Below are 144179 nucleotides of genomic sequence, written 5' to 3' on the forward strand. Positions count from 1 at the left end.
TGGAAAGCGCAGAAGAGACTTAAAGCAAAGGGACTCCGGGGTGCGATAGGCAGCAGCACACAGCGATCGCCTTTCGCGTGCTGGAGAACGATCACGGCAGCAGCAGAGCGTTCAGTGCCAGCAGTTCCTACCCGCTTACATACGTAGAGGTATAATCTGTTATGCTGTGGGCCTAAATCCAGTCTCCTACTCTACTCTTCTCCTTAATATTGTAGGAGCATATTTTTCTAGGAGCAACGAGCTACATTTAAGTAACTCCGACACTCTCAGGGGAGCGGGAGCAGCCCACGGCCCGACGGGACAGCCGCGGGACCGGCAGCTCCCAGCGCTGGGCTCGCTGGGGGTTTCGAAGCTAAGGCTACAATGGGTTGTTAAAGCAATACGGAAAACGAGGCAGATGTTGTTAAAAAAATCGGCTGCGTTAGAAGGGATCTCATCCCTGGGATCGCCTCTCCCGGCAAAGCCGATGGCATCCTCTCGGTTTCAAACACGGAAAACTTTGCGGCTGCCTCCGCCGCACGCCTGGGGCCGCTCCGCTCCGCTGCCGTCGGGGCCGAGGGCAGCTCCCATGCGGGGACTTTCCCGCACAGTCCCGGCTCCGCTCCGCTCCGTGACAGCGTTCGTCCCCAACGGGACGCGGCGGCTTCGCGCTGGAAAAAAAAACCAAAACACACACACACACACACACACAAAAACACACACACACACACAAAAAAAACCAAACAAAACACAACACCCAAACCCCAAACACACACAAACCGCCCACAAACAGCACGGGGGCACCGGCACCCTCCCGCAGCAGCGGCCCCGCGGCGGGAGGCGGGCGGGCGGCGCGACTCTGCCATTGGCGCTGCTCGGGCCGGCCCTCCCCGCCGGGAGGAGGAGGAGGAGGAGGAAGGCTGGAGGCGGGGCAGGCTTTGCAGTCGGTGCGCGCCGGGCGGCCGGGTCGCTGCTGCCGCCGCAGCCGAGGGCGAGGAGCGGGGCAGGGCGGCGGGGCCGAAGCCGCGAGGGGAGTCGGCTGCCGCGCCGTCCGGGCCGCGCAGATCCGCGCTCGGAGCTTGCATGGGGCGGCGGTGCTGAGCCGCTCCGCTGCCCCCCGTCGTCCCGCTGCCCCCCGCCGCCGCCGCCATGGCCGAGGCCCCGCAGCTGGTGGACATCGACCCTGACTTCGAGCCGCTGCCGCGACCTCGCTCATGTACCTGGCCCCTGCCGCGGCCGGAGTTCAACCCGCCCAGCTCGGCCACCTCCAGCCCCGCGCCGTCCTGCGGAGGGCAGCCCGACGGGGCGGCCGCGGCCGGAGCTGCCGTCGCCGTCGCCGCCTCCGGGGCTCTGAGCGCCGACTTCATCAGCAACCTCTGCCTGGTGGAGGAGAGCGAGGACTTCGCGCTGCCGCCCGCCGCCGCCCCCCCGGAGCCGGCCGCCTGCCGCTGCGGGGACTTCCCGGCGCCCGAGGCCGGCTGCCGCCTGCACCCGCCGGGACCGCCGCCGGTGCCGCCGGTACCTCCGGCCGTGGCCGCGCTGTCGCCGGGCCCCGTGGCCGGGCAGCCCCGCAAGAGCAGCTCGTCGCGCCGCAACGCCTGGGGTAACCTGTCCTACGCGGACCTCATCACCAAGGCCATCGAGAGCTCCCCCGAGAAGAGGCTCACCCTCTCCCAGATCTACGAGTGGATGGTCAAGAGCGTGCCCTACTTCAAGGATAAGGGAGACAGCAACAGTTCAGCCGGTTGGAAGGTGAGGGCCGGACGGGACACCTTTTGTATTTCTAAAACGTGCTTTTTTTTTTTTTTTTTTTTTTTTTTTTTTTTTTTCCTTCTCCCTAAAAGCAAAGAGAAAAGGAAAAAAAAAAAAAAAAGAAAAAAAAAAAGACGCGTTTCTGCCCTCCCACCGCAAGGCTCAGCTCGCTGGGAGGAGGGCCCCCCCCGCGCCCTGCCCCGCCGAAAGCAAAAGTTCACGCCGTGTCACGGCGCCGGCCCCGGGCGAGGAGGAGGGAGCGCGGCTCCTCCCGGCCCCCCCCGGCCGCGCGGTGCGGAGGTTCCGCCGCCGCTGCGGGCACTGCGCGGCTCCGGGGGATCCGGGGGGAGCCGTCGGGGGACGGGGATGGGACAGAGGCAAACAGCGATGGGGAAAGAGCAGGGGCAGGACAAGGGTTGCAGAAGTGCCGTGTGTTTAATGAGTAAGCGCTGTGTTTGTCCCGGTGGCTGCGCTCAGCTCGCTTTGCCGGAGCGTGTGTCCTTTCAAACATTGGGACGGAGCTTCCTGCGATCTCGGTGCGGCCAGCAGCGGGCTGCCGGCGGGAAACCTGTTGATTTTGGTGCTTTCTGCTCAGCCCCTCCGCTTCCCGACCTCACCCACGCGTGCGGTGCGCACCGCGGTGCCGACGCGCGGAGTTTGCGGCAGCGCTGCGTGTGAGCGGCCGGAGCCCCAAACCTCCTCTTCCTCCTCCTCCTCTTCTTCCTCCTCCTTGTAGAGATGGCACAGCGCTGCCCTACTCCTGACTCCGCACCGGTTCAGGCGAGCCCTGCTCGCCCGTTCTTGAGTTTTGCTCCCTTCACCTTCTAGTATCTCTAATATTCACTTTTTTTTTTTTTTTTTAAGCTCAAATCCTGTGTTTATATATTGTAATATATTAATTGCGTGCCGAGGAATGATTATTCCATCTGATTTTTGTAGATGTTGTTATTTTGTGCAGGTAAGCAGCACCCTACTAAAGAAAAATAGGTGAGGATCTCAAACTCCTTTGGTGGAAGGCTCTTAAAGCTCTTAAAAGTAATTTGTTAGTTCCTATCTATGTGTTTGAATATCAAATGTAAAGAATAATTGTCTCAAGACGTCTTTCACGAGAAAGCCTCCCTAGGAGAGGGATTGATGGGTGACAACTTTGAGACAAGGGAGCTCAGCACTTAAAAATGCTGTGTTCTTTTTCACTGGTATTTTGGTCTGCTGGAAATAAGGCAAACTGCATTTGCATGACAAGCAGAAGAGACTTAAAACAGACAAAATTAAAGCAAAGAGTTCCCCAATTCAAGCAAGCAAAAGCGAGCTTCTCCTAGCTGCCCGACTTATGAGGTGCTTCTTTTTTATTACTCTTCTTCCTGTTTTGGTTCAGCAACTAATAGGGCTCACACACCTCTTCCTATTGCCCTCACATCTACGCTGTGCAGTAGCGGTACAGAGCTGGGGTGCTGGGGGATGTGGTACCCTGGAAGTAGACGTGTCCTGCCCATGCCTTGCTGTGCATGCCCTCCTTTTGGCAGGCTGCTTGGCATGATGCAGGATAGCACTATAGCACTGGTGCTGTGTTTTGCAGAGCGCCTTTATGGGGAGGGTTTAGGGGCAGCCCCCAGTGCCAGCCCCTGAGGAGTGCAGCCCCTGCAGCACCGGGAGCTTGGCTCAGCCCAGAGCAGGGCTTGGAAGATCAGGAGCTGCAGGTGCCAGCAGAGCAGAGCATCACCCGCAGCACAGAGCCAGCAGGAGGGGTGCGGGTCTGACCTAAGAAGTGGTGTGCTGCTGTTTGGCAGCCTGAGAAAGAAAGCGTTATCTTCTTTCCTTCTTATAAATAAGGCTTCGTCTTGTTGCAGCCTGCTGATTTGGGAGGGTAAACAAGGCACCTTTGAAATCATACACGAACTCTATGAAATACACAGCAGAACGAGCACCTCGTGCCCAGTGGCACGCTTGTGTTTGTCACCCGGAAGAGGAGAGCTGTACTGCTTGTGAACATGTGTGGCCCCTGCTTAATGTCTACGATTCAACTGCTTTTATTTTTCCATTGTATGAAGAAGTTCAGAGGTGTTGACATAATCTACTGGGAGCTTGAAATAGCATTGAATTTCTGCTGAGTGAAAATGTCATTTTTAATAAGGGTAGAAGCCAAACGCGGTAACATGAATTTATCACTGTTAGCTCAGAAAGTAGGTAAAGTTATTCTCAGCTGTGGAGAAAGCGGTTCATTACAGACTGTCTTAGCACAAACTACTCTAAAAACCAAAATCTCCATTAAGCACGGAGGGAACAAAATGGGAAACTCATGGCTGGAGTGGATGGAGTGCTCACAGTGTGCCCTGCCCAACCTGCTGCAGTACAGGACACGGGCACAGGCTGAGTGCATGCAGCCCTGCTCAGAGAAGGCTGAGGCAAGAACAAGATTTGCTTCTGAAATAGCTGAGAGATCATTGTGAAAGTTGCGTGGAAGAGTGAAACTTTGATCACAGCAGTCAAGTGAAAGCGTTGTTTTCTTCTACCTGTGCTAGTGGGAGACTGCATGTGGGGCTTAGGGCAGTTTTTAGGCCTCGAGGAGCTTCATGACAGCCATGGATTGGTTTCTTTTTACTCAAATCTGATAACTTCCTGGCTAATTACCACGTGCACAGAGTGAAACTCCTTTGTGATGGGCATATGTCATAATGTTTTTGCTCTATGTCAGAATCGTGATCTATTGTAAGGGAGCCATCAGACTTAGGCTTTGTTGAATGGTGTCAGTCTTTTAGCCAGCTACTGAGAATAGGTCCAGATCACAGTATCACAACCTGTGGTATTACGTTGGCTTTACTCGGTAATTATTTGGATAGAGATTATTAGATTATTAAGCAGAAAATGCAGATTTTTGGCGCACCCATCTCAAGGTAGCCATGGTGGTTGTTTTTCCCTGTGGGAGGTGTTAAGGTGGCACATGTATTTACACCTTCTCGACTTCTAGACCCAAGGAAACTTGATCACCCAAATTTATTTGTAGCCATTGCTGAAGGAATGAGGCTAGATGGTATCCAGCTGCAGAAGGATGAATGGACGTCAGCCTGAAGGCCCAAGGACTGATCTGATGGGGGGAGGGCTTTGGGTGGCCTCCTCGTAGGCATGCTTAATGATCACGATTCTTCTGCAGTGAATTGGTCCCCATACAAAATCAGTGCTGGGGTGTGGTATGTTTGAGTTGAAAGCTACTCGTGTGTTATCGAGTGCTGGAAAGCTCTAGGAAATGAAGAGCCGTCTTCATGGTTGTCAAAAGCTTTTGATTCTACATCAGGGAATAACTGTACGGTGCTCAAGTGTTTAAAGTGGAACAAGGAGGTCTTGGTGAGGTTTTTATTGTGCATTTCTGTTTCAGTGTGGAAATGTCACTTTAGCTGAAGACTGCCTTGAGAAATTGCTCTGTGTTCTCTCAATGCTGGTTATGTACCTGCAAGTGTTTAACTCTGCCTCTTTCTGCTGAGACTACATAGGTAAAAGCTTTCCTGGGAGACTTGCAGACCCCCTGGCATCGTGCACTGTGTTATGTATACGTACAACACACACATGGATGTACATCTGCATATGTCTATTTATTTATCTCTTGTGATAAATCTTACCACAGCCGTGCTTTTGTACACACGACGCTAGCAATAGCCTAAGAATTGGGATGTTGCCCTCTCTGCATGCCCGAGTCACCAGCTCCAACTCTGCTTACTAAAGGAGAAGCTCCATTTTTGCAGGTGTAGGGTGCCTGTTCCTTCCTGTCTAATGGTGAAGCTCCTCAAATGCTTGTTCTTTTCAAGCTTCGTTCTCTTTACCATCTACATTTGCCTTTCAGACTTAGGGCCTGACAGAAATAAGCCCTGCTCTGGGCTTTGGCCCTCCTGCTCCTGCCCTGTGTTCCAGACTGGTACAGCCTGCTGCTCCTGGACTCCCAGCCTCAATTCTATGCTGAAAAAATATTTCAGCTTTATATTTTAGGTGCTTTTTTTTCTTTTTTCTTTTTTAAATAAGACTCCAGAAATGACGTACTCCTGAGATAGATGTTTGTTCAGATTCTCTCCAATCTCTAAAACGTACCGCTACCTAAATATATGCAGCTCTGTTGACACAACTGGTGAATATTTTGCAAAGCGACTGCTTTCCTTTTGGAACAAAAACGCTGATACAGTTTGCAGCCACAGATTTGTGAAATATGTAGTGCCGTTGCCACGGCCTACAGAGGTTCAATCTTCAGCTTCTTCTGCTTTGGGAGAAAGTTAGTGTTTGAAGCAGGGATTTCTCTTGGAAATGATTTTGTAACCTTGGGTGGTGAACAGTGAAATAAGAGATACCGATGGTACCTCATAAGTAGCTGCTTTTCCTCTTTCAGAATTATGCAAAATGTAGATCGATCTACTTTATCGTTAGGTCCTATGAAGAAGGAACTTAAAATTCACTGATCCTGACAGCAGCTAACTATAGTTAAGCATATGGCGGTGCATACTAATATTGCAGTGAATTTTGTAGCATTCTGTGTGTAAGTTTGGTGTGCCAATGTGAGTTTTAAATGGGGGGAAACACTGCTTTTTGTGATGACAGTCTGCACGTCAGAAATGGATGAAGTTTGCTGGGAAGAGTTGTGTTTAGAACAAAGTCTGCTGCTGCACAAAGAGCTTCGGCATGAACTGCATTTATCTCGGAGGGCAAGTGCTGTTCACATTCAAGCATTACTTCTAAATATATTTGGTGAATGTTATTCGCATGTGTTCATCAAACAAAGCTGCTTCATTCCTGCGCTTTAGTTTGTAATATGCAAACATCTTCAGTTGCTGTAGCAGCCACAGGTCTCCATTCCTAGTGTAGGAGGGGGAGGAGTAACGAGAATGAAGTCAACTGCTGTACTGTATTGATGATTATCTCAAACGAAGCACTTCATTAGACCTTGTGCTAGATTTTCGTAGTGGCTAATGATCTCTGCAAAATAATATCTGAGGAGGCAAATGTATTTACTTCAGAAACATTTCTGTAGTAACTGGTGAAGGCTTAGGAGTGCTTTCCCATGTGATATGTGGGGTGGGAGGTGGCTGGGTTTGAAAACACAGTCACTGGTATTCTGCTGTGATTCTAGCAGCTGCTGCATCAAGCAGAAAGTTTCCGGAGAAATGAAGGGCAGCACTGAGTTTGCTCAACTTGCTTTTGCTCACGGCATCGTGCATCACTGCGTGATATCAATGATTTTACAGTTCTGCTTGCAAGCACTTCTTGTTCTAGAGTTAATTCAACCTCAAGCTACAAGTCTTCTCTTGTTCTAGTCTTAGAAACTTAATTTTTGGGAATGCTAGGAATCTGCACAGCTGGAAATGTGCTTGGTCCTGTTGCTGCTCCAAGCCAGTGGGCTGGAGATAGCTATGGCAGCATTAGAGCAGCCTGCCTGTCCCTGTCGTGTTAACTGTGTGCTGGTGTGAGGCTGTCAAGGCTGTTCCTGTGGTTCCTACCTGTGCTTTGCAAGATGTAAGAGTTCTTATTAATTAGCATCTTCAGTTTTTTTCTTTTTTTTTTTTTTTTTTCTGAGAATCTGTTGTTCAGAGCTCATTTCATGCTGGGCTTCGTGTGTCTCCCACATCAGGGTGTGAAAAGATGAAGGGGTCTGCGCTTCTTGCATGCTGGTGTCTTCCTCTAAAAGTGTGAGAGGCTCAACCCTAGCCCTTGCCCTACAGTTAATTTAATTAGTGCCAGAAATATGTATTTCTTTTTAGTCATGCTCAGAAGTCAGGAGGTGAAGGACTTTTTGGAATGAAATGAGTGGTCTGACCCTGCTCTACTGGGCACAGCTGGTGTTGCAGAGGAGCAGAGCAGTGGATAAGCACAGCTGCTTTTCACCCAGATCTGTTCTAAAATCTCCAAAACCTACCTTTTTTATTTTATTTTTTATTTTATTTTTTATTTTCCTTGTTGGCAGTTATGGTGAATGGGCAGTGGAGGGGCTTTGCTTTTTCTTTTTCTTCAAGGAGGGGAACTCTGGAACTTTGGAGCCTGGACATACGTTTTATGGGGAAAAAAGTCAAAATGCAGATTGCAGGCTTCTATTTTTTTTATCTCCTTCCGAAATAAGGACTATCTGCATAGTTCAGAGTATGGATTTCAATTATCCAAATACTGTTTGCAGTCTTGCTTGCAGTGAAAAAGTAGTGACTTCTTCAGTTTTCTTGAGCTTAGCTCCAGAAACTGTGACGTGGGTGGAGTTTCAATTACCCATCACTGACTTTCAAACTACACAGTTAGATAAGGCTGAAGCAACTCGCTATAAATGTGGTGACTTGTTAGACCACATTTATTGTGCAAAGGAGCTTACATCTTGCAAGGTCAGCAGAAATGCTAAATGTTTGCCTGGCTGGAAATTAATTAAATTTGGCGACTGAAATTAAAGGAATGGATTTGTTGCCTGTTGTATTATATTGAGCTGCCTTTCAGTTCCCAGACTCTGAATTAGCACGGTTGCAAATGGTTTTTGGCATGCGTGAATTTTGGGTCCAAGTTGGTGCTGTCTTTTGGCATCTGCGGTGTTTTTACATGCAGACAACTCATTTCACTTTGGCTGCTGTCCTTTAATGTGCATTTGACTGTATTTGAAGCAGCTAATGGGGTTAAGGATATCAACAATCCAAAACTATGCTCTTGGTGGGGGGTGCTGATTTGCCTGTAGCTTGCATTTGCTTAAAACTGATTCAACTTAATCTGCTAATTGGAATGTAATTGTTTGAATAAAAAATAAACTACCTGAGCTGTACATATATCCAGATTTAAATTTTGATTGCCAAAAGCCTACTTACAGAGTGAGAGATCTTTAGTGTTTGCCAACTAAATTATATCTTATAGCGGGGCTTTGCAATATGTAGAAACTCTTAATTAGGTATTCAAAAAATGAAGACGTTGTTATTCAGAGATGCTTCATAGCAGGCCTCCGCACTTCTCTGCTGTCAGGATGTGAAAGGATCTGCTGTGTGCTCCCATTTGTCGTTAATGTGTTGATTTCTCTTTCCAAAAATACTCTGATTAAATGCGAACTTTCAAATTCAACAAAATTGTTTGCAGCCCCCACAACCCTTTATCCCCCAAAAACCTGGCTCTGCAGGCATCCCGGTGATGGGCAGAGGGAAGAGGGATAACTCTTGTCGGATGGTGTGAGAAGGTGGGGAGGGGGGGTTAAGATGGGGGCTGCTGGGGGAAGCCTGGGGCCTGCCTGCTGCCCCGGTGCTGGCTGGGTGCCTGATTAAAAGTTTAAAACCATTCAAATCAAATTAAATGGGGAGGCTGGTAGCCGTGCATGTGGCAGGGTGGTTGGAGATTCGTGATCCTCGAGGTCCCTTCCACCCCTAGCCATTCTGTGAAATCAGGTAGGGTTTTCGTCCCTTGGCCTCTTGGGAGGATGCTTTGCTGCTGCGTCTGCTTTTCAATGAGATGCTTCAGGATGAGGAATGGTGGCCGTGCTGAAGGGAAGAATCCATGCTGCAAGTGTCATAACTACTTTAAACTACAAGAGGATAGGTTTAGAGTAGACATTAGAAGGAAGAAATTCTTCACCATGAAGGGTGGTGATGTCCTGGCACAGACTGCCTAGAGAAGCTGTGGGTGCTCCATCTGGAAGCATTCAAGGACAGGTTGGATGGGACCCTGGGAAGCCAGGTCTAGGGGGTGGTTGTCCCAGAGGGATTGGAACTGAATGATCTTTAAGGACCCTTCCATCCCAAACCATTCTGTGCTACTTTTATTCTTTCATTATTATTTATAAATGAGCTTTGTAGTGATGTTAATGAAGGTCAAGATGCTGGAGACAGATCCGGCTCAGCCATTTGCAGGTAGTGTTTGCCTGCTGGACACTGCTGCAGCACTCGTCCTGCTTCTGCCCTGCCTCTTGCAACTGAGCTCTGGTCAACTGAAGGATCTGCATGTCTAGCCAGAAGGTGCTTGGCAGTCAGGTGAGGATACTTCCTCATGTCTTATCTGAACAAAAGATGTTATATAATTCAAACATAAATAAAAATGTACTCCATATTTTTAGCGAGATAAATTTAGGTCTTCATTAATACCTAGGAGTTTATAGAGAAGGCAACACCGAAACCCACACATAACACACACATCAGTATATACATATATATACACATATGTGCATTCAGATGTGAAAACCTGGAGTGTGATGCTATGCTCAAATCAGAGCAACTTCCTTTTTTCCCATAGTTATATTATGCCCTGCTATCCTTGGGGCAGCACTGAGGCAGAATGCACTTCTGCATTCAAATGCAGGTGGCATAATGCTTGAAAAACTTGGAGAGTGCCAGAGAAGGCTGAACTCTCTTTCAGTTCAAGCTGGATGAGTAAGTTTTTTCCCATCTTATTTTCTCTTCTTCCTTTGTGAATATGCTGTCAGTTTAACTGGATGTTTCTTAAGGTGAAACAAGTGTGTATTCTAGCAAGCAGAATAGTAATGCAGGTCTAAGCTCTGGTGTTGCTGATGTGTTGTACCTCGATTCACAAATGTAGTAAATCCAGTACGTATGCTCTTGAAATAAAAGTTAGGACAGGAGGTTAAAGCAGTATTTTAAAATGCAGCCTGTTGCAATTAATTTTTTGGGAAATAAGTAGATGCTATCTTAATGCAGACTGTTCCATGCTTGTTAGGAAACTTGAGTCGCTCTTGAATAATCCAGTTCGTTTAGTCTATGAAAACCTGATACTGCACTCTTGCCTACTTCTTCTTTACAGTTCTATGGCAATTACATAGCAATAAGTATTAAAAGGAGAAAGCATAATCTCCTCTGCTTGCAGTCTGAGCCGGCACCAGTCATCTCCTGATGCTATGAAGTCATCTTTTGCTTTGAGGTTGTTAACTAAAGCCTTGCTCCAGACATCTGCTCCAGGTGAGCAGTCGTGTTTCACTCTCACTCTGTCCAGGCTCTCTGCAGAGCATCCTCAAGGGGCTGACCCACAGTGTAGGAGAGGAATAACGCAGAGTTCATCCTGTCATTCGATGGTCTTCGTTGCTTCCCTATTCTGGAGCACTGGAACAAAAATGAAGATGTAAATGAATTTGCAATTATTGCACAACCTGGTTATGCAACCAGGCTGACGTAGTAGGGTATACGCATGTAGAAAACACCTCTTTGAAGAGGTGGCGTTAGGAACAGTTTCACCACTTTATCCCCAAAGATGAGGGCAACTGTGTTATTGATTTCACCCCCTCCTTGATTAACCCAGGCATCAAAGCACACACAATATTCTGCTTCTGCTGACCGAGGCTTGTTGCTGATGGAGCAAAAAATAAATTAGTTCTTGTGGACTGTTTATTTTGGAAGGAGATTTTTAGCTTGGGGCCCAGATTCTGGGCAATTAATGTTGCAGTTGATCTGGGGACGTGTCTTGCACTGCAGTGAATTTTTGTACTGTCAGCATAGTCTAGAGCATCTTTTAAGCATGTTTAGAATTTTTTTTTAGGTGAGGGATGGAGTTTCAGTTGAAGTCATTGAGTCTAACAGGTCTGTGGGTGAGCACTTCAGCTTTCCTTGCAGCTGGGATCTAAATTTGTTGTTTTGTGTGTTTTAGTATTTTCCTGGAAGAAGTCACCCTGCACAGCTGGCTCCTGCCCTTTGTGTGAAGGAGGGGGACTGATGATAGGGTGCTGTAGCTGCTTTTTTTTTTGTGGCAGGTTAGTTGGTAAGGCTTCCTTGACACCAGATGTGATGTGTGTGTCCTATCCCTGGTAAAGTAGCACAAAAGCTTTATTGCATGTCTTCAACTGAGTAGATCTGTATTCAGCCCTGGACTGGCAGGAAATTCTTCTCCCAGCTAAGCTGTACAGTGTCTAAAAATGAATGTATCCTGTCCTGCCACACACACTGTCGTTAGTGTGATGTGTGGCCCGAGTTTTGGTGGACTTCTTTACTGATCTTCTTTACTGTCAGAAAACACTTCCATGTCCAGCCCAGTTGCTTCCCTTCTTGCCCCCATCTGTATTAACTCCTGGTCGGCGTAACAAATAAGTGGCAGCTCTGTGCATAATGTGAACTGCCGATTGAAAGATAAATTCTGCAAAATAAGCAAGTAGGCTGACCTGAGAGCTCCTCATGATAACTGCCTAGTTGAAGTTAACATGCAGAGTGTTTTTGTCCTAGTTTACTCCTTAGAGGCTAATAGAGGGAATACTGCTAGAGTAATTTTAGGATGAATCATGCCATCTGCCATGCACAGTTTGCTGTTTCAGCAGTAGAGAAGCAGAGAGAATACATGCATGCAGTGGTCTGAAACAGTGTATTTGTATTCACTGTAACACCAATTTAAGTTTCAGAGCTTTCTTTTTTCCTTGCAGGCATTTCATATCCCTTGCTTTATCAGTTCAATGTGGGGTTCCAGCACTGATGCTGCTCTGTTGGATAGTCAGTGCCAAGTTCTGCAGCCTCTTTGTTCTGCTGAGATTTGGAAGGTGCAGGGCATACCTGATCTGGTTTGCTAGAGTATTGAAGTGGACCACTGCGAAGTCCTTTTTTTGAAAATACAGTTTAAATGTTGACCTATAGCACTAAGAAACTGAGTCAGATGTAATTTACATGGCATGGAAAAATATTGATAGTGGTAGCAATAAAATTGTAGGCTTATGGTAGCCTGGCAGCGTAGTGTTGAAGATCACTCATGGGCTGAGTTATGTACATCTGATGCTAAAGTCTTGTTTTTCCAGAAGCTCTCCTGATCCAGAGGAGGAGCATCCCCATCACGCGGCTGTCTTCTCTGTGGGAAAGAGCAAGCTGGCATTTGAAACTGAAAAGTCGTAACCACAGCGTAGCATCAAACGTGTCGTGTCTCATCTCGTGTTTTGTCCAGGAGCAATTATTTTGGAGATTGGCCAGTCCATTAGTAAGGTTTATGGGTTTGGACTTAGGAATTGAAAGGGGTGGAATCGTAGTCTCATAGGGTTTGTACTTCAGCTCTGTCCCATCTTTGAGGCTACGATATTAGATAATGCTTTAATTATTACCAGCCTGAGCGAATTCTTCTGTTCCAATATATTAAAAACCTTCCCTTTCTGTCTGTCTTAAAGATCTAATTTTCTCATAAACTGATTTGGCTGGTGAACTGTTGGACTGAACAATACTAATAGATTTTGTGCTTTGTTCACGTCTTAAGCTTTTTATGAGAACTTTATCTCATACCCTTGTTCTGAGTGCCTTGACAAGCTGCATTTAAAGAAACTGAGAGTGGAATATTGAAGCGTGTAGCAATTAAACTATTTTTCTCTCTTTCGTGCATTTCACCCCTGCCCCTCAAGGGAATTATATATCTGGTAAACTCCAGAATTAATTATGTGAGGTCAGTTGAAGGCCTGAACAATAGCATGCTCTCTTTTTCAGACAAGACAGACAGTTTTTAAATACCAGGAATTAAGAGCAAAGATTGCTCGCCTATGGAGAGGAGTTGTTGCACCAGATACAGAGCTGACATGCAGGCAGATCTCTGCTACCCTTAGATGAGGATTAATTTATGCCCTGAGGCAAATGGGTTATTAACTCTTGTAATTTTATTTTAGCATGTTTAACAACAGATACTGTTGTTTATAAAATCCATTTAATCCCTTTTTAATCACTGCAAGTTATTTTCCAGTAGCTATCCTGCAGCCATGGGTTCCAATAGTTAGTTATTTACTGAGTAAAACACAGCATTTTTCTGTGTGTTCTTTAATGCCTTGAATTACAGTTCATTTATGCATTTGTCTTTCTAAATAAGTTGGATCTCTGATTCTGTTGCCTTCTCCTCTCTCTTCATTACCCACTGAACATCTGTAATGGCACTTTCCTTTTGCTTTGTGGTCTCTCTCTGCAGCATCCTTGTTTCACTTTTCCCTGTCTGTTGCTGCTGGTATTGTGAAACACCAGCAGATAATCCTAATCTTGGGCTTTGCTCTGCACCTTCAGGCATTTACTGATAAATAGCGGCCTTGTATTATGGGATGTATGAATAGGAACACGTGACTGTGCTCTTGTGTTGAGTATGAGAATGTGTGAAATGGCTGCGGTGGAGGTGTGGTCATTGTGTTCTTCAGTGTTTCAGAGAGCCCATGGCACGGTGTGCAGGAGGTCACGTGTGTATGAAGTTAAAGCAGTCATCTTCAAAACTGCGTGTAGCTGAGAAGAAATATTTTCATTTTGGTTGGACCAGATGGTCTTAGAGGTCTTTTCCAGTGTCAATGATTCTATAGCTTTCAAATGAAAGTAGGCAAGAGAGTGGCGGAAAGAAGGGACGTGAGGTGAGGAAGAAAGCTGTGCAGCAATTGCAGGGGAGCTGCTGAAGCTTGGAGAGAAGTAAGAGAACAACCATTGTAGTTATTGGCACAACTGCTTGATGTTTTTTCTCATTTTTTCCCCATGCGCTCCTGAGGTGAGAGCTGATTTTTGCTCAGATACACGGCAGCCCAGCTGCAGCCTGTCCTTGGAATCCGGGCTGAAGTACATGCACACCAAATGTCTTGATGGTCAACATAGAGCGTGTGCCGTGTGCTATGACTGAAGATAAAGAGCTGCAGTTTTTGGAGTAAGTGATGTGATTCCTGTCTCCCTTCTTCATTGGAGGTCAAGGAAAGGGAGAATTTTGCTATTCTGTGCTTGGATCCATTTGCGTGGCCACCTACTCCAAAAGAAGGATATCAGGCATGACTGGGGAGTCTCAAAGCATCTTGAGTTTTTCACAGAGTCCTGGTTACCATGGGATAGTGTAGGACTATTAGCACATAGCAAAAATTTGCCCTTTCTGTGCCAGTCACTGGGATGCAACACAGCAACGCTGCCTTGCACCTAGGGGAAGTTTTCTGGTCTCTGTCAAATGTATGAGCTGAAATGCGTGCTTTCACCCTCTGAGCTACTTTCCAATGCAGTGTGAAAGATTATGAACGAGGAGACAGGGATAACATTTATGTCTTTCTGGCTGTGGGAGCTTTGCCTCTTGGCTGCGATTAAACTTGCGTTTAGTCCATGAATATTTTTTTCTGAATGTTAGGAGATCTGCTATTATGAGAGATTTTGCCACTGGGGCCGGCTGGCATAAAGCAAATGCCTGACTGACTTGAAATGATTTGATTAGTCTGTCTTGCGCTGGGAGAATCCCTCGCTCGGGTCTATCCCAAGGATAAATGAATCATGCCAGAGGAAAAGTCAAAATTGCCAACGAAGACTTTACGTTTGTTGCTATTAAGTGGCAGCAAAAAGAGCTTTGCTGTGGGTAATGTGCCTTTTTCCAGAAGTGTATTTATCTTGGTCTGAGCCATGCTGAAATCTGAAAATTCCTTCCAAATTTAAGGAAAAAAATCAGGAGACAGAATGTGCTTGTATTATCAGAATCTTCTAGCCAGGTTTATTGCTTGTGCTGCTGATCTGCTGAAGTACCTCTTACACTGGATTTTATTACATGAGGAATAGAGACAGAACAGTAAAATGTGTCCATACTGAGCTGAATATTCCCTTTCCCAATTTTTTCTGCTTGGATGTAAACCTTCCTTTAATGTTCACACAGGTCGCATCATTAAGAAAAGTGATTCTCATTTACCACCTAAGATTTAGCTTTTCATCTTCTACTGGCAACCCAAAGAGGATGTGTTGCCGCTGATAGAAACAGTCTGGGCAAGATCCTGATGATGCTCTCAGCAATTCCTTAGCAGCATCAAAGTTTCCTGGTAGAAAATAGAGATTTCTTGTGTGCTCTGACCAGTTAGCTGGTGTGGAGATCAGAGTCCCCTCCTGACCTCTTTGTGAGGTTGCCTGCAGTTAGAAGGCCCTGGTATTTGCCTTTGATTAAGCCCAATGGATTCTTTCCATGTGTTAACCTAATGCTGTCACAAGGAAAGCCTTTGGGTAGCTGAAAAAAAGGAGAGAAGACAACTGGATATGAAGAGGGTTGTGTAGTCTCCTTTTAGCTTGGGAATCTGGTCTGTTTGGAGCTCTTCCATAGTCGGTGAAGGACAATAGGTTGCTGTTCTGTTAACAAGGAGACAATTCATCAGGGGCAGTGAATGACACCTCTAGAAAGGAGGCACCCTTGTGAACTTCCCCAGGAATCCTTTCAGGCTCAAACTGGTACACCATCACTTTAGGGAAAAGGCCAAGGGACAGCTTCAAGTGTTGAGAAAACAACTTTGTTAAATTCACTCTTGTAGTCTTGAGCGTGTTGGAATAAGATGATACCTTGTACCATGTTTTCAGCTTTGTGCAAAGGCTTCTGTACTGCGGCTCCTTGAGGAACTGGCTCAGTTTGCCATGTTGTGCAAAGTTTAGAAACCTCTGGATTTCTCTCTGTGCTTTGGCAAACCGATTTGGAAACCAATCTGTGTGCATCAGCTTGTCCATACCACAGTGGACTTAGGCAGGACATTGAAAGACTGGGAAGAAGGTTCTCTAGGAAGGTTTAGAACAGCAAGTGTCCCCTAATCTGTAGAGAAGTCATGATGTCGTGTGCTGCAGCAACAGCCTGCTCCTCCAAGGACGTAGAAAAGTGACAGGTTTTACATGGGTTCAACCAGTGCCTGGCTCCAGCCTGCCAGCCTGAGAAAGCCTTAGCTCAAGTCTCTTAAGAGACAAAGCTCAGCCACACCATCTACACGTATTCTAGGCATGCTTTTGAGATAAACAGCATAACTTGTGTCTATACACTCTTCAAGGGTTCTCCCCCATCTCCATGTGGTGAGAATATACGGGATACTTAGCAGCATGCTGTGCATCCCGATTGCTTGTGATGAAACATGTTCTGTGAGCCAGAGATGGTTGTGATGTCTCTGTCAGAGGGCTGCCTGCCTCCAGAACAGACATGAGAAATATCTGAGCTGCATGTTGTTCTGTGCTTTCTAGAAAGACTGCAGATTGGATGTTTTCAGTATGGGACAAATGCTGTAGTGTACCCGTAACATCAGCGGGTTGCATGGAAATTTCCTCATGTTTGGAAGCAGTAGGGTTTTGAAAATTGAAGCAAACAAATGTTTTGGTTGTGGTATTTATAAGAAAAGGCGAGAGAGGAAATGAGAAAACTTTGAAAAGTGAGTGAAGTAGTAATTGGCATGAGATGTGTTTTTTTCCCTCGTTTTTTGCTTTGTAAATTCCTGCTTTCTCTTGCAGAGGCTTAGCAAGGAAAGTTTTACTTTCTAAAGAGAAGACAACATGTGTCATAAGGAAAAAGAACATCTTAAAGATATGCAGTCTGTTATGTAATGGAAGGTTTTGTTATGGAGAATATTTGCAACAGTAAGACTTCATAGGATTTCCTATTCAGAAAAAAATACAAACTACGTGTAAGCTTGAACTCTCTGGGAGCTTTGTGGGTGCTATTAACAGTGCAGAAAGAAATAAAGGAAAAAGATCTGGAACTAAATGGAGATTGCAAACAAGCTGAAAGGAAAGGGGAATGTGTGTTACTATGATGTATAATTAAAAAAATGTCTTTTCCAATGCAGATAAGTTATATATTAGAGTCAAAGAGGAGCTTGTGAATGTGGCAAGATGGGAGTCAGCCTCTTCTTCCACTTAACTAGTGATGGGATGAGAGAGAATGGCCCTGAATTGTGCCAGGAGGGGTTCAGGTTTGATATTAGGAAAAATTTCTTCTTCAAGACAGTGGTCAGGTGCTGGAATAGGCTGCCCAAGGAGGAGGTGGAATCACTGACCCTGGAGGTGTTCAAGAAACATTTAGATGTTGTCCTGAAGGACATGGTTTGGTGGGGAAATACTGGTCATAGGTGAATGGTTGGACTGGATGATCTTGGTGGTTCTGTGATTTTGTGATTTTATGTATTTCAAAGCCGTTATGCTTTTTCACCATTGCTAGTTATCCAGTACAAGGTACAACAAGGTCTGTCTGCAGATCTTGTCTTTAGACATACGTGTTCTTTTCCACTATGTTTGGGTGAGAAGGAAGAGACTTTTTGCTCTTGTTGGTGTATAGTAAAAAAGAACAGAAGTGTGCCCTCAAAAGTAGTGCTGTGTAATGTCATTGAATGATCTGTTCATATTCATAGCTGAAATTGAAAAAAGGTAAATAAATTCTGGAGCTTAAAATGAATCAGTCTTATGTATTTCTAGGGACTTAAATCCAAAGTGCGAAAGGGATTAGAAAATTGTGAGTGGACATTAATTGTTATGTATCTGTGAACTACCTGTAAATCCTCATTTCTTACCCTTCCAAATGCCAAGTGCTTGTGTATCCTTGTATTATTACTGAAATTGTTTTGATTTGTAGTACTTTGTGACGTGCAGCTCTGGTGTGAAGGGTGGCCCTCATATTGTGGAAAATTCACCCAGGTTAGAAATAGTCTTAAATGAGTCACACGGCAGTAACAAATTCAACTTCTTCAAAATCATTATGATGGCTGTCATAAGCCACAGACACACACAAGCAAAAAAGGTTCAGTTCAAGAGTGAAGTGGTCTTGCCTGGACCGTCCTTTGGCCGGTGTGAGCTCTGCTGGGGCACTTTGCCCCTACTGACAGCTGATGGGGAGGAGAGTTGAAGGATGCTGGGTGCTTGCAGTGTTTGTGAGCTGCAGAAGGTGAGAGAGAGGAAGTAGGTGTTGTGGTGAAAGAGTGCAGAGCCTGGGCTTGAGGTCATGTACCTGGGAAGCCATGTGGGGCACAGGGGTGAATCTGCAGGAAACCATGGCTTGTGTGGGTCAACCTTCCACATGGTAATGTTTTCACTCCTTATGACCTGTGTTTTGATGGAGGACAGCTGAGAGGAGCCATTTGCAAGTAAAGGCAACCCTGAACACATGGGAAGCCACCAAACACTGTACAGAAAGCCAGCCTGAAGCCTAGGGAGGCTCAAGAGGAGTGAGTTATGAGTGCTCTCCATGCAGTGATGGAGCAGCTGAGAGGGACAGAGAGGAGAGCTGAGCCCATGCTAGGCCTTGCAGTAGAACGCAGTGAGTCAAAGCCCCATGACTCAATTGCAAGACCATTAGTCCTTTTAAGTAGCTGCCTTAAGGGCTGCCAAGAATTAGGGCTGATGGGTAGCACCAGAAATCGACGTGAATTATTAGGTGTTCCTTTCCAGCTGGAAAGCAGCAGGGGGTAGAAAGGACCGCTGCAGTGTGTCTCACAGGCAGACTGGCACAGCGATCGGTGCGTGGGGAGAACTTGCCTGCTGCAGCTGCAGCTCTGAGTCCTGACAGTGGCTACCCCAAGGATCCTGTGGTTTTAAAGGTCATGATAGATTTGAGTTACTGAAGCATGAGTAAGAAGCTGCAGAAAAGATGGGCAAGGCACTGAAATTGTTCAGTTGTACATTTGAACTGGATGTTTAAAAATCTTGCAGCCCAGAGACAACGCTTTAAAAGCAACTTTGCACTTTAATCTGCCCTTTTCTAGCCAGCATTAGATGCTTGGTCTCAGTAGCTGCTGATCAGCAGTTTATTAGCAGTACTGTTCTGGGGATTAGCATTTGCTTTTCCTACTGTGCTTTAAAGCATCAGTTTACAGTTATTCTGTATGTTACACAGAACAGTGAGTCCTTTTTTCCACTTTAATGAAATATTGGAGATATTTTATATTCTAAATACGTGTTATTTTCATAAAAATAATTTTGCATTTTTTAATGTCTAATGTCACTTACTGTATATTTCAAATATGCAGTCATGGAGCTTGCAATTCTTTGAAACTGTTTCCAGGGGAAATATGCATTAGGGCTGTTTCTGTGATATTCATATTTTTTTCCTTTAGTAGTTTGAACAACTTCTACTTTTTCTTCCCCCCCTTCCCATCCTCTCTCTTATTCATGCTACTTCAGGTATTTATAAAGACACTTCTAATTTATTTTTCAATATTGTTTTCATTTTTTCCTGTATTGTTCTCTTGTTTTCAAGTTTCTGTATGTATGTGTGTATGTAAAGTACATGTTCTCTGAATTTGAACTTGAAATAGCCATTATAATTTGTGCCTTTGGCCTATGTAAAAGGATGATGCTTTATTGTCTCCTGCTGGTTACAATTCTTTTAGTTTGTCAGTAGTGTGAGGAATGATGGCACCTTGCTTGCAGTACTTCTGCTATTACATATGTTAGGTAGGAAGTGAGTATTTTGAGGGATGCTGGTGTTTCATCTCTTCATATTCTTTGGTGGGGTTTGTATGCAGTGTTAGAGCAGACCTGCTAAATGTAAGGCACTGTTTGCTTGCCAGCAGTGCACAAAGCAAGAGGTGACATCTTCCCTTAGAGTTTACAACCAGAGGACCTGGCTCTGTGGAAGTGCAGCGGAGTAGCTTTGAGCGTGTTGCATGGGAGTGTGATGAAAGACAACTTCTTGGGAGCAAAAGTGCAGGCAGGGTTAGAGCCTTGCTCCTTGCCTCCACTGTTTTCAGGAGCAAAGTGCTGGAATCTCTTTGGCAGAATGGCTGTTTGTCCCAAATTTCATATTATTTGGCTGTTTGTGCTGTATTTTTTTTTCTTCTGTATTTTTTCCTAAGGTATTGTTTTTGCAGACCATACTGAAAACATGCTTCTTTTTCTTTCCTAATTTGATTGTAATGAGGGCTTTGTTAATCAAAAATAAGTGCAATAAGGGAGAATGACTTGGTTATTTTTACATTTTCCTGTTTAAAAGAGAAAAAAAAAAAAAAAAGCTCAGTAAGTGAGCCACAATGAGCCGTGATGTATTTCCTCCATCAGGATGGAAAATAAGCCATTTATTATTTCAGCTCTGACTCACAGTGAACCTGCTGACACTGAGACATTTTATAATCACAAGGAACAGGTTAGGGCAGTAACTTGGACGCCAGGATGGGGATTACCTACTTATTACAGTGTTTTACAACCTGGATGCTTTAGGTTTTCTGGCAGAAAGTCCTAAACCTCACACTAAACACCACGCTGTTGTTGTACAATTACTGCTTGCAGGTCTTGCTGTAGGTGGTGCCAGCTAGACAGATGCTTTCATTATAATTATCCTTTTTACTATATATAAAGATTTCATCCCTTTAATCCATGTAAATTTTACTGCTCTTGAAAGTGACACTAATAGTTGTACTTTGAGCCCTTCCTCCTTGTCCTGTGTTCCCAAACTGACTTGGGGATGGACTTGGTCAGTGCAGAAATGGGAGATGTCCAAGGAGAGCTCCTGCAGGAAGCGGTGCTGATGACTCAGTAGACAACTCCGGTGGTCATTACATGGTCCCCTGACACTGGCTGCAAGAATAGCAGTGCTAACTGCAGCTTCATGGCCGAACTCCAGCTGAATAATTGCTTTCTGCCTGCCTGAAATTCCTCCACAGCTTCAGCTGGAGATGTTGAGCTTCGTTTCCCTTCTTATAAACAATCTCAGTGCTTGTGCAGAGAAGCTGCTCCTTTGCACCTTGGAGGTAACAGTATTTCAGTGCTGGCTGAGTGACTTTATTCTTGCACTTGTGTATAGCTTGGGAAATACTGGCTCTTAACATGCTCCTTTTACTGAGATATGTGTGACAGATCATGTTGTACTCTGCTTTTTTTTTTTTTTCTTCAGTAATAGCCTCTGAACGCCATTGCATTTGTTGATAAATGAGGGCAACTGTGAAATTCATGATCACTTGACAGCTAGATGTTGAAAAATGACTGGGAATGGGATAGTGAATTCCTCATTACAGTGCAGTGAACCAGGAAAACTCTTCCCACATAACTATTTAAGACCATCTACTGGGTGGTCTCTTGCTCTTTGACTGGAAACCTGTAGCTGAATGTCTCTGATATACTGCAGCCTACAGCTCCACATGGGCAGATATATAGTAAACCAGAGAAATGGAGAGGTATGTCAGGAAATGATGCTTCCTTTGAGAGCATCTTCACAAATATGGGCACAGCCAGTGCTCTGCTCTGATTACTGGTGTTCAGAGAGGCCCATCCCACCACCCTAGGAGGAAAGCTGTTACTCATTGGGAAGGACCAGTCCTGCCTGCAGGTGGGTGTTGTGGCCTTATTGTGCCAATATTTCATTGTTCTTCCTGTAACAGCAGTGACCTGAGGCAATCCAGTAGATTGGTTTTGCTGTTCGGTTGTGTAGTCTGGTGCCCATCTAATGTGCTCCCCCAAGTTGCAAGGCTGACAGACCCTTGTGTATCTTGGTTTTGTCAGCAAGTGGCAATTGGAGGGTGCCTCAGATATGTCTTTTAATGCACATTTAATACAAGCAAAAGTTATTTGTGAGAAAACAAACTGCAGGTAGAACAACTGGTTGACTGAAGGCCTTGAGCCCCCAACTTTGTAGTAGAATGCATGCACAAGAGCCTGAATTGTTTTCCTGTGAGGGAGATGGAGCAGCTGACCTCAGAGTTACCCTCATACTGAGACTTCGCGCGGAGCTCATTTGCTGAAGATTGGATGACTCCATTTGTCAGGTATTGAGTATGTTTGAGTACAAGTACTAGGTCAAGACTTCATGAAACTTTCTCTTCATATAAGAGCTACCTTTCTGCCATTTATTCTTCCGAAGAAGTTAGGCTTTGCATGATCTACACTTGCTTCATCCTGTCTCCTCTTGACCAAGAGACTACTCATGACTTCTTGAAGCCTGCTGCTTAGTAGCATTTTGCAGTTAACCACCAAATCCTGTACTCATCATGTAACTTAGTATTTTTTGTCTCTGTCCCTGAGAGCTCAGAAAGTACATCAGAGTTGCAGCATTGGTATCTTGCAGTACTGGATGTTTGATCAGAGTGAGTACAACTGGTTGCTTAACCAATGAAAGTTACCTACTTAGCTGTGTAAGGTAATTTGAGCAAGCTATCAAGAAGTCTACTTAGTAGGTTCTCCTAAAAAATTCTGTTTGCTGATTTAGTTTGAAATCCTCTTCTGGGAGTGTGTGGTACTTGACATGTTGTCAAATTGAGGACAAAATAAAGCATGCACATTGAAGCTTAGCAGAGGGAATCGGATAGCTTCAAGCTCCTGGGAAATGGCAAAACAGGACGTGCAAGCCTTTCATTAGGGTAGCCTAGGATTTTTTATTTGCTGTGTTTAAGCTCCAGTGTGTGACAAGGTCGGTACCCAGGAAAATGGGTACTTTCTGATCATGACAGTTTATGACAGCTGATGGCATAGGTTGCTTGAGAAAAGAATCTGGTAGTGAACATGTGGTTTTCTTAAGTTAATACTCATACCAGACATTATAATCTATTGCATTGTAGAAGAGGCACATAAGTTATTAGTCTCCTTGCTTTCCTCCTGTTCTTTTACTTTGGAAGCAAGAAAACTCTGTGTATGAAGTCTGTCTTTTAAAATGCTTCTTCATAAATGCATGATCTCTGCCCAGAGAGAAAACTGAAGTATGCAGTCGATGTAGCTATCCTTAAACTGTGTGAGGGTCCAAAATCTTACCATAGAATCATATAATTGTTAAGGATGGAAAAGGCCAATAAGATCATAGAGTTCTACCATCAATCTGTCATTGCCATGTCCATTCCAGGGGCATTGGCGAAGCCCTTGCTTATCTGGTTTTCTGTATGATTACCAGCTCCCAGTCTTCATAGACCTTCTGATATGAAGGGGCATCACTGGAGTCGAGGCTAAGATACACACTGGCGAATCTATTCTGACAAATCTATTCTTATATAGGAAGAGCCTGTATAAAGTAAAGAAGGTGGAAAAAAGTGTGGGACTGAAGGGAGAATTTTTATTAGAATGCTTTATTTATCGTAGGAAGCATGCAGGTAATCTGTTAGTTACTTTTAATGAGCAATTATTATTTTTTTATTTGACCTGGAACTTGTATTGAAAGGAGAATTGGAAGACATGGGTTTTGGGAATGGAAGCATAAGCAGAGTACTTCCCCCAGTGAGAGATTAACATCTGAGTGCCGCTGGTGTTCCCATGAGCTGGAAAGGTGGCAGACTGGGAACCAGGCTGCAGTCAGTAGGTGCTTCCTTTGGAATCATGTGCATGTGTGAGCAGGAGATTTAAAGCGAGATATTTAGAGTAAGAAATTAAGTTTGTATGTGTATCAACAGAGAATGTATTAGTAAGTATTCTTTGGGAGTTACAGGGTGGGTTGTATTTTCTTTTTTCCCTGAAACTGAGATTGTTGTGTTTGTTGTCAAAATACTTTGTATTTTCTCTCCTGTTGTTACTTAGTCTGGCTGTAGCACCAACTTGCATATTTGTTACTGCACCTCCTTTTCTTTGCTAGGTCCAGCAGGGGAGGAGAGGAAAGGTAGTGACTTAAGTGTTCTCCAAGCAGTGTGGGTTGTAGACTGTAATATGTACAGGTCTTTATCTCTGACACTGTTAGAAATTTCTATTAGTGTAGTTAAAAGTCTCTTCTGCTTGATAATTTACTTTAAACTTCAAAAGAGATGCAAATAATTTTGTGCTATGAAATGATAAAGGTAGCACTGCATGTGTTTTCGGTCAGAAAGTATTGAGATTGAAACAGACAACTCTGAGTTGCAAAGACTAAACTCTAGGTACTTTAATGCAGTTTAGTAAAAGAAAAGCTAAGGGTAACATCTTCCTTTAGCAGCATAGTGCTGGGGAACGAGTAGCTTTTAGCATCGTAAAACAAGAATGTACTGATGATTAATGCCACTTCATATGTGCCAAATATCTTTCTAATACAGTTATTTGACATGATTAGCTTCATGCTTACTATGAAAGACTGATTTAAGGCTAAGAATGAATGAAATTCCACAACCTCATCTTCTCGTCAACTTCAAATCTGGATTTGTATTAAGCTCAAGCATGTGGACCTCTCTGAGGACATTTGCTTTACAGTAAGGATTTTGGTTGAGAAACTAGCTGAATATATATATGCACATCTTGAGCTATATTTCTGGAAAAACTTGAGACCGTGAAAATTTGATTTTTACTTGTAAGAACAAATGTTTATAACTTGACCTATTCTGAGTTTGCCCTATGCAAAGAGACTGGAAAAAAGCCCTCTCTGAGCTGTATTTTGCCAGATCCTATTTGTGGCAGTAATCCCAAATATTTAATAGGAAGTATATTTCTAGGAAAAATATTATTTCTTGAGAAAGACTACAATGAGAGTACTGAGCTCCCAGTGCAGAGAAAACCCAAACTCTGACTTTGTCTGAAGCCAAGGTGTGATCCTTGTCTCCAGTCACCTCCCTTCTTTGAACCATTGCTTGCCCATGGTTCATGGTTTGGGCATGAAGCCCTGCCCCCATGAGGTGATATCCAAGGAAAATCAGAGAAGACAGCACAAAGTATCGAGCAATTGCAGTGTAGAGAATACTTTGTTTTGGATTTAAGTCTTGTTTCTTGGTATGAAATGGAAACAATCTTGTTCTGACTGCAGTGCCTGCTCATTGGGATGGAAAACTCCATTGCTTTGTGCAGTTCTGCTCTCCTCCTTTTTTTTTTTTCTTTTAAATGTAACAGTAGCTTCTTCCTTGCTCCTGCATTCCTGGTACCTTCCCTCTGTTACAGAAGACATGCCCTGAAAATGTCTCCCTCAAAAAGAGATTCCATGTTGAGTTCAGTACATTTGATTTATTGCTATGGAGAAATGGGCCTTCTAATGATGGTGTCTAGGAAACTGGGGAAAACACATCCTGGTATCCCCCTGGTGCCAACCCTTGTCTATGAGTCACACAAGGGTGTCAGGGCCAGCTGTGGCAGAGGTGAGGTCAGCTGGGTGATGACCTCCAGTGGTGTGCGGACTAGAGGCCATGCAGAGTGACCTGGTGCCCAGATGGCGTATTTTACTTCTTGTCTGCGCAGCCCTTGCTTGCACTGGAAGGAGCTCACATTTCAAGGGGAGGAAAGCCCACTTCAGCAGCATCAGTCACCACTCCAGCTTCTTCAGACTACAGCAAGAGGCAAAGCATTTTCCTGCATTGCACTGTCTCATTTCTCCAAGGCAAAGCATCTTTCAACTCCATGCTTCCATCCCCACTGCTGTGGCCCCAAAAGCTCCTGGCTGTGATTAGGGATTGCATCAAGGCAAGGGGGAGGATGAGCTGCTGAAGGCATGAGGCTCTGGCAGATGTGATTAGTTGAGTCTGGGTTTGAGAAGATGGGATGGGCACACCATGGTGGGAGAATGATTAAGATGGATGGAAGATGTCATGCTGCAGGGAATGGAAAGCACCTTTGGGGGCTGCCCTCAGCCTCTTGTTTGCCAGCTTGCTGTTGTCACCAGATTCAGTTTTGCCTACACTGTTGAGAAACATTGAGCTGGTCCTAGGCAAGTATCAGTCATCTGTATTTTGTCTGGGTCAGGATCTGGTGCCAGAATTGCTAATCGGATCAGGAAGTCTGGGTATGCTTTTTTTCTGTAGAATGTGTGGGCAGAATGCCGTGCCTTCTGTTCCCTCGGGTGATTGAACTTGCCGGGTTTTACAGCTCTGAGACTTTGGCCTCTATCACATGTATCAGCATGAAAGTGGTGCCAGGCTAGAGCTTCTGAAAGAGGCGTTTATGTGGGGAGGCAGAGATCAAAACCACCCTTGCAGTCACTGGCTGGGATTGCACGCTAGAGGGGATGTAAAGTGCTAGGGAAGCTGTTTCTGAAGTATTAGAATATGCCCAGCTAAATCGCAGTGTTTCTGCTGTCTGGTCTGGGCAAAGGGGAGTTTTGACTGAAATGAGATGGAGAAACACAGGTTCTAGCTGTATTTGTATTCTAGTGTATATGGGCATACAGATCAGAGACTCTTGTAGTGTCAGGCAGCTCATAGTGGATTTTAAACTCATGTTTATTTTGGAATTTCAAAAAACTATAAATAAATGCATGAAGTTAGAACTGTGGAAAACAGGATAGACACATGACCAAGTGTTTGTGACCATCTCTCCCATCCCAGACCTGCAGTGCAGCATGTGATGTTGTTATTTCTCCTTCAGCAGAAGGTAAAGGGACAACACAGTCACTGGAGCAGTGCTTTGGTGTGGCCTCAAATCCTTTCATGAGGATTGTGTTAACTCAAAACCACGCAGCATCACAAATTGTCTAAAATAAATTTATATTTCTCAGATATCCTTTGTAGTCCATCTCTTGTTGCATGTTCTTGTTGCATGTACAACTGCCCAATGTTTAACAGTGTTGGGGATTGGAGCCACACACAGCTGCATCCTTAGAAGCCACAAGCCTGTGTTTTGGCTTGGCAGATGCTTTTCTGCAAAGGACTGACTTGTGGCCACTGCTGGAAGTCTTTGGAGGAATCAGAGAAGTCCTTCCTCTGTGGGAAGCTGAGTTGAAATATTTCCCAGCTGTAGTCGGAGAGATGCTCAAATTCTTTGTGTGGTGCTAAAACACTGAAAAGCAGAGCCTGGGCTGAGCTCTGCAGCAGCACAGAACCAGGCAAAGTTGACTTCACGACCACAAAGTGCAAAATACATTTCCTCCTCCTCTCTCCCCTCTGCCCCCCTGAAACCTGTAGCTGTGGAGAGGCCCCATGCTGGCTAGGGCAGCGTCCTGGTCCTGCTATCGTTTCCTGTATGAACCTCTGCCCTCCTGTCCCCGGGCATAGTAAATCCAGGGCCAGGCTGTCACAAGTCTTCTTCCTGTGATTGTTATCCTGACATCGTCCCTGGCGTTTGTTTAAGAGCACAATGATAGCTAGCAAAGGAGGAAGGAGTGGGGAGGAGCTCTGGCCCCAAGTGCTCCCTCCCCTGCTCCTGCTGTCTGTCCATGCAGTGCTGTGCCTGGTTACCCCCAGGCTGGTGGAAGGACTGATGGACAGAAGGGAGTGGGTAGTACCCCGAGACAGTGGAGCTCATGGGATCAGGAGATGCTTGACCCACTGTGCTTAGTGTCCAGATCAAAACCAGTCCATCTGAGTGCACTGAGCACTGTCTTGCTTTTGCAGGTTCACACAAAATGGCTTGGGTTGGAAAGGATCTCAAAGCCTACCCAGTTCCAAGCCCCTGCTATGGGCAGTGCCACCCAGCAGCTCAGGCTGCCCAGGGCCCCATCCAACCTGGCCTTGAGTGCATTAAAGTGCATTTCAGAACGGACATGGCTTTTATGGAGTTAGGCCTGAAGTCCCTCTACCCCAGCATTTCCTCTGGGACTGTTACACTGTCAGTGTCAAGGCACGTCTCTCTGAGCAGCTTTCACATGCAGGCAACAATTCAAATTTATTTTGTGGAAAGCACATCATTATAATTAACCATAGATGGTTAGCTGGAACACTTTGCATTTTCAGGTTACCTGTGCATACTCCTGAACAGTGTAGTTGGGTTTTCATTTGTCACATTAGATTCTGCGAGTACCAAATGATGTTTGTCGTGCCACACTGGCTTTCATAATTGTGATACAGTCTTACTATCACTTGTGTGAACAACACGCTTGTTACGTTTTACAAACCAAGAATCTTCATCAAGAGGGTTCTGCTGTTGATGAAACTTTCAGTCATATTTCTTGTTAAGAGGAAGAATCATGACAGTATTAAATTAGTATTTGGAAAAAAAAACAAATTCTCATGTCTGTTTTGAAAAAAAAAATAAAATGCTGTAGGAATCTGTAGTGCTCTAGAACAATTTTCAATAAAACTATTGCAGCTTTCTTTGGGAAGATTTGTGCTATTAGCTCCAGTCCTAGAAGCAAAAAAGCAGTACAAGGAGGACCTGCGTGTGCAGACATGCTGCAAATAGCAGCGAGGACAGAGCATGCTTGTCAGCTGCGAATGCAACTTGTGAAGGCAAACTAAAATACTACGGGTTACTTAATTTAAAACCTTGGTTAAATACGAAGTCAGAGCAAATGTGGAACACAAAAAGCAATTGAAAACACATGGCAGGCAAAAATGTTCTAGAATTTGTGTTGGTATGAGCCCTAAATGAAAGTCAGTGATCTGAGCTTATCCCTGCTGATCCCTTTTGGGGTCCAAGGGGGAAAAGGAGGTGTTCCCAGCTGTTGTGCACTGCGAGGCTGCAGGCTGCCTCATCTGAACATCTAAAGAGAGATAGAGATTTAAAAATATGCCATACATATATGCATTGTATATCTTAAAAAAGAAATAAAATATTTGTGTTCTGTTGCTAATTTCTATACGATGTGTGCATGTGTGTGCATATTTTTAAAAAAGCCTAGCATGTAAAATGATTGATACCCAAATAATGGTTCTGCTGCAAAGGAAGATCCTTTACTTGTATGCAGTCTTTAAGAGACGTCTAGCATCTGCGTGCTAAAATCTTGTTTCTGCAGCAGTTATTCTCACGTCGTGGATGTAGAAGTGGAGCGAGTGCATTGTGTTGTTATCTGAAGATTAAGGTGAATCAGACTTGAGACATTGTTTCTGGTGATGAAGTCTTTTGTTTTTGTAGCCTCGCTGCTAAGTTTCCATGCAGATACTTTCTTTTTGAATCGAAATTTTGCTTGCTCTCAACTTTTATCTGTAGTGTAGGCTCTAGTTATTTTCAATCATCTTGCATGTTGTTTAATAAAGTGCGTTTTCATAGGAAGTGAGTGAGTAGAAAGTACTGTTTGAAGGATGGTGCTTAAGCAGCCATGTATAGAGGGTTGTTTTCTGTTCTTACGGGTTTGCCACTAGGCTTAACGCACAGCCAAGGAGAGCTATTTTCAGTAATGTCTACATAAATAACTTGGCTTTAGCGGTATGAATGGAATGAAGGTATCCCAAGACCTAATTTCGTGCTTAATCCACTTCCTCTATTCACTTTTCACTTGGTCATTATGGATAGGAGATATTCTGGAAACAGAAAGTCATAATCATGGAACTACGGGGAGGAAGAGGGATTTTCACTGGATCATGTGCCATAAATAAGAGTAACCTATAAGTTTTGCTGGCAGAATGAAATGCTGTGCCAGAGCAGTGTTCTAATGCAATGTTTTAAAGAAATCTTTGCAGGCAACAAAGCTTCACTTCATGGTGCTGTTACTGAAGCTGATACATCCAGAAGAGTAACATGCACTTGGATTTTGCTCATGAAGTATAGTTTTCTGATGCATACAGAAACAAATATCTTGAAGATAAACAGTTTTCTCAGTCGTACTGTCTTGGTCTTGCAGGTTGGTGCAGAAGGGATGCTTTCAATTTCTGTCTGTGGATCAATTTTGACTTGTGGGTTGGTGTGGATGTATCTGGGGGAAGGCTTGTTTCCAGCATAGTACTTATCATGCATACCATCCTCAGGCTCTTTTTGTAGCCTGACTGTCTTGGGCTGTCAGCTTTTTGGGTGACTGACTCCATAAGCCTCTGTGCCTGGCACAGCGAGGCCCCTTTCTGAGTGAGGTCTCTGGGTGCTGCTGCAGTACAAATATTTAATGATAAAACATGCTTATCTCCCGCCAAAAATCTGGCAACATCCTTATCGAGATATTATTAAATTGTCAGTTCAACCATATGCCGAGCTTTTTAGGCGAACAAATGTTCATGCTGGCTTTTGCATGATACGTGAAGCTCTGAGGGAGACAGGTGGCTGTGTTTGCACCATCAAGTACTGCCCAGTTCCCTACAAACAAAAAGTTGCATTAAGCGACTCTTGGTTTATAGAAGCTTAAAGATTTATGGACTTGGTATGCTTGAGACGATGGTAATTTGATTACACTTAAAACATTAAGCATGGGTTGGTGGAACCTTCACGGTTTGCATGTTAAAAGTGTCTCGGCATTGCCTGTGAAAAATAAATGGGAAAAGGAAATTCATCAGACACTCCTCATAATGAAATGTTGGCAAGGAAAGCATGTTTTAAAGTTTATTAGTGTCATAGTAATTAATAGAAATATGCTGTCATCCATAAACTTAATTCCTTCTAGTGTTTGCCATTGATAAATGTTAAGGAAGATGCTGGTGCTTTTTTAGGCCTTGCGTTCCACCTTTCCGTCTGCTTTCTCTTGATAACATCACTATTTCACACAGGTTCTTGGAATACATAGGCTTGAAGAGACACAAAATAATTGTCAGCTCTTTTTGTTTTATCTTCTATTTGTCTCTTTTTTGGAGTGAGAAGTGGAAATGTTGTTCTGCCACTGCACCAGCATTTTTTCCCACACTTTTATTCTTGGAAGGTAGCTTGTCTGGCAAAAAATCAAAATAGTCTGATTTTCTGAACATGCCTGGAATTTTCTTTCAGACATCTGTAGTAATACCGCACAATCTTAGCTGTGGTTAATCAAAATGATATTTTGATTCATTTCAGTGCTGAATAATTTTTTCTCTCCTATGGCCTTGTTTTAGAAATAAATTAATAAATCAGCCCATTGTGAGAATTATGTACTGAGAGCTGTTTGCATTTATTTCATTCAGAAGTGTATTCTGTTTGGGGGGCTCACTACAGACTGTGGGATTTGATTCCTCTTCATCTTCTTTTCGTCCTTCACAGTCTTTTTATTATTATTTTTTTTAAGGGTAGACTTTGTCCCTAACTTCACTAATGACAAATTGAAAGAGAGGTGTATTAATTCTTTCTTGTCTTCATCTGATGATGGCATTTTAATGCAACATGAGGTAATGAAGTGAAAAATGAATTGAATTTTATTCCGAACGTTTGCTTCAGGAAAATGAATGCTTTTAGAATGTGCAATTCAAAGGAATTTGAACAAAGTTGCTGGTCTGTCTTAATTGATGGACATCATTTTTTAATAATTCTGCTTCTTCTGCCTGTGTAGTTTGTCTGGGAGAAAGGAGGTCCTATAATAAAAAGAGATTATAGTGCTGAACATCAAGAATGTGAATACTTGGTCTACCCTGGTCTAGTATTTGGCGACCCTACACATAGCTGGGGGGTTGAAACTAGATGATGATTGTGGTCCTTTTCAACCCAGGCCGTTCTATGATTCTGTGATACTTGCAATCTTCAACACAGTTTTGGGGAGCCTCCCTTACTCAAAGCACCAGTTACTCCATTATTTTTCTGACCTGTGTATTATTTTCTCTGCAGACCGTTTTTCTGGGATGACAGCAAAAACTGTCATGACCATAAATCTGTCTCACAGCTTGAGTGTAACAGGAATAATGTCATGAATAATGTCACCTAGCAAGCAGTGGCCTACTTTCCAGCTGGAAGCAGGACCCTCCCACTGGAGTTGTACCGTGAATACTCTCAGAAGTGCCTTGCTGCTGCTGTACATCTGTAGGGCACAGAGGGAGCAAGGAGAGGCTCTCTGCTGTTTGGAGCATACCTGCTCTAATGCATGCTCATAACTCTCTGGGCTTGTGGGGCGATTGCGTCTTTATCCACAAGGTCCCTGAAACACATCTTGCAGCATCCTGGACCCTGGTTTCCTAAGTGGAGCAATAGTAACACAGTCCATCTGTTCTTCAGTCCATCCTGTGCTCTATAGAGTAGTTGCTCTGTGACTACTTATATTATGCAGAGAAAATTCCTTGTCTCAATGAAACGTGCTCAGAACAGTGTAAACCAAAGCTGTGCTAGGCTATCTCTGTTTCAAGGGGTAGATAAAATATAGCGGAGCTGTAGTGACACTGTTTGGAGATCTTGGACAGTGCTGAGTTGGTGTCCAAAATGGTTTGGGAACGTGAGGCGCTGTGTAGTTTTCCATTCAAGTATTTGAAAGCCTTTTGTGCTTTTTCATAAAAAGCAGAGCACAATTTCTTTTGAATTGCTGTGGGCCAAAATATCAAAAGAGCATTGGAGGCAGCGTGGATCAAAGTGTTGTGTAAGGCACGGCTACATGACTGTGCCTCCTGTAGCAGTGCTAGAGATTCCAGGATGTTAACAAAGACCATCAGTGGAGGTGGACTAAGGGAGAGATCACAGATTGCAGGGTAGTTGGTGCAGGAAGGTGTCTTTCTGCCTAGAACCACATCCAAACAGCTTTGAAGATCTCCAAGGGTGGAGACTCCACAGCCCCTTGAGGCAACCTGTGCCACTGTTTGACAACTCACTATAAAGGCTTGTCTTAAATCAGGGAAAAGGTAATTTCATTGGAAAAAACGAAATTACGAGAGGCCTGGTGACATGGTGCCGTGAAAGCAAATGGCCACTTTCAGTATTGCTGACAGAGCTGAAGTACATTTTAAACACACTGGAGACCAGTGTTGAGAAGCTAGAATGTGCTCTTCATTTGCAGTTCATCTCCAGCCTTGGGAAAAATCACCTGGTGTCCATTGGCACTCCTTCCCCTTACTGGGCCATCCTGCCTAATCACTGCCTTCCCTCTCTTCTGTCTGTTGCATCAGATCTGAGTGTCTCATCTCCACATTCAGGGTCTTGTTTAACCTGCTGTTATTTTCCCTTCCACTTCTACTCACTTTTGTGACATTTACACCCACCTCTGGTTCACCTGTAGTATCTATCTCCTTTGCCTACTTCTGTACAAAACCTCTTTTCATGATCTCTCTCCAATGGCTGATGTTCAGCAAAACTTTTTCAGTATCCTCATTCAGAAAACCATTACACACCTTTGTAATGTTTCAGAGATCCTGATTGCAGGTTGCTGGGAGCTCCTACTATTCCCTTGCATTCTCTTGTTGATTCTTCTTGCTGCTGATCCCATGTCCCTGAGAGACTGCCAATTTTCTCCTTCTGCAAAAAGTCTATAGGAGTGGGATGCAGTGCCTATCTACGTTCACAGGATAATCAATACAAGAGGAACTAAAGGTAGATACATGACCTTAGAGGCCTCATTTTTTGCCTAGGTGAACTTGGATAAATGGCTCCCTTATGTAGAAGGCCTTGTGGTCCAAAGGGTACATTCAGGCTTAAGGACTTAATGAAAACTTGTAAAATGGAACAAAAGAAGCATCCTGATTGATTTTGTATGGTGACCTCTCAGATGAAAAAGCCAGAACTCTTAAAAACGCTGCCACAACCCTGGGTTTGGTTTGGCGTGGATTGGAGGGGGAACAGTTGCGATGTGATTTGATCTCCACAAGGCTGCTGTGAGTCAGTTTGGGCAGAGTTGCTGGGGAAGATAAGTCAGATGAAACCCACAGAAAATAAAATAGAACAAGGTTGTTTGCTGGGGATTTTGGCATAACTCCACGTGTGTCCCCCCCCATCCATGGCTTTTGGGCAACACTCTGCCCGCATCACCCTTGTGCTTGTGGCAGCATGAAGCTGCTTGTGGTTGGGTTGGAGGCAGAGGAAAGCAATGGTGTTGCTGATCGGTTGATCTGTTGCCCTTGGTGTCATGACCAGCTGGATTTGGGGATTGTTGGTGTAACCCTGTCTTGTCTGTGGTCGTGTTTGTAAAGCAAAGTGCTTGCCAGTTGGCTGGCTTAGTTGGCTGTGAGCCCAGTGATGACTTTGCAGAAGATTCTAGGAGGTGTTTTTTCCCCCCGCTTTTAAGAGAAATAATGTAGGTAACATCACTGTATGTAGAACTTCAGTGGTCTTGTGGCAGCAATATAGAAAATGAATGTTTCTTTTTTCCTTCTTAATATGTATCATCTCTGTATCTGTGGCCTAAAGCAGAAGTATGCTCTTGCCACAATTGAGATACAGTAGAAGTAAATGACACCAAAGTGAGTGAATGAGTCCATTGAAGACTGAAGTCACCTCTCTGTTTGGAAGCAGACAGCTGTGCTCTGGGGTTTTTCTAGCAGTAAACCAAACTTTGGGATACATTTGCAGTCACACAAGCACATCAACAGTTAAATGTTGTCTTTGCATATTTGAGTTACTTTGAAGAGTTCTCCATTATGAAATGACTTCTGACTGAACTGACTGCAGTGGTTTATCATTATGATTGCTGTTACACTAATGGCTAAAAATGCTATTTTTAATATGGTCGGTATTTTTAAAGGCTGAAATTTCCAAGAAACATGTTTGTGATTTTTTGATCTTACTGTAGTGCGTGGAGCCAAAATTAAAGGTTTCAAAAGGTGATTCTTCTGCTGTTAAGCACAGAGCAGGTCACTTGCTTGCCTTCAGCTGCTCTCTGGGCGGTTTTCAGGATGAGTGTAGAGCTGCCGTGTGTTCTGACAGCTGTCTGCATGCACATGTGTGCTTCAGGAGCCTGTCTTCTGCTTTTCCTGGAACCAAAGGAAGTCGTCTTCAGTTCAGCAGTTTTTAAGCCCATCCAGTTTTGCTGAACTTTGTCCCCAGGTCAGATAGGAAGGGAGAAGTATGTCATGAGGTCTTACTTCATCACATTCCCATCTCTCCTTTTTATCAGAGAACCTTCTTCTCACTTCCCTTGAAATCCAGAGCTTCTGAAGCAGAATTTGCCCTTCTGTGGGGTCTAGAAGGACTGCAAACGTGGCATTTTGTTCTGCTTTGTCACCAAATCACTCTTTCCTTACTTCTTTTTATAAAGGCATGTACTGACTGGATGAGGGGAAATGGTTTTAAACTGGAAGAGGGTGGATTTGGACTAGATATTAGGAAGAAATTCTTTACTGTGAGAATGCTGAGACACGGGAACAGGTTGCCTAGAGAGGCTGTGGATGCCCCCTCCCTGGAGACATTCAAGGCCAGGCTGGATGGGCTTTGAGCAACCTGGTCTAGAGGGAGATGTCCCTGCCTATAGCAGGGGGTTGGAACTAGATGGTCTTAAAGGTCCCTTCCAACCCAAACCATTCTATGAGTCTATTACAAAGCAAAAAAAAAAATCAAGTGGAGTTTGGGCTGCTTGCTTAACTGCAGGCTTTGAGTCCCTGCAGTTTTTGTTGTGCTCTTGCAGTCCTCTTCTTTATTTGAACTCAGGGCTAAGTTGCAGATTTTGTAGCACAATTTTTGGATTTCTGTTGCATGGCTGTATAGCAATCTGAGATGGAAGTGCTTATATACTTTGTCTGAACTACTGCTCTGCAGCTGGCTGTATCCCTCTTCCCTTTCTGTGGATTACCAAAGGGGTGAGCATGAAGGGAAATAAATAAATATTCTTTGTGCTTTGGGAACTCAGACTTGTATTTAGTAGATTATAAGAATGGCTTAAAGTATCTATTTTCAGTTTTCAGTTGACTTGTACATTTATTGAGGTTTTCTTTTTTCTTTTTCATTTAGCTTATTTTTTCGCAAAAATAAAAGGAAAATCTTTAAAGAAAATACATTTTTAATTGTGTTTGAAAGTTATGACTATTTTTGTTTGACAATATATATATGTGTGTGTATATATATATATAATACTTCTTGTCCTGAGTAAGCAAGTTGCTTAACAGAACTACTGAATGCATGTTTAGAACACTGCCATGGTGGATATTAGTGGCAGAGGGGCTTTCCTGTGAATGTAGGCATGTATCTTGACAGCAGAAGGCAGTACAGATATCTGCAGATTCTGTCCAGTGATATGATCTGCTCACAGTTATATTGGATGGATCTCTTTGTGTGTGTGTCTTTTCTCAAGAGGAGTTTGCAGAGCAGTTTGAATAAGCCGTAAGTGTGTAGGAACAACACATATCCAAGGTGAACAAATGTATTTGGTCAACGTACACAGAATACGATAGAGGAGCAGTAAAATGGTGGAAAGGGATTGTTTCTTTTGTTGTAGTCATCAGCTTGATGCTGCTATTGTTGACTTTCCGGGGTCAGAAGTTTTGGTCCAGTTGTCATTTGAACTAATTGAATGTTGAGAATAGCATATTCCAGGGGACTGCTGTGGTGATACTGATAGTGGTTATTTTTCCTGAGAACTCAAGATTGTAAGTTGAAAGCTTACAATGAGTAAAATAATGAATTAAACCTCTATGCATTACTTTTAATCATAACCAGAACTATAGTTGTACTTCTGCTGCAGCTATTACGTACTGAGTTGGTTTTCTGTTCTCTTATCACATCTCTTTGGTCTCCATTGAGCATGACCAAGCTTTTAGTTTAAGACTGGATTTTTATGTCATCTCCTAAGCTTAAAGAAGACATTTTATTAACTTTCTAAGTAGAAGAAAATGTGAAAGGGAAGAAGGGAAAGGGCACTGTCTGCTTTTGTGCACCAGGCTGTAATCCCCTCTTTTAACATGAAATCTCATTAGCCCAGTCTTGTTTCACTTCTCCTTCACCCAGATCCCTACCACATTTTTAAGCCTTTTATGCAAAATGTGACAAGCCAGTTATTTAATCATCTAACGGAAAAGTTTGGTCTTGGTTGAGTGCCAGATTTCAAAAATGTTATGGTAGTGTTTTCTTCTTAGTCTAGAACTGTGTTAATATACAATTATCTCCTACTGAGCATCACTAGCTTTGCATAGCCTTTGTGAACAGTATATGATGTTGGCCATGGCTGAGGAAGATGAGCCAATGGTGGAAAGCCTGATGAAGGCTACAGACACTGATGATGTGAGTTATACTGACTATGTCCTTTTAAAACAATCACCCATTTTTTAATATGTTTCAAAATATCTTGGAATTCCCTCTCAGGTCAGTAGCTGTTGACAGTGAAACTTAGTTGCCTGGTTGGGTAAGATTTTCAAAACCAAGGAGAGGCATGAAAACAATGCATCTCAAAGCCCAGGAGCAGTGTAAAGAAAAGTCGGTACCACCCAATGGACTTTGCTTCCGATGCTTTCATTTAAAAAAAAAAAATGGAGAGAAAGAATACAAATTTTTGAAATCTCCCCATCTTTGTTTATAATAGCAGTCTCTGACATCTATTTCTGCTCCAGTGTAGTCATGCTCTGGTGCCCTCACCCCAAAGCGTAACATCTCTCAGTGCCTGGGTTCACGAGGTGCCTGTCCCAGTGTTTTGGGGAGGGCGAGCGTTTTGGGGTTGTGGCCCCAGCTGCACCCTGACAAGCTGCACGGCAACCTGGGTCCCCACGTTCCCTGAGGGCACGCTCAGTGGGCTGCTCGCTCTTCAGCTGCAGCTCAGAGCTGCTGTAGACCTTCCCCAAGCAGTTTTGGAGCTGCCCCAGTGCTCAGGCTCAAATCTGTTGACAGCAAAATAGCTGGCCCACGTAGCGTGCCGTTTTCTGGGTTATGCAGCCAGGATGTTGGACTTGGTTGTGTTCCTCCAGTCCCATGTATTTAGCTGTAACTCAGACTTCAGAGGCTTGTGGTTAGCAAGTACCTCCTGTGTGTGTCGAGGGTGGGACCCTGGGGAGGGACTGCAGTGCTCTGCTAAATGAACATCCAGTTTTTGTTTGAATTGAACTCGTATTTTTGGAACCATGGGTGACTTATTCTTGGAACCCCATTTTTCAGAAACCCATCTGCACGCAACGTTGCCAGGATTTCTGGTACAAATATTTTGTCATTTGCTCTTGAGACAATCTGTTGTTTCAGTCCTGGATGAAGTTTTGTAATATGCTGCTTGAGATATCATGGAAAAATATCTAAGTGGTGGTGTAATCTTCTAGGTGAAAACACAGTTATACAGTTTTAGTAGAAAATTGATTATTTGCTTTCATCAATAAATAAAATCTGTTAAATTTCAGTACCCATATTCTTTCCGTATCTGATCACAGCAGTGAGATCAGAGAGATGTGAGCCACCTTTTATTTTCCAAGTAATGTTTGAAGTTCTCACGTTTGGTGCTCATTTTGTTCCATCTTTTCTCACTAATTTCACTTGCTCAGAACATTGTGTCTGGAACCTCAGTTTTTTTCACTGGATTTTTTTTTTCCTCTATTGACAGATATTGCTCCTGTTGCTATTAGCTCAATTAGTATTTATACAAATGCAATTAGCATACACATAGATACAACTACTTTAGCTCAGCAATGACATAGTAGAAGATTTGATGAGAAATTTTAGAAGGTGGAGATTAAATACAATGCCAAATCTCTACTTTCGAATGGCAATTTTTATTCTTTATCATGCTTGTGTGACTGATTTCTCTATTTCCCTTTAAATATATGTCCAGATATGATAGATTGTGCTGTTTTAATGAAGTGACACTGTACTACAAATAACTGTCATAGGGAGCATGGCCTGAGTCCTCTGAGTCAACCAGGTTATCATTAACCCTTCTGGTGTTGGCAATGATGTGATCTCCCCATGAGTGATTGTGTAGGGAACACAGCAGGGTATTGTAGGCTGGTTGCTCATGGTAACCCCATCACTGCTACATTATGTGTTAACAGTGAAATTCTGCTTTGGGGAATTATGAGTTTTTTACTTTTCAATCTTTGTATTGTCCTTTTTTTTTTTTTTCCTTCCAACCCAGAAGAATGAAATGAAAAGGTCTTCTAGTAAGCGGGATGTCAGAAGAACTGTGTCTTTTCATGGAATAGTGAAGAAATGGAAATCAGTGCACTTGCCATAGTTGATTCTGGAGTCCTCGTGTTTCTTCTGCTTAACTGCCAGGTGCTCAGAAATTAAATCCCCACTCTTGCAGGTGGTTTAAGATTTCAAATGAATGGAAAAGACTCTTAGTCATCCAATGTAAGCTTCTGGAGATGAATCTCACTGAACCTGCAGTCAGGCTGCTTCAGCACCTCTGGAAGCAGATCCAAGAAGTTAAGGATAAAAACTCTTAATAAAGAGTTTGATCAACTTCATATATCTGGGGAAGCTGCGGCAGATTGTGTTGTTAACCATAAAGAGAAAATGCTCTCTTTCCGCTCCAAAGCTGGAGCGTGAGCAGAATACTTGCTTGCTTGCCAGGTTTACTTTGGCATAACAAGTGCTGGTGCTGGTGGCTGCTGCTAAAGGTGTGCTAAGGAAAGCTCATTTCTGCAGTGGTAGCTTTGACAAAACTTCACATACTCTCAAAATCTGTGTACAGCACTTGCAAATACCATCCCTTTAGGTGCTCAACCCCTCTTCCCATTGCCACAGCTGGGCCTAGGAGCTTGCAAACAGTGCTTCTTGTTTGGCCGTCACCAGGCAATTCTTTCTGCTGGTGCTTCCCTGGCTGTTGTTTTGCTCTCTGGAGATACCACGTGCCTGGCAAACTTTCAAGCTTGAGTGAGTCCGTGCCGGAGAGGTAGGCAGGGCTGACAGCACGTAGCTGTGCTGCTGTCCTTAACTTTCACTTGTCTCCTGTGTGGAAAATAAATAAATAAATGATGTGTGAAGGGGAAAAGCGTGGGAGGAAAAATGTCAGGAAATTCAAAGGTGAAGCTATTTCCTCCCTAAGTAATATTTTTTTTCTCCCCGCGTGTTATTTCTTCCCTTCAAACAATGGGGTGAGTTTGAATCCATTCTTAACTATCAGCCTCACCATTGTTTATTCATAAATTCTTTCATGTGTGTGACGGACATTAAGAAAAAACCCAGACCTGACTTGGGAGTTTTCTGGGCAGGCTCTGAGTGATAGCAAGCCCATTCCTGTTTGGGATCCCAGGGTACCATTGCATTCATGCAACCATATGTGTGGTTGAAAGGTGTACACTGTGAAATTGCACAACATTGTCAGATCTTCTAAAAAAGCAAATAAATAGCCAAGATACTTGGAATGAGGCTTCCTCATGTTCATTGCTTAAGTGTATTGGTGTTTGCTAACTTGGTGTGTGTGTGTACTTGCATTTGAGGGAAGGGGTGTTTTGCTGAAACAGGTGAAAGTTAGCTCTGTAGAATAAAACAGGAAGCAGATGGGTACTAATTAAAGCCCTGTTGATGATAAAAGGGTGACTGAGCTTTTGAAGCAGCTGCTTTCCTAATTTTATACATAGTTGGTGCGTACTTTATATAAGAGCCGGCCTCCCCACACTTCATTGTTTTCTTGAAGCCGGAGGAAATGCGTGTGCATGTACGTGTGTCGGGCTGTGGCCGAGGGATGGGGACTTACAGAGCTTGTTTGCTTCCTCCTCTGTGTTGGAGAAAATAGTGTTTTCTGAATGTCTGACAAAGGGGCCAAGCACCGTTTCATCTCCCTCCTCTTCTGCCTTTCCACAGGCAGGTAGGCAAGTAGGAGCGCCTGCTAGCAGTGGTGTTATGGGTAGGGCAGGGCACCTCGTACTGCAGTGTCTCAACTCATCTAGGAGAGATGTAGGTTGGAGTGAAAGTTATTTTTCCTTGCTGTTTGTTATTGCTTGTTCAAAGTTAGTTGGATAGTTTGTATATGGCTTGTTCAAAGTTAGTTGGGAAGTCAACAGCCAAAATACAAGCGAGAGTTTCAGCCTCCTGTATGCACAACCCACAGTCCTCATTACTGTTTTCAGTCTTCTTAAGGACTTTTTATGCCACTTTTGCTGCTTTTTATTGTGCAGTTTCTAGGACAAATAACAAACTTACCTTCCAATAAATAAATAAATAAAGATTCAAGGATGTAGTACTGAAATTTAGATGAAGGAAGAATCACACCAAAGCAGTGCAGGTCTTCATAGAGTGGAAGCAGATGTTAATTGCTGCATTTGAATGCCCTTAATAGAAAAATGCGTATTGGGATGAGAGAAATAAATGATGAAGTTTGCCTGGAGTAGTTGAAGTTTTGTCCATAATGGACATGGTAAATCACTGAAAGCTGCTTGCTGGCAGCTCTTGCTACTGGGAATCAGTGTAGGAGAGTAGGTTTCTTTGTTGGACAAAACGCCTGTGTTCAGTTGGGTGTTGGAGACGTCGTCATTACAGAGGAAATAAAGTAAACTTGGGTTGGGACAGGAGGAGGAAGGGGAAGAGGAAAATTTTGATCAGACACAGGTTTGAGTCTGGAATTTGGCCAATTCAGTGGACGGCAGCTGAAGTGTGGAGGAGTGCCTTGTGCACCGGACATCTGTTGTCGCACTGGCCACATTTCTTCATGGACAATATTTGGGAATGGAGATTCTGTCCAGGTGGAGCTCTCACTGAGATGCACTCTGGTTGCCCATTTAATAGAGCAGTTTTTCTATTTTGAAGTGGTGAAGCTCAGACTGCAGGTTCCTGATTTAATTTTAGTTTGAATTAGCAAAAGCTTAACTTGTGAGTGGCAGGCTTCCTGCCAGCGCTCCTGCCAGTCCATAGGCTGGAGTCATAAGCTGGAGTAGTCCTGCCTGGCGTGTTACTGACCCGGAGGAGCCCAAGTGTTCAGGGAAGTGTCGCCTGGTTCAGCAGCTGACTCTCGTCCCTCAGCATCACCTTGTGAATGTCAAGCAGAGGAGGTCTTCTGGTGTCATGAGACAGGCCTTCAAGGCTGCAAAACTTGTTCAAGATCAGAAATGTTGACTCCAGTGCTGCAGTCACGTTTCCAGTTTAAGCTTTTGTAACTCAGTTTACCTGGGATTTTCCTCACAGGCTCCTTGGATAATCTTTGCCTCCTGCCCTGGCCTGCTTGGTGCGGCTTTGTGCAATCAAACCCTGCAGTGATGTCATGCCGAATGCTGCTAAGTGCTGCTGTCTGCTGTGGCTCATAGAGCAGCTGTGATGAAACTGTTGTACAACATGAGTCACGTTCTTTAAATCCTTCTCTGCTAGAGCTGCTAGTGTGGTTTATTCCTCCAATGCCTTTTCACTCCTGTTTAATTACTTCCTTGCTGCCGTCTTGTTTTAAATTGAGGAGAGCAAGAGCAGTTATGTTCCCTCCCCTCCTGTTCTTCTCTTTCCTGCTGCCAATCTCCTCTACCATGGGGGCATTCAAGACAATGAGCTTGGTGTTCAGGCCAACATATGGACATAAAACATACCAACTCCAATCGCACCCCAGGCAACTACTGACATAATTTCCATTAGTTACCTGCCAGAGTGCATTTGTAGTAGTGGAGTATGGAAAGTTTCTTTAGGATGTGTTGTTGGTGGTATATTTGTGAAATGGTGGTGAACGCATCACTGGTGCATGAGGAATGGTAGGCCAAGGTAGCAAAAGGTGATGTTTGTCAGTGACTGTCGTATGCAATGTTTATATAAACACCAGAGCATGTGGACTGGGGAGGACGACCACAAGCTAGAAGAGCTTTCTAACCAGTCACTTGCTCTTTTTTGTCCCTTGCATATGAGGACCTGGGAATCCCTCCATAGGAGGAATTCCAAAAGCTTCTTGCTCTCTGTGTCAGAAATGAAAGGAGGCAGCTGATACATCTGCTTCTCCTTGTTCCTGTTCCTTGAAGAATAATGGAAGAATGATAATGCTGCCTTCATCCGTGGACAGCGTGGCTCTCTTCTCAGAGGGTTAGCTTACTGTGATGTTAGCTGGGTTGGCTTCTCAGTGAGGTGAGCTTACCTGGTGCCAGAATGTGGTCTGGGAGTGCTTTCCTTCAAGCACATGCTGCACGATTAGGAGTTATTCTCTGCAGACCTGGTTTCTTGTATGTTTTGGTTTTTATTGCCCTTCACTGTTTGTCAAGAAGCTGTTGCTGTTTGAGTGTACTTTGACATTTTACTCGTGTTAATCTGCTTTGGACTTATCCTTTCAATCAGTCTTTTGACAAAGTCTGGGGGCTGGGTTTAATTTGGGGTGGTTCTTGCTCTGTTTCTATGATCAGCAGCTTAAAATTGTCTTATTTTCTCTTGTGATACTGGATTACAGGAACGCCAGTGTATTTGCAGAAAGGACATACAACCAAGCCTACCTTCTGAAGGCTTTTAAAAGCATTTGAGGGGTATCACAAGTCTACTGGGCTCCAAGCTGGAAACAATTTACAGTAAAAAAGATGTGTTTGACTTGATTTATAAAAAAAAAAAAGAAAAAAGAATCCTGTAAGGTTAAGGCTATTTGAGATGTAAAAAAGGCGGGCAGCCTCGTTGACAATGAAGAAAAGTCACAGAAGTCACACAGGCTGCTAACATTAAAGGCTGCAATGTACCCCTAACTGTGCCAGGAAACAAACACGTTGTCACTACTGCTTTCTTAAGGTAAAAGCTCCTTAAGCACATATTAAACATGTTTCTGTGGTTTCTATTAGCCAGCTGTACTATGTAAAAATTGCTGCCACTGGAGAATTTGTATGCCTTGGAGACTCTTCAGTTCTCCTCAGGTGTGAATGTACCTCTTAATTCTTTGGTCATTCTGATTCTTAATTTTTTTTTTTTCACATTTCAGTATTTAACAGAAAAAAAAAAAGACTGGAATAGGTGATATTTGCTAAAGGTTTTATTCACTCTGTTTAAAATAGCACTTCATTATTGTTTTAAAGATACAGAGCAAGGAGATTTATATTTTTGTTGCCAAAATTATTCAGCTGCTCCTCTCTTTGGAAAATCAGTCAAATGTATGTATGAATGTATATGCAGGGAGGGAAGTGGGGGCTGGCTGTTGTTTTTTTTGAGCAGGCTTTGGGCAAGATAGCTCTAAGCTTCCTTATCAGATGTCCCAAAGATGCCTCTCTGTGAAGGAAGTAGGCAGCAGTGGAGCAGTGTAGCAGGGGTCCTTGTGTAATTGATGGAGAAGGAAAAAGGAGGATTGAGCTCACATCCCTTTTGCCAGTTTCCATTATTTCAGCCTGACACTTACTATGAGTTTTTAGGAAATAGCTCCTGAAATCTGCTGATCCCTTGACAATTTCATTAAAAGAGTATATAAGAGGGTACTAATCTCTCTTAACATAGTAATTGGTGCATAGATATCTTCAAGGTACTAAGTTGAGATCCTTCACTCACTGCTCTAAAGCTGAGTTTTGGAAGTACCTTTATCACAGAACCCGTCTTGGAAGCAGTGTTCTTTCCTTCAGCTCTCTCCCTTTACTGGATAAACGAGGAAGGTTGAGTTAAATCAAGACAGTTGTTAACTGTAGTCATTTTAAGGCATACAAACTTGAGCTTGCAGCAAACAATGACTAGCTTGTAAATGCTGAGGTCAGGACTCTTCTTCTGTTGTTATCTTCACTGATTTTATTTCAGTGGGGGAGTAGTGAATGGGGGAAGAGGAAAGGAAGGAGAAGGAGTAGGATAGATAAGCATTCCTACTGTTGTTTAAGGCCTAGTGCTTATACATTCAATATTGCTCAAGTGTAAAAGAAGATAAACTGCCATTATTGATGCTTACTCTCAACTTCTGCCGCTACCATTTTAATGCTTCAGACACCAACTTTGTTAGGCAGAGACTCCCTTACAGTATTGTTTTATTGGTGTGGCTCCTTTGATGTAGCTTTGTCAAGCTGGCCCTATTAAATTTAATTTAACACAAAAGAGGAGGGTGATGATGGCTGATGTCAAGCTTGGTATACGCACAGCTGATGGCAGGGGATGAGAAAAAGTAGTGGGTTGTGCACATGGTCCTATGATGAAGAAAACCATATTTGCCTCAATTATTTTTGTCCAGTTGGTAATGGTTTGGCTCAGCTGAATCTCCAGTTGCTGTGCTGCAAGGGCTGACATAGCAACTTTTTTGGTTTACAGCTAGAGAACCTCTGCAAACTCTTTGGATTTACAGACATGTAGGTGTACTCTTTCTTGTAATTGTTCTTGTGCTTTTATTTACTTAAACACATAAAATATAGGGATGGGGGAAGGATTCTGTTGTTGCTGGTTTGCTGGAAAGATTTCTGCTTCAAAAAAGAATGTTGGTTTTTTTTTTTGAAGGCTATGGTGCTCTGAGGTTTGCCTCAGTAGGTTGCAGATGTCTGTGGGACTGGGGAATTATCTTGCCAATTTACATTAATTTGTAAGTGTTGGTAATCTAGAAAATGGGATTTTTCAAAGTTTTTTCAATGTTAAAATGATCCAAAATAAGGTGTTTTTTAAAGGGGTTATTCTCTTGGCCCACTGAGAACAGAAAACACTGGGTATCTGAGCCTGTATTTTTGGAGGACTGAAAAAATTAAAACATTATATCAAGACTCAAGCTCTTCCATTTTGAAGATATATTTTTCCAAGATGGCCAAAAGGAATACGTAGTGAAATAGTCACGTTTCTTTCAAGGTGGAAGGAGACAGAAATCCTGCTCCATGGGAACACAGAGCTTGAAAAATAGCATCCAACTTAATCCTATTAAAAATCCCTGAGAAATCCCTTGAAAAGCAGTTCTGAAAATTCTGCTTAGCAGCTGACATAGTTTTTTATGGATTGATGTGACTTCTAGAACATTTCTCATTTTGGGAATCCCGAGGGCACGCACCTAGGAGTTGCAATGGGACAGCAGCAAGGATGAGCAGGGGGATGGCATGGAGTTCAGAGTCTCTTTTCTAACTTTCTGCCTCAGTGTTACGATGAACATGGGCAAACAGTGCTGTGCCTGGTCTCTTCCTCTTCCAGCTGCCTGTGCTACTGGCACTGCCTGTGTTTACGAGCTGCCTGTAGAAGAGTTTTGCTCATTTTTTCCCTTTAATTTTATAAATCAACCTCCAGCAAATACAGTTACTTTAGATTCTTCTCCATTTACACATCCTGTTCATTACTCATTTTTCTTTGTGTTGTCTTCTGGCCAATCATAGCTCTATTTACAGGTTGAAAAGCTGCATAAAATCATGGATTATCTCCTTGCTGTTGTAGATTAGCAGTGGACAGGAAGAAAACTGAAAATACTGAGCAGGCAGTGTATTGCTGCATAGGCATTTAATGTTGATAGAGTGTGATATAAGTAAGAATACTCCTTGTTTCCTCTTTGCTGTTCAAAACAACCTGAAACATGTTATGACCAACGTCTAAACAATAACTGCAAAAGTAAAAACAAAATTTTTAATAGAGAAGAGCGTGGCCTGCCAAATACTGTGCTTAATTTATGCCTATATGAATAATCAACAAACCAAATACTTGAAAACACCTGATCCTCCGCGGGGATGGAGTTAATTTCTTTTTAAAACAAAATGAAAATGTGGAAGCATTCCTTGTAAAATTTTCAAAACTGAAAGTAATCAAAAAAATAAAAGAGCAATAAGGGTTGCAATGCCTGCTGGAATTTGTCAGCAGTTTGATGAATCTGGACATAAATCCATAGATGTATCAATGACAAATAATTATAAAACTTCATGAACAAACTTGGCTAGATGCACAATATTGGAAAACATGCTTCAGATGCATGCTTTTTTTTTTTTTTTTTTTTTTTTCTTTTTTTTTTCTTTTTTTTTTCTTTTTTTTTTTTTCTTTTTTTTTTTTCTTTTTTTTTTTCTGTTTCATCCTTGTTTTTAAAGAGACCCTTCTGTGATCCACAGAATAACTAACTTCCTGTGTAGGAATTGCAAATGACAGCTCCTACTGCTGACATTCTTGCTATTTTTAATCTGTTTTAGGTTTTTGTCCTGTGAGGTTGTTTCTATCTTTTTTTAGAGGTGAGTGCCCCATTCTGACCTATCAAGCAAATGCTCTCAGAGAAGTGCTTGTGTATCTCCAGAGTCTGTGTTGCTTCTATCTTGGAGCATCCCCAAGAGGGAAAACTAAACCTAAACAACTAGTGACACTTTTGGTCACTTGTCTCCCCTGCACTCTCACTACAGTGCTGGGGAAATCTAGAGGAGAGCTCCTCCACTTTGTCTTGAGGCAAGGGCATGGAAGGGATAGGTAGCCCAAGGTAGCCTTTGTGGATGTCACAGTCCTTAAATTTGAATAAGGAGCCAGGACAATGCTCTATCTGCCCAGTTACCCATGGGCTTCTCATTGAGGAAGGGTGGGAGCGGTGGTGGTGAATTTTGCACCAGCCAAGACAGTGACCTCTAGGAGGAGGAAGCCTAATAGAGCTTTTAGAGATTGGGAGAATTAGTGAGGGAGAACGGGAGTGGTTTTTTTTTCTGAATTGAGTGTGGTTGTGGATGTCCCACCTTCTGATCTCAAGCCGCCAATTGATTTCTTAGCATCTTCTAGGGACAAGAAAGATTGAACAGTCTTCTTTTTCTTTTTCTCTCTCTTTTTTTTTTTTAATGAAATGAGTGAGGGCTGTGTTCTGCAGAAAACACCAACAGGCTTTTGCAGAAACTCTCGTACACTCAGTCTTTGTTTTGCCTCCTGTCCTGAAGAATCAGTGGTTTCTCCCTGACTTGGCCTGGCATGAGCACAATGACAGAGTCCTTCCCAGGACTCACTGTTTTGCCCCTGGGTGTCCCCACTGTGCCCAGAGCCTCCTTGTGCTAGGTTCTGTTCTGCTGAGAGCAATGGAAGAATGAGTGAAATCTTCTCTGAGCAGTCTCAGTGAGGCCGGTCTCCTTCCATACATCAAATGCAATAGGAGGGGAGATTGGCTAAACCTTGTCAGCAGGGAAAAAAAAAGAGGAACAACAGCACCCAAAATGCTTAAGAAAGCTCATTTTTGCATAGCAGTATCCCACCCTGCTGTCTTAGTTTATGCTCAGTATGATTCTGCATCTCTCTCATAGGTGTGTAGTGAAAAGAAGGCCTTAAGTTTTCTTGTGTTGTATCTTCCTTTTTATGGCCCTCATTGTAATATTTTCCTTTAAAAAAAAAAAGTGTATTTGGGTAGTATGATGAATGCTAATGTACTCTTGGACTTTATTAGTTCTGTTCTTGTCTTTAAAGACTTGCTTTTCTCTTGTCCTTTTTACTCTTCTGAGAGTTGGGGAGAGAGGGAAGCAAGTAAATACAGAGCTGATGATTTAAGTCACTGCTGCCAGATGACATTCTATGGGAATGTGGACTTGCCAGTATGTAGATTGTAAATAGTCCTTTGATTTAATAAGGGTCTGCTAAGTACAGAGCACAGCCTACAGTAGTGAGGGAATAGGAACGCTTCCAAAACTGGTGTGAGGGAAGAAATTCTCCTTTAGATTTCCTTCCCCTGCTCTGAGAAACAGAGCTCTGCTTCCCACAGCCTGCTGAAATGTGGGTTGTGAGTACGTCCACGGGTAACTTTGTTCATTGTTGGTGCAGCTCATTTTGCAAAATTGGGTGATCATGGCTTTATAACGCTGAACAGATGTCATGAAAGCCAATGATGAGCACCAGTGCTTCTTGAAGCTGCAGTCTGGAGAACATCACAGACAGCAGCATTCAAGAAGAGGATGCTGGCATGAACACTGCAACCACCCGCCATGAGTTCGCGGTGTCCTGAGACCCCCGTGAGAGAATACAATCTGAAAAGCCTTTAAGTTTAGACCACACCTTATTTGAAAAAGGGGTGGCCACCACTGGCTAGACAGTGGAGAGGGGCAACGTACACATGGAATATAGCTCAAGGCTACAATGAAATTGGGTTAATGCTTTCTGTGGGCACTGCAGTAGTAAATCATGTTATATAAAATCTGCTATGCTGGGACCAGGCTTGAACTGGAAACAGCTCTCCAGAAGAGAGACTGTGCTGGTGGTCTGGCATGCTTCTCTAGTGAGGAAAAAACTGTACCAAGGCAAACTGTGTTCAAAGAAGCTGTGTAGAAACATAGTATGTAGTGTATACCTAGTGTTGGTGCTGCCTTTTGGGGATGCATGAAAAGAAGTAATTGTAAATCAGGACTGGCTTCTTGTAACTTTGGAAAAAAGAACAAGTATTAAAAATAGAACACAAAGTGAAATGAATGAATATTGATGGCACAAGGCAATATCTACATATTTGGAGATGATGCAGTAGGTTAAAGAGAACTTAAATCTAGTGCTGTTTCAGCTATTTTAATAAAAACTTACAAATCCATTTTTTTCTGTTAGGATTTTGTTAACAAGAAAATAATGCTTTGTTTTCTTTTTATGAGCAAGATGGATACAGGGAGAATTGACGAGAGGAAAAATAAATAGACAAAATGATGACTTCATGCACTGGACTATGCTCATGTACAAAAGAAACCAAAGGGAAGAGAAATGTCCCTGTCTTCTTCCCTCCATTTCTCATGGTTGCTACAGCAACATCAGCAACATGAGGTGAAATCCAAAGGCTTGTTTTCTTAAGTTGACACTGTCCCCTTCAAATGTAAAATGTTCAGCACTTTTTCCACTAGGTGAGGTAAAGAATCTCTAAAGATGCAATGAAAACAAATAAAACCAATCAACTCCATTTTATTTTCCTTTTAGCAGTTTTGGGGTCTACACTTGAATTTTGATGGCCAATCATTGCACTTTATGTAGCCAAAATAAAGATCAAATGCACAGTGAGATGCAGTGTAAGATATTCAGCCCGTAAATGGAAGGCTTTGCCCTTCTTTTTACAAGACTTGCAGTTTCCTTCAGCCTGGGATTTCCTGTGGGGCACAGCTAACCCTGCTGCAAAGGAAGCTTGCTGCTTTCATTGATTCTTTGTTTCTCAAAAACTAGTATTCAGTGACACCCGTGTCCGGAGAATTTTGCTCCTTTGCTTGCTTGATGAAGAAAATACTCTCTCTGCTAAACTGGTGCAAGTATGTAAAGTATGTATTTCTCTCTCTCCCTCTCTTTTATCCATCTTTACAAAGTCAACCCAAATTTTACATTATTGCAACTGTGCATCCCGTTTGGTGTTTTCTTTTCAAGGTAAGAAATATGTACAGGCTTGGTGGCTCTATTGGAAAAAAAAAACAACAAATGCTTTTCTGTTGCCCTTGCCAGATGAGTTTGTGCTTTGTGGGTGTCATGGGTGCAGAGCTGCAGGTGCACAGAGCTCCATCCCTGCATCCATGGCCAGAAACTAGTGGCTGCTCCTTCTCTGTCTCCTTAAGGAGAGGTCTGTGATGGGGCAGCAGAGATGTTGCAGGTTAAGTGAATCCTCAAGCCTTTCCATCAATTAATGACAGTCATTCCAGCAGTCTAGGTAACAGATGATTTTGTGAAAGCAAAAGGTCTTAATCCACAAAGATGAAGAGAAGAGCATGTGTGGTTCTATGGTAAAGCATCCAATTGAAACCCAACCTTTGGGTTAAATCTACTTGTACCTTTACAGAGACAAGCGACAAATGACCCTATTTGGTCTTTATCCAGGACTTTAAGCATTTAAAGTTGATGTTAACCTTCAGGCAGAGGCTTGGATATTTCCAATTTTTTAACTTAGCCTCTTACAGCTTTTGAAGCAATCATATCCCTTTTTGTTGTTTCCTGGAACTTCTCTGAATATCTACAAAGGGCAGTACAAAATTTGAGCCCTATTTTCAAACTGTGTTGTTTCTTACCTCAGTGGTTTCACCAGGACTTCCACCTATTTCTCTCCTTAGTGCTACTTCTTTATGATAATGTTTTTGTGGTGCTCCTCTTAAGATTATCTGCTGGCCTAATATACTGATAATACTGATATCCTTAGCACGTATACACATTTGTACCTCATCATTTGAGCTAGCAAATGTCAATAAAAGGCAACTTAGATTTAAAAAGAGGAAAGGGGCAAGCTTTCTATAAACAGTGCAGTAGTCTTTGTGATGAATTGGGTGTAACCGTGGAGAGTGGCAGAGGTGAAGCAGGCTGTCTGTTAAACAGGAAATGAGTGATTAACATTTTTTGTCCTACTGATCATAATTATTCCCACTGGCTGAAAAAAATAAACACCTCTCAGTGTCTCTTTACTGCAGTTGCAGAATAAAATTTTAAGCTGTTAGTCATTCTGGCATTGTACAGATGAACTACTACTTCATTACTCCAAATGGTTTTATTTATTTTAATAAACTTTGCTTATAATTGGGATTCTTGTTTACCTTGTAATAATCTCTTTGTGCTCTGCACTCAGCAACAGCTTTGCCTCAGACCGTTATCCCTACTGTAGTGCTTGCATCCTGTGGTTGCTGCATTAGAGCCTGCAGTGACTAACAGGGATACTGTCTGCCACGGATCACAATGGCTTTCCTCATGGCTCATTGCACTGAAGATAATTCTAATCTCTGTAATCCCTTTGGGTGTGCATTAGAGGTGCTGAGTAGCAATAATCTTGGCTGTGATGTCACTCAGCAGGTTATCTGCAGGTCTTCTCTGTCTTACCTTTCTTGATCAAATTAGTGAACTCTTCAGAATGTACTTTGTTTTTTTTTCTTTGAAGGAATTGACCATATCCCTGATGTCAGCATGTTGATTGATTCAATCCTTTATCAGTTTTTCTCTTTTATCACCTGGACTTGATGTCAGAGCACGCAGGTTGTGCATACAATCCTGCTTTGCTACTTTGCATTACAGATGTGATTGCAGCAGAGGCTGGTTCTGAGGGGAGAGTTATGAGAAGGCTTTGTGAGAGGTGAGGAGCCCATCTACTGGGGCACACAGACTTCAAAATGTTCCTCTTCAGTGAGGCTTCAGTCCTGGCCTCACACATCACTAATGAAGTAAGGAATCAGAGTCACAGAATGACTTGGGTTGGAAGGGACCTTAAAGCCATCCAGTCCCAACCCCCTGCCATGGGCAGGGTTGTCACCCACTTGATCAGGCTGCCCAGGGCCCCATCCAACCTGGCTTTGAAATGCTGCTTCTTCATCAGAAGCGTATATGCATATACATATATTTACATTCCATATTTGTAGAAAACTTGTATTATCTATCTACAAACAGGAATCTTTTTCTTTGTCAAGCACTTGTCTTTTTCTGCCGGTCGCAACAGCAGTCTTTGTTTGGATTATTCTTGGGCTTTATGCTCACCTTTTCTAAATGCCCCTGTAGAGAAAGTAGGAAGGTGTTAACATTTTATTAGAAATGTCCAAATTGCAAGCATGGAAAAGTACTTTAAAGGAGGCTGCCTAGAATGAAGATTAATTATATATCTTTTTTATAGCGGTTGGGAATTCTTCAAATACATGTCAGCAGAGTTGTATCCTGACATGTGATTCTGCCAAGTCCTTAAACACCAAATTCTAGAGCTGTGTGTGTATTTTCTGTTACTGCATGTTATGTTTCAGAGGAGAGAGCTCCAGAGGTGGTGAAATCCCCTCCAGCCCAGGGTGCATTGCGGGGCGAGGGGATGCAACCTGGAGGATGGCCAACCCTTTGACAGCTGTGGAGAGGAAGTGCAGTAGGGTATAAATCCATGGACTTAACTGCAGAAGGAGCAGGACTTAGATTATTGTCAGTGAACTATGGGCACAATAGACTCCTTGTGTCCAGGAGAGGCGTGTGTAGTGGTCGTATAGTGATAACATACAGTCTGCCACATTCTTGTATGTTCACTCAGGGAACAAAAGATTGCTGAAATCTCTTCAAATGGAACAATCTGAGAAAGCATCTCCGTGTTTGGAGATGATGTTTTGTGGGTGGTGTTCTGGGAAGGACTCTCACTATGCCACCATCTGTAATGAAAAACACAGAAATGCAGTACAAGGTCCCTTGCAGTGTTTCTGCGCTTTTTCTAGCTGAAACTTCTTAGCTGTGTAACAGTGTAGGACAAAAATGGAGTCAAACAAAAGCACCCCCCTAAGAACAAAGGACCCAAAAAAGCATGACCTGTTTGGGAGGAAATCCTGCCTTTCCACCTTCATGCAGCTGCAGGTGGCAAATTGCCAGCCTCTTCTAAATATGACTCTTAGACCTGAGGCTAAGTGATATGCTTTCTGTCCATACTATTATTATTATTTTAGAGTGGCTGAGGCTCCGAGAGGAGGGTGATTTGAACATCTGAAGCTGCAGTAAAATTCCAGTACACAAACCTAGAGAGGCAGGTCTGACGTCCTCTGTAACAGCCTATGTAAATGCTGGGTCTTTCCTTCTCTCCTGCCATGCTTTTGCTTTGGTATCCTCTCCATAAAAGTCACCAATTAACATCATTTCATAGTGATGATGTTAATTGATAGGTCTATGAACTTCACTTCTACCAGTCCTCAAACCTAACTTTCTTACAAAGCATCTTCCTATTGAAATATTGTTCAACTCTCCATTAAAATAAAAAGGCAATCTCAAGTCTCATCTCGATTCCTTTTATTTTTTTCTGAATCACTGTTATCTTAGAGGATTATGTCAAAAGCAGTATTGAAGTGTCACATTTACAGCTTTATCTCACCCTTCCAAATCTGCTTTAGATTTTGCTTGGAGAGATCAGAGAATTACAGTCAGATACTGTTCCCCTGTCTGTATTTACAGCCATTTCCACTGATGCTAGTGTCAACTGACTGACAACACTTGTAGACCATTCCCTTGAATAAATTGACATAATAAGTAAAGGACTGCTGAGATGACTTCTGAATGAAAAATTGGTGGGCAATCATAAGACTGTTAATTTTTATAGATACACTTAGCCTGTCTTGCTCTTACATTATTGCCTCACACTTAGTTATGGCTGCATCTGTCTCCAGAGGCTGAGTCCTTCACCTTTATTGCCATACTGGTGAATCTCTTATCCAAGATGCTGTGGTTTGCTTTGTTGTAGTACCACTGGCATGTGTGCTTTGGTAGCAGATTTGTGATAGGAGATTGCTTTTTTTTTTTTAATTGTTTCTTTTTCAGTACCAATTGTTGCAACCAATCCTTTTTCTCTCATTTAGGTGGCTATCACAGCACTGTAGTTGAACAGGGAGGGAAGGAGCCCCACTAGGGGACCCATGCAGGCTTTTACAGCACTTGAGTCTCAGAATACTCTCAGTTCCACAGTCTGATCCTGGAGAAGGCTGCAGTGAGCCTGGACTGTTGGAGAGGTCTTGCAGTAAAGTTATACAGGAGCTCTACTTTCCTCTCCCATACCTGCTCCAAGGAGTGGGGTGGAAGAAAGATGGCCAGCGTACCTGTATGTTCTCTCTTCAAGTACAGGCTTACACTGTTGTTAAGTTCAATAAAGCAACTATGTTTTCAAGGTGTTTCTCTTTAGTAAAACACCAAAACAATTCACTAGAAAAAAAGTAATAATTAAATAAATCTACTTCAATTGTAAGGCTTCTTTTTTTTTCAGCAGTTATTCAGATTAATCTTCAGTTGCCTGTTTAAAGAGTATCTCTTGGGCTTAAATACAGTAGGGATCCAGGAATTACATGTCTCAGACTTGTTGTTAGTAAATGTAAATCAGTTTCAATTTATTTGTTGTTTAGAAGAAGAAGCGGGGTGTTCTTGTTGCGATGTGGTTCAGTTTCAAGAAATGTCAGAAAAGTAGATGAATAATGTAAGTGTGCAGAATCAAATGAATCATTTTCTTGGCTTCGTTAGTTTTATTAGCTGGTAGTTGCTCATTACATAGAAGGCAAATATTGGTATTGCATATTTTGACTCTTCATCAGCAAGGACCACCAATACCTGTATTCAAAGCACCTGATCTTGCTCAACTATGGCTGAAATGTGAAGTACATGCTGACGTTTGAACGCCAAATGGGCGCAAGCTTCCTGAGCTTCATCTCAAACATGCAGACTCAGTCCCAGGAAACACCCCACAGGTGGCAGCAGTCTGGCTCGAGTCGTAATGCGGGTTTGATAAAATTCCAACACCGATGCTTTCAGGCTGACCTGGAACTCATTGCTGTGCTTGGGAGCTCAGCTGGACATGTAGCCAATTGCTTTGCGTATCCTTCAGGTTGGCTTTGGGAGGCTTTGCTTCAAAGTCTTGCCAAAAGCCGCCGTTCGAAGCATCTTACAGCACGCTGAGGCGGCGGGGCTGCGGCTCGCGGTGCCGCTTCTATGGCTGCCAAGTTCCACTGCTGAAACTATACTTTTTTATCAGGTCCTGTTTGCGTCTGGCAAAGATCTGTAGACACAACATCATTAACAGCAGTGCATATTTTCACAAGATTTACCTCTTCAACACTTTTTCCAAGTTAGTAAATCATAGCTTCTTTAATGTCCTGCTGGCTGCGTGAAAAACAGGAATTTATGTAACAAGCTCTGGTTTGCAAACCTTTTCCTGTTAGGAAAATTTTTTTTTTTCATTGTTGGCAGCATTAGGAGACAGCTCTGTTACTCAAAGAGTGACCTCAGATGTCCTCAGTGCAATAATACCAGATTATAATATTTTTGATGACTAAGGAATAGCAGTAATTTCTTAAATATTTAACGCTTCTCTTGCGGAAAAAAGAGAGTCGAGCACGAGCAGAAGATTTTCGCTGCCTGATGTTTTGCATGCCTTATATGCTTATTTTCATAGTAAACACTCAGCCTAAGCCAACTGGGTATGTTTACAAAATACAATAAAAAACTGAACTGGCGCAGGAGGTTTTTTAATCAACAGACGTGCAGAACAACTTTCTTGCGACATTGCTAACTCTGGAATTGTGTCAGCCTTTAATTCCGCTTTGGCCCTACAGTGAAAACAAAGGGCTGGCAGGGCCAGCTCCTTGCACTCCTCAGCTCTTCCAACCACAGTCACGGGCAAGTCCAGGGAAAGATCTTTGGGCTTACCCTCCTGACACGATGCTAACACTACATTACTATGATGTCAGGTCGGACGGGGGGGAGCAGATGCTTGCCTTGAGCCCCAGAAGGCAGTGAGCACCACAGGCCTAAAGCTATGCAGAGGGGAATTCCACGTGATGATATTTTTATGGGGCTGCATGTGGTGAAAATAACATTTCGAGGCTTTGTCACTGGATAGGAGATGAGATTTTGATTGCAAAGTTCCTGCAGTGAAGAGATATAGTCCTATTGCAATTAGGTAATATCATAAAGATGGGCTTCCTTTCAAAATTGAATAAGGAAATGCTGAAATTGTTGCTGGTGTTGATCTAACTGGGATGATTTATTAAATGGGATGGTTCTCTGGAGGGGAAGAAGAGGTTGGAAAGGCTTCTGAATTTAGTCAGACATTTTGACTAGCAATTGGGCTGGCTGAACCGTGAGCTACCATGATGATGTCTTCTGCCATCTTCTGCTGTCCAGGGGCACTTAGTGACCCGTCTGGTGTGAGGCTGTGCTCCTGTGGGGACATCCTCAGGGTGTTGCAGTCTATAAGGTGTTAACAGACTCTGGTCCAGGACTGTTTGCTGTTTTAATCTGTTGAAGATTAGCCCTAGAGTAACCATTCCTGTTGGGCTCTTCAGGTGGCCAGGCCTGCTTTTGTCAATTGGCTTTCCACGATCCACACTGTGCCATGGCTGTGGCAGAAAATTGGAGCCTCTGATCTCTGATTTGAGCAAGATGACTTTTTCCACCTGACATGGCTCCCTATGACTGTTGATGCTTTTCTTTTATCAGATGGATATATTGGGAATGAGGCGACATGTGCATATTGGCAGTAGCTTTGAGAAACTGGATGTGTGTGGGAGGACATTTAGGATCTAAGAGGTGAAGGAAGACCAACTTGGCATTACAAGTAACTTGTTAGCTTGTCAAACTGTAGGTTTAGATTCTTAATTTTTTTTTTTTTTTTTTTCTGATGAGGCATAGCTGGTGTCTGAGGAGATAATGAAAAGCTTCAGTATCCCCTGGTCAGTCTTGGCACAAGATTTCTTGTGCCCTCAGGTATTGCATGAGTCAATGTTACATATTAAAATGTTGATTTTGAAAGAAAGATGGTTTTAAGACTAACATTTTAAATGCAAGTTTGTCTGTGCTATTTGCATTCCTTTCTCCCTTGTGATTTCTTAGGTGTTTAGTTATATTTATATACAAAAACTCAATCCTTGGTTTTCTTTGTGTTTTTGCTTTTGACAGAAGTCATTTGAACTTCACTAATGTTCAGAGATACACATGCTGGCATATTTAGGGTTTAGAGAAATGTGTGATGAAATCCCATTACAAGGACCATAAAACAAGATCTAATATTTCTCAACTTTGCATAAAAGAAATCCCTGAAAGCCTTCAGGTTCAACTCATTAGACTGAAGCTGATAATAGGACCTTCAGTGGGCTTTTTGGTCTTCTGATATATTTTGCTTCCTAAATCTTGAACGTGCTGAGTATCTCCTTTTATATAGCTGAATGTTATGCTGGGAACCACAGGTATGAATATAGCATTTGAAAACTAAGCTGTATGTAAGAGGTCTCTCTTTGAGAGCCATCACAAATGCAACCTGTGTTCTTATACCTTATTTTGTTTTTCAGAATTCAATCCGTCACAACTTGTCCCTGCACAGCAAATTCATCAGAGTGCAGAATGAGGGAACAGGGAAGAGTTCCTGGTGGATGCTCAATCCTGAAGGAGGAAAGAGTGGCAAGTCTCCTAGGAGGCGAGCAGCATCCATGGATAACAACAGCAAGTTTGCAAAAAGCAGAGGCAGAGCAGCCAAGAAAAAAGCATCTCTTCAATCTGGTCAGGAGGGAAACGGTGACAGCCCTGGATCTCAGTTCTCGAAGTGGCCTGCAAGCCCCAGCTCTCACAGTAATGATGACTTTGATAACTGGAGTACATTTCGACCTAGAACTAGCTCTAATGCTAGTACAATAAGTGGAAGACTTTCTCCTATTTTGCCAGAGCAAGATGATCTTGGAGATGGAGATGTGCACTCCATGGTATACCCATCATCAGCCACCAAAATGACTTCTACTCTACCCAGCCTTTCAGAGATGAGTAGTTCAGAGAACATGGAAAATCTTTTGGATAACCTTAATCTTTTGTCACCTAATACGTCAATGACTGTATCAACCCAGTCGTCATCTGCTACACTGATGCAGCAAACACCAGGTTACTCATTTGCATCTTCGACCACAAGTATATGTTCACCAAATCCAGACTACAGGAAATTTACATATGCTCAAGCTAGCATGACCTCTTTGCCCCAAATTCCTATGCAGACTCTTCAAGACAGTAAATCAAGCTATGGATCGATGAGCCAATTTAACTGTCCTGCAGGACTTCTGAAGGAGTTACTCACTTCTGATTCTCCTCCGCACAACGATATCTTGGCATCAGTAGACACTGGTGTTTCCCAGGCTGGTGGCAGGGCGCTGGGCCAAGGTGTACTGATGGTCACTAATTCGGTGATGCCAACTTACGGCAGTCAGCCACCTCACAACAAAATGATGAACCCTAACGCCCGCCCTCACCAAGGACATAACCAGCCAACACCTGCAGTTAATGGCCGTGCCTTGTCACACACAGTGAACCCCATGTCACATACTTCAGGTCTAAATCGCTTGTCGACAGTGAAGACTTCGTTACAAGTGCCTATGAGTCACCAGATGCAGATGAATGCTATGAACCCATATGCCCCTGTTAACAGTTGCAACGGCTACGGAAGGGTGGGAATTGTTTCCCTCCACCAGGAGAAGCTTCCCAGTGACTTAGATGACATGTTAATTGAACGGTTGGACTGTGACATGGAGTCGATTATTCGTAATGACCTTATGGATGGAGAAACGTTAGATTTTAACTTTGACAGTGTATTGCCTAACCAAAGTTTTCAGCACAGCGTAAAGACAACCACACACAGTTGGGTGTCAGGATAGGATGTAGTAGGAGGTAAGCTGTGCTTTTTATAATAAATCTGAAAAACAGCTTAAAGGGAAGACAGATGTCAAATGCTTAAAACCTGGGCGATCGCTTTTGTTGGCACATGAAGTGCCTCTGTTCCAGTCAGTGGTTTTTTCAGTTCTTTATTAGTTTGTAAATCAGGTTTGCACTGGTGCACTGAGATCGCCGTGTACCGCCTTCTCCTACTTCATTTGGAGTGCTAATATTTTGCCGTTAATATTTTGAACCAAAAAATTTCTGGTAACCAATAATTAATGAAAATGTTTTTCCCCATTTAATTTATTTTAAAGCTAGTTTGAATGTATTTTAATAGACTTCATCTTTCGGTGTGAATGTTAATTTGTTGTTATTGTTGTTGTTTTTTTTTTTCCCTAGGCTACGGTTAAATTCTCCAGACTTGTCTGACAGCAGGAACTGAGAAAAGCAGTACAAAGATGTCCTTCACCTTCCTTTTTAATTTTCTTGACAAAGCTGTGCGCGTACACTAGCTTTTTTTGGGGTCTTTTTTTTTTTCTTTTCTTCTTCCTTTCGTCAGAGTTGGCAGCAGACTGATTATTTTCCTGTACAGGATGTTTGCCCAAGGTTTGCAGGTTATGTGCTGCTGTAGATAAGAACTGTGCCATTGGAAATTTCATTACTCTGAAGTGCCAAATCCACTACACCATATAATCACAGCAAAGACTCTTACTTACATCATGTCGTGCTTTCGGTTTTGTACAGTATGATCTGTAGAAGAATTGTTTTTTAAGACTATCTGTTTTGGTCCAAGAAAAGTTTATAAACTTTTGTAAGAATACTGTGATGATCTCATGCCCTATGTAAGTTTAACCTTCATTGATGTTACCTGTGTTCTGATGATTTGAGATAACTGTGGACTTGCCTTGCAGCAGTACGAACTGCTTCATTCTACTTAAAATTGTCACACATTTCATATGGGAACAGAGTAGCCGGTTTATATGATCCTACTAAACTCTCTCACTATTCAAAGCAAACAGTAGGTTAAATGCCATTTGATAAGTTACCTGTATTCATGTAAATTTATGCAAGAATATATCTGGATTTCATTGTCAGACTAATGACTTTGTTGTTGGACTTAAGATAATTTTTGGAATACTTTCCAAGCTATTTTTCTTATAATTAAAATCTACTTTTGTTACATAGGCAACTTGAAAAATAATTCTGAGATCTGGCAGCATTCATAACCTCTTCATTTTGTACAGTATTTTAACTGGATTAAGTACTTGTTTTTATAAATTTCCCTAGCACTTGGGAGTGCTAATAAAGGAAAAGCTTAATAAGTATATTGAATACAAAACATTTCTGTCCCTTTTTTGTTGTGTGATGTATAAAAATAGACAACTTTATGTTTAGGAAATATTTAATCAGTTTTATATATGCATTTTTAGAAACGTCATCTGCTTCTGCTATCATTTTAACTCTGACTACCACAAAGTGTTAAGTACTCATTGTTAGATGCTTGTACAATGCTTCTTCACACTTATATTTATTTCATGGAGGTCTCATAATGTTTGTACACCTGAGAGCAGGACCATTTGGAGAAAATTCATGATTTTGATAAAATTAAAGACAAAATTGATCTTTTCCTTACTTGGCACTGGTTTTAGAGTCTGTCCGTGTTTTTGTCAGCATGCAGTATAACTGAGGTGGCAAAAGTGCTACATTTTAATGGCAGGCTAAAACTTGTGTGACACCCCATTACAGGAAAATAAAAAACAAAACTACTTTTTTTTAAGTAAGAAAGAAAAAGTAAGTGGGAAAGTTACACAAACTCAAGAACCTTGGGATAGGGGTGAGTATTAATGATAGAGGCATTGTTCCTGTGGAAACACTTGGTCTTGTTTGAGAGGCACATTGACAGCTTCCTGAGGATTTTTAGGGTTGGGTCATTGATAAGAGATTTATCTTTTTTTTTTCTTTTTTTTTTTTTTGCAGTTAATAAGGCAGTTTTCATGGTTGTGTGGAGCATGGGCCTCACCTGTCTTTCCATTGGTCTACACACCATTTGTGTTACAGAAATCTTTGGAGCTGACGGGACAAACAGTTTATGTGCTTGCAGAAGAAAGGGAGAAAAATGAATTTTCACTGATTGTGGTTTTGTCTGTGATGCTCACAACTGGAAAATGCTCTAATTGAAACTCTGCTTCCCTGTAGTGATGCTGTATGGTGGAGAAAAAAATGGGATGTGCCAAGAAAATGAAGTTCAGTAACAAGCCATATATTTAATGATCCTGTTAGGACTTTCCTAAGACTCTGCAACGCATCTACCGATGTGCTAGCATTTAGCACCCTGTTGGGCTTAAATGACTACTAACTACAGCTACTTTTTTGATATCTAATTACAGTTGTCAGCAGTTCTGGGGGTTCAGGGAGCTGTCCTGTGATACAGGATCTCCCCCAGTATGATAGTGGTTTTTGAACTGTTGAGCATTAATTGTGGTGCTGAAGCCTGAGCAAAGCAGCCTGCTTTTATGGCCAAAAACTTCAACTAGCATCATCCCCATCAACTTCACATTCTCTAAGACTTGATGGTAAACCCTGGCGGTGGGCTCACACATGAGTTTCTGAAGTTCTTTCTTTCTGCTGCATGCACAAAAATGTTTGTTCCCAAACGGGGATTCATAGCACAATTCAAAGTAGGCACAAAATCCACCTCTGTGCGCAAAGAAGGTAGTGCTTAACTAAACTCTATGGGGTTGCAGCTAAACGTGCTACATTTAACCATATACCTCCTGTTTATTATTTACTGCTACTGTACAAATTCCTAGATACAGGTATTTTCTTCCTTTCCTTTCATAACTATGAATATCATAAATGTCCCTGAGCTACAGCAGTCTGTAGGAAGCCCCTTTTAATTACTGAAAGAAAACAGTTGTAGATAATCAGAGGTTTTGGGTCGTGTGGTCAAATATACTTTCTCTTGCATGGTGCCATCCTAATATTTTGCAATTGTAATTCTGGAATACTGTGAAGTCTGATGAAGGTGTTGTCTGCCTTGAAAGCAAACATTATGCGACCTCTGGTAATAAATCCTTTTCCAGTAAAAAGTACCGAGTTTCTGGAGTAACTTAGTTTGTCAGAATTGTTGTAAATGATTGGTTTGTGAATTGTGCGGATGATCTTACCTATGCAGCCTTGTTTTTGACTTTTCTGGTTTGTACTGTTATTAAAAGTTTATTGTATTATAGAGCTGTTCAGATATTTTAAATATAAAGATGTATTGTTTCCATAATATAGCTATATGATATATGTTTAAGTAGTAGATGCATTAATTGGAAAGCTCTGCTTTGATAAACCGACAATTTGCCTACACTTATAAGCAAAAGTCACATTGCTTATTATTGGCTTAAGTCAACAGAGCGTCCCTAAGAAGAGAAGGTAAAATTGGACCAATTATAAAACAGTATAAAATTTGCACTTGTTAAACCACTGGATGTATGTTAGTACTTTTTTATTTTTTTACTGATTTGAAATTCCTATTTTCATGATGAAATTGCTAGGATCCTTAATTTATGACTGATTTTAAATAAGGTATTCTCATTATTATTATTATTATTTTGGTAATCATAATGTAAGATGCAGCATGGTTTATGCAAACAGAAAGCAAATTACTTGGCATTAAACCTGGCCTCCTTTTCGAGGGTGTTCCACAAACCAGCAATATCTGGAGAGATTGGCATGTACGTACCGCTAGCTCTACTTGCGAGTGGCGTGACAGCTCTTCAACGCTCCACTGCTCTGACTTAGTCACACAGCAGAATTGAAATTCAAACGTGGATATTTTCAGAAAAGTGCCTGATGTACTTTTACAGACACACGAGAACAATCCCTGACAGTTTGTTGTATAAAGCCATAAATGTATATAAATTATGTTCAAAAGGTTTTGTGTCCTTTCTTGTATACGGAGAATGAGATTTGTACCAGGATTCTACTTGTGATTAGTAATCCTTCTGCTCAGACGTTGTCGTAATCACTTTCCGTACCGCGTAATCTTTTTAATGATGATGATCCCATTTGGACAATCTTGATGGCATTAGCAATTTTATATGGAAAAATACCTCATGGTACCCAGTCTTGTCTGACAAGATGATACCATATTAACAAGCAAACACTAACTGCAGAATAGTTAGACAAATTTTCCATTACTTGGTATAAAGGAATTTGTCTCAGAATTACTTCTGGAATTGGAAGTGTGGCAGGTACAGGAACCTACTAGGGCTGTGTTACAAGTGTTTTATCACAGTGTGCTAAACGAAACTTGTTTACAAGTCTTTGAGACTAAACGCAAGAAGAATCCATGCCTGACTCTTAGTGCTCATGAGAGATCTTGTGTAGAGGCACTTTGTTACTGGAAGCTGCGTTGCGCAGCACAGACCTGGTTGCCAGTGCTTCAGCAAGCCTAGTTCACAGAAAATGGCAAAAAAAAGTCCTGAAATCCTTTTGGAATGGGTATTTGTAAGTATAAGCTCTTAATAAAATTGCTATGACATGAGATGGTAACTAGTGTATCAGAATGTTATGTAACGCATTGTTAAAGAAGAAAAAACCTGGGGACACTAGCATCCATCAAACTGCAGGAAAAATTAGTCTTTTAAGTCCAAATTACATTAGATCCTAATGCTATTAAAGCGGGAGGGAGCCGGCTCTAGAGAGCCATTTTTCTCTTTTCTCTGCCTCTTCCATTAAAGTGAGACACTTCCCAAAGGCCTCTTGGCCCTTCTCCCTCGTTTCTGTCTCTCACTTCCCCTTCCTTCCCAAAGTTCGTGCTTTCCCTACAAGTAAGAGTTTCTATGCCGAAAGTTTGTGCCATGTAGGCCAACCTGCACGCTGCTAAACTCTGTGGGAGCGCTGACGTGAGTGGAGAGAGCAGGAACATCCAATTTTTAATTTTTTTTTTTTTTAAATTTAGATTGTGTTTCAAAACAGAGCTGGAAGAAAGGAGGAGAGGCTGCCAAAACAGGCAGCCAACAACCCACGCCACCATAGTCTTGTGAGGCCCAGATCCTGGCTTGCCTGCAGGTGGGGAGGGAGAGGGCTGGTGGAGAGCTGCTTCCAATGAATTGCTGGCAAAAAATGCCAGTTTGATCTTAAAGCGAGCATAGGTAGACCTAAGGAGAGTGAGAGAACGCCAGCGTACTGCTGCACATAAAACCAGGCAACCTGAAGATATTTAAAAAATGATTTTCCCTTGTACTTTACGATGGTATTTTAGCTTTGCCTCTTTTATTTTTGCACGCTAGGAGAAAAGCATGGAGTGGAAGGTGTCTTCATTGGTGTTCCCAAAAGCCTCACTTCTGAAATGAGAAGACAGTTAAGATCCAGAGATACACTGAGTGTTTGCAAAGCCGTTGTTGGAAAGGATGTGCATCTAATTGGTACATGAGTAGTTACTGCTGTCGGGAGAGATAGTCAAAGCTTGTCTCTTGGGAAGGGACTGGCTAGCAATTTGTGCCAAGCTGGCAACAAGGGATTTGAATCTGCTGATCAAGCATACAGACCTCAAAGCATCCTTGTGCTCTGAGTCAGTTCTGCATCAATGTAATAAACATGTTTTTGTGCAGAAACATCAGCCTTTCTGTCATGTCAATTGATAATCCAATTAGAAGTACAAATAGCCTTAGATGTTGCAGCTGGCTGTAGTGCAGCTGGTGTGCAAAGATGGGTTTTTATGAACACCCTGAGAAGGAGAAACTTGCACGGAGCAGTGCCTGTGGTCATGACCACTGCTGGAATTGCATGCAAATCCCTGTTCATTACCTGCTTATGTTTTGCCTGGGGTAACGTTCTGGCATGTGCCAAAATGATAGCTAAAATGAAGAGGCAGGGACAGCGCCCCATCTTATTTTATTTTATGTTTTTCTACTTGCTGTTGGACCCTGAGGCATTCAGAATTTTTGCATGTGTTTTTTTTCTTGCAAGTAAACTTCTTGCGGGGGTGATTATCACTGCAGTGGTGGGAAAACGGATGAGGGCTTTGAGTACATCAAGTGGAGCACTGTAGGAAACTGATGGGTATAGGGCTATGGAGTGAAGAAAGAGGCAAAGAGACGGTTTATAAATTGGAGCCTCAACATTTCACCTCCTTGCTGTGTGCAATCTAAACCTGCTTTTGCCATCCGTCAACACAAAGGTCTTTCCAAACAGTTGTATTTCCTTCTCAGTGCCCTAGAGTGATGTTACCTGAGCAGGCAACTGCACAGAGCATGCACAAGAGCTTTGCTGCATTTCCAGGGAACTGTGGAGTTTGGCAGGGATGTGTAAATTGCTTATGAAATATTCAATCCCTTCAATTTTGCTGAAGCCAGGGGACTGTATCTCAGCATGACCATTACAGAAGTGCATGTATGTGAACTGCAGAGGAGGGGGGGGGGGGGGATAAGAATTTTGGCAGGTATTCTAAGCACTTTCCTGGCTGATGGAGCAGGGTAAGGGAGTGTTTCAGAGGGCAGAGGATTGCTCCAGGGTGGAAGGCTCAGCTTAGCGGGAAAAGAGCTTCCTTTTGGTTGGAGTTTGAAGTTGTGTTCAGTAGCAGCCACAGACTGCACAGTCTCCTGGGTCGATTTGTTGCTTGGGTCTTTCTCACCAGCTGAAAACAAAAGATGTTCTGTGAAACCAAGAGCTGGAGTCTCATTTCAGGAGTCCAAATGTTACCACTTCCTGCTCCTCCCTTTCTTCCCCCTTCACTCCATCAAGTTAGAGCAGTTGAGAGGAGCGTTTCTTCTTTTTTTTTCTTCTTTTTTTTTCTTTTTTCTTTTTCCTTCCTGTCCCTTCTCAGAGCAGATGGGCTTCATAAGACCTTGTGTCCCTTCAACCCCAACTGTGATGGCCCATCTGCAGTAAGGATATTATCTGCCTCCTCCTTCAGCCCCCTCAACAGATCTATCAGATTAATAGCCAAATGAGCCCCCAAGCCAAAGTCAGATCATTCCATGGTTGACTCCAGGAGCCCTTTGAGGTGGGACATCTCCTCTGTCTCTGCTTCTTTTGCTAAAGGGTTCCTAAATTGAAAACAGGTAGTGAGGGAAGTGCTGGGGAAGGATCTGGTCTTGGGTTGGGTAGCCACTTCACTGTGGTCCTCTCCTACGCTACCTCAGTGTTCAGACCTTGCACTGGGCCTTAGTGAGCACACAGGGCTCCCACTGGATTACTTTCTGAGTAGGGTTTCTGCAGTCACAATGTTTTGTTCAGCCACAGGCTGGCTGCTCATGTAGATCCACGTGTTTGGAAACAGTGTAAAACAAGTGTGACTCGCCCGACCATGAACTTCTTGAGCGGTTGTTTGTCTTCATCACACCAGTCTTGGTGTGGTAGGTACAGCAAGCCAAGTGCCTGCTGGTGACCAAGCACTACGACATGTGAATGGGGCTTATGTTCACTCCAAAAATAATATTGAGCAATAATATTGAATATAATAATATTAAATATGTTGGACTCTAGTATAACTGCGTTGAGAGTTGTTGCTTAGGTAGGGATGACAGCCAGATAAACAGAATCATAGGATGGCTTAGCTTGGATGGGACCTTAAAGATCATCCAGTTCCAAAACTCCTGCAATGGGTAGGGCTGCCAACCACTAGATCAGGCTGCCCAGAATGTAAAGTAAAAGAATGAGGATTCCTGTCCTTGCGAGGGGTCCTACCATGATCAGAGGAGCTGGGTTTGACTTCCACTCAGAGTTACTTCACAGAGCGTGTGACAGTTGGCAACATTTTGAAGTGATGGGGCAGACAGCAGCCATGTCTCATCTGGAGCGAGCTGTGCTTCACAAATGTGGCTGTCGACAAGCATGAAGACAAGTGTGGTCTTCTGTGTAACCTGTATAGTTTTCCCGTGGCTTTGGGAATTTTCTTCAGTCAAGTTCCTGTGAGAAATGGGACATAATGGAGGTCCTCTCAGTGCCTACAACTGCTTTACAGAGTTAGCCATCTGAGTACAAGTAGTACTTGGCTTTTCCACACTGGGGAAACTACAACTGCCTTCTCTCAAAGACCTGAAGGAGCTGTGCTGATCAATGAGTTAGAAAAGTGATCACCTGGCATGTTTGATGACCTAAATTACATTACTGAGTACACCATTATACAGGACAGTGAAATGTGAGGCTGTGCCAAGAATTGCAGGAGGATATTCTATGACTAGGTGAGAACAGCAGATATGATTGACTGTCGGTAATTGTAAAATAATGCTCAAGGGAGAAGGAAAAAGAAAGCCAAATACATTAAGATGCTTAATGAACCCTGAATGAGCTTCTACTACTTTGAGAACAACCTTGGTGTCATTGAAAGGATTTCTTGAAAGTCTTGGCTCACTGTTAAGCTGTAGACAAAAAGATACGACAGAAATGAGTGGGGGACAAGGATTGAAAACCTCTGTTGTGCTACTCCACATGTAAATTGCACCTGCATCATAAATATTGCATGCTGTTTGACTTTCAAAGAGCATACTGTGGGGCTACAGAGACTCAGAAGCAGAGACTAAATAGAAAAAAAGATGAGTGAAGGCGGGTATAGGTGCATGAGATGGTAGAGATATGTAAAATTATGGATGCTATGGAGATGAAAATAATTCTTCATTATTTCTCAGGGCACAAACAGGGGTATCCAATGAAAAGATCAGGCAACAGGTTTGGAATAAAGGGAAATACTTTTTCACCCAGTACATAATTACGTTTTGTAACTCATTGCCACGGGATGTTGCAAAGGCCAAAAGTTTAAATGGATTCAGAATATGAATTTATAGAAGCTAGGTCCATCAGTGGCTATTAAACACAATGCTCCGGATGCAGCCTCTAGCTCAGGAAGTCTCTAAATGACCAGTTGCTGGAAGCATGTACCAGGGAAGGGATTACTCAGTCCATGGCCGGCTGCTTGTGCTCCTTTCGCCTACACATCCACTGTTGGCCTCTACCAAGGACAGGATATTGGTGTAAGCGGACCTCTGATCTGATCTGGCAAGGCTGTCTTCACCTTCTTAATGGTGGAGGGAATAGGTACAGCCAGAAACAGCTACCCAATACCCTTCTGTAAGGAGGTTTCAAACATCCATGTAGACTTTCTCAAGTCTATGGCAGTGGTTGTGGACTGCCTCTCTCTGTGTTGGAAGACTTATCTGATACCTTTCAGGGCAAGGCATACTCTCAGCTGAGAGTATGTTCTCACTCTAACAAGCTGCGATGTAACAAATGCAAATTACCTGACAAGATTTATAAGACTTCAGGGGAGAAAAAAAGCACAAGGAAGAGAGAGGATCAGGCAAAAAACAAAATTTGCATTCTTTGCAAGCAGCTCTACAGAGGTTACTCTCAGGGAAAGTATAATAGAATTGTTAAGAATGGAAAAGCCCACTGAGACCAGCTAATCCAGTCATCAACTCATCACCACCATGCCCACTAGCCAATAAAATGGTGCGTTGCACGTCTCAGCCTCTCCCCCACACTGATGACTAAAGCACTATTTTTCTTGCTTTTATAGGTAGCCAAGGGGTTAAAGTCACTCATTCATACACCTGAAAACCTTTCAGAGATAGTCAATGGTAGTACTGGACAGTAAGCCCAGAAGAACAGGTCTAGAAGTAATGGTGTGTCAGTGGTAGCAACTTCTCCAGTGCTGAGGTCAACCAGAAGATAAATGATGGAGAATGGAGTTCTCAGATTAAAATATGAAATTTTCTTGCTGGATTCGTTGTCTTTCCTTTGCACGCTAACAGAATGACACCAGGGTTGTTAACTCACTGCAGCTGATTCAGAAATGCTGACCTAAAGATGCAAGGAGAGAATAAGGCTTGTTATCTTGCTTGTAGCTCAGACAGCCCATTATAGGACTTCATGTGAAGAGATCCTGAGTAGACGTTTCGAGTCTTGAACGCCAGCAGCTAAAAATACTGGTGAGAGTGAATTTATGCTTTAGCTCATCAGCCAATATGCGGGAAATCACAGACTTCAGTGTTGAAAATATAATGCTAATGGACTGCTATATGCATTGCAAACTTCGCTTTCTTTCCTTAGATCTGTGTCCAAAGCTCCTTCCTCTGTGAAGCTTTGAAATGTGAAGTCTGATCAATGCTGACTCTTCTCAAAACATTCAAAAAGAATTTTTAAGAAACCTGTCACCTCTACATGTTCCCCTTCAAAAGCAACTGGTTATTTTCTTTAAATTTCCACCCTTAAAAGAAAATGTTGATATTTTAAACTCCATAATTACAACCTGTAGGTTGCTTAAATTGGCTTAATGGTTGGCACCTCAACTGACTGGAACTTGGACTTTTTGATTTATTTCAAGTGGAATTACAGAGAACCATGCAATTTATAAAGCACTAGTTAGTCTTTGTTATCAAGCACATCCCCTCCCTTCTCCATCTTTTTTTCAACCACCTTCTTAGTGCTGGGTTTAGTAACATGTTTATGACTCCCATAACATGGGCAGCGTCACAGACTGCATCCAGAGCTACTTCCCATTTATCCTGCCATCTGCTATCAATTATAACTCAATTTTATTAACAGTATCCAAACATAATAAAAATCTTCCTGTTTTCACAAAACTTGCATCTGTCAGTTTCTGGTAAGTAATGGGATTTATATGGCTGTTTTTGATGGTTACAGTTTTTCTCCTCAATTTTTCCTGGTTGTCCTGAACTCTGTTTCAGCAACGTTAGCCATTAGAAACTAGTTGCATTGAGGTCATTTTGACAGGAAGCTCTTTGGCACCCACTCAAGAAGCTGTGAAGATACTCTGAGGCTACTACAAATGCAAGTGAAAGGTTTAAGTCTACTCCATCCAAATAAACTTAATTTGGAGGTGGTTTATATCAATTCATAGAGTGATAGAATCATTAAGATTAGAAAGACCACTAGTTTCATCTAGTTCAACCGTCTGACCATTCCCACCATGCCCACTATCCGTGTCTCTCAGTGCCACATCTACATATTTCTTGAACAGCTGCAGGAATGGTGACTTTACCACCTCCTTGTGCTGCCTGTTCCAGTGTATCACCATCTTTCTGAGAATAAATTTTTCATATCACCCAACCCAACAACAACTTAAGGCCATTACTTAATGCTGTTCCCTAGGAGAAACCAATCCCCATCTTGCCACAACCTCCTTTCAGGGAGCTGTAGAGAGGAATAAGGTCTCCCTTGAATCTCCTCCAATCTGAACAATCCCAGTTCCCTCAGCAGCTGCCCATAAGACTTGTGCTCCGGACCCCTCACCAGTTTTGTTGCCCTTCTTTGGACACTCTGTGGCCTCAATGTCTTTCTTGTAGTGAAGGGCCCAAAACTGAGCTCAGTACTTGAGGTGCAGCCTCACCAGGGCTAAGTACAGAGGGACACTCCCTTCATATATATCTACATCTATACGTGTATGTATATATATACATAAATTTTTTTTTTCCACGGACAATGGTGTAGTGGTATTCCGATAGACAGTTACAGTGGCTCTGAGGAGCAATGGTAACTTCTATCAGGAAGAATTATGACTTCTTGAAAGGGCCTCTGGCTTGTAAAGGGAACTGGTAATGTTAGGTGGCCATAACCACCAACTTCCCTTGTTCACATCGTTTCTGTGCATCCTCACAATCTGAGTGAGGAAGGCCTTATAATTCTCTAGTTTAAGAGACATTCATGTATCGACCTTACAGTTGCTTTTTGTGCATTTATTAACTGAGTGACAATGCAAAGCTGTTTCTGGCTGCCAAGGAGATGGAATCCAGCTGGCAGACCTGCTGCTGCAGGGTCTCAGTCGGGCAGCTCCGATGCTGCGTGCTAATTGCTGGAATGTGACTGCTACCCGCGGGGTGAGGAGAGAGAACGAGCTCTGGAAAATGAAGGCTCATGCAGCCCACTGCCAAAGTCTTGGCCACACTGAGCTCCAAGGGCCGCTCAGTGTGGTAAGCTGCTTCTCAGCTGAAGGCACTCAGGAGCTGCCCTGTGAGAGTCCCAGTCCCTCCTGCTGCACAAAGGGTGTACTCTGTGCAGGGCATGATGGCTTTCAATTTCTTTCTTTCCTTTTAGCTTATCCAGTTGGAAAGCACTCATCGAGGGCTCCGTCTCCAATTCCGTGTGTTCGGTTTCTGGTGGTGCGGATTGAATAAATCATGCCTGTGAGAGCAGCCTGTAACTTCAGCTTCCAGTGCCACTGAAGTCACAGGCTGCTCTGAAAATGGTGGGAATATAGCAGCTGTATTTACCTGGGGTGTTGCCTGCCTGTTGGAAAAACGACTCACTTCTCCAGGGGTATCTTAAGGACTTAAGAGTCCTTAAGTTCAAGATGCATTCACTGTGTTAGAATTATCTGCAATTGCTTGGATGATTGTGGATTCTTCTGTATTGATAGGAGCAAGACATACTCCTATCAATGCTCCTATGTGAAGGCAGGTGATTTTTGACTTATTTTCTCTCAAGATGAGACCAAAGTATGTATCTCGAATCAGTGAATTTAAATAAAAAAAATCTATATTTCCTCATGCTGTTTTAGGCTACAGGCAGGCAATTCAGAAATACAGTTTAGCTATGTATTTCAACACGGTATATCTTAGTTATTAGATATACAGAGAAAAATAGTGAACTTGGTATGATGCAGTCAGAAAGAAATCCATCAATAATACAGACTGCAGATACGAACACAATCCTTGACAGATGATGGAAGTCACTGGGTGCTAGGCTTATGGACACCTGGCTTTATCCAGGTTCCAACAGTCCTCCCCTTTTTGGATAGTTTTCTGCCACTAGTTTTAAAACTGTAGATGGCAGAATGGGGCCCCACCGGGGTGGGTGTTGGAAAAAGCCACTCGAGGAAAGAATCTCTGATTTGCAGCCTTTATGGTCTTTGTTGTAAAAAGGGAAACAGGGTAGGAAAAGGGAAAACAAATAAATGCACTAAGTAGCATGCTGGCAAGCAGTGTTATGGCCCACATCTTTTTAATTGTATTTCATATGTGTAGGAACAGAGAAGCCAAGGGAAAGAAGACTGAAAGGACACACAACCAAAGCAATGAGCTTAATAGAGGTATTCATACTTGTACCTGTGACCATATAATACGAACAATCTTGTATAAAATGAAGAGTTTAGACTAAGTACGGAGAGTGTCTGGCCACCAGACTGCTGGGAAACAAAGGATCTCAGCTCCTGGAAGAGTCCTTAATGGTATTCATGTGGTTAATCAGATGTGAACCTTTTTGATGGGGCATGCACCAGGCAGGTGAATGCGTTTTCAGTCACTGGGAGAGTCAGACACCAGGAAGAGACATTCTCAATGTGGGAGAGGTACCAGTGGAATCAAAACAAGACAGGGGCAGTGGAGGTGGACATTATTCAGTGCTAGAAAAACAAAACATTTGTAGAATTTGTACAAGCTAGGATTTATCTTGAGTTTTGAGATCTGACCTCAGGATTTGATAAATGCATTTTTGCTCGCTGTATCCACTTCTGTTCTGTCACAGGCCAGGGGCAAGCAGATTCATCTGTGGTGGCTAAGGAGGAGTCTCAAGAAAATGCATACCTCCATGCATTGCAGGCACACCTCAGTGGCCTTCTGTCCAGGCTGTGTGGAGCTGGTATTCTGCTGATCTTCAGAGGAACTGGAACTGGGTTAGTTCCAGTATAGCCAAGTTTTGAGTTTGGGGTTGGGACTATCTCTGCAAACTGGCACTCACTTGCAGAAGCAAACATCTGAGACACATCTTCCATTTCCAGCCAAACCCAGTGCCATCAGGAGCTTTAGCTATTAGTGGCTGCAGAGCACAAGCAACTCCAGTGACCTGTCTTGGTCCCTGTGTTGACTGTGCAGGGAAGCTGCTTGGGAACCAACACAGGGAACTGATTCAGACAAAAGAGAATGCATCAGGGAAGAAGTCCTGGGCATTACAACATTAGAGAAGAGAATCTGTGGCTCTGAGATGGAACTGTGCTAAGTCAACATTTCCTTCAAAACAAGGCACAGGGAAACCCAGGAATTATTATGTGGCCCAAAAGGCAGGTGCTGAAACATACACCTGTGACTGTGCTTTTGAATATAAGTGATGAAGAGCAGTGACTAAACAAGTAAGCTTTCACTCTTCTGGGAGACACTAAGTACCATGGTTTAAATATTACTTTGCCCATGCCCTCTGCTTTTGCCCCTCTGCAAAGTCAGATCCATCTGTTTAAGAGTACTCCAACCAGTGCTTCTGGCGTAGAACCTCTGGGATCATTGATCCTCTTTTTTCCTTTTAACTTCCCATTTTAGCTAAGAGTGAACTGGTTCGGAGCTTAACAAATATTGATTCTGAGCCCTTAAAACTGGAACACATTTGTGAATTTAGTGGCTTAAATTTTCCAAGAAATTGCTTTCTGACTTGGGGTCAAAACTTACTCTTGGCATGGGAACTCCCCAGTGCTTGTTATGCTGGTTTGAAAAGTTCAGCCCCGTTTATGGTGCTGGCTACTACATTCCCTTTTGTTTGAGAGAATTCATGACAACTGACATGCCCTCACCACCCACACACCCATCCTATGAGGCCTTTGGTCTGTAGTTTAACCCCCTAGAGAAATTAATAGAAACAAAGACATGCATACTTTACAGTGTAGAAGAATTTCTAGGAGGCACTTTATTTTCAGACATGGATGGATCTGTGCAAAATAAAACTGTTTGTATGTGGTCTGATGCTCAGATCTACCCCTAGCTCCTTGTAATTCTTTTAGAGAGCTTGTTTGGAAGAGAAGACCAAGGCATTTTCTTCCTATTTCTTCTCCAGCCCATCTTTAGACTGTGCAGTGTTGTTACTTTTTGGAGCCTGTGGTCAGTGTGCTGTGGCTCTTAGAGTCCAGCTTCTCAGTGTTCCACAACCAGGTGTAGCAAGCTGCTGTTTCCAGTCTAATGACCTGTTCAAACATGACTTTGTGATAAGGCATGAAGCATGCCCATAACACATGATACTTGGAATAGGTCACCGTTGGGATATTTTGCTGTGCTTTTATTAAACTGGCTGATGGCCTCAGTTTGAACTGTCTGGTTCTAGCAATAAAACTCAGCAGCTGTGAAGTCTATCAGGTGCTGAGGGACCTTTGGGCATAGGTTAAGCCCAATGTCTTTAGGTCTGAGATGTTCAGCTTTAGAGACTTTAGGCTATAAAACTGCATTTGTTGGAAAATTTAAGCTGCTAAATCCACAAATGTGTTCCAGTTGTAGGGGCTCAGATTCAGCATTTATTCAGCTTTTAGCTAGCTCACGCTCAACTAAAATGGGATGTTAAAAGGAAAAAAGAATAAATGACTCCAGAGGTTCTATGCTATGTCCCCACAACTATTCCTACCTATTTCACAGCAGGTTTTAAGAGCTCAATTAATGAGTCTACTTTTTATTTCCTTGGGTAAAAGAACATGCCTAAGCGTATGTGTTGCTCCTATGAAGGCTGCTTCCTTGAACTAGAGCTTCTCACTCTTCTCTGTGCACAGCAGAGAGGACGTTGGAGTCATTCAAGAGCCTTGCACAGGAGAACTGAAGACCTTCGGCCAGTTTCTGCTATTTCACAGAGTCATTAAGGTTGGAGAAGACCTCCAAGATCGTTTGAGTACAACTGTCAATCCATCACCACCATGCCCACCAGCCTCATGTTCTTCAATGCCGCATTCACACGGTTCTTGAAATGCTTGCTGTCCATAAGCAGACTGAGTTGTAGATTTCTGATGAATCCCAAAACAGAGGTGGTTTTTGAACAGTTGGACATTCTATATCAATGCGTGATAATGTGTGATAATTAGTGATGAGAATAAAACATCTACTACAAAACTAATTATTTGTCCCTATAGAGGGAAAGAGCTGGGGAAGATATACTCTGGATCACTTATTTCTTTAACAGAAATTCTTTCATAATCATAAGAAAGAATAAGAATAAAAGAAATTTTTTTCTCTCCCACTCCTCAGATGAAGACAAGAAGGGACAGAGCCAATAAATGCAGCAGGTGTTTGAGCTAATTAGTAACAATTTTGATCAAACATGGGAAAAAAGGGCCTGAAAACCCCTCAGGTTGCAATGAAATACTTTTTGTCACCTGGCAATATAGACCAGACGTCCCCTGTTCTGAGCAACTTTTCTTAGTAATACTATCCCCCTCCCTGAGGTGGCTCAGCCATTTGTTAGTGGATTTCAGTCTTGGTCAGCAGCTGTTCTTCTTTGGTGTAACAATGACCCAATGAATCTGAGTGACGTGCTGCAGTGAAGAACAGATTTCACTTGGTAGTTTGAAAGCAGTCACATCACTTACTGTTTTGTTTTTTGTTTTGTTTTGTTTGTTTCTTTTCTTTTGCTTTCTTCCTGTTGCTGCTGAGACAGTGAGAGCCCAGACCCAAGCTCACTCGGACAGGTTGCACAGACTGCTTGCCAATTAGGTCACATACGGAGCTGTAACAGCCCTTGGCTGGGTTTCAGGAAGCAAAGGTGTGCAATTCTGTGGCAGCTCCGCCCCAGCCGAAGATGAGGGAATTATTCTCCCTAATTTACAGTAGCGAGAGCCAGCGTCCCCTCCCACAAAGCTGCAACGCAAGAACTGAACTGGCCCAACTGACTCCTGCTTTCCATTGGTCTCTGCCTCATGCCAATGTGGAAACTGGAGAGCAGAAACACAAACAAGTGAATGTTATTGTTGTAGATGCTGGGCTGGTCTTTGTAGGTATCTTCTTCAAAGACCTCAGTTCTTACTGGGAAACTACTATGAAGAAATGATGGAAAGACCTTATGTCATGTTGCTGAGCCTAAGCTGACAGTGCTTGCAAAACGACATAGCTTTTTTTGGACGTGTTTTTCTGTGTTAGTCCTGCCTCACTGGGTTGAGGGAAATGATTTCACAGGGGGCCAATAAACACTGTTAACAAACTTCACCTTTTTTCTTGTACTGTATATTAGAACATAGGTGACTCTTCAACACCGCAAGTGGTGGAAAAATGGGTGTATATGAACAGTGTCCTGTAAAACTCTGCTTTTGTCCATTGACTGTAAAGGAATTTTGAAGTGACCAACCCTGATGGAGATGCTAGACAAGTTTCCTAACCTCTGCCTTCAGCCTCTGATTCTTGTTCTGATAGAGTGGATAAATTCTCTGGCAAAATACCATGGTTTTCTCACCTAATCTTCTATAAGAAACAATTTGGAGTGATTGGCAGGGTTCTTAAAAAACTCTTCAGTCATTCTTTGAGTTCCTCTCTGATTTCCAGTGTGCTCTCTGACATCAGAGCTGAGTACACTGAATCAGCAGTAGTCTCATGGTTTCTACTATGGATGTCATACAGGTCTATTCAGGCATCCAAATAGTGCATTTATTTTTTGGCCAAAATGTAGTGCTGCAAGCTTGCTGTCAATTGTCTGCCAGCTGTGGATGCCTGAAAGGTTTCCTTGCCTATGGGAGCATTACTTAAGACATTCCCTTGATGGTTATTGCCTTTGCCATTTTGACATTACCAGTTTTAATTAAACTTGTCAAGCATTTTATTGATTTATTTATCTTCTGCCACCATGGTCCAAATGTTAGTGCCCAGAAAAAAAAAATTCATATATATTTAAGCAGATCTACAATGCCTATGGCTTCTGTGAAAAATTGTGTCCTGTTAAGACATCAGTTTAATTTGATGGGATTTATTTTCCATAAATCCATGCTAATTCTCTTTAAATTCATATAATTCTACATCATTCTAAATACTTTTATCAAATGCTTGGCTATTTTGCTAGTGTCAGTAGCAGAGAATCATAGAATCACCAGGGTTGGAAAAGACTTCCAACATCACCCGGTCCAACTGAATCAGACTGATAGAATTGAGCTGAACTTTTTATTTACCTTTTCGACTAGAGAATGAGCTCTGAAGGGCAATGAATTGAGTGCCTTAGCTCTTTGCAGCCCATGGACTTCTGCAAAACAGGCCTAATTATTGCAAAGCAGTCACTGAGAGGCATTGCTGTTTGTTGTAAAAAAGGGTGTGGACAAAGATAAATTGTTAGATTTTTTGGAGGCCTAATTAGGAGGCCATCTGCAATGTAAACAGTACCAACAAGGTAGGCAGAGCCACTGCCAGATGCTAAACAGTGAAAGCCAGCTTAGCTTATGTTAGCCCACCGACTACATTAGCTTACTGTCTTGAAATTAAATCCCTTGCAAAGGTTTTAATGATGCGGTGGATTTTTAGTTGTGCCTTTGGGTTGTTGGGATGTATCAAGCTAAACAGATTTTAGAAACAAAGGATGAAACCTGTAGACCTGTCTGACTGGTTGATCTTGGAGGCAGCACAGCTATACAAATGAAAAATATCCTTTTAAGAATACTTTATGATGGAAATGGAGTTGTTTAGAAGGAAGAAACAGGTACTATCCCGTGGCAGTTACTGCCAAGGTCCATTATTCACAGAATCAACATATTCCTAGCTCTATGGAGAGGTACTCCACCAAGAGAGTTATAATCCAGGAGTTATCTAGGAATAATAGGAAATTCAAGAAACTGAAGAGGGAATAGGGTCTCTCTCTCTCCAGAGCAGTTGTTTGTGAACGACTCGGGTGCTTTCCACGAGAGGCTCCAGGTGTGTCTCTGCTAGCAGGATGCCAGGCTCATGTCACCCAGCATGCCTATGCAGCGGGGTGCTCTTGCTGGCTGGATACCCCAAATCTAGAGGAAACTCTATTGAACCCATGTGATGTGCATGGATCCCACAGTCTGGCAGAAGAAATTCTGCTAACTGTGTTGCTCCTAGCTCTTGACATGCAGTGTCAATTGCCACACTGGAGTCTCACAGGAACAGTTTTTACCTCTTAGGGAAAGATGATGGCAAAAAGCGAACCAGACAATGCAAAGGGGCATTCTGGAGCTCCAACAACATATCCATATCTGTCAATGAGTGCTTTGAAAACTTTCCTTCACTTGAGAAGGATTTAAGGATACCTTGGTGCTGTTTTTCAGACCAGGTAGTGGTAATGGTGCATATCAGGAGAGAGAAAATGAAAAAAAATAATCCTTAAAGGACACAAACCCAATAGAAACTGAAGGCTTGCTGGTGCAATTGCTGGTGTCTCTGCTGTGAATTTGTTGTCTGCCTGCAGATCAGAACAGGAAGCAAGGCTTTGAGAGTTTTGTCAGAAAACCTCAAAGCTTTTGATGGTATTATAAAAGTCAAGTATATTTTAAAAAGGAGGAAAGTACCGGACTGTGTTCTGTACAAGACAATTGGGACTTTATAATATTACAGGAAGCTGCATGTGAGAATTGCAGAGAAGTTAAAGTCTGTGGTATCAATGCACAGTAATAACTGAGCTCTCAATATGTTCAGTTTATCCCCCTTTTGGTATATTTCCGGGCACACACAGCATCACACTGGTTGAACTGTGGAGAACAGACTCATCATTTGAAAGGCACTCACAGTGAACCTTCCCGCAGGTTATCATTCTCTTCAGTGTAAAGGTAAAAATAAAACAATCAAAATCCACACACTTATGCTTGATTGCACATCAGATAAGTTGGCCAGTAAAGAGTGTTGTCTTTCCATGTTGATAGTGAAAAAATGGGGGAAATGGTGGTTTTGGGAGGTCTGAGAGTGGGAAGGTAGGTTATTTGTGAACCCAAACAAGGGGAGCAAGCTGGTAATTGTTGACATGTCAAAGACACTGGAAGTAAGCACAGAAGTAAAAATTTCTGTCTCAGACACATGTGCTGAACTTATAAAGCTAAGATTACAATATGTTTGTATGTAGGAAACTCAGAAAAAGAATTGACCCTGAAAATACTTCCACCCCTTTGTGGCTGGCCTCGTACCAAGCATCTACGAGTCTGTGTTGGCAAAACTGAAGCAGAACCTATTATAATCCACTCAAGACTAAATTGTAGATAATTGGACACTGGAGAAACTGAATTATGAAGTACAAACGTATCCATGGAAGAATAAAAAAAAACACATTAAGGAGTCCTGAATAAGTGTCCTATCTACCGTATTTGGAGCCCTGTTAAGAGAGATTTTTTGTTCTTTGATTCTTATTACAGGCTGCTGTGGTAAAGATTTCCAAGCTGCTAATTCACTCAGTCTGAAAGCACAGTGTTAAATTTTTAGAGATTTTATTTTATTTTTTTTTAATAGCAGGAGGTCAATATTGACTCTGCATAAAAAATAGATGTATGTAATTTAAAATAATAATAATAATCAGTTGTCTTCCTCAGATGAGAGAGAGAGAATAACAAGTGGCACGGGACCACCAGAGCCTGGTGGGGCTGTTTCTGGGCTTTGTTTTATTGCTGTGAAATATTTATCCTCTAATGAGTAGAAAGGAGAGAAGGTATCCTGTGAGCATAAGGAACCTCTTTGCCATTCAAAAATGTATGGGCTCAGGAAGAAAACTCTCTGTTATCTTCCCAAAGTGTTTTCCTTTCCCACTGACCTTGCTTGAACATGCCAAATCTCCCAGATGACTAAATATGAGAATCATAGAAGAGGTGACGATAAAATTTCCTGAATGACAGGTGAACACAAGGCTGGGCTGTTGCTTATAGCTGCCATGTGTTTTCTCGACAGGAATAAATGTCAGTCTTCATGGCAGGCTGCAGCATGGCTCACACTGGTTTTGACCATTGACTTTCCTTCTGGCTACATTTGTCTCAGTTACCACCTCTGTGCTGTTCTATGGGTACTTGTCTCTCCCTGTGGCTTATCACAGAATCATAGAATTGAGTTGGAAGGGACCCCTAAAGGTCATGCCTAGTCCATCTCCCCTGCACTGAACAGGGACACCTACAGCTCCATCAGGTGCTCAGAGCCCCTCCAGCCTGACCCTATGTGTCTCCAGGGATGGTGCATCCATCACCTCTCTGGGCAACCTGTGCCACTGCCTCACCACCCTTATGTAAAATAATTTTTTCTTATATCCAGTCTAAATATGTCTTTTTCTAGTTTGAAACCATTTCCCCTTGTCCTGTCACAGCGGATCTTGCTAAAAAGTCTGTCCCCTTCCTTCTAATAGCCCGTTTTAGATAACCAAAAGGCTGCTCTCAGGTCACCTCACAGTCTTCTCTTCTCCAGGCTGAACAGCCCCAGCTCTCTTATCCTGTTCTCACAGGAGAGGTGTTCCATCCCATCATTTTTGTGGCCCTTGCTGGATGTGCTCCAACAGGTTCATGTCTCTCCTGTGCTGAGGACTCCACAACTGGAGCAGTGGGGCAGGATCACCTCCCTCGCCCCAGTGGCCACCATTCTTTTGATGCAGCCTGGGATACAATTGGCTTTTGGGCGGCAAGGGCGCATTGCTGGCTCATGTCCAGTTTGCCATCCCTTAGTGAGTGCCTGGGAGGAACCCTTTCTGACAGCTCTCAGAACTTTGCTTGTCTCTGCCTGCATCTGTGGTAATCTGCAGCAGTAACCTTCCCAGCTCTCACCTGAAGCCTGTTGCAGTCAGGGGCAAACCTTGCAAGCAGGTGGGTCTGATTCTGCAAGAAGTCAGTGCTTAGATGGAGGCATATCAGAGGAGGTGCTCACAGACTGCTGTAGAAGCAGCTGAAGGGGTAGTTTGGGTTGGTGCAACTTCACACTCATTTCCCAGCTGATAGCAGTAGGATTCCACTGCATGCTCCTGTGCAAATGTACATACAAGTGCTTCTCTAACTATGTCTTCTGCTGGTAGAGGAGGAAGAGGAGACAGTAATAAAAAAAAAAAAAAAAAAAAAAGAAAACAACAAGAAAGAATTTTCAGGAACTGTTTTGAAGCTTTGTAAAATTAGTCTCCTTGTAAGTCCAGGAAGTTCAACTTCACAGAGATATTCTGATAATTTGTGTTTGCGTATTGAGATTTATCATGTCAGAGACTTGCATTGCTTTGTGAAGCATTACTTTCATAATTGTGCTGAATCTCACTATCTTTATGTTTTATTTGTGAGATCAAATTCCTGGAGCCTGGAGTAGGGTTTGGGTAGGCAAAGAATGAGGAGGATTGAAGTCTTAGGTAATCATTATTATTTCAGCTTGGCTTTCATGCCTTCAAGAGGTCACAGAAATCATCCCTTGCTGCAGATATTATTTTTCACACGCTAAAAGGAAAGATTAGATTAGGTTTTCTTTTTTTTTTTTTCTTTTTTTCTGTCCTGCTTGAGTGAAAGACTTTCAGGAAGTGTATTTCTTGAAACAAAAACATGGGGCGATTAAAATGCATCAAATCATTTTCATGCTGTTCATTTCCCACTGCAGCTCAAGCAGATCACACCGTGGTGCTCTCCAGATCATAGAGGTTTTGATAACGTTAAAGATATGCTCAAGATCCAGTCATTCTTGAGTTAAAAGGATGCAAACTGTCTCTCGCAAACATGGCATTTCCATAGGAGATTTGAATTGGTTTGCTTTTGTAGTGCTGTTGCAAAACAGGCACACAGAACCACCTCACAAGCAAAACAGAGGCATCAAAAAGACAATATACCTTCCTTCCTGAGGCAGATATTTCTGGAGTTGGGGAAACACAGTTTCCTGTGTTCTCACACGGATTTAGATAATGAAACTTTTGGCTGATTCAGAAAGAACGAAGCACTACGCGGTTACTTGAAAATAGTGCTACGTTGTTGTACGATGCACCGTGGCTTTAAACTGCCAGCTGCAGTGAAATCTGTGTGTCCTAGAAACAATCCTAACCCCTGGGCTGTGACTGGTGCTTCTACAGTGTGCTCAGGCTGGGATGGGAGGTGCTGGAGAAGAATGGCAGGCAGGAAATAAAACCCAAATTCATGTACTGGTAGCGAGCAATAAAGAGGTTAGAAATGGCTACTTCACTTCTATTCTTTTAAATATGTGATTATAGGTGGGGCTGGGTAGCTTTAATTACCATTAAAGCCATGCAATACCTGGCAATTCAAGGCTGTTTTTAATTATTACTCACGTTCTCAAAGCTCGACAGTGTGGGCTGAAATTTTCAGCACAGTATGCCTGCTGCCATAAGGTAAATATAATAAGAAAAAGAGACTATGATGGCTCTTTTTCTTTTTTACTCCTCCAAAGACAATTCAAGATAAATTCAAGGTTTTTAAAAAACTTTATTAACATTTTTGTGATCTTTGAATGCTCTCTTTTCCACACTTCCCTGTGCTTTGTAACAGGATTTCATAGGCTTTCCCTGTGAAGAATCTCTCCAGGCCTGATCAAGTGATGCACCATTTGGAATCTGCGTTTCACACAAATTTGATGAAGAAACTTGCAGATCCTCTTAGAGCTCAGATCTCCTGATAAAGGGGGCTTGGAACTGCATGATCTCTGAGGTCCTTTTTAGCTCTATGATTCAAGCCATTCTATGATTCTGTGATATACTCTTCACTGGCTCCAGCCACATTCCAGCCCTGACAACACCCTCACATACATGCTCCATCCTTGCAGAGCATCTGAGTATGCAGTGGGTTGGAAAGCACCTCCCACAGCTACGGGAACTGCTGTGGGCTGTGCTGGGACCAGCTGCTGGAAGTGAGAATGGAAAGGAGAACTGCTCTGCTCTCTGTGGTCTTTTCCTAGCACCCCAGTAGTACGGAGGAGAAAACTGTCTTATGCAAATGTAGAGGGGTGAAATAAGAATAAGAATTTTACCAGGTAAAAGTGACAAGAAGAGAGAGAAAGAAGCAGTGCTGGGAGGCTGTATTCGGTATAGATGGATGAGGAATTTAGCAAAGAGGTAGGTGGATAGGAAGGCAGCAGGGATTAGATATGTGGCTGAAGAAAAGGAGGCACGAGTACTGGCTGAACAAGGAGAAGGAAAGCAGAAGTTCTGGATCACTGGAATACAGAGGTACGAGATGAAGCTTGAGACAAGGGTACAGAAGACAATCTGGGACAGAGGGATTTTGGAAGGGCTTGGAGGAAATCAGCCAAGGTATTCCCACTCCCATTAAAATCCAGAGTTTCTGAATTATGTCAACACTTTTGCTATCAGCAGGTCATTTCTGTACCGCATTATTTTCCTTCTTTCACTGTTCTTTTAAACTGGGCTTATATTGCTCAGAAGGAAGAACAGTTCTGCAGGATTTCAGACTTTCTAAATCTTGAGTTCTAAGCAATATGGATGATACCTGAAAGGTCAGATAGGTGGGTCCTTCTCCAAATCTTTCTGTCCAGAAGCAAGATGAAGTGAGAGGCTAATATCATAACAAGGGTCAAGTACACGGCAGCAGTGGCCACGTGTGGTGATGGTAGAGGCTGCATGTATTAAGTATGCAATTGCAGAAGCAGCAAAGAGAGCTTACAGGATGGTCCTGAGTTTGATTTTTGAGATCTGTTTGACCACAGTGTGATAGAAATGTTCAGTGCCCAATTTTGGATACGTCCTTCTCTATATGAATGAGGAGAATGACAAGGGCATTTCATCTTGATAGAACCATGGGATCATGGAATCATGGAAGTTGCAAAGACCACTAAGATCATCTAATCCAAGCACCAACCCATCCCCACCATGCCCACCAACCATGCCCCTCAGTGCCACATGTACACCTCTAGGGACAGTGATTCCACCACATCTCTGGGCAGCCTTTTCAGACCAAGCCTGACCTGGAAATGTTAGTTCCTCATGAAAAAGTCACTATATAAATAACCACTCCTTTTCCCTAACATGTGAGAAGATGGAGAACCATAATGACTTATGCTAATGTGGACTTGGCAGTAAGACCTCAAACACCTGAGAGCTCAGTGGAAGAAGGCAATAGTGCAGTACTTTGGGAGAACAGCCGAAAAAGTAAGCTCTGACTGGAAATGAGCTCCTAGGCCTCTTGAAATATTTCCATTGCTGCTGAAACATCTCTGTAAGAGAGATGGGTATTTTTATCCTCCACTTGATTCATGTCAGAGCCTTGCTGGAAAGCAGAACAGAGCACAGCTGTTATGAAGAGGCTTGAGTTCATATTGATTTGAAACATTTGGCGTTCACGGAGGTGAGCAGTGCTGAGCAAGCATGGCCTCAATGGTACCGTCTGCCAGGGCTGCCCTCAACCTCTCAGCAGCAGATCCAAAGCAGCTTTTAGGTAAACAACGTGTCCTATCTTTGAGAGCATTACCATGTCATGTTTCTACCTGAATAGAAGCAAGAACTTGCTGAAAAACATTTACTGAACTTGTGTCAATGGCAGAACCATGGAACTTTAAGGCAGTTAAAATCGAAGGATTGCCTCTGAACAAGCCAGGTAAAGTGAAACCAGGTAAAGTAAGACTGCACCAGCGATTTGGTAGGGGGAACATATGCCTATAGAGACTTGGGTATCTCTGATTTTACTGGGGGCTTCTGTTAGCTAACTCCACTGTAGAATGATGGTCCCTGTTTCAATTTTGTTCTCCCATTTCCTTTTTCTCAGTTCAACAGAATTAGAACTGATGTGTAAAGTGCTTATATTACTAGGAACAACAGTAGGAAACCCTTTGTTAACCTTAATTTCCCATCTAATATTTCTCTGCAGCGTCAGCTGGTCTCCAAGGAGATAGGGCTGTTGACAATAACTCCAAATTGCTATGTAACTGTCAGATAGCGCAGCTTCTAAAGAGCAATTTGTTAATTTTACCTTTGCTCGTAAGTTGTTTTTTTTTTTCCTTTTTCCTAGAGATCATACAATATCCAGAACTTCTCACATCTCCTGAATGTTAAATAAATGAGATACCTGCTTCCTTCTGAAGAAAAAGAATATTTCTATTTCTATCAAAGATTAAATCCAGCAGGTTGTTGAGATCCTACTGTAAAGCACTATGAGCCCTGCACTGGGAAATCAAGAAGAGGTAAGAGCTCCTAGTATTGTAGGAGTTACACAGCCTTATGCACAAATTTGTCTTTTTAAGATAAGGTGTTGGCACTTCAGATGAAATCCTGAGATATGCTGAAACCTTGCTTGCCAGCCTGAAAACCTGAAAGCATGCAGGATCTGGGGATGGAAGGTCCCATTAGGGGAGGTTTAGATTGGATATTAAGAGAAACTCAGAAACAGCAGTGAGTCAGTGGCACAGGCTGGCCAGGGAGGTTGTACAGTCACTGGCCCTGGAGGTGCTCAAGAGCAGTGGAGGTGTGGCAGTGAGGAATGTGGTAAGAGGGCACGGTGGGGATGGGTTGGTGGCTGGACTAAATGATCTTATTGGTTTTTTCCAGCCTTAACGATTCTATGATTTTCAGACTGCATGGAGATGGATTTGTGAGTCCATGTTGCTCTATGGAATGTACCCAGAAGAAATATAGGTATGCTCTGTTTGTGAGACTCTCTTGCTGGTTACAACACCCCGAAGCATTTACTCTGTTTTGCAGTTTTACACAGTCTCATTGATCAGGGAATCTTGGCATATCTTGGATCACTTTCATATTCTCAGGATGCATTCAACTCAGTAAAACTTGAGTTTCCTAAATGTGTTTGATTTGACAACAGCTCAAATCTTCCAACAAAGCCTGTGTGGCTTCCCCTCACTGCCCTTCTTTCTTACCTGTGGTGCCTGCTCTCCAGGGCTATTGGCGTCGCTCTCATTCTCCCGGAAGGAGGGAATGTTAAGACTTTAAATTCCCGCATGCATTTTTTGTTTGGGGGCGATAACAAGGTAATCTGCACAGGTCACTTTACCTATTGCTGAGGCATGAAAGCAAAGCACAGACCCAAAGTAGGAATGTTTCTTATCTCTTTGGCAGAGTGAAGAGCTCTTCCAACCACCAAAAGTGTGGTAGGTGAAACAGAAGAAAAAGCATGTTTATATTGTCATTCAGGCTCCATCCAGCTCCTTGAGAACACAGTCAGGTTTAGCATTTTGATATTTTAGCTACTTTTAGCCATTAGGTAGATTTATGAAGGTTGGAACACTCAAACATAGGTTTGGAACATCAGCATACTCACGGAAAGGAGAAATAAAACACATAAGAATGCGAAAAGAGAAAGATGCAAAGTAAAGAACAAACCAAGGCTGATTTTTTCTTCCTCTTTGCTTCACTCTTGAAGAAAAACAAACACAAAAAAAGTGAGGCAATTCATAGAAGCAGTGACTCAGAGCAGTAATGATTAGTGAAAGAAATAATTAGTTTATGATTAGCCTTTTTTCCTGTGCGTTCTCGTGTTTGGGTAAAGCATATTGTTCTTACAAATGTTGAGCGGACATTTATCACATCCTCTGTCATAATTATTAGCGACAAGTCAAGTCTGAATGAAAACAAATGGCAGAAGTAAATGTTTATCTCACTGTGAATTCTTTCTGATAAAGTCTTGTGAAATTCTTTCCATCTTGCACTTTCGGGAACTGAAAGAGCATTTTGGCCCTCAGACATACTGGGTGTATTACCATCTTTAATGGAAAAGGGCATCCCCTTCAGCTCTTCCAACTGGAAAAGAAAAAGGCCAGTCTTATCCCTGGGAACTTTGTACCTCTATTGTTTTCAAACTTTTTTTTTCATTAAGTTGTACTTAGTTGAATAGTTACAGGTATCCATTCAGTGTCTGTGCTGCTCAAAAACCACCCAGAAGTGTTTCCAAGTTTTGCACTATGAGAGTTAAAGGTGTCTGAATTTCCTCCCTGTGTGAACTGCTTTTCCAGAAGAGGAAAACTAAGAAATGATTCCCTCTGATGGCATGGAATCAGCATTTTGAGGAGTACTCCAGTGTCCCGAAAAGAGAGGACAGATGAAGCCTCTGTCACTACTGCTCATTCATAATCTTTTTTACTGGTGGTTCATTGGTGCTGGGAGTTTTGCAGTGTATCAACAGAGGAAGGAAGCAAACCAGTTCAACAGAGAACTGGATTAATGCTATTTCCATGTGTTTGCTCCAGAGACTAGACAGAGATAAGAAAAAGAGGGTTTAAAGGTTGGGGGAACTTCAGAAGTGCCCTGGAATGGTTGCTCCTTTTGACCCCTGTAGTATAAAGCCTGTGGATTTCAGAGGCAGCTTTGTCATAAAGATAATTCTAATTCTTCAGGAAACCAATCCTGAGAAATATTAAACAGCTTGGAGTGAGCTGGCTCTGTAGCAAACAGGATTTCAAAGGAAAGGGCTCTAAAATTGCCTGAAAGAAAACTGATGTTTTACTTAATATTTTTATGATGTGCTTGAGGATTTTAATGTGTCTTTCCATCCCTTCCCCTTCCCCTTCCCCTTCCCCTTCCCCTTCCCCTTCCCCTTCCCCTTCCCCTTCCCCTTCCCCTTCCCCTTCCCCTTCCCCTTCCCCTTCCCTTTCCCCTTCCCCTTCCCCTTCCCCTTCCCCTTCCCTTTCCCCTTCCCTTTCCGCTTCCCCTTCCCCTTCCCCTTCCCCTTCCCCTTCCCCTTCCCCTTCCCCTTCCCCTTCCCTTTCCGCTTCCCCTTCCCCTTCCCCTTCCCCTTCCCCTTCCCCTTTCCCTTCCCCTTCCCCTTCCCCTTCCCCTTCCCCTTCCCCTTCCCTTTCCCTCCTTTCCCCCTCCTCTCTCTCTCTCTCTCTCAATGTTTCTTTCTTTTTTCCTCTTTTTGAATTCTCTAAGGCATTTTACTTGAGGTATAGGCTGGACCAACACTTTCCAAGGGTTTAAGGAATGCAATACTTGAGCATTAGGTAGTGTGTCTGATAAAGAGGAATGAATTTGGTTGCTTTTCATGCATGAGACCTGCTGGAGACCATTGTTAGGAGCCAGGGACACTGAATATTTGAGTGCAGGATGATTAGGTGAGTTCAAACTCTCTGTAGTTTTATATGTCTCAGGAGCTTGGTTTGTGCTCCTAGAAGTTGAGTGTGGCCATAGTAAATGCTTTTTAAAGCAATGCTTCTGTTTTTGGCGTGCTGAGGAACATTGTCAGTGTGCTTTTAGGCACAGTGCTGACTTCTAGATGGATTAGAGTGGCTGGAACATATGGAGGGAGAGAATGGAGCCTGAGAGTAAAGCCTGAAACTTCAGAGAAACAGAGACTATGCTGCATGCCTGTGAATTAGATGCCAGTTTGGGCAGGATAGGCAGAGAATGCACACCCAGCATATGAATATGAAATCCAAGTCCTGCTCAGCACAGCAGGCTATTGCATAGCAGTGGAATCAGATGGATGAGGTCTCTATGGATAATCTTGGTTGGGTCCCATAACGTGAGGTCTGAGAAACTCAGCTGTTTGGCTTGCTGCTTTGGAATCTCAGTATAATCCTGTCCCTCACAATGGCCTCTGGTTTGGAGGGTTCATTGATTTGCAGAGATCTGATGCCAGTATGCAGAGGCAGTGGAAATCTCATTGGAGCTGCCTCCAAAACTTTTCTTGTATGTATGTATGTTTCCTGACACTTCTTTTTGTGATTCTGCCGAAAAGCAGCTCTGAGATTCCTCCCCCCTGTGTCGTTTGCTCCCACACTCAGTGCCTTGCAGGTATATTAAGGTGACAGGACTTGGTCATCCTGCTCTCCTACATCAAGACTGGGACCTAGCTGTGACCCATATAGAAGTATAGAGCGGAGCACAGGATGGATGCACCTAAGAGCTGGTGCTGCAAGGGTGTGTGCTCAGGGCAGATTAATGGAACTGGGAAAAGAAAGTGGTTTTAGGTCACAGCCACTCTGGAAAAAAAAAAGGGAGAGAGAACTGTGGTGAACTGTTTGAGGCAGGAATCAAAAGTGTTTCAGAAGCAATAAATTTGACTGTAACAGTGGGTTATTCTTGATGAGTCTGTGGCATTGCATCATTTAAAATAGATCTGTATTTCTGATAAAGTATTACATAAGAGTCTTTAATCAGGCAACTTTCCTGGGGTGAATGAACTGGGATTCCTTTTAGATCATAGTGATTTTTTTTTTTTAATTTTCAGTCCTCGCCAGGCTGAAAATACAGTAAAAATATTTTTTTCACGCAGCATTTCACTATTTTCCTCCTTGTCTGAAGAGAGGAAGCGGAGAAGAATGGAAAAATAAATAAAATCAAGTAAGTTTTTCTGGAAGATCAAAGAGTTTTATTTGAATTTTTGGGCAGGAGTTTGAATCGCTTTTTATTTTCTGTGAGTTTATTTTCCTTCCACTCTGGCTCTGTACGCTGTGTACTTTCAAGATAACATTGTTAAAAATCTTATGAAATTTACACATAAACTGTCTTGAATGAAAGGGAATATTTAAGTTTGGAGATAGTTGTAGAGTGTCATGATCTAATTACAATAGCATTTTTGAAGGATAACAAGTGTCAAAAGAAAGAAACTGGATGTTATGGAAAATAAAATGGGGGCCAAGAATCTAAGGCTAGCCAGAGAAATTAAACATTGAGGCTTTTCCTTTGGAAGGTTTTAAATCAATTTAGTGTTGGTGAGACTGAGAGCAGAGGAAAATGATGCCTTGTATTTACTTACAGGCACGATTGGCATGAGCCAGTGGCAGCATCTCTTCTTTAGGCTAGCAGTGTGCTTTGACACTCAGCTGAGCTGACCACCAGGAAAAGCAGCTGAAAAGTCTGAAAAGTCCTTCTGTCTCTCTCCTCTTCTGTCCCCTGAGCTTGCCAGCAGCCTGACTATGCGTTGCTTATGAAAGCAGTTTCGGTCATGTGGATCCATCCATCAAAAACTGCGCTGAGACAAATGACTCCTCATGCTCCAGTCCAGGAACAGCTGTTGGATGGTCACAAAAAATCACAACGTTTTTTATTTGCATGCAAATTTGAATGCCTGTGGATCAAGTGATGGGGTCGGAATTGATCTTTTTAGCATGCATATTTCACAGTTTGTTTCCACCATACACTGGGAACAGTGGGCAAGAAAACCCTCCACAACATGGCAACATGAAGGGGCAGCTAGGAAAAGAAAGTGGTGTTTTTCAGACTGCTTCTAAAGAGTAGAGATTTTGATGGTAATAAAGGTGTCTTTTCTTAGTTCTTCAGAGCAGTTTTCTTACAGGGCTGAGCTTTCAAAATTGGAATGCAGGAGTGTCTGCAGACTTTGTACAGTCCCCGTGGGACTGCTTGTGGGAGTCCTCAGGTGGCAACTTAAGTTGGAAGATGAGGAACTGTTCCATAAAGTCTAATTTTTTTTTTTTTTTTCATGAGGTTTTACCTCCTACTGAATGTAGACTTGGGGCTGAACGAAGGAATTCATTTTTGTTGGATGTTTAGCGAGTAGCTGAAAAAAGAGGCTTTTCATAGGGCCTTGCTTTCAGCAGTGGGGGCTGGATCACAGCAGGAAGGCGGCCCACGTGCATAGCTGCCTCCTTGATAGGATGAGAGGGAAAGGCCTCAAGTTGCACCAGGGGAGTTTCACACTGGATTTTAGTAAAAATGTCTTTTCTGAAGGAGTAGTTGGGCACTGGCACAGGCTGCCCAGGGAGGTGGGTGAGTCATCGTCCCTGGAGGTGTTCAAGAACAGTGTGGATTTGGCACTGAAGGACATGGTTAGTAGCCATGTTAGGATGGGCTGATGGTTGCACTTGGTGATCTTCGTGGTCTTTTCCCACCTTAATGATTCTATCCAGCTTTTATAATTCTAGAATTGAAGCCCACCTCCTCTCCAAAATGCATGATTCAAAGCATCTTATGGCTCGTGCAGAGGGTGTGAAGGTATCAATCGCATCTCATTTTCGGGAAGATTAATTTATTCTGTGGGCTCAGACTCCATTTTGCTGGCTTAACATCTTCATACTGCTTGTAGAGTTGCATGCAATCAAGGGCAAGCAAGGCAGTGTCTGTCTGCAGCTGCAGATGACAAAGCTTTGAGGCCATTAGCTTCAAGGCTAATGGGACCCACTGACTGAGTATTTACAGTAGGCAGCCACTTGCCAAGGAGGTGAGGGAAGGGAAGGTCTATCAGGAACTAGTCTCTCTCTGGCATGGCCAGGTGGCGAAGAAGACTCATGGCATCCTGGCTTGTATCAGGAATGGTGAGATCAGCAGGACTAGGGAAGTCATCCTGTGCCTGTACTCAGCACTAGTGAGGCCTCACCTTGAGTACTCTGTTCAGTTTAAGGCACCTCAGTACAGAAAGGTGCGAAGAAGGGCAACAAGGTTTATGAAGGGCTTGGAGAATATGTCCTATGAGGAGAGACTCAAGGAACTGGGACTGGTCAGTCTGGGGAAAAGGATGCTGAGGGGAAAACCTTATTGCTCTCATCCAATATCTGAAAGGTGCTCACAGCAAGAGCGGGGCTGGTCTCTTCTCACTGCTGACAGGTGACAGGACAAGGGGAAATGTCCTCAAGTTGTGCCCAGGTAAGTTTAGGTCGGATATCAGGAAACACTTCTTTACAGAAATGGTTGTTAAGCAGTGGAATAGGCTGCCCAGGGAGGTGGTTGAGTCACTGTCTCGGGATGTATTTAAAAACCATTTGGATGTGGTGCTCAGGGACATGATTTAGCAGAGGGTTGTTAGTTAGGATAGTACAGGTCAGGTTGTGGTTGGACTCAATGATCTTTAAGGTCTTTTCCAACCTGAGTGAGAGTGATTCTATGATTCTATGACTCTGTGATTCTATGTGGTACCACAGATGCTGTGAGATTTGGCTTGGGATAAGTCAGGGCCATTGCACAGGGCCTGCCTTGCATCTGGGATTCCAGAGCTTGGGTATTACAACAAAGGCTGAAGAGGAAATGGTGATCTGGATTGAAAATAAAACACAATAAAGCATTGCAAGGAAAGACTGGAAGGGAAACTAGAGCTCAGAGGGATGTTCTCAGCTGAAGTAAAATTCCAAGGAAAAGAGCAAGAATAAAGAGAAGGACTAGGGTGCCCTGGGACCTGTTATGGTCCCAGCACAAACGAAGGAAGGGCCAGCCTCAGGGTTTGTGCTCCTGACTGCAGCTGATGGTAGAGTGATGCCAACTCCCCAACCAAGCAGCTCCCCTGGACCACCAACCCTTAGAGTTGCTATGCTGCTGCAACTGTGGCAAACTACCTGTAACTTGCAGCTTAGAAAACTGCTTTGCTGTATAGTTGAGAGAGAAACATCTGGCCCCCAGCTCCCCCCAGGGGGTTGGTTAGGGATGATGCCAGGAACTAGCTGCCTCTTAGGGAGGGCAGGTTTTTACACCAAAGTGTCACTGCTGCGTCTTTCAGGAGAGACAGATGTTTCCCTGCAGAATTCAAGAGGAAAGCACAGAACTATTCCCCCCTGCCTCTGATAATAAACTTGACATAGCCAAAGGAAGAAGTACTTAGTGGTCACAGAAATGCTTGGCTTATGGAAAAGCCCTGGAGACTGCAGTTCTCCACTGGTTTGTATAAAGGCTCTGCTGTTGTACAAGGGCTTGCCAGCTTTTATGCACTGCCCCACCAATCTAAATTAATTTGAGATCTTTGGGACTGACTCCAAAGGTGATAAAGTCGGTCAGCTTTCATTTCCTTTCATTCTTTGATCTCTCTCCTGAGGCTGACTTCAATGGAACATAATGAATTGATTTTATTGTTATTCCTGACGATGAAATGACATGGCCCCAGTGGGAATAGAACAGAAATCATGATGTGCTTCTTTTTTTCTTTTTTTTTTTTCCTTTCCCCCAGATACAAGATTTCAAGAATTTTAATTTATTAGGACCATATTTTAGGGAGGGTGCATTACTTTCTGCTGGATCTCTTTTCCTTTACATGGAAGTTGGGTTTTTTTTGTGAGGTGTCTACAGCTAGGTGCTGTAAAGACCTCCGAGATTCCTTTTTCATTCACTCCTCCTCTGTTCTTGAACAAAAAGCACAGAGATTGCTTATCAAACCAGCATCTGGGTGTTTCTCTCACTGCCAATTTTTTTTTTTTTTTTTGAGAAAACAAGTATTTTCTTCACTGCACATAAACATCAAGAATTCAAAGAAAGAATTTTATTCAATCCTTAAATGCATTTTCTTGGCTTGCATCTAATAGAAAACTTGCATTAGCTATTCAAATTCCATATTTTCAAATTTAAAGATTATTGAGCAAAATCTATCTAAATTTAGTCATTCCTAACTCTTTGCTCCTCTGGAAACCAGAGTCTGGCTAGATGTCTTTGGCACTAAAACAACATTATCACCAGCATTACAAGACTGAGTGTTCAGCGATTGCCAATGATGTTAACAAAACTGGCAGCTTTTGGCAGCTGAGGTAAAGAGAATTTTAAAGGAGTGGTCTTAGTCTTTTGAATCAGGATTGCCATCTCTACTGGCACTTTAAAAAAGAAGACTTTTACCTTTCCTGTTGGTGTACAGGATCTCTCTGAGTATAGAGAAATATGTGTTCCCACTATTCTGACCTCCCAAGACGAAAGAAATGCCTTAGATTTGCCTTACACCTCTCTGTAAGCTTTTGTTATGCTGGTATATACAACAGTACTTTTTACTATTTAATCCTCCAACATGTATCCTCTTCTGTTTTGGTCATATTTCACATGAAAAGTGAGTCTGAAGATATGTGGGTGCTTTTTCAATTCTTAATTTTTCTTTAGTGTGGTAGTAGTCTGAAGTTTTATAGATGCTGAAGCTGGGGAATAAATCCCACCATAAAAGCTCTATCCCAACTCAAAAAGCTTTGCTTATCCAAGAGTGCTTAGTTCTACTCTCCTGTTACCTGACCTGCTCTAAACTTTGGTCTTTGTGGTAATGGTTACTCCAGGTCTGTCTACACAAGGGGCATGAGGGGATTAGCCAGTCTGCGAATAATTGCTTAAATGAATTAAGTATTTAAAAAGTATTGAAGAATTAAAACTGTTAGGGATTATGTAGCCCGTTCCTCCCACTGCTTCTTCTCTCTGAGGCAGAAGGATTAACACAGACTTCCTACTGCTATGTACCTGCCCAACATTATTCTTCATCTAGTAAGGGCTGGTTCAGACAGGGAAACCTCCCTGCGTAACCAGCAGCAAGCTTGCTAGCCTGTCTTGATTCCTCTGCCTCCATGTCTTTGTGTATCTTTTTAGTAGTTTTCTGCAAAGAAATGTGCTCCACCCTAAATGAAAGAAAACACTGTCCTTGGGATGTCTAAATGGAGGCACAGAGGAGCTGGTGTGATGCACCTCACATGTTCTTTATTAAAATGCATACTTAGATGAAGCCTTCCTGTGTTCACAAACTGGCTGTGCCCAATCTTGAAACTGATTTCATTTTTTACTCCCTTCTACTGAAACGCTGCTCCAGAGTCTCCCAATTCCCAGCATTATTTTAATCACCGAATTTATCCAAGTCTAATTTAAAGCAGGCCCAACTTACATCTTTGTCCTAATGGTGTCTTCTATCCTCAGTAACCTGGTGTAACACTTGCCTGGTGCTTTCAGTGATGTGCACAGACAGGAATGATGCCTTTTCTTTAACTTCAACTCCTATGATAGACATTCAGTTTCTCTCATCTTAGCCTGATTCCTTACTTCAGTATCCCTTCAAGGTGAAATTAATGTTTCTTAGGCATAGATGACTGAATTCGACATGAAAATATCAGCTTCATACTCATCAGCAGCCAAGAAATCCCCATTATTAAAAAAGAACTACAACACTAATCCAAATCAAACATAGGAGCTATTAGGAATGTAATAAAGAACAAAACAACCTTGTGCCTCTGTTTAAATCCATAGGTTGACTATACCTTGAATGCTTTGTGTGGTCCTGCTCTTCTTAGCTTTGAAGGGTGTATTGAAGATGGTTAAGGTTCAGGGAAGGGCAGTAGAGATGTTGATGGATATAGAGTGACTGAATGCATGGGGCCTCTTCAGCTTGGAGAGAGGCTACTTGGGAAGATATGCTGGAGGTCTATGAAATTTGGGTATTAACTGTATCCTGTTTTACCCAGTGCAAAATTTAAAGGCCACTCACTGAAATGAACGGGAACTAAATTTAAAACAAAACAAAAAAAAGAGAAGGTGATTTTTCTTGTGATAAGCAGTAAATGTTAGGAAGTCTTCACCAAAGGATACACTGGAAGCAAGGAATTTACATTGGCTCAAGGATAGATTGAGAATCATGTGGAAGAAAAATCCATTGTGGATTGCTTAATAGACAAACCACAGCTAGCTAAGAAGGAAATCCCCTGAGCTGAAAATGTTTTGAGGCTGTGAGAGTATCAGAGGGAAGTCTTACATATTTTTGTCCTATACTTATTCTTCCTGTTCTTACTCTGTCCACTGTTGAAAAAAGGCAAATGAGCTAGGCAGACCTCTGGTCTGAACTAGTTGGGTTGTCTGTATGTGGTTGCCATTCCATGTTGGTGTGCTGCTTTATGCCCTGACAAGTATCACCTCTCTCCCCTGGAAATGCCTTGACTGACATATCCTAGGATCACATTTGCTTTTTCTCACAGTTGCATCACTCGGTAGTTTCAGTCATCCTATAATTAACTAATACTCCCTGCTTCTTCTCCTTCTCAGTCATCTCCAGTTAATGAGCTCTCGGCTTATGGTAGCAGTTCTCACTATTACTCCATGAATATATGATCTTGTGTTGAGTAGCTCTGAATTTCACTCCATTTTTATGTCTTCAGTCACTTTACTCCTCCAGTTCAAGGAGGAGCCTTTGCAAACCTTCCCTAGGAAAATAAGCCCTTTCTCCTCGATGCTACAAGCAAATATCAGCAGTACATTCACTTTGTATATCAAGCTCATTTGTAAAAACCTTAAACAAGGCAGAGCCAAGGCTGCTCCCTGAATTATTCTATTAGTAGCTTCTCTACATATCGATACTTCCCCTTTCATCAAAAGTCACTGCTGTCTTTTCTTCACCTACTTCCTTCCTACTTTGAAGTTCTGCTATTTGGACCCTGATTTTGTACAACCTGTGCAAGTGGAGCTCAAGAGCAGGGCCTTTGGGCTGGGTCTAGAACAGCATGTAGCAGTGCCCTAACACTGTTCTGTAAAAATCAACACCAGTGCTGCTGGTTGTTGCCAGCATTAGTATCACATAAAAAATGCCACTTGGGTCTTATTTCAAAGAGAAAATCTGCTCTCATAGCCAAGTATTTGGTTTCTTTCACGCAAAAGCACGGGGAATTACATTAGATTCAAATTAGTGTGTTTGCTTCTCTCCCATTCAAAAAAATTTCATAGTGGCCCTGATAACCCTTGGTTAAAACTTACTTCATTCACTTCTGAACTATGTTTACCCATGCAACATTAATTGGTGGGCTGTGGTTAAATCCAGAAGGCTCTGCTGTACCACTGCTATGATTGCATGGAACATGAGGCAAATTATAGGGATGCTGCTATATTCCTGCAAGTCAAGAAACATTTTTGAGGAGAACACACACCCCTTAAAAAGGGGTCAATATCTAGCTAAATTGCAACTCATCTTTAAGACTGCTAATCTGCAGAATGTGACCGAGAAGCATTTTCAGTGTAAAGAAGATAGTGCCTCTCTTCATCTTGTCAGGGGACTTTAAGAGAACAGAATTTGGTAGATCTGAGGCCTACACCAGGTGCCCGCTCCCCAAATCTTTATTTGCAGAAACCAGATTAAAAAAAAAAAAAAAAAAGACTTTTGATGCAGTTGTGGCGCAAGTCAGGGCCAGTGATGCAGTCAGATGGCAAATAAAATCCCTTAAAATTTCATCATGTGTCAGCTGTTTTTTTGGCAGGAGTGTGTAACTTAATTGTAGCCTTAAAGAGTGAGCTCAGCGGAAGTGTGGTTAAGGAGGTGGATGTTCCCAAAATGCCGTTTGCATGCGTGAGCATGGCTACAGAGGGACTCGCTGTCTTGCTGGTGCTGATCACTCTGTGGACTCAACAGCATAGCTCCAGGGGAAATTAAATTACTTGGAACTTATCAAAAGGTTGCTCGGCTACTTAATTGTTGTAATGGCTCACTTGCAATTTCCTCCAACCTGTAGTATGTGTGTTTGCATATTACAAAGGCTCAAACAATGATATTCTCATTGATTATAATTGGATGTTCCATTGACATACAAGACAGGACACTGCAGGTTTTAGGACATATGCCTTCGAGGAGCAGTGCAGAGTCTGTAGTTTAAACCACCTTCCTCTGGAGGAAGGAAATTTTTCTACTGTGTATGCTCAGTAATTAATTGCCCTGTAGCCTTTCATTGATTGAATACAAACTCATCCATCTGAGAGTACTTGCATTCATTTGCAGGACTCCTATTTGTAATAGGAGCTGTTTCATTGCATCGCCTGCTGTTGCTGATGTGCACAACCAGGACTGTAATTTTACCATCCTCACTTTAAAAATAATTGTTTGGAGAATTTAGTGCTTGTGGCACTGATTTCTAAACAGATTTAGAAACAGCATTTCTTCCTCTCATGGCATCTGGTCAAGGGTGATTTACAATTATACTTTCAGCAAGTTAATGAGAAGGAAATGATGTTTTCCTTTTCTGCTCATAGTAATGTCTTTTCCTCACTGTTGATGGAAGTTCTAGCATGGTGTTCATGTCTCTTCAGAGTGTTACGATCCCTCAGCTGATAGCACTTACTGCATGCTTTTGTGTTTGTCGATCTCCAAAGGGAGTAAATATTTTCACCCTGTAACTGAGGCTGACAGAGACTTAGTCAAGTAAAGTGGTTGTGCTGGAAAGAAATCAAGAAATTGTGCTCATCTTGATGTTTATGCACTTACCATCACTTCTAGATAATTGGGAATCCCAGCTCAACTTCTGTGAAGTGAACTGAAGTGGTTGGACCTCAGCATGTTATCTTCTGTGGTCCTTTATTGTTAGCTATCGTGAAGCAATACTGAATGCAAACAAGCTTTTGTGATTCTAGCAGGCAAAGCTAAATCTTACCTGTAAGGCTTTAAGGTTTACACATCGGGGCAACTGTAAAATAAATGAAGATCTTCAGGAACAGATGTAATACATCAGCACACTTAAACTGTAGTCAGAAGCAATGGCCATACCCATACCACTCTTGTAACGTGTTCCCAAGGGCTGTCCTGTGCCCCCTCCCTAATTCCTCTCTGTATGGTGTCTGTGGCTCTAAAGAAGACTGAATGAGTCCCCATGGCAGCCACTCAGGTGATGTCTGCTGAGTTGCGGGAGGGCCTGGGTGGATTTGAGATTCCCTCTGTACCCTGGACAGTGGCACTGCTTGGTGGATGTGATGGGCCTTTGAAAACTCTGATTTTATGTGTAACTATTCCAGATGAAGAAGAGTGAAAGGGATGTTTTGCAAAGCTGTGTGACTCCCAAAGGCAATGGGCTGCCTTAGCACTGTCTGTACAGCTTGCCATGGGTCTGACATTGCATAGAGAGCTGTGCATCATGAGAAACACGTTATGAGAACCTGTAGGGTGAGACCAATGGTAGGCAGGCAGTTCTCCTCAACTGGTTCACAGTGGGAACTTAAGTATGAATTGCAAGTATACAATAGCACTTTTATGGAAAAAAATTCCCACCTTCCTACAGTTATCTCTCTAGACACTTCCTCACCTGGGAGAGAGAACAGCCTTGCATTTAATAGGTGTCAGTAGGTTATACATTTGTTCCCAAACTTTCTAAGTTTTCAAAAGTTTTGTGAGCATGTTTGGCTGCTTTTTAAACTCATGTAAATGTTTAGCATCTACCATGACCAGTTGCGAGGGGCAACTCTCCATGCACGCATGTGTGTGAAGTATTTTCTTTTGTTTGTTTTGAAACTGCCATATGCTAGTTTCATAAAATGCCCCCCAGTCTTTTGCATATGAGGGGAAAATGAAGAAAAGTTCCCTGTTTTGTCCATACCACTAAGGATGCAATATGCATGTCATGGTATTTGATGTCACATTCCCCCTCAGTCCCTGTTTTTCCAGGCTGATGTATTCCTGTCTCCTTGGTCATAACTTATACAGAAGCTTCTTTCTTATTTCCTTTTAAAGCAATCCTTTACACCACCCTTTCCAATTCTACTATATATCTTTAGAGATGGAAGGGTCGAAATATTCCACAGAATTCAAGATGTAGCTACATCATGAACATGTCTTATCTGGCTAAAGAAGTTTTTCAAATCCATGGAAGCATGGGAATGCTGGGCTACAAGGTATGTGCACCACTGTGTACCTCATTCTATACAGCTCTGTAGGGAGTTTCTGTTGGCTCTACCTCTGTGCTGGAGATACTGTTGTGAGAGTAGATATGACCACAGAACACCAAGTAAGAAATCAGTGTTTGTAAGCTTTCCAACTTAGTCTAGCAAGGGTCGTGGTCAGTCAGGAGGCTGAGGGGGCTCTGTAGCCTGGGTGGCTGGATGATGGCTGGGGAACAAGCCCAAGTGTGCTGTTGTGGGTATTGTAACAGAAGAGTGCAGCACAGTGAGAAACACTTCACTCTGGGCAATTGCATTTGGTATCATCAGCAGTCTGTGAATCACTGTGGGTGCTGCTCCTTTCCTTCCAACTTAATCTGTTGGCTAGGATAGCTGAAAACTATTCTTAGAAGTAGATAAATTAAATTAAAACAATTTAATCCTCTTTGCTGATCATGATGTAATGGAGCCAAGTTTCTTGCTGTCCTTGTGTGAAACATAATGCCATTTGATGTTTCCCTCTTTCTTACTCTTTCAACTAACCAGGAGAGCATGCTGGGTTGCTTTTCTTTCAAAAAAGACAGGATAAGAGGAGAAAAACCATTCATGCTCATGTACAATACTATCAACTCATTTTGAAAGTCTACTTTGTTGAGTAAAGCAGATATTATTATGCCCTGAAGCCCTGGTCTTGGAGATGGGTATCTGACCCACTGTGCCTAAATGTCTTTCAAACTCATTTAAGCATCAGTTTTACAAATATTCATAACAGATTAGGCACACCACCTTTTCTGCAAAGCATAGTATTAAATGGTGGAAGATTGAACTCTGTGGTGAATCAGATGAAACTATTCAAGGCTGTTGTAAATCTTCTTCCAGATTTGGTCTACAGAAGAAAATTGTCAACACTAAAATCATTAATGCCAGTAAGGCTTATACAGAAAGAGCCATATGTGCACAAAGAGAACATGGCCTTCTCATTTTTTTTGTTACACAAGGGAAATATTTTATGAAAAGCTGCATTTAAACAAGTCTTCATCTGATCAAATATTTCAGATTGTTTAGCAGGGCCCATTCACAGAAATTCTGCATAATTTCAGGTACTAAGAAATGTATATCTATGTATCAGGAGAGAATATCTCCTATCTCCCAGCTGACACTATTAAAGCTGATTATGCAGGTGTTTTCCCTTGAAGAGAAAGTCTTGGGCTGTGGGAGTGCATAGTGCAAGCTCTTGGCTGATTCAGATGAAGACCTGATCCAGGTCAGGTGAATCACAGCCCTTTTCTATCTGTATCTTTGCTTCTTAATCTGCGAAATGGGAGAGAAAAAAAAAATTCTGTGCAGGAAGGGGTTGGTGCTGTTTCTTATATCAGCAGGAAATGACTTTTTTTCTCGACAGTTAAATCCACCCAGCTGAGCCCATCCTGGGGTGATTCTCACAGAGCTACGGCGAACAGCTGGCTAATGTGGGACATCTCACTGAAACACAAGGGCCCTTCTTTTGCTCATCTGGGGCATGTAGAAGGTCTCTGGGTGGCAGGGCACTGCGGTGTGGCACCAAGGAGATGCTTCATGACAAAAGCGTGAATGGGCTTTGTGTGAAAGGGCTGTTCATGCTTTGAAAGTGAGGGCTTTTTACAGAGGGACCTGCACACAGGGCACACAAATTATGGGGGACATGCCTTGGTTTAGCTGCAGGCAGAGGCTGTTGTAAAGCTACTGAGCCAGGCCCTGCAGATGGCTCTTTAGGGGTTGTTTCTAGCTCTGCTGGGTACATTCCCCTTCTGCTGCAAGGAGTGGTGTTGAGTATGTGTAGCTTCAATTACCTTCTGCCTGCCCAAAATAATAACAAGCTTCTTCTTCCTACAGTGACATGTGTTCTCTAAATGTATTGCCGTATAAACACACTGTGGCTGAAGGGCTTCTCTCATTAACACAAACCTTGAAAGTCAAAGTGGTAACCAGGAACGAGTCACTGGGAGTTGCTCTTTATTTTTCACCCCGTACGACACCTGCAGACCATGCCCTTCCTGGGTAGAAGGCAGGAAATCTTCATAACCAAGCACCAGCTACATGCTCATCCGTTCTGCACGCAATTAGTGTGCCTTTCCTAAAAACACGTTGTGCAGTTGTTTTGCGCCGAGGTGGTGGGGAGGGGATGAATGTGTGGGACCGGCTGTGGCCTGCACACAGCAGCACGGAGATGGGTTTGGCCGCAGCTCTGAGGTTTGCACCGGTGAGCTTAGCAGTCTTGCAACCTCACCTCCACATTACGAAAGGTTTTGTACAGTAACTTGTCATATGAGTTTGCATCTAGGCTGATATTCACACAGATAGTGCACCGCACGTAGAAGCAGGTCCTTCACAGACACGCTTCTTTTGTAACAGCCTCATCTCTGCATTTTCCCAAGCACGGGATTGGCCTCTCAAAGCACTTTTGTTTCAGCATCCCGCTCCTCTTTGAGCAAACCTTTTAATTTGGCAGGATCAAACAGCTGCGACCTTAATGGGGCTGTTTCTGAAGTTTCTCTTATTGCTGAATCTGTGCTCCTGACAGCAGCAAAGGTGCTCGTGTGTTTCACTTGATAGAAGTGGCTTATTTGTATGCTCAAGAAATACAGACACTCAACAACTCATGCAAATTTGTCTTTTAAAGTGGTCCACGTGACAGTTCTCACAACTCCGTATGCAGAAATTTCTGTTTCTACCAGGCGATGAGGGTGGAAAAAACTGCAACCTTGGGCTGCTGTCATGTCCCCATTGCCCAAAGCCCAGGGGCAGCTGCTAGCAGTCTGATGGGCAACTGGGATCCACGCTGGGCTTCCTTTCATTATTTTACAGTGGCAGCAGGAATTATTTCTCAAGAGGGCGAGCCCTGTGCTGCCAGAGCTGCAAGAGCACAAACCGCTCTGGCACAACCTCTGTGGCTAGCAACACCTTTCTCAGGATGCTCTCATGTCAGGTGCAGATGCTCAGGACCACTGTTGTGAAGAGGTTTCTCCCACGGCCCCTCCCAGCCGTGCGGTTTGTGGTTTGACAGGTCTGCTGGCAGCAGATCTGCTCGTCCTCAGATATGCAAAGGCATGTGTGCTCCAGACAGCACGTTACGGGCTGAGTCCCTCAGACCTTGCAAGGGAAACCCCCCGCTCCTCATGGCTTCTCCTGCTCATGCAAGGGCTGCACTTCAGCTCCTTTTGGCTCTCTATTAGCAGTCTATCTATTTCCTGGAGACATGGGAGTTCACAGTGGAAGGAGGGGGTTGTCCTTCCAGCACCTGCATTTTGTGAGACCAGGCTGTTGCTTTTGCAATATGAAGAAGGCTGGAAACCATGGCACAGCCTGTCCGGGCAACTGGTGGCTTTTGCACATGAAGTCTTTGAATGCAATGTTAGGAGAGGCAAAGGAATGATCCTAGTATGAGGATAATTTCTTGTCCAGTGCCCAGGTACTGGAGAATCTGTATGTAGAGTGCATTTATCCTCTGCCTTGCCCACTCTCTGAAATGACCAGGACAGGTTACTGCAGCTGGAGAGCCTCTTGCTTTTCCTGTGGAGCTGCTGCAGGCTGGGGAGCAGCAGTAGCTGTGGGACCCCAGCCATCACAAAAATGGAAGGCTGTGCCTTGAGAACTGCCAGAACACAGGGATGCTCCAAGGCTGAGCTTTACTTCATGTAGCCATGGCCTTCCTCCCTAGCATTATGAGCCCTTCTGTGCAGGGTATATTTCAGTAGATGGGATATGGTACTGGTATGGTTTCACCTTTTGGATAACAAAAGGATGTGTTCATCTACATTTTAATTTCTATGTGACTTATATGTTCAGCATCAGACTATTAAGATCAGTGGACTGCTTGTCCCAGTTATGCTGAGGAAATCTGTCCCTTTTGTAACAACTGGTGCCTTTAATCTGCCATAGCAGAAGAATCTGGTCATTAACGTTATCTCCTTCACATGGAAGCAGTACAAGCATTTGAAGTCTGGGGCAAAGACTCCAGGTCTCCAGACTAGCCAGCTGCAACATCCCAGCTCTGTTCTGACCAAGCAGTGACCGTTCCACCTGCAAGAAAGCACAAAGCAAAGCAAACACTGAAGCAGGGGGAGTGCTGGCACTCAGGACACACTGTGGCTATGGTGGTGAAGAGGGAAAGTGTCACAAATGAGAGGCAGTGAAGGATGCTTTCCTTGAAAACTGTTGATGTGCGGGGATGGTCTAAGATCTCCGTGAGCTGGGAAAGCACACCTGCAGCTGATGGGATGGAAAAAAGGAAGAAGTAGATCATTTGACTAACATAGTGTTTTGCACTGATTGGGGATACTGTTTGCCATGATCACTAACCTATACCATTCTCTTGCTGTAGGAATGAATGGGTATGTTTATGCTAAGATGCTTAGCATATTCTAGCAGCTCTTTATAAAGATCATTATCTATAATTAGGTAAGTGTGCATAACTGTTATTGCTCTTGTGCTAAAAATTGCTGCAAGTGGAGCTGAGGAGGGAGAGGATTTTAATTTAGACATCAGATAATTGGACTTAATTTGCTTAAGACAAGTACTGGTTGTGGCCACTTGAAACAGTAGGTCTTAAGCACAGGAATAAAACGCTTTTCTAAAAGTATTTAGCGTTGCTGTTCGTATCTGTGTCAATATTTCCATTAGAGATAAGTGGTTTTGTGACTGAAACTCAGCACATGAAAATGTCAGTCAGCGCTGCTGAACAGAAAAGTCCTGATTTAGCCTTTTCTCACAGAAATCTGAAATTAGAAACAGGTTGCTGTTTCCTAAACCGAGCTGCTTCTGTTGATCTATTGTGAAGTTCACTGGCCCCTTTTATCCTGGTCAGATTTCCAGGAAGGTTTTAGAGGTGCATTTGCTGCTCCTCTTGTTACCACAAGTGTGGTAACAGCGGATTCAGAAGTGGCTAATAAAGGTGCTATGAACACAATACATGTTCCCTAAAGGCTGAACTTCACCTTTCTGCACAAACCTCACCCAGGTCTAGATTTCACCGCCTGTTTTGCGAAAGGTTGTGCTACCTTTTCTTGCTTTCGGAAAGGAATCACTAAGTGAATGTAACTGCCCACAGTGTCATCTGCTGTGTTGCATTGATACCCAGCTGACCTTACACTTTTGGAGTCTGATGTGGGGCTGGCACTGCTCCTGCACTGAGTGGCTACAATAAGTGCAGTGTTAGGGTTACAGAATCACACTGAATCACAGAATGGTCTGGGTTGGAAGGGACCTCAAGGATCATCCAACACCCCTGCCACATGCAGGGCCACAAACCTCCCCATTTAATACTAGACCAAGTTGCCCAGGGCCCCATCCAACCTGGACTTGAACACCTCCAGGGACGGGGCATCCACAAACTTTCTGGGCAGCCTGTTCCAACAACACCTCACCACTCTCTCTGTAAAGAACTTACCCCTGACATCCAACCTAAAACTTCCCTCCCTCAACTTAAAACCATTTCCCCTTGTCCTGCTGTTATCTATCATTTTCAAAGAGTTGATTCCCCTCCTGTTCATAGGCTCCCTTTAGGTATTGAAATGCTGCAATGAGGTCACCCTACAGCCTTCTTTTCTCCAGGCTGAACAAGCCCAGCTCCCTCAGCCTGTCTTCATAGGGGAGAATCACACATAAAGCCTTGAACCTAAGGGTACTTCAACGAAGTTCTGTTGGTCTCTTCAAAATCAAGGCTACAGATCCCAGAAAATCAAACCCTAAACATGCATATAGGAGCAGGGCGGGGGGGGGGGGGGGGGGGGAGGAGAGGCTACAGGTCTCTGTTGATGGATGTGAAGCTGTCTCCCAACGTGCTGCTGATGGACTTTGGTCAAACCTTAAGTAGGTTCTCAGAGTGTCTTGGTGAAGGCTACACATCCATCAGGCAGGAGGAAAAGAAGCCTGCTAACCAGAAACATCAGGTTCAAATCCTTCTCTTTGCTGAACCTTTTTTTATGGAGAAATATGGCATGAGGCTTTCTTAATCTTACCTGTTGGACACTGTGCAAATAGCTTATGAGGAGGACCTGAACCTTGATCTCTTGTATCTCAGATGAAAGTTATATTGCACAGGTTAGGGAGCAATAACTAACAGACATGAAATAAAGGAAAAACAACTGAAACAACTCCAGCTCAAAGCCCATCTGAGTGTCTGAAATCTTAAGTGGAGATGCGTATAGTTTCTTCAAGCTCAGGTAGAAGTATCTGCTACAGAACACCAGGTAAGTAACCAGGGAGATTTCTGTGCAAAGAATTTTTATCAAATAACATTTTCTGTTAAAATTATATAAAAGACTTCTGAGGAAGTGCAATTATATTTCTGGATGTATGCGCTTCGTATCTCTCCTCCTCCACTCCCCAGTTAAGTTTTAAATTCATCATCTAATTTAAATCAAATTCAGTGAATAGAAAGAAGTCTCAAAGATACAATATTTCTCCAAATTTCTCCACAGAGCCTTTGCACTGTACAGCTAGGAGGCCACCTGTGGCTCCCAGAGCCATTTGTTTGCTCCACAAGAGCAGGTGGATGGGCTCAGCTGGGGGTCAAGAGAACAGCTGGAAAGCTAGTGTGCGTATGAACTGACCACACTGCTGATCCACTCAGCCTCTTTGGAGATGTTTGCACTGCTACCGCAGTGCTTATATTTTGTTTTGGTGGATTCAAAAATAAAGTGCTGGGTGTGGAGTAATATATATGCAACACGAGTGGCAAAGGGACCAAGATGCAGGAGTAAGAATGGAGGCTAAGCTATTAGGTGATGAAGACAACTGTTATATACTTGTGACCTCTTTCCTCTGTGTCTTCACTAGCTTAAGTGAATCCCAACCTGGCTGGTTTCCAGGAGCTCTTTTTTTAGACAATCCATTCTCCCTGGTCATTACATATACTTGGAACAAGGATTCCACCAGGGAGTGGGGTTCTCTAGGGTCAGCCATTACAAATCTAAGCATTCAGGACCATTGAAGGCAAAGTCTGAAAAGAATAATGAGATGAAGGATGTGAACATAAAATTTAATCTAGAAAAGAAGCTGCATAATCTGTTCTTTGCAGCAGTGATTTCATAATGAGTCTTAACGCTCTGATTAGGTGTGGCTGTGGCAGAGAATGCTTCATCAGCTAGCCTGAGATATTGCAGCTCAGCACAGAAATAACTGAAGACATAACTGTCTACTTCAGAACCAGTGTGTGGTACCATCACCAAGGGAGAAGGGAGAGACAACCCAGTATCCATCCACAGCACCTACTGTTGGCCTATTGGCGTGATTATTCTCCTTGAATATGTATTCACTCAACAGATCACAGCAACCCCAAAGAGGTTAATTATGTGTATTTTTAAATTCCCTAAGTGCATATTTGCATAACTAGCATTTTTAAATATTCATAAATACATATTTGCTTGATAGATTGTAGCGGCATCATTTGCAGCTTCAAAAGAGACCTTCACTTAATCAAACCAGAAATGGTAATCATTTCTTGAGGCTCAGACATACAATCAGCATACTGTGGCACAAGAAATATATTGAGCATCAGCTGGGGCAAAGTAACTGAGTGCATGTTCCTAGCCTATGGCACATGGGAGGAAATCTGACCCAGCTTAACCTTCTACCACTGTGGTTTAGCTGGGCCCTCTTTGCATTTACTGCAGACAGAAAGCAGACTCATAAATTACTGCTATGGATTAGCTCATTTGGGTTAAGTGGATTGTACATCCTTGCTTGTACTTGCTAGTTCTGCTTTCCCAGTGAAGAAGCCTGGCAAGGGCCACCACTGTGGACATTCCCGGAGGGGGTGTGTGCCTGTGCTGCATTCTGAACCTCATAGGGTATGTCCATAATATTAAAAAGGCAGGAAACAAGCCTGAGCACTCAGGCCGTAATTGACTTTACTGTTTAACTCATTCTCTGTCTCTCTTTTGAAACACTTTTTCTGAATCCAAGACACAGCCCTGGTAGAGCCATGGGAACAGCTCACAGTGCCACTAGGAGTGCAGCTGGTGTGGGTGCCCTCACCCTACAAAGTTATCCTCTGCTACTTCAGAGGACTTTGTATCCTCACATGTGCCCATGTACCTTCGTGCCATACCGGGGTTATGCAACATGGACTTTCAGTACTGTATCAACTTTGCCTCTGGGGTAGAGCAAAGTCCTCCTTATTTCAGACATCTTGGGTTAAGAATAGCATGAGGGATAACAATACTGCTAAGAGGACCACAGAGATAGACATCTAAGGTCTTGTGCTGTATAGCAGAGACACTGTTGGCCACAGAGCTCCTGGTCCCTGAACACAATGGTGAAGGCTGTCCTGCACCATTCAGGCTCCATCCACTGCAGCAGTACAGCCAGAGCTGTTGAAGCCATAGCAGCTGTGGGTGCTTGTATATCACATTGACACATCTGCACTTCCCTGGTCCCCACTCAGCCTGGCTGTGTGCTTATTTATTCCTGATTGCGGGGAAGTAGTTCTGATTGTCTTCAATTCAAGAGAAAATTTTTGTTCATGCAAGCAGACTGTGGCCATGTGCTGGGACCAGAAGGGCTTCCTCCCCATTATCCTTTGCACTGCAGTATGAAAAGTCTCTGCAGCGTCAAAGCAGGAAACCTCAAAGCAGAGTGACAAGGAAGTTAACTCCTTCTGAGCCTACCTGTGAGATGGTGAGTCAGAGGTGAAGGGTGGTCCCTTGGCAAGCTACTGAAAAGAAAAAAGAAAGACGACAGCTGTCTCCACCAGCTGAGTTTTGAGCTCAAGTTCAGGAAGAGAGGAGCGTGAATTCATAACACAAGAAATGCCAAAGCTCAAGCTCACACGTAACAGCCAGCACCCACAACTGGGAGGGGCAGGAAGTGGGGCCCCTAGAAAGGATTAAGGAGTGCTGCTCACTACATGGGTCTGGTGGCAGTGGGGGGAAGGGGGAAGGCAAGACAATGGTGTTGGAGGAGTGAAAGTGTAACCCAGAAAGAGGGAAGGAGCACGATTCACATGCATCAACATCCCTGAGCTCAGAGAGGGGATCCTGTATCTGGACTCTTGGTCCTGTACTCAGGGGTGCATCTGGGGGCAGTAATGGCTGAGTTCCCATGCATCTACTATCTAGCCTGGGTGTAGGCAGTGGAGCATCCCAAGGATCTGCCCACCTGCAGGGTGTTGGTCTGGGAAGAGGAAGGCCACAAAGGGGGAACCACTGTCCTGAGCTGGAGTGTGATCCCTCCTCACCAGACCACATCCTTGTAACCTTGTTCAGCTGAGTCAGTGCAGGACATGTGCGTTTGAGTTTTTCCGCTGGGTGATATTGCATAAACTGTGACATCTACACCAAATAAGATTCTCTCTGCATTGCCGAGTGGGGAGCAGAGCTCTGAAAACCAAGCCTGCTTGGCAGGTTGCCCCCAAGTCAGCCTTATGTCTAAGTTCGTGCATTTGGAAACTTTGTAGAGCACATCTTAGCAGAACTGACTTTCATCATTCAGGACAAATTCATTTTGGGGTCCAAGTTCCTTTGAGCTCACTAGTTGACAGTTGAATTTCTTTTTGAGAAATTATTGTGGTTTGGTTCATTGCAAACAAAAGCCAAAATGCAATTACAAGTACATAATTCCATGGCTTTTTGGCTGGATACCAGCCTCCGCCCATCAGAGCATCCCCTGTAGCCAGTCATTTAGTTTGGAAGCATGCAAACTCCAGCTAATCTGAACAACGGTTTGATCACTAAGAAATAAACAAACTTTGTATAGTAGCTGAAGGCTAATCTTAGCAGGTATCTGCATTTGAATATATTTTTGTCGGGAACCTGCTGGCCTTATAAACCTCATAGCAGAGAATGATGGAAGATCCTGAGGCATCAAAGTTTCTGTCATTTGTATTTCACTGCCGACAGTTCCTTTTTAGAAGGATAAAGCCACTTCTATTTTTAATTGGAGCTGTAACGAAAACCTACCCCTGCAGTTTTGGATGAGTCAAGATTGTGGTGGCAGCGAATGATTAATATTAATTTCTGCTTCAGTGGGACTGAAATAAGCACCCTACATCAAAGACGGAAAGCAGTGCGCATGGAGCAAGCCTATCCACCCAGCCCTCAGCAAAGAGCAGTGAGGGAAGGGAATCACAAAGTGCATTTTCTCTCTGCACAGGGGAGGTACCTCTAGATGTGTGAGCAGGAGAGGAATCTGATGGTGGATACAAGGAGACTGCATGTTACCAAACCCATTACCTAACCTTGGATTTCCCACCTGACAGGCTTCCCTTTGGAGGGACCTGACCCACCGTGCAGCTGGTTTTCACCAAGGATGTAGGAAAACAATTCAATTGTTCAGCATAAACTTTAGGGAAATTGTGAATATTCTGTCCACTCTAAATCCTCCTAATTTTCTGCCTGAATAGATTTATTTTTATCAAAAGCAAGTAACAGGGTGTAAGATGAAAGTGTGAACAATTATTCTTCCTAAAATAAGTTATTAACTAGCTTTTGTTAGGATAATGAACTGGCTCTGGATTATTTCATGGTACAAAATGAAAAATAGATTACTTCAGTTGTTTCTTTTTCTTCTTTTCCCATCTATTAGTGCCAGGGCCATTTTTACTGTTCAACTCATGGAAGAAAGACCACGCAGTTCTAAGTTCCATAATCTTTAGTTATCCTTTCAATCAAGAAAATGCAATATCCCCCTCTAACCATAATTTCTAGACATGTTTATCAACGAGAAATAGGATCTCATGGCAGTATACAGGTTGGTGACACAAAGCTTCTTTTAATCAGGCTTGATCAGAGATTAAATAATTCTTCTATTTTTTCTTTCTTGAGGTCTCAGTGGTTTGGGCAAAGAGAACAGTTCTCCCAGCACCTGGGGCTGTGCTTCCCCCCGGGCTGCAAAACCTGGGGATGTGCACTCAGCCACCCTCTGCTGTTGCTGCTGCAGCCTGAAATATCAGCCTCGGGCTGCGGATGGGGAAAAAGAGGTAGTGTGACATGCAACTGAAAAACCACAGGCTGAACCGTACTGATCCTGTGATTACTTGTCCCCGGTAGCCCAGAAAGGTTGAGTTTAAAAGATTAGGGGATGTTGCCACAGCCTCTCCAGGCCACAGTGTTGGTGCTGCAAAAATGAAGCGAATCTTGGTTGCAGCCAAGTGTAAGACTTCGTTAATGAACATGTCTGCAATGAGTGAACGCTGCTAAAATGCTGACTAGGTTCCTATTGCCAGAAAACGAGATGTTCGGTCAAAAACATGGAACAGTCTTGAGTTCATTCTGTTAGGTCCTTGGTGAGGAATCCAGAGGGAAATTCAGATGCATAAAGCAGATGGTGTTAGTTCAGTCTTGCTCTAGAACCTAAATCATAGACATATGCTGATCAGAGCTACAGACATGAAACGATTACTTTGGCTGCCAAAATGGCCAAAACCTGGCAGATAACCTCTGCAGACCCCATACCTTTGTAGTGACATCTGTCTTGTAGGAGTAATGGTCTGAAACACCATCAAACATGACTTTCTCAATGGTTCTGTAATCCACTGGAGTGCTTTAGTCAGGGGGCTCTTGCATTGCCTTTCTCCAGCTGAGTCTTAAGGACTGCCTTGTTGACCAAGTCCTGAAAAATCACAACGGGGTAAAAACTTTTTACTGCACTCTGCATTCAAGCTCTCTTTCAAGTTATTTCTTAAAATAGTTTATGAGTCTCCTCATTGCTTCACAGGTTTCTGTGTCTCCCAGTTACCAATACACTTTGCAGAGGGTGTTAAGGTGTCTAGTGAAGGAGCCCTATTTGCGTCCCACTGTGCAGTAAGCCTTGATTGCATCCTATCTAATTTTGGACACTCAAAGGAAGTATCTAATTTAGGAGCCTAAACACTCCAAACTTCCCCCGTCAAGAGTGGTTCTTCCAGGGAGATCTGCCAGCACTTCAGTTATGTGCCTGAGTTAGAGGGTGTGAATCCAGGCACAGGATATAAGTGTTGTGGGACCACCAAAAACCACTGCACTGTCTAGCTACTTTCACATGTAGTTTGCTTCCTGTGCCATCTGTTCTTTCTTGTAAGGTTTTCCTGTATATTGTAGCCCCTGAACATGTTTGAGCCTTCACACTAGCACAGGGCTTGCTGCTTTTCCTGCTAGATAATGGGATAAAAAGTAGGTGGCTCAGTGTGCTCTCTGAGCCATCGTTTAGATGAGGACCAAGTGAGTGCTAGAATCTGAGAGAATAAAATTTTAATGGAGGACTTGTAACTGTGGAGTTTCAGTGTTCTTTCTTTCTTTCTTTCTTTCTTTCTTTCTTTCTTTCTTTCTTTCTTTCTTTCTTTCTTTCTAATGCTCATTATCTGGTTTCCATGGAAAGCTTTTTCAATAGAGTAGGAGAACTGCTTCAATATTTTTCTCACAAAAGTTAATGAAGAAATAAGAAGCATCTCTCTCTGTTTTTAATGACAGGAATCTCAGGAATGGAAAAATGCATTAGCTACAGTGAATTGAGTGATCAGTTTCTTCTGGGCTCCATTTCCCTCATGAAATACTTGCACTGATAAGAGCTCCTGTCACAACACCATTGGAAATGGCTTTCCTCTTGCACTGTTAAACAACCATTCTATTTTTCTTGCATTTGAACAGCCATGCACAAAAGATGTGTGCATTCTCTAGGCTGCTTGTCACTGAAGTGATGTGATTATGTTGCAGGGAGTGCCAGTTTGAATTACAAACTCAGTAGGCCTTCTTGGAAATTTCTTGCTCACTGGCAGTAAGAACTTGGAATATATATTTGGCCTAATCCAGTCTAATCTGATTTGTTTCACAATGCCATCTGGATCTCATCAGGGACTGGTATTTGATCCAGATACTTTTATTTATTTATTTTTTTAATGGCTATTCTTTAAGAATTAAGTATTTTGGAGATGTGCTGGAACCAATTCATTCCTATTCATTGTGTGGAAGATATCCAGGAGCAGCCACTCAGATATTTATTGCCTCTCAGGAGCCAATTGCTAATTGAATCTGAATCAGTTGCTATCAGTTGCTGCTTTGGGAGTGGCTCAAAAACATTTCTGTATCTTTCAAGGATGGCGTATTCCTGACCAAATGTTAAGTAAGCACCTGATGGATTTGGATGACAGTGAAGCATTGTCTCAAGGCATTTCTCAGCTGATCTATCTTCCAGTTGATTCTACATACTAGGAAGAAAAACTTTCTAATGATAAGGACAGTTCTGCCTTGGCACTGGTTGCCTAGGGAAGTGATGAAATCTCTATCACTGGAGACTTTTAAGAACAGGTTAGACAAGCAGCTGCCAAGAGTCTATGATGTATAGTTAGTTCTGCCTTTGGGCAGCAGGAGATGACCTCCTGAAAGTGCTTTGATTTTTCTCATCTCTGAGCTTAGAGCTGAGCAGTAAAATCACAACCAGGGAACTGGAACAAGATTTTTTGGGGGGTAAGAGTTAAAAATACAATAAAAAGCACACTTAGTGTATGACGTCTTACTTTACTTGCTGAACTGCCAGAGAAGGAGGCAGCTACAAAGCTAAACCTAGGAACTTAGGCGTGGAAATGGGGAACCTTCCTTCTCCAAATACAAATTTGAAAACATGTAATTCCTATCTAGAGATTCATTTTTTGGACATAAGAGAGAGATATGCAGTCAGAGAATGTGTTATGAGATAGCTTATTAAAGCTCTCTACTCTGCTCTTCCCTTTCTACTATGCTCTCCCTCTCTACTCTGCCCTTGTGAGGCCCCATCTGGAGTACTGTGTCCAAGTCTGGAGTGCCCAGTGCAAGAAAGACAGAGAGCTGTTGGAGAGGGTCCAGAGGAAAGCCACGAAGATGATCAGGCTGGAGCACCTCCCCTATGAAGACAGGCTGAGGGAGCTGGGCTTGTTCAGCCTGGAGAAAAGAAGGCTGCGGGGTGACCTCATTGCAGCCTTTCAGTACCTAAAGGGAGCCTATGAACAGAAGGGGAGTCAACTCTTTGAAAGTATAGATAACAACAAGACAAAGGAAATGGTTTTAAGTTGAGGGAGGGCAGTTTTAGGTTGGATGTCAGGGGGACTTAACTATGAGAATGGTGAGATGTTGTTGGAACAGGCTGCCCAAAGAGGTTGTGGATGCCCCATCCCTGGAGGTGTTCAAGTCCAGGTTGGATGGGGCCCTGGGCAGCCTGGTCTAGTACTAACTGGGGAGATTGGTGGCCCTGCCTGCATGTGGCAGGGGGTTGGAGATTCATGATCCTTGAGGTTCCTTCCAACCCAGGCCATTCTGTGATTCTGTGATTCTGTGATTCTGTTTCTAAGTTGCATGGGGATACCTGCACTTCATTTCATATCCAGACTTTTCACATATTGAGAGCTAAACATTCCAACTTTTAGAACCATTGTTTAAGACAGAGAATGATGGAGATAAAAAATGTTTTCATATTTTTTTTATGCAGTGTCCTCTTGTTTAAAATATATGAATGAAATAAAACATTATACTGCATCCTAAGGGGCTCTACTAACTTAAAGTCAATAATGTGTGCTATTAAAGTATAGAACTGAGACTGATTATATGGAGGTAAAATTCACTTTGTGCAGGTAACCAGTGGGTTTCTTCCTGTACAATCTGTTCTTCTTCAGGTTCCAGTGCACTGGATCACTCTGACCTCCATCCAGAGGCAGCAGAGCTTGAGTGCAGGATAACCATGTGTGTGTCCTATGAGCATGTTGATATTTGTCAGTGGGCTTGAAGTCAGAAGGAATGACAAGCATATTTCCAGGAAGCCATTCATGAATTGTTCTTAATAATGAATGTTGACCACTGATTTAATCCTGCAGCCAGAATTGATGCTAATTGCTTAAACTGAAGATCTTAATAGATAACTGCATTTATACTATAAACAAGGAATGTGCCTTGGTTTTCCAGTTGCATTTTTCTTTTAAATGAAGAAAGTGCATTTTAAACCATAGAATCATGTAATCATTAAGGTTGGAAATACTCTAGTCCATCCATAAACCCATCCCCACCATACCCACTAGCCATGTCCCTCAGTGCCACATCTACACGGTTCTTGAAAAGTTCCAGGAATGGTGACTCCACCACTTCTCTGGGCAATCTGTTCCATGTATCATGACAAATCACATGACAATTTTAAGAGTGAATTAAATGTCTCCTTTTATCTGAGAAATAGACCTCCAAGTGAGCACTGTGCCTCAGCCTCCCCAGCTGCTTCCAGGCACTCCCTGTGCTAGAGGCATACTCAGGAACAGCAACTAGAGACAGTTAGCAGTTTTGCCAGTTTTTCCTTTTCTTTTTCCTGTCCCTCTACTTTTTCTTCCCCTTTTTAAATTTTTTAATTCTCTTTGATTCCCTTTACCTATTCTTTTTTTTCTGTTCTCTGGGATGGCTGGGCCAGTATGGTGGTGCCTCTGGGAAAGCTTCCTTAAGAAAGGGCAAAAACTGCTAGATAAGCAGTGGGGAGAAGCAGTAAGAAACAACAGCACGGCAACCAGGGTCAGGGAGGGAGGAGGTGCTCCAGGCACTGGAGCAGAGATACCCCTGCAGCCTGAGGAGGACCCTTGCCAGAGCAGGTTTATCCTGAAGGACTGCAGCCTGGGGAGGACTCATGCTGGATCAGGGAAATGTGTGCAGAAAGAGTGGCAGAGAGGGGCTGTTATGTGCTGACTGCAGGCCTCACTGGTCTCTGTGTCAATTCCTGTCAAAAAAGGCAAACCTGCTCACCTAACTAAAGCTGTTAGTTGTAACCACAGCGCTTTTTCCTGCATCTTCTCCCTCATCTCTCCTTGTTCCAGACTGACCTGAGTGAGAGATCTTCCTCATGCAATGCACAGATCCGCACATCATCACAATGTGAGAATTGCCCTTTCAGGGCAGCTTCCCCTTTCCCAAAGTAAGGGTTCATTAGTGTCCTTAGGGCTTCTCACTTCCATATGAGACATATAGATTGTAAATAATGCAAAGGGAAGACAAACTGAATGTCAGCCAGGTGTTAAACTCCACAGTTTAAAAGTTGTGTGTGTAATAGTTCCTCATAGTTTGGGAGATTTGGTTCACATTTATTTTAGGTAACTTTGTGTGAAGGCCACATCAATAAGAAAGTGAGGATAGGTTTGTGTGGCAGTGTGGCTGCACAGCAGCAAACCAGAATAGGGATGAAATTAATTGTTTATGGCTGAGGATATAACACGCACAATTTCATGAGGAAAGAAAGGCAAAATATTACTGCTTTCAGGCTTCATGTGTTCATCCACAGGTTTTGAATGATTTCCTCTCTTGCACAAGTTTCAATTCATTAACAATTCAATTTAATAAGATTTTCCGTTTCAATACTTTGCCATCATTCCTCTAATCTTCTCTCTAGTTCCCATCTCCCCAGATATCTAACATCTGCTCTACCTTGCTAACCTGTGCGCCAAACTTTTTATTTACTAAGCATAGCAGCAAACAGTATCTCTCAGAGTGCTTTCTCTCTGTGCAGCAATCCTTGAATTTCTGTTCTGGCAAAGCCCTACTTGAACCTGACCCCAGATCCCATTGGAAACTGGGAGATACAGCTGGTCCATGGATTGGCTGCTGCATCCATGCCAAGAGGTGGTCTTTGGGCCCAATTACCTCTCTATGGCTCAGTTAATCTTTATGATCTTCAGAGGTCTGTCAGGAAGAGAAAAAAAGGAGGTAAAGTCTGGGTAGTCTGCTCCAGGAGCTTCTTCCTTCCCCTCCTTCTCCATTATGAGTACCACCAAGCTAGACAATCCTTCATAGAATCATAGAATCATAGAATCACAAGGTTGGAAATGACCTACAAGATCATCTAGTCCAACCGTCTCCTCATCACCATTGCAACCACAAGCACTAAACCACATCACGCAGCACGTCATCCAGACGCCTCTTGAACACTGCCAGGGACGGTGACTCCACCACCTCCCTGGGCAGCCATTCCAGTGCCTGACCACTCTCTGAGAGAAATTGTTCTTCCTTATGTCCAACCTAAACCTCCTCTGATACAACTTGTGGCCATTACCCCTTGTCCTGCTCGTTGCCTGGGAGAAGAGGCCAAATCCCTCTTCACCACAACCTCCCTTCAGGAAGTTGTAGAGTGCAATGAGGTCTCCCCTGAGCCTCCTCTTCTCCAGACTGAACAATCCCAATTCCCTCAGCCACTCCTCTTTTTTATTTTCATTGTGCTGATTGTTTTGTTTTGACATCTAAAATCCTTGGCTTTCTGTATAAAAGGTATTTAGTTTGTCAGGATCAATAATACAGATTTTTTTATTTGTTACTTCTGTTTAAGATGGAGGCACTTAAACTATTTCTTCCAGCATGTCAGTGACCCTCTTTTTATTGGAAAAGGGTTTCTACAGACTGATCCATGTATTACACAGATTTATAAGATTCTTTCCTCAGGTCTTACTCAGTCCTTATCCATACCTCCCATTGCCTCACTGAAATCAACGTGATCCAATGCTCTGCTTTGTTTATCTTTTCTTTTCATATACTTTTACACATTTGAGGACTGATTGTTTAATGTAAACTCTCTGACTAGGCCTGACTACACAAATCTCAGAACAATGTGGCAGCAGGTCCAATGGGAATTGAGCTAATTAGTGGGTAAAAAGATGCCAGAGTTTAGCATGAAGTGGATAACCATCTTAGCAAATGGAAATGAAGTGTAACGCAGAAGTGTTGTTGCAACTGAAAAAAAAATTTTAGGTGCACAAGCCTTGAGCAGTGTCAAGACACAAGGGATAATGCCACATGAATCCAGTGGCTCATGAGATGGGTGTCCTGATCCTGGCATCACATTTACACCACTGGCCCCTAATCATAGATTGCATTTTGTCTCATGAATATTTATAATCTGTTTATTTGTGTTCTAGTTTTTCTAAGTGATTCATCTGGTACACATATAGTTCTTAATATTACAAGCTTTAGACCAGAAGCATTTTGGAGAATAAAGAAGAAACACATATTCTTTTCACATGAATGAAATTTGGACTTTAGCTTTATTAAGGAGCTGGATATGTTTTGACTCAGTTTTGACTTCTGCACAACTTGTTGAGATGACGGGGTAAGAGGTGATAGATTTGTTTTACAGTCTCTTGCTGTTGCAAATAGCTGATCAGGGACTTCAACTTGTGAAGGCCATTGAAATGAAACCATATGCTTTTATAGGTTGTGCATAATCACTGCTTTTAATTAGCAAGCAGAACTGGGCCATGTTTAAGGTTTAGATCAACCAGATTACTTACTCCAGCTATTCTTCCATACTAAATCCCATGCCTTAAGAAGTTGTGGCTTATATCCACTTTATGGTTAGAAATAAATATACCAGGTTTCTTGCTGCCTTTCCTATATTTTGAATGTGTGGTTTTTCTGCACTATGTGTGACTTTGATACAAAGGAAAACTACTGAATCTTTTTAAGGAGATTTAGGGAGATTTTAAGGAGTTTTAGGGTCACAAATAAAGATACATGGCAGCGTGTAATGTAGCAACAGGTCAACAGTGAAATAAGAACATAAGAAGCAGAAGAACTATGAAATGGAAGATTTGGACAAGAGGTAATGAAAGAATGTTGACTGCAAGGAAAGAATAGTAAAGAAACACAATGAGTGTGAATGAATGGATGAAGATGAGAAAGATGGTTTTGTAGGTTGGGTCTGTGCCCTGCTACTCAGTTCTTACAGCTGGTTAGGTACCCAGTCTTCTGACCTGTTTTCTGTCTGTAAAAAATGGATGCTAAAAAGCTTGCTAATTCATCAGGATATTTTGCAGCTTGTTTGCACTATTTAAGAAACGGGGTGAGGAAGAAGGGTCACCAGTGTGATAGGGAGAAAGAAAGAAATAATAAAGACTAAATAGAGAGAAAAAAAGAGAGGCTGAAACTTCTGAATAAGACAGATGAGGAGATCAGCACCCTTATGGATTTTTCTCCCCAAGTTATTCCACGTGCTCCCTATGGCTGCCTTGCAACAACAGCTGCTCTAGGGGGAGAGGGAGGAAGGGTGGGAAAGTCAGGCCACTCAGCAATTCAGCTTTAGCTTTACAATGCACCACTCTTGTTGAAAGCAGGGAAACTTGAGAGAGTCTCAAGGCTGTGGCTCTCCCTCAAGGATCTTATGGATTTAACTATTTGGAGCACTAAATCCTTGTTTCTTTTCAGCGAGAGCAACCAATGCAAGTTACAGTTGTTGTTCCCCTCTTTCAGCCCTCCTGGCTTCCCTTTCAACTGACATGGAAGATTAGCTTCAAGCTCTAAGCTTGTAAAGTCTTTGAGGAAAAGCCTTAATGAGGATCTGATCCTTTTAAACTCTGATCTAATTATTGTTAATGTTTCTATTTTGGATATTGCAAACAGATCAAGTTTGCATGTTTGAAGGTGGGACCATTCGATGGACAAGAAGTAAACCCCACCCTGTAGGTTAAATAAATTTTCATACATAAATAAAAACATGAATAGCACCTATGTAAAGTAGCTGGCAATATTTCAGAGAATGTTAGAGAGCTGAGCCTGGGGGACTACTGGAAGACAGAAAGATTTTTTTCCTCCTGCTGTATGTTTACTACTCAAATAGTGGCAGAGGATATTTGAGGCCACAGCGGTGTATTCTATTAAGTATGTCAGTGGGGAAGAAGGGCAAAGAAGAATCTACAGACCGAGGCATAAGGAATCGTCTGGAGCTGCACAGAAGCATTTCCCTGGACATGACTGAAACCTTGTAGGCTCCAGCTCAGTGGCAGTAAAGAAAAACAAGACTGAGTCCTACAAGCCAACACTTTCACTTGATCTGTTGTTGTAGTCTGAGTGTTTTGTGTGCTTTTGTAATGAGTTTTTATCACCTCAGAGACAACCACTGCTGTGATTTGAACCCATGTGCTGAGCTCCAGCCACTGTTTGAACACGTGCGGGCATATACCTGTACCTGTATATCCAGGGCTGGCAGAGAAGATCTGTCTGAGAGCTTGCTGATCTGGACATTGTTTACAATCTTTGCTTGAATCTCCATGCTTTACAAGATGGAAGAATGTTGCCTGCTTTCCTGGCTGTAAAAGTGTCAGTCATTGCGTGGATCCCTGTGCTAGTGTTTGGCTTGGCGGGCATCCTTGAGAGGCTGGCAAGTCAGGTGTGAAGTGAATTTGCCATGTTCTATTTAATGGGGTGTTACTGTAACATCAAACCCTTATAGTGACCACTTCTAGGTTAACACCCTTCGGTAACTAACCAAAACACAAACATTAAGCTGGAGGAATGTTAAAATGTGATTATGAGCCATGGTTTTGTCCAATTAGCCAACTGCGCTTCAGGCTTGACTGAAGTGACTTGTCTATATAAAGATGCATTAGTCATTTTCCTTTTTTTTTTTTTTTTTCATCATAAAAACAACAGATGTGATGCTCTGTGGTCAGCATAGATGAGAATGATTCACAGCTAGGCTTGTTTAAACCCTCAATAGAAAAATACCCATCTGAGACCCTCTTCAAGTCTTCCCCCTCATTCCAGACAATCAGAGCCAGAAGCACCTGTCACATGATGCATCTCAAAATTCATCACTGTTTCTCTCCATATGTCTCAGTTTTGAGGTGGCCAGGAGACATCAGCTGCTCCTGCCTACTCTCTTGGGACTGCATGGACTTCAGCAACACAAAGGCAGCAACAGAAGAGAAGGGAATGGGAGAATCGGAAATCCTGGTATGTATGGCTTGGGAATCTTGGCTTGTGGAGCTGGGTTTTGAGATGAAGTAAGAAGACAGAAGAGTGGGAAAGACTGCTATCCCTTGGCCACTTTGAGCAATGTTGGGGTTACTTGGATACCCCTAATCCATGGCCAGATCTGTGTAGAATGGCCTGGAGACCCACAGAGAGTGTTCTGTCCAGGCTGGGATGTGTCTGCACAAGACCATATGCTGTTCAAGGAGCTTGCTCTTGCTTCTGAAATAGGATTGGAAAGCTGGAGCTGTAGGTACAGTTGCCCTTAGTACTGCTGTCAGATCTGTCCTCCTTCTGTTTCTTTGGTAGTCCCTATCTGTCTGATTGCCACTGAGACATGCAGACCCAAGAAGATGCCTGCTAAGGGCTCTGTTGAATGATGGTTCACTTTCAGATGACACTATCTGGAGGAGTCTGAGCCTCAGTGAGGACAAAGAACCAATAAGCAAGAGACACATCAGTGTTTAAAATGCTTGGAAAACATAGTACAGTGAAGATCAACATAGGTAAAAATAAACCAGTCCTCTAAAGGTAATGTAAGGTCTCCTCCCACAGAAAGGAGAAACTGGTGGAGCAGTAGGCTTGAAAGACTAGGATGGGGGACAGGTAATGGAGATGAGAAAGTCTTGACTAGCCTTGTCTGACAACTGATCAGATGTGAGATTAGGTACCGTAATATGGATGACAAACAAGACAGACCAACAGACTTTTTCAGCTGAAGATTCAGCAACAATAAATCACACAAGACAGTCATAGTTTCACACTCTCGGCTTCTGGCATGAAGCACCTTACAGGAAATCCAGGCTAGAAAATTCAGCTCTTCCAATTCAATCCAGGAATAAAGACTCCTGGATTTTTAACTAAATCATAATTTACTTTTCTATCCTATGTCTACCTCAAGGCACAGTCCTGTTTTGGGCTCAGAAGCTTGCTTGCTTGCTTGAGTATATGAGATCAACACATTCTTTTGCTTTGTTCTGTGCAAAATCTAGCTGCTTGTTCCAATCCTTTTCTCCATGTTCAGCCAGGTCATTTTCTCATCTTTATCTCTCCTATCCCAAATTCCAGTTTCCTCATTCAGCAGGTCTAATGACTTCCCAACACAAATTCTCCACATGGTTTTGGCTGGGACTATTCACTGTCACCTGCCACTGCAGCGCTTTCTTTTTGCTGCCAGATTTTCTTTGAGTTTATAGACTCAAGAATCGTAGAATGGCTTGGGCTGGAAGGGACCTCAAGGATCACCAAGTTCTAACCCTGCTGCAGGCAGGGTTGCCAACTGCTAGATCAAGTAGATCAGGTGGCCCAGGGCCTCATCCAACCTGGCCTTGAGCATGTCCATCCACAACCTCTCTGGGTAACCTGTTCCAGCACTTTGCCACCCACTCAGTGGAAAACTTCCCCTGACATCTAAATCTTCCCTCCTTCAGTTTAAAACCATTCAATCTTGCCCTATTGCTATCTACCCACATACAAAATTGATTTCCCTCCCGACTCTAATCTCTCTTTAAGTATTGGAAGGCCATAATGTGATCTCCCCACAACATTCTCTTCTCCAGACTGAATAAGCCTAGTTCCTTCAGCCTGTCTTAGCAGAAGAGGTGCTCCAGCCCTCTGATCATCTTCATGGCTCTCCTCCGGACGCTCTCCAAAAGCACCGTCTTTCCTGTGTGCTGGGGGCCTCAGACCTGGATGCAATACTCCAGAGGGTGCCTCATGAGGGCAGGGTAGAGAGGGACAATCCCCTCCCTCTTCCATCTGGCCACCCCTCTTCTGATGCAACCCAGGATACTGATGGGCATTGGGGCTGCAAACACACACTGTTGGCTCATGTTAAGTTTTGTTCTACCAGAACATTTAAGTCCTCAGTTCTCAGCTGGGCTCAAGGACTTCTTCTCCCAGCCTGTATACATATCTGGGATCACTCTGACCCAAGTGCAAAACCTTGCACTTTGCTTTGTTGAACCTCATTAAGTTCACATGGGCCCAGCTTTGAAGTTTGTCATGGTCTCTCTGGATGGCATCCCATCCTTCTTCTGTATCAACCACACTGCTCAACTTGTTGTCAGCAGCAAAATTGCTGAGGGCACACTTGATCCCATCATCTGTGCAATCAGTAAAGATGTTAAAGAGTATCAGTCCCAAGACAGGCACCTGGGGGACACTGCTCATCACTGGCCTCCTCCTGTACATAGAGCCATTGACCACAACCCTCTGGCTGTAACCTTCTAACCAATTCTTTATCCACCAAATAGTTCACCCTTCAAATCCATGCCTCTCCAATTTAAAGATAAGGATGGGGGGGGGGGGGGGGGGGAGGGGACAGCGTCAAAGGCCTTGCAGAAGTCCAGGTAGATGACATCAGTTGCATTCCCTTTGTCCACTGATGCTGTCGCTCCATTATAGAAGACCACTAGATTGGTCAGGGACAACTTTCCCCTTGGTGAAGCCATGGTGGCTGTTTCGGATCACGTGTGTGTCCCTCATGTGCCTTAACATGTCTTCCAGGAGGATCTATCATTTTCTTTCATCTTTCTCCCTCTTCATTTATACTCCTGGTCATTTCTCATTATTAGATCAATGGATTGGTCTCTCTCTGGGGCTGCTTGAGTAATGTCATTGTCCTGCTCTGGTATGAATCTGCCTTATTAGCCTCAGTTCTTGTGCTCAACATAGCTCCTTGTCATGGCATTACTTGCCTCTCCCTCCACCATGGACTTCACCTTCAGTCATGGGAAGCAAGAGGCTCTCTGGGGCTCCTTCTCCAGTCTCAGGCTTTTCTGTAATTGCTTGACTTCCAGTCCCTCCTATTTGCACACTTTCAGTTTATGTTGCTAATTCTCTTGCTCATTCCACCCGTCAAGACATGGAACATTTGGTAAAGCCTTGCAAAGGCAAGGACAAGACTTTTCAAAGTGTCAAAACTAGTAGGTAAAATTGAAGATCCAACTGGGTTTCTCACCACACGTGGGTTCTAATTCTGATCAGGTTTCCTGGATTTCTTGTGTTCTGAACCCACTGGGGTGAGCTCTAAACAAGGACCCGCAAACCTGGTATCGTGTGGTGTTTGTAAAGTCTGCAGAACAACTGTTGACATGAAATCAGCCAAGAGGATGAACATCTGGCTATTTTTCTGCTTGCGCAAACCAGTCTCCACTGTGTCAGAGGCAGTGGCTGTATGAGCAGTGAAGCATCATATAGGGTTAGATTTGCTGCTTTTGAAATGAAAAACCCAACCAAGAATAGCACTGTTCCTCACACCCCACCCTCTGGAGCCTCTCCATTGTGAGGAGCAGGTGGAGGCCATGTCTCCAGTGGGTCCCAGTCTCCTGTCTACTCTAGTTCTGCCTACCTTGCAGCACCACTACTTGTTGACTGGCAAAACTGACAGTCTGTCAGTCTGAAAGTATTGGCTTTTCTTCTCTCTTTCCATCGTTAGTATCTTGTGAGATGATTTTGAGGGAATTATAGAATTATACATTATCAGTAGTTGGAAGGGTTTCATAAGGATCACGCAGTCCAACTCAGACAACTGATGATCCCAGGATAGTGACACTTAGTAGGGTCTCTATAACAGCTGGAAATGCCTGGTACTTTACATAGGCTGAGGGCATGTCCCATCTCCCCATTCTGTCAGTAGCTACACTAATGTCTCTAATGCACTGGGCCGTGGGGTTTTGCTTGTTTGGACAGGAAATTTGTGGGGATTTCTGAGCTGTGCAATGAAGACAGGTGCTTCTGAAGTTATCAGGTTTCTGTTAGCTAAACTGCAGAGGAACCCACATAGATGATACTAACAGTAGATCCTAAACACATGTCATCCATTCCCCTGTAAGTGCTTGTAGAAGGAAAGCCAGAAAGAAAGAAAATATTCCCAACCCAAGAAAAAGCAGTCTGGTAAATTTCATGTAGGTCTCATGACTGTTTATTGGATGAGTGGAAACTTAAAATGATGCTTTATTGAAAGAAGTTTCTCTTGTTCTTTTGCAGATGCACAAAAGAACAACAACTCTGCTACAGCAGATCTTTTCATGTGATTTGACTAGTTGTAAATAAAACTATTTTGGACTCTGAGACCTGGCAGGAAAAGTTAGTTAAAACACCTAAGAGCACTTTACTGACCTTATGTGAAATGCAGTTTTGTCTTTGGTGACCACTGCTGCACAGGAATTCCCTTCACACACACGCTAACATTGCATCTCTTCTGGGATGCTGTCACATCCCAAGCACTGGAAGTTTTGGCATGTATTCTTTCCAGTGGTCACTAAAGTAGTTTGGAGTATAAAACAATCTCTTCTTTATGATTTATATTGCAATTGCTGTTTTTAACACTTCCAAAAGCAATTTCATTAAATCTTGGTGGGAGGGTGAAGAATCTTGTTTTTGTCTTCATTGATTGCAAAAGCTGAAAACTGGACTCATAGGCACATTTATTTTTAGTCTTACAGGACATAGTTTAATTGATCAGAAATGGCCACAGTCACGTGACAGCTATTTTACCTTCTGAATCTGTGCCAATAACAGCAAGATGGCACTCAGCACCCCTCTGAACTGATCTGAAAAGACTTTGTAAGTTCCTGCCAGTCTTTATTTATTCTAGATGCAAAATTAGCTGAAATTCCACTTTATCTGAATGTGGCCCTTCAGGCAGTATCCTGTCTGCCTCTTAGAGAGTTTCACAAAGCTTAGCTGACGTGCTAGTTACAAAACGGTGTGCTCAGGAGAGCTCAAACAAGCTGCTTGCTATCCAGGGCTGCAGAGTTGGCTTTTTATCCAGCTAAAAGAGACATAGGGGCTGTGTTTTCCACCCAGCACTTACAAATTGCTTAACGTGGACACTGTGGCTATTTATCTCCTAAGGCTCTGGGAGCAGCCAACTCAAATGGAATGGCTCCTGCTCCCTGGAGCTTTGGTTCCAAAGCTGAAGTGCAAAGTGCTATTTTAGGTAGTCTGAATGTAGTCCTAAGCAAGCGTTTGTTATAATAGCAGGCAGCAAATGTTTGGAATTAATAATGGTAGTAGGTATGAGCTGCAGCTTTTGTAAGCTTTCAGAACTCCAGAATTAACTTAGTACTGTCAGAGTAAAAACAAATATATATATATATGTATATATATATCATTATGACCATACCTTTCAATCAGACCTCTGGAGAGAGTAGGCAAAGAACGGAGATGAGCACTGGGTGCTTGAGATAGCGTAGCCCAAGAGATAAACAGCAGGACAGATGTATCAGATATTACCTGCTTGACAACCAGAATGTTTGCCAGGTATCAAGAGTGATGAATATACAGCAACCAGTTAGGTTAATCATTTTTATTTATCAGCAAAAAAAGGCTTACTGTGCTGTTCCATGTCAATAGGCTACTGGTGTAACATCAAGTGAGGATTGTTTTCATATGCTGGTGATGACATCTCTTATGCTCCTCCAAAGAAGCAACAACAACAACAACAAAAGGAGGCACTGCAGAGGCTGAAGTGCACATGGGTGCTGCAAGCAACAGGAAACTCTGAGCAGATCTTCACATCACGGAGCTTGTTTCTGCAGTGGCAGCTACTTATCTTCATGAGTGTCAACTTAAAGAGCAGCCTGCCCTACCAGCTTGAAAGAGACAACATTAACTCTCTAACGACACTATTTTGTTTAATGCCCTTGTAATATCCAGTAGAATCCAGCAGAAGACGTGTCTATGGGCAGGTAGGTCAGCAACTGGATGGCCTCTTCCCATGCCGTGAGATGGGCTGTGCTGGCATGTGCACAGCAGGTAGGGGTACTCCCAGGACCAGCACTTTTCTCTCCTACTTGGGGACCCCCACAGCATCCTGGGGGCTGGTGGCCATGAATGAAGAGCATGCAGGAACCGTCCTTGGGGTTTAGCCATTGAGTTCTCATTCCTGGCAAAGTTCCCCGTTTCTTCGTTGTAACCCGGGTGTCACTGCTTGCCAGGCTGCAGAAGTCCTCAGAACAGAGGAAGCTCTTCTGTGAAACATCTATATGAACCAGACTTTGAACTTCCCTAATACTGGAGTTATTCCTGTCTGAGGATTTGCTCTGGGCCCCTCTCAGTGTTGACTTTTTCTTGCTTTTGGACTGTCTAGGGCAATAAAGATTTTTCAACCCTTAAAAGCACCTACTTTTGGATACCAAAGAAGACCATTCTGATCTACTTTTAGGAAAATGGGTGGTATGAGGACAAGTTTAAAGCTGTTTATCCAAATACTGTCCTTTGGCACTACTACAAATAAATTAATTCTCAGTGTGCTGATGTTTGTCAACCTTTCTGTTGACCTGCTAGCAAGTGAACAGTTCCTTTACAGATGACCATTGATTTGTTCAGCAAATAGAGATGAAAGCTTTAGAGATGGACTGTTGCCTGTATTTCTGCTCAACATGCAAGAGGTTCCAGGGATCTCCATTTTGAAAAGGTAGTTATAGTTACACTGCACCCATTACTACTTTACTCTTATTGCTATGAATAATCAGTAGAAGTGTTAATAGCAGTGTAATTAGTAACATTATTAGCTTTATTGAAATAAACAAACATTTTAAGTATTATAATTTATTTTCTGAGCATCTGGAGGCCCTACTTATGTTGGGATCCCACTGCATGTGGTATTATTTAAACAAAATGTAAATTCTGATTTCTGCTACAAAAATCATGTGATCTTTGCTTAGGCTTTCTTTTGCAAAAGCTGTAAGCTTATTCCTAGTTCTGATTATTATGCTTTTTCAACCTGGGCAACGTATTTGTCTTAAAAGCCCATCCTACTGCATCATATGCAGGATAAGTGCCAAGCGGAGAACAGAACTGCCAGTTATTCCTTTACAAAATTCTCCAGTCAAAGATGGGTGAGTGTTTCAGACAGCCTTTAGCAAAGGTAGTATCAGTGGAGTCCTGGCACTCCAATATTCTGTAAATTTGACTCAAATTAGTGGCACAGATGTGATGGAAAAGCTTCCTTTGGGAGATACATGAAATCGTGGGGGAAACAATGTGCCTTCATCCACTAGCTGTGGTTGTTGTTTCCTCTGCTTTCTTATGGGTCTTGAGTGCTCCTCCATTCACCAGGTCATTGAGTATTTTGGGATTGTTTCTTTCCAGTATCTCATCTTCCACTTTGCATGGAGTGATTAACTCGGTTAATATCATGAACTTGCCATCACTCTGCCAGTGAATTTTGGCAGTTTAAAAACAATCCATAAGTCTCAAATTGTTCACAAATCATTGGCAAATGCTCAGCCTTGTTTGCTGCTTGGTGCATCCTCTGTTTTTGCCATGCACCAAGTAATAGCTATACTTAAGACAGTTGATCTAATAAAAGCATTGCCTGTGTCCGCCTAAGTAGAGAATAGAGATGTTTCTATCTCTTCCGTAAGTAGAGATTATCCCATATTTATAGTCTATTGTAGTAACGCTGGATTTCCCATTTAACAAAGGAAATTTGAGATAATGTCTGAGTGTTTTACTGACAATCTGACAGTGACTCTGTGTTCCCTCCGGCAGGCTGGTTGTTGCACCAGCCTTGACCACGTCCTGGCCACCAAAGTCACTCTGACTAGTACCCTCTCTGAACTGCCTGCACTGCTGCCTGGCACACTGAGCAGTGAAATTACTTGATTTCTTGAATTTGAGTTTTATGGAGTAGACTCAGCTGCTATACCTAAAAGTAGCTTTTCCTCAGATAAATTGTGGAAAATGATAGCATCACAATGTCAGATTTAGAAGAAAGTGGGTGGAAATCTGAATTTTGTCACTTCAACTTACTGCTTCAGCTAGCAGTAAATTGGAGACTTCAGCTCTCCATTCCCTCCCTCATCTCCTTCATGGCAGGAGAGTGTGGCTGTGCCTAATTCTGATGCTGCAAAAGGGTCATGGTGAACTCCTCTTCCCGTGGCCCAGGTGGAACACGGTGTACAGAAGCGTTATTGCACAAACATGAGCTCTTCACACTTGCAAATGTTACACTCAGCTACTGTTACAGGGGAAAGGTTTCCATGATGCATTCCTGGTCTTCTGACATATTTGCAATGATTTATATGTATGCTGAGGTGATGCAGGGGAGTTTGGGTGAGCAGCAGGTGTTTTGGGAAAAGCTGCTTCCGCTGATGTGCCTCGCTAACCTCGGAATGTAGGACACAACCTCTTGCTGTGCAGATTGGCAGAGGTGGGCTGACCCGCAGCCTCAGACCCTGCTCTAGTTCCCCATTCCTTGAGACTGCTTTGCTCTAAGGCAAAGGTTTTGTGTGCAATTCAGGAAGAGTGTGAAAGGCAATTTGGGAGTGCAGTATAAGCAGAAATAGAGATATGCCATACGTTGTGGTTTGAGAGGATGATGTAGGAGAGGCTTGAAGCTTATTGCAGACTGATAAATGTAGCCACACCAAGGATGCGAATGCCCTAGCAGAACCACCTGTCAAATTTCACTATCTGTGACTTATGATCCCAATACAGGAGTGTGACTGGTTCCATTGGGTGGGGATTATCAGCGCCCAGGAGCAATCTGATGAGTATCCTCTGTGCAGTGCACTCATTCTACACACCATCCTCTGGTTGCCCAGAGTTGTGATGGATGCCCTATCCTTGGAAACATTCAAGGTCAGGCTGGACCAGGCTCTGAGCAATTTGATCCAGCTGTAGGCGCTCCTGTTCATTGCAAGGGAATTGGACTAAGATGACAGTTAAAGGTTCCTTCAACTCAAATGATTTTATGATTCTATACTATGAAGCAAAAATTGATGTCTTCCAAGCATTTAATGACAAATCCCACCTCGGGGCGACTTAGCCTCATGATGCTAGTAGTTCAGAGTGTACTCTGCCTGCCCTTCTTCATTCCCTCCTGAACGGTTTGTCTTGTTTCTCTTGTCAGGGTGGCTATGATATCCTTGGTTATGCTTGATTTCTACCACTCAGCCTTGAAAGACATGTAAGAGTCAACCAGACCATGTTGAGATATCTGCAGTTATGAGCCTGACATGGTGACATGTGTGACAGACATGGAGAAGCCTGACACGCTCCATCTGTCATTTACCCTGCACAGCCAAGAGGTGTCCTCAACTATAAGATATGTCTGATTTTGGAGACTGGGTTTTGCAACAGATGTAGACCATTCATAGGGAATTCAGGAGACAATGGTCAGTGGTTCATAAAACCTATATTTGGAAAAAAAAAACAACAACTGAATATCAGCATGATTTAATAACAAGAAAAGAGTACTGGGAAGTGGAGGGGATGATAACAGCCTTTAGTTAACTGTAAGTTTGATGCATAATGGCAGGGAGCTGTCTGGTTTCCATGTCCATGGTGGGAAAGTAAGGATGGGTTTAAACAGCAACAAGGAATTTTGAGATTAGATAAATAATGGGGATGGTGAAATACTGAAGGAGGTTGTGAGGGGAAGACTCCTCATCTTTTGGTGTCTTTAGGTGTAGACTGGACAAGCAGAGGTATAGAGATGCATCATAACCAGCCCTACAATGCTGTTTGAGAAAAATGGCCAATGTCACACAGAGTGTAAATTGAACAGAAAATGAACAAGGATGGTGCATCAGAGTACAGGAAGCAGCTTCACAGGCTCACATACAACAGATGCTCCTTAAAAGTATATGCAGATATCCCCATAGCTTTTGTATCTTTCCTTCATGCCATACTTAAGTTTTTTTTAACAATTTTTAGGAACATTACGATGACTTCTGTGGATGACACGTTGCATGTGCCTGAGTTCATGTACTTATGCCATATACAAAATATGGGTTGTGTGGACTTAGCATTTCAGCTCACTCATACCTACTCACATCACTCATATCTACTGAATCAGACCCAACAATAAATCAGGCAAAGACCCAATATGGGCAACTTTTTGACCTTGTTTATTTAAGGTTTGGTGTAGTTGACTGTAAAATCTCTCTGTGAGAGCAGAATTTTTCCATTGGGAAGGAGGGGTAGCAAGTCAACTGAGCTTTGGAGCTGAATGAAATTTGTGGGTAAATTATGCTATGCACTGTTTTATTAGCTGTGAATAGCAGTGTGAATAGCCTGACTACTACAGAAGTTACTGGAGATAGTCCTGTTAAGTGTGTCAGAATTTCCTCAGCTGCCTCTAGAGTTTTACCTTGATGTGGAGGGACACTGAGAAGGAAAAAATAGCACAGATGGACTCATCCATTTCCAAGAACACTGTAAAAATGAGTATTTTCATCTAGATTAAAAAGATCTGGTTGTCTTTCCTCTGAGAAAATTCACCTCCCAGATAGTGTGACACAGATTCAAAATTTGTCAGGTTGGTGGTCTTGCACTGGGGATGTACCTTTGTATCTGTGGGAAATCTGCCTGTGATTGCAAAACTCTCATCCCTTTATAAGTAGCTGGCTCAGCAATGCTTTGTGACTTAAACCTAGAAGGGCTTCACTCTTTTCCATGCAGCTGTGCTGAGGAAAGCAACTGAGTCAACAGGGATTCCCACACAGTCAGAGTCCCTCCCCTGCCGCATTCACATCCAAACAGAGCCATTGGAAGTAGCAATTATATTTCTTTTGTTTTCTCATTGCTGTGCCAACAAGAGAACAGGAACAAGCTTTGAGAAGGCTGGTTGGGGGGAATTTGGTCTAGCTAAATTGGATAGCCAGTGGGAATGGATTAAAGACGAAAAAGGGAGATCTAGGATGAATGAGTGGAAAGAAGCACAGGAGCAGGATGGGAAGGCCGATAGGAGTTGTGAGTCTCTTTGGTTGAGCAGAATTCTCATTCTCTTTCTCTTCTTTAGACCTATAGATAGAAAGATAAATAGATAAATAAATAAATTCCCTGAAAACGTGCACAGAAAATTAAAGAGCTAAAATAAATGTAGCTAAAACAAAACAAACAATAAAACCCATGAAGTGAGAGAGTCCTTTACTATTTTTAAAGGACAATAATATTAATAATCAAAACTCAGTTTTTACCTATAATTGTTCTTGGAGAAGAGGTATCAAAATAAGGCAGACATCCTTATAGCTGGCCTGCAGATGAAACTAAAGTAGCAAGAGACTTGCCAAAGGTCAACAGGGATGGTATTAATCTCATATAACCACACATCTGCATTTGAACAAGATACCTACAATCCCTTAGTAGGCAATGGGGAGCAATTGGTACTTCTCAGACTGACTCAGTTGACCTATTTCAGACACCTACTTTAACAAGACATGAATGCCACCTTAGAAAGGATTGCTTCTCTGCAGTGCTTACCATAGTTGCCAGCCCTTGGGCAACTATGCTAGCTGGAGATGTCTCCTTTGTAGAGGTGGGGCAAATCCCATTCCTATGTCAGGATCAGTGCCAAAGCCATGACAAAGTTGTGCCCAATCTCAGGTGCTATGAGTGCCCTGGGCGAGGTGAAACACAGTGGTTCTGACAGTCCAGCTTTGCAGCAGGTGTAAGAAAGCCTGGTGTTAGCAAAGCAGGAGGGAATGATTCCCTCTAGCAGGGCCTGAGTCTTATCTTTCTCTAAGATCCCTTTCTTGCCGAGGAATCACCTTTGCTATTGGATTGCCTACACAGCCAAGTTCAATTCAGTACAAAGGTTCAGAACAGGGTCCAGATACTGTCACACTGGCCTTATGCCCAGCTCAGTAGAATGACTCCATTAAGTAAGACCCCTCATAAGAGTAAAATGTAGCTGCCTTCTTTGTCCAAATGGCTTACAAGTAATATTCTAATCTACCAGCTCCAGAAACACAGCTGTCTGGGAACGGTGCTTGCTTTCCCTCTCTTTCTCTGTATACATAAAGGGGAAAAGGGAAATGGAGACCTGTGTGTAGTTTTGCACTCCTTGTTTTTCTTACATTTGTTTGATATTTTCCATGAATTCCTGTGTTTTGTGTTTCAGAGCCTTTGTTTTCCTTTTCCTCTCTTTTGGGGAAGCTGATGGTGAGGGCTGTTGTTATTAGGTTTGGCATAACTTGATTAATTTTTTTCTTCTCTGCATTTCTGTGATTGGGATTTAGTTTTTTCCTGCTCCAGCATTGTAATGTTGTATTTGTTTTTACAGTCAGCACCTTGCTGTGCAGTTGCTTGAAGAAGAAGGAGAAGGCACGTTCCTCAGCTCTTGTTTTGCAGGACATTTTTAGTTCTCCCTCCCTGTGTTTGTAACTTGGCCTGCTTCTGTCCCCTGGCCTCTTCCTCCTCCTTTTCTACCCCCATTTTGACAGAAGTGAAAAAATCTCTTCCCTGGGACTGCGAGAGTTTTCAAGTTCCACTGAATGGAGACAAAGTGATGCTTGCTGAGAGACTTGTTAATCTGTTGATTACCACCACCAGCACCCCACGGCAGCTTGTCAGTACTGGAAATAGCTTTGATGCTTGGGAAGCAAAAACCTATGACATTTTGCCATTATTCACTCTAGTGATGAGCAACCACAGCCAGACAGATGCTGCATTTTAGGGGTTAAACAAATTAATTTATCCATCAACTATTCCCCCAGTTGCAGCTTTGGTCTTGCAGGGCTGGAGAGGAGAGCCACAGCCCATGTCTCCCACATGTGCCGAGAAGCATGACTACCCAGCTCCTCCTGACACCAGCTTTTTCAGCTCCACATCCATTTCACACTGAAGAACAACATGTTCCCTCTGCCAAGCCCAGCCCTTGGGTCTTTGTACAACCAGCCTTCCAGTGACTGCAGTACAAGTCTCTTTGCATAGAGAATGGGTGATGGAGCCTCCCACTCCCAAACCTCTCCATGGACGGCTGCCAGCCTCCTCCATAAATCTTGGCTCTTCTCCTCCCCGCCCCTGGAAAGCAGCCTCCCTACAGACAGCCTGAGTGCTGCCGGGGGCTGAACCTGTCTTGAACATCCCAACAAGTTGCATCAGCACTGGTGCAACCCCACTTGCCATCAGCAGCAGAGGGGCTGCCAAGGTCGGCTGCCTCTCAATGCTTGGAGCAATGCACTGTCTAGACCAGCTCTTAATGGAGACAGGACAGAGAGAGAAGAAGTTATTGCCACTGGAGCAAAACTTCCTCCATGTGCAAATTCGTCTACCTACTCGGGTGACCCTAATCGCCAGAACATCTGTATAATTAATTCTTCTTTCTAACTTATCTTTTTCTCAACCCACCTGAAACTCCTTGCCCTGCTTGATTTCTCTTTGCCTATCAGCCATCGCTTGGCTGAATAAAGAATCAGGGAATTCAGTTTTCAGAAGGTGAGGTGTATGTTGTCCCCTGAGGGAGGGAGCTCTGGGAGGCAGGATGGCAGCCAGCTCTTTCCTGGCAGTCATGGGAATGCCGTCTCGGAGCTGCCAGTCGGTGGGTGGGCGTAACACAGCTGCCTCCTTAGGCTGGGTCCAACCCATTTGCAAACGTGGGTAAGGGGAGGAGGCTGAGGGCGACCAATTCTCTCTCCATGCCACGCTTTATCCCCATCTCCCCCTCCGGCTCTGTTCTGATGACAAGCCAGTGTCTGCATTTTGGTGCATCAGAGACATATAAAGTCAAAACAACTTGAGATTTTCAGAAAGAAAAAAAACCACTCTTTGCATGGTAAGCGTGAGTGGCACAGATTTCTTTCCCATTTGTCCCAAGCCATACATGTCAGATGTAGTTTCCATATGGCATCTATATCTCTCGGTACACCCACACTGGATGTATGCTTTGCTATATCAGTGGCTGTGCTGAGCCGCAGATAAATGTTTAACATTCCTTAGTCAACTGGAAGCTGTGTGTGTGTGTGTGTGCATGGGGTGTGCGTGGGGGTGAAGCCCAAGGAACATAAAAACAGGCATATGGCATTTTTTAACTCATCACACAGATAAAAAGGAGAAATAAATATAAGGCAACCTACTAAAATAGCATCAATGTCTTTGAAGTAAACCCACTAATGAGAGAAACCAAAGCAGAGGTTGCTGCATCAGCCTACAGCTCCAAGCTCAGCAACCTGTCCCTGTATTTTTCTGTGCTCCATATATGCTTAGATTTCAGGTTTGGTGGTTTGCCCTTAAATGGGGACCCTTGAACCTACTGCACTTTCTGCTGCCTTAGTGCAACTGTGGCTTGCACACCCTAAAAGTAACTTTATCATTCTTCCAAAGCATGTGAACACCTCTGGTTAATTTTACTGAACTGAGGTTGTAGATAGTTGAGCATGAGGCTGGCACTCTGCATCATGCCGTAGGCAAGGTGTCCATTGCATACATGCCACAGACCCGATTCAGTTGTTTAAACCTAAGTAAGCAGAGCAATCCAAGACACCTCCAGGTGTCTGGCATGGCCTCCAGATGCATCTCCAGAAGAGCAAGCCATATCCCTGTGCTGATGCTTCAGACACTGTAGGGAGCTGGAAATAATACTGCTCTAGGCAAATCAACTCAGCTGTCAGCTTTGAAATAGAAACTTGTGCTAGTAGAGAGGCTGAAATCCTGGCTGAAGTTTATCAGAAAAAAATTCTCCAATAAAGTGATGGTCTGCAAGGATTTTTTTGCAGAAGGTCTTTTTCCCCAAGGTCCATAAGTGCAATCAATAAGGCAGTGAAGAAACAGAGTCAGTCCCTTCCATGATAACTTGTCTGAATTTTTCCAGACCATGCATGAGACTCTGGCTGGACATGGTGATATCCATGGTATTGCTGCCTTATCTGCCTCAAGATCCCTCTTCCTCCAGACTTGAATATACCTTCAGCACACATCCTCATTAGATAGAAAGATCACCACACGGTGTGGTCTTGGATCGAATGAATTGAAATGTGGGGAAATTCCTTCATCCTCCAGCATGGGAGGAACTGAGAGAACATGCTTATAGATAAAAAGATGGAAGTAGCCTGAGCAAGGGTGGGGAAATTCCAAGACAAGAGCAAACTCATGGGATTCATGGGATTCTGGGTGTGTCATGATGGTGGCTCTCTCTGTAGGTGCTCTGTGCTTTGCTTCCCCTGACCACCCTTCTCTTGGGCCTCATACAGAGCACACAGAGAAACCTGAAAACCAGCTGTGCATTTTTTGGGAGTGAACCTTGGTTTGTGGGAAACTCCTGCCATTCTTGAAGGAGGACCTTCAGCCTGAGTCTTCCCTTGAAGGGGAAACAATGACCTCATCTGAAATCTTCCTGCTCCTGGTTACTCAAAGACCTCCATAAAGTAAGAGAATGATAGAATCAGAGAGATGTTTCAGCTGCAAGGGACCCTTAAAAGCCATGAGCTCCAACTCCCCTGCCATGAACAGGGATGCCTACAGCTCCATCAGGTGCTCAGAGCCCTGTTTAGCCTGACCTTGAATGTCTTCAGGGATGGGGCATCCACCAGCTCTCTGGGCAACCTGTGCCACTTCCTCACCAATGTTACTGTAAAAAACTTCTTCCTTATATCCAGTATAAATCTCTCCTCTTTTAGTTTGAAATAATTTCCTCCTATTCTATCATAACAGACCCAGCTAAATAGTCTGTCCCCTTCTTACAGTTCCGCTTTAAATGCAGAAAGGCCACTCTCAGCTCTCTCTGGAGCCTTCTCTTCTCCATATTGAACAACACTAGCTCTCCCAGCCTGTCCTCATAGGAGAGCTGTTCCATCCCTTGAATCATTTTCTGCTGGACTTTGTCTTAACCCTCTCCAACATGTCTATGTCTTTCCTTTACTGAAGATTTCACATCTTACACTACTTTACTTGAGTCATTTTAGTTTTACTGGCTTAGGGCTAGCAGGGGAATGAGCCCTTTGAAATGGCCTTTTACCTTAAGAAATATGCAATTCATTTTATTCCTTTGGGAAAGGCAAAGCTATTGGTGTCTATTCAGTGGATTTGCAATAACAAAGAGAAATGATTTCTGCTTTTGCCCTGGAATTATACTCTAGGCAGAGACTTGGAGTTTCAGATATGGGATGCCTTGTGAGCAAACAGACAACCCATTTAATAAAGCACTGGCCTGTGTTATGGTAAGTAGATAATGATTAAGAGGTGAGCAGAAATAAACTGCAAACAAAAAAAGACAGTAAGTGTCAAGTAGCTTGTCTGTCTTGGGGGTCAATGGGGCTTTACTACTTGCTGAGAGACTGTTGCAAAGCAAGGTGTCAAAACCTCAACACTTTCCACTATCTGAGTAAGGCAGCATGTTGTCAGAGGCTTTCTGCCCAGAGCACATTCATTCCTCATGTGTTGGATACTGGATGGAAAGAGTATGAGAGAGAGGAAGGATGCATCAGGGAACTCAGACCTTGGTGTCAGTGAAACACCTGGGAACACAGCATTGTCCCTGACTGGCCACGGGGGAGCTGATAGCAGTGTCTGTATGTGCTTCCCTCCTGCATGGGCTGCTCTCTAATGGTAAAATGGGAAAACCCACTGTGAATACATACCCAGAATCTGAAATTATTAACACAAGGTGTTTATGTGGTTAATGCAATCAGCAATAATGCATCAAAACTTCAAATGCAAAGAACTAAAACTTTGAATAATTGTTGTTATTCAGTACAACATCACAACTGCAGAAACATCAATGAGCTGGGGAGAGATGGGACCGTGTGGATCTCTTTATTCGTGAAATGTCTGAATGCTTCTTTTCTATGAGATGTGATTTTGTCATTGCAAGCAGCTGGCAGATTTGCAAAATCTCAAACTACAATATTACTAAACAGAGACAGAAGAAGATATTGTTCATGTGTGCACTTTCAGCCTTTGACAAATATAAGGTATTCTGATAACTTACCTTAACTCTCAGTGAAAGAGATTTCAGTCAGATGACTTTGCACGTGCCAGTGGCCGAAGATTCCAAGTTAACTGATTTCATACTAGCCATGACTTGATCTTGAGCCTGAACCTAGAGATGTAACTCTCTAATTCTGTGTAAAAAGTGAGATGTTTCCTTTATTTTTGTACAAACAGGTCCATCAGCCAGGTTCATTCAATAAAGTTGAAGCCACTGATGAAACCCCAGGAAAATTTGCTTTTGAATTTTGAATTAGCAAAGCCTAAACTTCAGTGTATCTTGAAATGTTCTCTTGAAGGGTTTGATCTGTGCAAAAATGTGCTAATGGCAGTTTGGTACCAAGCTCACACCCATTCATTATAAAAATCTAATAGACCAGTACTTGCTATAGTCATTTTTTTTTTTCAGGGCAGCAGTATTCCTGATGGGAAGATTTTTTCTCACACACTGGCAATTCTACATTTTGCTGGATCAGCTCCAGGAGAGACAAGTTAATGCCCCGTGTAGTTTGTTTTCATATTGAGCAAACCCTGCTGAGAAACTGGAAAATAGAGATTTAAACTGATAAGCTTGCAAAAGACAGCTGACTCATCAAGTGTCATGAAACAAGGATTCCCACACTGTGATACACCTGAAAGTGTTGAACTTGCATGAGCCTAGTCCCCCCCTTCTCCTTGAGGTGTTGGGGAATCACAAGATGCTCCTTCTTGGTTAGGGAAGACTGCTACCTCCCCATCACAGTACGAGTCCTTCCTTCTAGCAACTGTGCCCGACCACATGAGGATGACCCAAACCACAGCACTGGTGTTATGTTTGCAAACGGAGATGAGATTAGACAGACCAGCAAGCTCCATACCTGCTTTGGATGAGAACAGGATCGTTGTACGTGACACTACTTAATTTAGATCTGATCAAAGTTCAGAGTGCGATTTTTGGAGTCAAACATGCGAAAGAACTTAATTCAGAAGTAGCTTACAGGGATTACTAGATTGCTACTTTGAAACAGACTGAGTAAATACTAATCTCACTTTGCACCAGGAAAAGGCTGAAATTATAAAAGTGGGTTTGGATCTTGTCTGAAGCACAGGCTGAATCTCAGCAAAAGGGTATACTACCAACATCTCTTTTTCTTGACCTTACTGGAGCAAACTCTCAACTCTCGTGACGAGGGATAATGTTTGGGTCACAGTCAACACTAGGCTTTGCTTTGCAAATGAGCAAAATGTCTACTGGGGCATCTTGCTTCAGCATGAGGAGCTTGGTGAAGATGACCATTCACGTTCTGGTGTTTGTAGTTCCTCCCAAGAAGAAGGACTCGCACTTTCCAGCAGGTACAGTCAAGCTGTGGTTTCCAAATTACAGGAGATAGCTCACTGTAACTTGGTCTTGCTGTTTTCTATGGAAGTGTTGCTACATTGGTGTGCCTGAGAAGTCTCTCTTTCCTCTAGGAATCTGAGAACATTTTATATGCTGGTGGGCTGTCTGGGTTGTTAGTACACGGAGGGGAGGAGAAGCACATTGCACATTGAGGCATATCAAACAGAGGCTTTCCAAAGAGGCCAGTATTTTTGCAGAATGTATGTAAATGTTTGGGCATTTCTTTTCAGGCCGAAGAGGAGCTTTTTCTGACATGCCCTTGGGAAGTTTTCCCCTGTGGCATTATGGGGGCAGGTAACACATGATCTTGGACAAGTGGAGATTTCCTGCTAGAGATGTTGCTGGCTCTTTTCTTGAACCCACACATATATAAGTACTTTTCCCTCACAGTTTGTTGATCCAGAGCAAAGCTATCGGCACTTAGTGCTGGAAGAGTCCAAGAGCTAAATGCCTAGGATAAAAAAAGCTACAAAATCTGCAAAAGGAACTTTTACTTAGAAAATATTTTGTGACTGAAAATTTTTGCTTACAATTTTTTTTAAAAATATCATTTTCCTCTGCTTGACAAGAGCAGCACCTGCCTAACGAAGACCCAATGGATGATTGCCAGACTCCTGCATCTTCCCTGACAGAACCTGGCTATGGCCATTTAGCTTCCCTTGTGTATCTGCTGGGCAGCTGTCAGACTGCTGCAGCACAATCCCTGCAAACAAGGTTGCTCTGCCTACTCCCCACGTCTCATTTGTAAATGAGATAAATGAGAAAAGGAGAAATTGACCCCAAAAAGCAAAGCCTGAAATTAGACCAAATGGTTTAAGTTTAAGTTTAAACCAAATGGTTTAATGTTTAAGTTGTTTTAAGTTCAAGTTGTTTAAAGGTATAGGAAATATTTAAAAGAAATAGAGACCAGAAACATAGCTGCCCATGGACACATGCACAGGGCAGCAAAAGAAGCTGCTCTGGTTCCAGACCAGTGCTGCTCCTAAAAAACACCCCTGGACTCACTAGTCCCCAGCATAGATAAACCACCTATGAAGAATCAAGGGTGATCTGTCTCTATATTGACATGGTGAAAGAAAGAAAAAGTACTATTTGATAAGGGATATATCTTCCATAGCATGACCTAGGAGCATTGAGGGTATTTGAACCCAAATTCTCATGGCTGTGACAAGATGCAGAGCACTTTTACTTCACTTTGTGCTATTCTAATAATTTCTCAAAATTTACTACATAAGAGGATAAGGATAAGGATCTTTTTTCTAAGTACCATGTTAGAAATTATAGAATTATAGATCCTTAGAGTTGGAAGGGACTTCTGAAGGCCATCTAGTCCAACTTCCCTGCAGTGAACAGGGGCACCACAGCTACTGTTCCTTGAGGATTTGCTCACATTTTCTGTATCACCAGTTCCTCCACTGATGGCTAACAATTAACCTATTCCTTCATCTCCCCACATTATGGCTCGTGCATTTTAGTGATTAGGCAATGTTTTGGAAAAGGAGGATGGAATTGGAAGCATCCAATGATGACAGCATTCTGGAGTTGTTTTCTTAATTGCAATTAGGACTCTGGTGCATTTGCTTTGAAGGTGGGTGGTTTCTCTGTCTGTTTCTTTCCTGAGTCACTTATATGTCACGACAATCTCACTCCCAGGATATGTCTTTACCAGAAAAATCAGTGACAGTACTGAAAATAGTACAGTGCTGTTCGTGATAAGGACTTTCACAGGCAGGCTGCCCCTTGTCTCTGCAGTTAGCATGAAAGAAAGACAAATCCAACAACTAAAGGCTGGAAGATGTGTGATACAGTGACTGAAGGAACTGCGGCTGTTTAATCTGGGGAAAAGGAGGGTGAGGGGAAACCTTATTGCTCTCTTCCAGTATCTGAAAGGTGCTCACAGTAAGAGCAGGGCTGATCTCTTCTCACTGGTGACAGGACGAAGGGAAATGGCCTCAAGCTGTACCAGGGTAAGTGTAGATTGGATATCAGGAAACACTTCTTTACAGGAATGGTTGTTAAGCACTGGAATAGGCTGCCCAGGGAGGTGGTTGAGTCACCATCTCTGGATGTGTTTAAAAGCTGTTTGGATGTGGTGCCCAGGGACATGATTTAGTGGAGGGTTGTTAGACTTAGGGTAGTATGGTTAGGCTATAGTTGGACTTGATCATTCCACCATGACCTGAGCAACTCTGTGATTCTATATATATATATCTGTGTCTACCTGTTTATTCTTTCTGTTTTCAATGTATTGATGAAGCCAAGTACTTCTTTGTTCTCATAAAAATGTTTTAAGAGGGCACAGCATAGGAAGAGAAGACAAAACCCTGGAGCTCAAAATGTGGATCTTGGTGCTTCTGCTCAGGCAATACGTCAGTCTGTGTTCAAAGAGCACAAGACGCTTCCATAGACCAAAGTCTGCCTGAGAGGGAGAGGGACAGTGATCCATGAGTGGCCTAAGACTGTTCCTGCCTACACCAGAGCTGCTATGTCATCTTATCCCTGTTGCCCTTCAGGAAAGGACATTACTATGAGCTGAACAAAGAGCACCATGCAACTGCCCAGCAATACCTACCTCGTACATTAAGGCAGCTGAGGGCAGAGTAGAAAGAGAGGGTCTCAATCAGTGTCCCAACCAGATGTCTGATATTTGTACATCGTGTCATGCCTCCTCTCAGCCTGGTAGATCTGGGCAGACTGGTTCCCGAAAGCAGGCTGGTCCTCAGGAGCCAGCAGTAAAGTGCAAGGAAGGCCTACAGCTTAAAAACAGAAAAGGTGGTAGCAACAGCTCCTGTGCTCCATTACAATCCTGAACTGCATTCACGAAACCTCTTTGCGAGTGCTCTGGGTTTTCTGCTGATTTAAATTCAATTGAATTGACCATCCAGTGTAACCATTTACACCACTGTTATTTGCTTTAGCAATAAAGGAAAACTTAACAATAGACTCTACTCCCTTCCCTTTTTTAACAGAGGTAATTTGCTTTTCCGGGAAATCTCAGTGATCTGTATTGGAAAAAAAATCCAAGAGCAAATTGTGCGAGACATCCCAAAGGAGCACCAGTCCAAGCTTCTGATGTACCATGTGCTCAGCAGCTGCAACATATTTTACACAAGACCTATTAGAAAAATGCTTAGAGTCTTTTTAGAAGTAGTGTTTTCCCACTATTTTTTTTCACGTGCCTTACTTTCTAAAGAGCCAAACATTTTCCTCCCTCAGGCTAACTATGTCAGTCTGGCAGGGAATAATAGTTTATGGTCAGTAAAATGTTAGCTCAAAATATCTATCAAAGCTTTGTAAGTATGAAATAAAATTATGGTTTTAAGGTTTTAAGGCTTATCACCTGAAGAAGTGTTTTCCATTATGAAAGGCGCTACTGGTTTGTGACAGATTCCTTTTGATTAACACAGACTCACAAGCCATTTAAAGAACTTCCGTTGTATTTCGGGAAGTCCTAGGGAGCAAAAGAGTTTTATAGCAAAGAATTTCCTTCTTCTATTCACTTCTGATTTCAGCTCTGGTTAAGATCTTAAGACTCCTTCCAGTTCTGATTAGCAGCTTGTGCATAACAGATTACTGGGCATTTAAGTACTGCTTGGTTTTTGCGTCGTTGTGAGATACAGAAATGGAGCAGAGCAAATCTTGCCAGGTGGTTATTTTTCTTTATATTATTATTAAATATCAGTAATCTAAAGCTACCCAGACTGAGTACCATGTAAGTGGACTAGAGTACAAGGAACAGGTTAGGCAGTCAAAAATCAAGTGACCTGTTGCATTGCTATGCAGTTTATGCCTTTTACCTCCATAACAACAATAGGTACAGCAAAAAATATTTTCATCTCCACAGATGTTTCTTCTGTTTTTATGTAAATGCATATTAAGTATGTAAACATATTTATCTTTAATTATAAATGTACATATGTATATGTTTATCCATAAATATTTGGCATCTCTATAATATGAATTTAACATATGAACTATGCAACTTCTAGTATATTTACATAGGCCACCACCATTGCTTCAGCCTGGCATACTAGCTTTTTCATGAAGCAAAGCGTACTTTTTAATAAGCTTAACCTTTCTTTACCATTTCTACTTAAAAAAAGAAACCCTCAAGACATATTTGGGAAATTCTGTTGATGCATAGTCCATTGCAAGAGGGGCAGCTCTTTGCAAAAATGCATAGCTCTTGTCTGAAATTAACTTTTGGTGCACATTGTTGAAATGGGAATTTTATCCTCGTGAGTGGTGACCAAAACTTTACATTCCAGACATAGCAAATCTTTCCATTTGTGGCAAAGAGACAAGGAAAAAAACAAGAGGGAATCAGAGGAAATAACTTCCATCTAGAACAAATTGCTGGAGAACTCTGCTGTCAAAAGGTCACATTCTTTCTTTAGGCAAACCTGCATAGCTCTGCTGAGGTCAGAAGAAGGAGTATGAGGAAGAGGAAAGCATACCAAGGAAGTAATCCTTCCTGTATGACCTCTGGGTTCTGCTGCTTGACCCGAGTCTAGCTTCAATGAAAGGAAGAGCTGGAAGGGATAGCATAGCACTCCCACGCGGTGAACACTTGGAGAAACATTCAGCTGCTTATAGAAATGTTGTTTGGGAGGTACCTCTCATGCTCATCTTGTTCAGCTGCCCACTTAAAGCAGGACTGTCACTGGTCCTTGGCTAGATTGGCTGTGGCTTTTTCTACCCAAGCCTTGAAGACTACCTGAGATGGAGACCTCAACATTGTCTTGGTAGCTTGTTCCAGGGCTACATGACTTTCCCAGTTGAGAAGATTTCCTAACATCTTTGAACTTCCCAGGCTGTGATTTTTGTCTGTTGCTCCTTTGATATATCATCTACCAGTACTAAAATGTTTAGCTTCATCATCTTGGTAGCTCTTCTTCTGGTAGGCTGCTATTAGATGGTCTGCTTTTGAAAATGCTATTGAAAGTGGCAGCAGAAGGCAGTCATGGGACATGTTCACCTATGGGGGTGATCTTTCCTCTTAGCAGCAGTTGCTGCAACTGAGCTTTTCTGAGGTGGTGTAAATCAATCAAAATTACGTGGCTGAGAGGTTAAAAATGTAAAGAAAGATTATAAAATGGAAGAAGATGAAAAATGAATCTTTTGTGTGAGTACTGAGAAAACCTTTGCTACTCCATTTCAAAATACATGTGCTACAAGTATGGAGACATGAACTTCAGCATGCAATATTATGTCTACTGTCTAGCAGACTGTGTCTCACTAGTATACTGTGATCTACACCTATAACTAATCTTTTCAAAACCATTCTCTTGCCTTTGGGAAAATAGGCACTCAGCAACCTATATCCATGCTGCTAACACTTTCTTATCCTCCAGATGGAGACTGCACTCGAATTCCCTGTTGGGAATGGATTCTGGTTTATTCTAACTCCCAAATCAGGCAATAAAAAAAATTACTTGCCAGAGTCCCGAGCCAGGACAGTGACTTTTGACAGCAAAGATGAATAAGTCCTGATGCTTGGGAACACTTCCTCACACTGTTTAATGTCTAGACATGGCCTCAGTGTCTTGTGTATTTGACAGAAACATTCTTTGTCTCTTGTGCTGTGGTGCTTTCAACAAAGGGTTGTTTTTTTCTTTCTTCATGGAAGCTTAATGTCTCCTTCTTGCCTATATTAAAAACCAAGGTTGGGCAGAGTGGCTGGTGACTTAAATGTGGCCTCTTGTTAGTGGAGATCTCCTTGGTCTTGTGAAGAACTTTAAGTCCTGATCAAAGCAGAGCTGCATTTAAACTGGTCCCACCTGCTCCCTGGGTGTATGTAAAAATAGAAATGAATAATGGCTGACCTCAACAAATTGGACCGCAGTGAGCGACTTATTCCATGAAGTCCTTGGTGAAGATCTGTTGTTTGGAAAAAAGGTAAGTCGTTACCAGGAGTCATCTGACTCAGTCGTGCTTTCTCCAAACAAATTGCCTGAACTCTGCCTGCAATCAAGGGATATCTGTATCCCCATGGAGTGGTTCATCATCATCTAAGGGCTAGAACGATAGTCACAGAATGGATTGCCCTCTGAAAGTGCCTATTTTTCTCCATCATCTATACAGAAAGCTTTTAAATTACATGCTTAAACTAGCTACTTAACTTCAGAAGTGGTAGCATTAGATGAGACAGACCTCTCCCAGTGAAGCTGGATAAATACCAAAAAAATATTTTCAAACAAAGATTTGCAAACTTTCTTTGGCTTTCAGAGCCTCTTTTATCTGCTTTCCATAAACAATATTTCAAGTAGTATTTTATATTGGGATATATTACAAATAAATGCATTATTGTAGTGCAAATACTTGCTTGATACCTGCCAAAGAGCAGGTGAAAGCTTGGCACTTGGTGAGGCTGCAAGCCCTGATGAGGGCTTTAAAACTTGGCTTCAGTCCTACCCCCTAAGGAACTGTGGAATTTTTACCATTCATGTCAGAGAGGAAGAAAACCATTGTGTCTCCCTGAAGGCCAGTCACTTGCCTATAGTGAATTCTTAAGTCACTACCCACAGTGAATAAACTGACATTTGTTTGTGGGAAATATTTGCTGGGTCATTATGGATAAAACGCCATTTTCTAAAAATGTATGGCCTCTTTCTGGTTGCTTTTTAAACAGAAGGGACTAGCTTAGTTAGATAGCATATGAGTGGCTCACCTCACTCTTGCTAACCTTTATGTTGCCTGAATTAGTTACTGGGAAATGTTGACCACTTCATTCTCTTCTAAGCCATATGTCCTTACTCCTTCAGATAGTGTTTTTATTAATGCTTTTTATTTTATTGCTTTTTATTTTATTGCATTTTATTGAATTTTTAATCTCTCAGAGAGATTGTTCTTTTTAAAATGGACCATTAAGTTTTCAAAGTTTTGTATCTCCACCATCCACACACAGAGCCTGGCATTTAAAGTAGCTCTCCATACAATGTGTTTGTAGATACAATTTTCATGATTTCTGATTTTTAAGGAGACTTTGGAACAGGTTTCCCAGAGAAGCTGTGAATACCCTCTCACTGGAAGCATTCAAGACCAGGCTGGATGGGGCTGTGAGCAACCTGGTCTAGTGGAAGGTGTCCCTGCCTATAGCAGGGGGTTGGAACTAGGTGATCTTAAATGTCCCTTCCAACCCAAGCCATTCTACGAGCCTTCCATATCCATTCTATGAATGGATTTTGATGGTGAGATACTACTACCATTGCTTACGTACTTTGCTGGAACTAGTTT

General features: G+C 42.8%; 1 protein-coding gene across 1 annotated transcript; it reads left to right on the top strand.

Annotated features, from left to right (window-relative positions):
* Nucleotides 1–1092: 1092 nt before the first annotated feature.
* Nucleotides 1093–64793, top strand: FOXO1 (forkhead box O1). Its single transcript, XM_048945114.1, has 3 exons — nt 1093–1731; nt 57065–58421; nt 58809–64793. The coding sequence occupies exons 1-2, from the start codon at nt 1129–1131 to the stop codon at nt 58406–58408; spliced, it is 1947 nt and encodes a 648-aa protein (XP_048801071.1). The 5' UTR covers nt 1093–1128; the 3' UTR covers nt 58409–58421; nt 58809–64793.
* Nucleotides 64794–144179: the final 79386 nt, after the last annotated feature.

Source organism: Lagopus muta, chromosome 1 (assembly GCF_023343835.1).
Source record: "Lagopus muta isolate bLagMut1 chromosome 1, bLagMut1 primary, whole genome shotgun sequence".
Lineage (NCBI taxonomy): Eukaryota > Metazoa > Chordata > Aves > Galliformes > Phasianidae > Lagopus > Lagopus muta.

What these genes read in the sequence shown, in the direction of transcription:
- FOXO1 (XM_048945114.1), top strand. Translation starts at nt 1,129, where the DNA reads ATGGCCGAGGCCCCGCAGCTGGTGGACATCGACCCTGACTTCGAGCCG. An exon ending in ACAGTTCAGCCGGTTGGAAG is followed by an intron (nt 1,732 to 57,064) that starts GTGAGGGCCGGA and finishes TTTGTTTTTCAG; the next exon opens with AATTCAATCCGTCACAACTT.